The sequence below is a fragment of the Euprymna scolopes genome, chromosome 14 (assembly GCF_053919585.1).
Source record: "Euprymna scolopes isolate OS-2025 chromosome 14, ASM5391958v1, whole genome shotgun sequence".
Classification (NCBI taxonomy): domain Eukaryota; kingdom Metazoa; phylum Mollusca; class Cephalopoda; order Sepiida; family Sepiolidae; genus Euprymna; species Euprymna scolopes.
The window spans coordinates 50898645-51037188 of record NC_136495.1 but is presented as its reverse complement, the minus strand read 5'-3'; the positions used below and the strand labels follow the sequence as shown (position 1 = coordinate 51037188).

At 34.7% G+C, this 138544-nt stretch overlaps 3 protein-coding genes across 3 annotated transcripts in view; all 3 read right to left on the bottom strand.

Annotated features, from left to right (window-relative positions):
* LOC145292996 (1-aminocyclopropane-1-carboxylate synthase-like protein 1) overlaps nt 1-1108 on the bottom strand; it is an 84922-nt gene extending 83814 nt beyond the window's left edge. Inside the window, exon 1 of the mRNA XM_080139249.1 lies at nt 950-1108. Within this exon, the coding sequence (XP_079995375.1) occupies nt 950-968 (19 nt within the window). The 5' untranslated portion in view covers nt 969-1108. The remainder of the gene's footprint in view (nt 1-949) is intronic.
* An 18936-nt stretch (nt 1109-20044) lies between these two features.
* Nucleotides 20045-20746, bottom strand: LOC145292732 (uncharacterized). The gene has a single exon (XM_080138770.1). It carries the CDS (start codon nt 20744-20746, stop codon nt 20045-20047), a length of 702 nt encoding a protein of 233 aa, XP_079994896.1.
* A 19244-nt stretch (nt 20747-39990) lies between these two features.
* Nucleotides 39991-122208, bottom strand: LOC145292995 (uncharacterized). The gene is made up of 2 exons (XM_080139248.1): nt 121351-122208; nt 39991-40380 (listed from the first exon to the last, which is right to left on the bottom strand). The coding sequence occupies exons 1-2, from the start codon at nt 121973-121975 to the stop codon at nt 40235-40237; spliced, it is 771 nt and encodes a 256-aa protein (XP_079995374.1). The 5' UTR covers nt 121976-122208; the 3' UTR covers nt 39991-40234.
* Between the last annotated feature and the right edge of the window lie 16336 nt (nt 122209-138544).

Sequence of the window (138544 nt, the reverse complement as noted above, 5' to 3'; positions counted from 1 at the left end):
AGATAAAAAGTTTGAATTATTTGAAATTCAGATACTTATGTTATAATATTTTTTGCATATTATAACAAATCATCCTAAATCTTATTTAGACAAAAAATTAATTGGTTCCTTTTAAAAAATATTTAAATGTTTTATTCGTCGAGACAAAAATGGCGGTGTTTTTATTTTTGGAAAATTTAAAATTTTATTAAAATAGTAGAAAAAGTGTTATCTTATTCTGTCTTTCATATGATAAAATTGAGGCTTTTATCTTTCTGGGAAAAAAATTGCTCAAGAATAATGGATTTTAATAGATTTTAATAGATTTTAATTCGTTAAAAAACAACTTTTTTTCACGCATTTTTTGGTAGTTAAAATGGTAGCAATTTACAAAGTCGTTAATCCTCCAAGTAAAAAGTTTTAAAAGATTAAATGAAAACAAATTACAGTCATGAAGTTTTGAGATGACGTATGATTGTTCGTATTATTTGGATTCTTCGGACTCATGTTCTCATCTTGAATGTTATTTTCACAACGTTTCGGTCGATGTAACCCCCGTTATTCTTCAGGTGTATCTGCACGGGATTCGACATAATAAACCTGAAAAATGTCAGTGGTTATACATACCAAAATGTCGTGAAAAAAACAAAAACAAAAAAAAAAACACACAAGATGAGAACAGTAGTCCGAAGAATCCAAATAATTCGAATAATTAATCCTCATCTAAAAAAATTGAGAAACATAAAAACAAAGTACTTGTTCCTTTTCACTAAAACTTTTCTACACAAAAAGTCTGCATAACATAAAAATTTAAATCCTATTTACTCTAATTAAAATGATAGTCATTTAAATAAAAAAATTACTACCAAAATTGGAACTGTATCTAGTTACTGAGGATTCTTATCGCATGTAGCAGCAATTTATTTAAATAAATCTTATAAAAAGCTCAACACAAACAATAACAACTCACCTATGTTTTTGGGATTCATTTCTAAATTCACGTCAAAAAACAATCGGTCTGTTCTTGACTAGAACCGCACGACGACTTGTCGAAGAAGGAAAAGAAGCAGATGATACCGAAAGATGAGGTTACAAAGTAGAGAAAGGAAAAAGACTCGTAAAAAAATACTAACGTCCACTTGATTATATAGTGCCGACAACATACGTGCGCCAAAGTGAGATCAAATCTGCACCGCCCCAATCTCCCTCCGCACCGCACTTCCGATCTTAAGAGCCAATGACCACTGGATTTAAAAACAAATTCCTTCCGTTTGATTTGTCTACACCTACTCTTGACTAACGAGGATTCCCAAGCAGCAATAAGATATTGAAATTAAGAGTTGTTGTTTGTTGTTGTTGTTATTGTTATTATTATTATTATTATTATTATTATTATGATTATTATTATTTCATTCTCTTTTGCTTCTTTTTTATCTTCTACTTTTCTTTATCATCTTTTCATTCTCACTTTTTTGTTATTCCTTTTGCTCTTTAGCGTATTCTTACTATTTCCTTCCATTGATTCTTCTACTTTTATTCGTCGTCTTCTCATTCTTCTTCTTCTTCTTCTTCTTCTTCTTCTTCTTCTTCTTCTTCTTCTTCTTCTTCTTCTTCTTCTTCTTCTTCTTCAACACCCCTCGCAACAAAACATCTTTCAATAAAACCGTCTTAGTCGCTGTAATAACAAACAAATCCATATCGAAATAGAATTGTCATCCACCTCTTCAAACCAAACAAAAAAGAGCAGATCTTTTGAGTTTCTTCCAATTAATCTGCGCTGTGAAGGCATGTGATTTTACTACGAATCGGGTAGGTTTGAGGGATCTTCGAAGCACATTCCATGAAAGTACTTGCAAAATAAGCACATAATGCAATATTGCGGCGATGGGACAGTGGATTAGAAATTCTATTTTGCATGCTATCTAAACTAGTGGTTAGTGTACTAACCCAGATGTGGCAATAATACCCACGGACAAGTGGTGACTTTTTAGAGATATAGGATACTGGAAGACATGATAAGTTTTCTAGCCTTACGAAATAAATAACTAGCTAAAATATTCTAGATAAATATCAGTTTTGTTTATCTGTTTCTCAAAGTTACTTTCTGCTGAGGATACAGATTCCCAAATCGAGCATTCTTGTCCGGCTACAAAAACAGCCCGAACGGTCTTATTGGTATTTCCCCGTCTAACACCAGCCATTTAAGAGGAGGCGAATTACAATAAACGATTTACCGCACTCAAAAGGTTGAAGTAATGCCCGGGAGGATGGTTTATTGAGACAGAAAGTGTTGATAAGAGGGCTAGTGTATTGCTTTGCCAGACACCTATTACAATACTCTGAAGGTATATTACTGGTTTTTAGTTTAGAAACTTCGAATTCTATACTGGATTTTTATCCTATCATGTGTTTTACTCATTAGCGTGCGTGTTGTTGATGAAGACGGTAATAAATCACACGTATTTATCTTTTTAATAACATTTGCATATCGGAACATACGATTGAATGAAATACACGCCGGATGTAGATGAAAACGCAAGGTAATAACGCGAATGGAAGGAAGCGCTGATAAGTGTATGCAGATGTTTTTGAACCAATCAAAAGCTTTTCCCTGGAAATCTAATAATGGATTCTCGAAATACTAAATCGGGATCAATTTTTCCCGATTCAGCATCCGTGGAAAGATTATCGTAAAAAAACAACAACAAAAACAAAAACAAAGGCAAATAAAAAAAACAAAACAAAAAATATCCCCCCAAACAAAAACAAAAAAAACAAAAAAAAAACAAAAACAAAAACAAAACAAAACAAAAGAAACAAAAAGAAAAGCAAAAGCAACAAAAAACAAAAACAAAAAAAACCCCAAAACAAACGACTTTTTTAGCATATGTCCATTCAGCATTGCAAATGAAACTTTTGCAAATTTAAGCATAACATATAGACCCAAACAAAGCAAACTCTTTATTATAGTAAAATGATTTTTCCTCTTCATTTGAATAAATTAAACGTCGGTGAACTGCCCAGGGATAACTACTTCCGCCTAGTCTAGATGTAGGCTGAAAGTATCTAACTCCTGAAGCCATCCTCTAACTGTAAAAGAAGCAGATATTGCTTAAGATGATGTACTATTGCCTCATTTGAGAAGATATTGGCCAGAGCACTCTTTTCTGCCATGGCAGAGTACAAAATCGATGTAAAAATTTAGTGGGTTATTTCCGCCTATCTTCCTCGCAGCCCCTTCCTCATAGAATAAACTATGTTAGTCTTTCTCTGCTCTATCATTATTCCATGGTAGATGCTCGACTGAGCTCCAATTTCTATTTATTTCCCCTAAAACACTCACAGTAAAAACTGTTTTAGCTAAAACTACGTTTAAATAGTTTTCTTTTCTGCATATGTGTACCTGAAGTTAAAGTGAATCGTTGTTTCTGCCTAAGAATTACTTGTTTGTGGAACCCAATGGTACAGTTATGTCCAGCTGTCTACAATATGGGCGTTTTCAAGTCTAATGTTAATAAATTCTTTTTTAGCTGTACTCTTACATGATCAAATTCTATCCAATTTCAATTATCGTTTTAGGTTGTTTGTGTCACTGTTCACCTGACATATCCATTAACCCTCATCCTCGAATGGCTCTAGGGTCTTGGTTAGCGATTACTCATAAGCATGTACACTTTTAACGATACATCCACTTTATTTGTATCAAAATTAAAGTTTATTTTGTACATACATAGTTTGCTATTTCGCTCTCGCAGTTTAAAAATTTTAGGGTTCTTAAAAATTTAGGATAGCTAATTGCGCATTCAAACATAGTCTACACTGGTCGTCTAAGTTTTTATATGTGCTAGCTTACCATACTATTTTCCACTTGAAAGGAGCAAAAGTGCAACATATGTATGCACAAAATAAACTTCACCTTAGGATAATAACACATTATTAATCAGAAATAAATAATTACAACAAGGCAATAAGAAAAATCATAATAACAATATTAATAATAATTAAGAAAGAAAAACAAAACAAAATATGAATAAAATAAAATACAAATGAAAATAAAAATAAATACATAAATTAGTATAAAATAAAATGAAAGCGAAAAACAGTAAGATAAAAACTAAGTCACTTCACAACACAAAGGATAGAGAAACTCATTCCCGCTAAAAAGAGACAAAATGCCAAAGCCTGACGAATCATCACGAGAATGAAAAGCGGAAAAATCTGTGTAGCTTCATTGCCATATATACTTTCCAAACCTTCTCTCTTGATATATATATATATATATATATATATATATATATATATATATATATATATATATATATATATATATAGTCATCCACATACAGTACTGTTTCGCAGCCCATCAGTGCGGCTAGACAGGTAACTTCCTCAAGCCAGGATTGAAACCCGACCGCCCAAATGACAGGCAAGGGTTCTTACCATTGCGCTATACGGCTGCTGCTGTGCGAGTAGTTTCAAAGTGTCGACGAAGTGTTCCATCTTTCTGTTTGATCGCGAGTAGTACTGGGGAGTCGTGATATGTTTAATTTGGAATGCTTTACAGAACTCTTTGATGTCCATGAACGTAAAATCTATATAAATTCTAAACCAGAGTCAAAGCACAACCCTTGCATGAGTCAACCATGTTTTTTATGTCTTTGTCCACAATTGTTCAGCATATGTTTAAGGCTCTTCATTCTGTTTATTCATGGATGACCCATTTGAAAGTCTTTCATTATCTCTCACGGTATAGTAGGACGTCATCACACATAGAAAAATTGCCATGTATTTGCTGGTCTTTATGTGTGATTTTCTGTTTTGTAGCCTCTTTGTACTTCGCGTTTAATTTCATGGAGCGTGACAATAAGGTTTTTGACAGTACTGCACATCATAGTTTTAATTTCACTGTCGGTACGTAAGGAAGCAATTACTAAGTCCTCAAGAGGTTCACTATATCTCGGAACCAACCTTGATAGTCTGTCCGCATGTCTGATCTGCTTGGAATAGAAGTACTCTAACTTGAAATTGTAATTTAGCAGAATAGTGCTCCCCACCTTAATAGTGTATTCGCTGTGTAGACGGGTTACTCTTTTCTCGATAGTCAATAGAGGTTTATGACCGGTTTGCATTATGATGAATCGGTAGAACTTTGTAACTGCAAAAATAATAGCAAAAACTTCTTTCCTGATTTATGAATAGTGCTCTGGTATTGAAATTAAAGTTGTCTTTTTAACTGCCGAATACCGTTAAATGTTCATGCAAAAAAGAGAGGCTTTTCTTCTTCAGCTTGCAACGCTCTCGGCACACACACACACACACACACACACACACACACACACACACACACACACACACACACACACACACACACACACACACACAAAACGACAATCCTTTTTCTCTTCCAGTTTTGACGTTCGTAGAAAATCTGTCTTTCTTTCTTCCCACTGACAAACGACCTCGAGTGAACAATTTTCCCAACTTTTATAACCTATCTAGAAAAAAAAGGAAGAGACGGGGGAAAAATAGCTTCTCCCATCATGCCCTGCCTTCCCAATAATATGCCCTTCGTGTATATAAATAAGCTAGCCATCCTTTCCTTCTTTCACCAAAAGCGATGCAGATACGCCCGGTACGTTTTTTTCCTTTCTAACCCCACACGCTCCCCTGATCTTCGAGATCAATAAGACACTTCATAATCCTTCATCCAAGCAGGCCTCCTCCTCTCACGTTGAGGCCTCTGGAGGACAACTTCTTGGGGGTTGACGTTTTCAGGTTCACTACAGACATTCTCGTCCGGTTGTAAAGAACCACAATGTGGGGCTAAGTCGAATTGGGGTGCATCGTTAGCTTCTTGGTGGATCTCGACTTCCTCCTCTTCACTGCGCACCGGCAGGGTTACACGACGCAGGTCTAGGATATGCCGGGGAACGCCATTCACCATCACGTTGTTCTTCGACTGCGTTCCCGTTAGGACCCCCCTCCCCCAGCGAGTGGTACATTTTGCATTGGGGGGCTTCACCCACACCTCCTCGCCCACTTTAATGGTAGCTTCTTCATCCTCAATTCCTACCGTTTTGTTGCACGGATGCCGCCACTTATAAGCAAAGATGGCTCTATGAGGCACAGTTGTCTCATCTTGTCTGGTTTTCGGTGAGATGTTGTACTGCTGGCATCGCACCAAATCACCCCCGCGTCTCCGCCGCTGACGTACCATTCCCCCTTTACCGGGTCTTCTTTCGTCACTCTCGCGATGATTTCTTGTAGCATGTTTGTGACCTCCTTTGTCACACGGCCCTCCCAGCCATCAGTACCCTTTTGTCGTTTAATAAAGCTGCACGCTATCCTGAGCCTGTCGGCGATTGGATAGTGTCCCACCAGTCTCCCGCACACCGAGAAGAGTTCTCGTTTTGTCAGGTCGGTTCCGATTTCGGGTATTGCATTCCCTCGTCTAAAGACAAGGCTTCTTTTGCCATCTTGGCATAGTTTCAACCCCAACGCCGCTCCTCCATCCAGGGACTCCATCGGTTTTGCAGTCAACCCATACCTCGCGACATGGCCTCTCACTTTCCCCGCTGTCACCTCTGCTTCCTCCACGAGAGTGTCGTCAATGTACAAACTAGTGGCCTTGTCCACTGTACAGTCTTTACTCAGCACCGTCTTCAGCACGGCAGTCATAATTTTGGGGGCTGAGCTCAGCCCAAAGCCTAACCTCGTCAGGCAATACATCTTCCCCTTGTACCGGACCAATTGATGTTGCCAGAGTTTTTCATCTACATGGATCTGGAGATAAACCGACTTCAGGTCGACAATCTTAGTGACCCGCTCCATTCTCCTCAATTTCCTCATAACCTCTTCGCATACGTCAATCCCTTTTTCAGTGTGACAGGCTATGTATCTGTTTAATTCTCTGAAATCCAGTACCGGTCTAATTTTGTTCTTTGTGGGTTGAACAACCTCCAGTAATGGTAGCACTCCTTTTTCTTCCCCTGTCCACGGTTTTAGAATTCCCTCCTCTATCCACCTCTCTACTTCTTCCTCCAATCCTTTTCTTATTTCTCCTCGCAGTGTTTTCTCGTAGCAGCTTACTTTGTTTCGTAGTTCCGGAGGCCCGGAAATCTATTTCCATTCCACCGTCCACCTCTCGCCATCGAGCCTCGCCAGAAAATCCTCGTCCTCAATGCAGTAAGCCTCCGTTTTTTTGCGTTCTGATATTTCTATCACCTTCCGCTCCTACCATTCCTACTGCGCCGAGGCGTCCGAAAATTACTTGGCCCCCTCTCAACATAGCGCCCCCCCCCCAGTTGGTTGATCGCACTTACACCTAAAACCACATCAACATCACCAACCGGACGATCCAACACCAGGGCTCGTAGTCCAATAGGCACACCAGCACCAGTACTTCCGCTGTTGTCTTTAACCTCCCTGCTATCCACGGTCTTAATACTCTTGGCTCCGCTCCATGATTTAGCGACATTCTTCATTACCAATGTCGTGGTGCAGCCTGAGTCAACAAGGCCATGGCTCATCTTCCCATTGACTACTACTTTAAGTTTCAACCTATGCAACTACCAGCAAATGCATAAAGATATTTCGCTAAAAATTTCCTCTGATTAGAAGAAATAGCATTCTTTGAAACTCCACGGATTAAGGAGCACCTATCTTTGGAGTATTCCATCAAACAATAAAAACTAGTTGCATAACTCCACTTTGCAAATCTGTTCTTATTATTGTTTATCCTCTATCACCCTCAGTTATTGTATTGAGCTTTTTCATTTGGTTGGGATTAAAATATAAATAACTATATTCATATTTGATTTTAGTTTTTGCCTCTCTTTGATTAGTAAACTCCTCCTCATAAATCATTCTGCTATATATATATATATATATATATATATATATATATATATATATATATATATATATATATATATATTAGACATTAAGAGGAGATTATAGAAAGATATATAAATACCTGTTCACATAAACCTTTCACGATAAAACTAGAACCCAGAATTAGATAGAATCGAGTAATTGCATCGACAACGGACAACGATCCAAAGTTGGCTTCGATGTACTGCATCTCATCAGTGACGTGCTCCCACATAGGTGCTTGTCACATCGTAGAATGTAGAACTGGATAAAAATATAAGAATTTAAAAATCGAGGCATAGCCAATAGATTGTATGGTTAGGTCGTCAGTATTGCACACTTCATGAGTGCGACGACCTGGGTTCGGGCCTATGTCGGAGCACGTTACTGATTAGATGCAGTACATCGAAGCCCACTTTGGGTCTGGCGTTGTCCGTTGTCGATGCAATTGCTCGATTCTATCTAATTCTGGGTTCTAGCTTTATCGTGAAAGGTGTATGTGAACGTGTGTATATATATATATATATATATATATATATATATATATATATATATATATATATATATTTACAAGGTGGCGACACTGAAGACCGATAGCCAATTAAAACCACAAGTGCACCTCAGGTGAATTAATAACTGTTTTATTCTGTAGAATGTCATACAACAAGCTCATCCAGCGGGCAAAATAAAATAAGATTTTTTTGAACGTGACATGATATATAATTATTTCCGCAATCAAATAATGTCACAGTTTACATAGGCGGTAAAAATCGCAGACTGGAAGTTCAAGACGCATTTGGCCTTCTTTTGTACTCATCGGGTGAATACATCCGAAACATGAGTAATTTACATATATAAATACTTAAATAAAATGACTTTTATTATTTTTGCCTTTCATTTCTAACTAGCCTGAGTGCCCGGCGTTGCTCGAGTGTTTGGTGGTGTGTGTTGAGCAAAAAAAAAAAAAAAAAAGAAGAAATTGTAGTAGGCAGGCAGTACCCGTACTACGAAGGAGGCAAATGACGTGAAAACAAAAACCCTGATATCTTTGCTGTTGCGCCCATCGCCAAAACCGGAAGTGACGTAGGTTTAAATTAAGGCTAGATAATCGAAAAGAGAGGATGACCATCGAAAATATCGATGAAAGAAAAAGACCTCTCCTTGTACAAAAGTGCCAAGTTGAGGGTGAAGGAATTAATGTATTTGGTGAATTTTTCGATATTTATCGTCCGAAGGGTCGTACTTCAAAATGATACTGATCTCATGAAAATTCATTGCCTCTGTCGAAAGTTTAAGGCAAACATACATACATACATACATACATACATACATACCTACATTTAAACAGACAGGTGAGATTTATATTATAGAAGATTTTTTGGGACACAATTTTTCCTTTTCTTTTGTATTTTTAGTTGTGTAAATTTCCCAAATCTCAATACCTCTTATGTAAAATCTCGAGTCTTTAGACTGAAAATTGACAGTGTAGTTTGGTAGGGAAATGTACAAACACACAAAGACAATTTCACTTTTATAGATATACTAGCATTTAAGCCCGGCTTTGCTCGGGCCCTATGTACTGTTCATAACTTGCTCTATGTGTGAATACACTTTATGCAAGATTTCAAATGTTTAGACCAAAATTTGTCTGAGTAGTTTCGTAGAGACCACAGAGGGCAATTTTATAAAACTTTGGCCCCAATTTTGACTCCTTAAAATGTATTATTTTGGTCTCAGATCAAAATACAAAGTTTTACCCATGTCCAAGTTACCTACATCTAAAATTTCAATTTTTTATACTCAAAATTGGTGGAGGAGTTTGGTAGAGTCTGGAAAGGTCAACTGTCAACTGTCAAATTTTCGCCCAAAAACTGATTTAAAAGCTTGCTGCATATCTGAATACACTTTATGTAAAATTTCAAATGTTTAGACCCAAAATTGGCTTAATAGTTTGCTAGAAACCGCAAAGGTAAAATCATTTGAACTTTGACCCCTTGGAAGCCAACCTATCAGAAAAAAAACGATTAAAAAGCTTGTCCTATGTCTTAATACACTTTCTGTTAAATTTCAAATGTTTAGACCAAAAATTGCCTGAATAATTTAGTAGAGACCGCAGAGGTCAATTTTTTTAAAATTTGAGCCCAATTATAACCCCTAAACATTTATTGTTTTGGGCTCAAATACAATTATAAAGTTAGATCCATGCCCAAGTAACCTATACCTAAAATTTCAAGTTTTGAACACAAAATTAGCGGAGGAGCTTGGTAGAGTTCTAAAAGTCAAATCGTTGAACTTTGAACCTTTTAACAGCCTAATTTCTGGCCGAAAAACCGATTACAAAGATATTCGCAAATCTCAATACCCCTTATGTTAAATCTCGAGTATGTAGACCGAAAATTGACAGAGTTATTTGGTAGAGAAATGTACACAGACAGACAGACATACAGACAGACAGACACACATTTTCACTTTTATAGATATATAGACTAGCAGTTAAGCCCTTCTTTGCTCGGGCCCTATGTACTGTTCATAACTTTTATATATATATATATATATATATATATATATATATATATATATATATATATATATATTAAAAAGTTTGACTCAGGTCAAGGTAACCTGAATCTAAAATTTCAAATGTTTAAACCCAAAGTTAGCGGAGGGGTTCGGTAGCGTCGACAAAGTTCAACTCTTTCAACTTTGACCTATTGGAAGCGAAATCGTCGCCCCAAAACTAATTAAAACGCTTGCTGCGTGTCTAAATACTCTTTATGTAAAATTTCGAATGTTTTTACCCAAAATTAGCTGAATAGTTAACTAGAGACGGCAAAGGTCAAAACTGTTGAACTTTAGCTTCTTTAGCAGCCATATTCTCGGCCAAATGTCTGAATATACTTTATGGAAAATTTCAAATGTTTAGACCATAAATTGGCTGAGTAATTTGGTAGATACCGCAGAGGTCAAGTTTTTAAACTTTGATCCCAATTATTACCCCTTTTACATTTATTGTTTTGGGCTCAAAGCAAATTTAAACGTTTGATCCATGTGCAAGTAACCTACATCTAAAATTTCAAGTGTTTAGACTCCAAAATGTCGGAGAAGTTTGGTAGAATTTTCAAAGCTTAAATCGTTGAACTTTGACCTCTTGATAGCCAAATTTCTGGCCAAAAACCGATTTAAAAGATTTTCTCAAATCTCAATACTCCTTATGTCAAATCTCGAGTCTGTAGACTGAAAATTGACAGAGTAGTTGTGTAGCTGGAAATGACTTCAGACCCCCCCCCCCACACACACATAGATAATTTCACTTTTATAGATATATAGATTATGTAGTCAGTAGGAATTTTCACACAGAAACTGCTCACTGACAACAATCAGTGGTGTTCCCTAAGTCAGGGTGACAACAGATTTTCCCAAATTTCCAGTACTCTCTACTCTATCAATAACCTATACAAATTAATTTGCAGCATCGCAACAGCCACTTTCCATTGAATTATCGATGGCAAAGACCAATGGCCATCATTGGAATTTGGGTGGCAATAAGCCTCCCCAAGGTCCCAGTCCGCTTTATACTCATCCAGTAGAGGTCTGGTCAATGGTTTCTCTCGTCGGTCTTTCCATCCTACTCGACCCTTCTCAACTATTTAATGTGGTGCCAGTTGATGCCGGCACTGCATTTCTAAGTGCGGGGATAAATTTGCGATTGTACACTTTCAGTTTTTTTTTGTTTCATATGATGTTCTTTTATCTTTTTGTTATTACAGTTTTCCGGCTTCATGCCGAGGACACCCAGAAAGCAATTAGCTTTGATCACTGTGTGGAAAACCCCTCATATCAGACAATTGCTATTCGACCTCATGGTGAAGAAAATAAATATCACGAGTTTCATTTCTTTTCTTCACCGATTCCTGACCTAATTATGTGAGTCAACAGCTTTTGATTAACGTCGCTAAATTTAAACGCTCTTCACTTCCTTTGTCGTCGTAGCGCAGCGGTAAGATCTCAGGTTTTCCGCCTTCATCTCACGGGTTTGAACCTGCCTGCCTGCTAACACTTTTTTTTGTTCTTTTACACCTCCAAACACCTCGGACAACGCCGGGTACTCCTGCTAGTACAATATAAATAAAAATATATAATTTGACTTCACGTGTGTATAGTCGACTTAACGCTTCGTTGTATTTGACGAAACCAAATTAAATAAAACAACGCAGCAATTCACACAAAATATGAAAACCGCAAACCGGAAGTTAAAGATTCGAGTTTCGCCGTTCTTTGGGTTGATCAGTTGAACATATTCAACATATTCGAGAAGATCAAGCAAATCATGGAGAAGTTCGACTGTGGAATATACAGATTTCTTCTCAGCAAGAGGTGTAGTCATCCAACCACGAAGAACACAGGCCGATGTCTAACAAATAGGATTTTACCCTCGCTAGCGAGTTTTGCTTTATCTATGTTAGTTAACAGAATTTCCCGTATGTGACATGATAGCTCAGGCGGTATGACGCTCACCCCACATGCAAATTACTCATGTTTCGATATATTCACCCGATGAGTCCAAAAGAGGGCGAAATGTGTCTTGAACTTCCAGTCTGCGATTTTAACGACCTATGTAAACTGCGACATCATTTGATTGCGGAAATAATTATATATCATGTCACATTAAAAAAAATCTTATTTTATTTTGCCCGCTGGATGAACTTGTTGTACGACATCGTCTTAGCAAATGTAAAATCCTACTTGCGCTCTGTGGTGTTGATGAATGTGGAAATAATTATATCTAGCGGAACTGATGAGTTGTGATACAACAAGACAGTACTGTATGTCGATGACTACAAATATATTTTAAGCCCCCTTCTTTGGGTAGAGCACTGTCGTAAATAATCTCACACTCTCTACTTAATTGGCTGAAAAATGCGAAACTCGTTGTTTGTTTACAAACAGGCGGGTTGAGCACTGTAAAAGTGGTGGACGGATGTTTGTTTAAATAGACATTCGGACAGGTTATTTACGGGCATCGCTTCCGTGGTTGAGTGGACGACGTTTCTAGGTTCAATCCTTGGCTCGGGAGAGGTGCTAGTCTAGCGGCCCTGATAAGTTGTGATACAACGAAACAGGACTGTATGTCGTTGTCCTGGATTGAATGAGGATCAACAAATGTGCCACCCTCCCCTGCTTTAATTGTCATAGAAATCGGTGAAATTGCCGATTTCTTAATCACATTGATTGATTGCCTGCTCTAGTTGTGGACCCACCACAGTATACTAGGAGTAAGATACATATTGCACTGTAAATAATGTACTGTTGATTTTATAAAATTACTTGTAAATAATGGATCCACTTAAAGTTTAAAATGCAAAAGTCAAGTATGGTTGAATTGTGCTCTAAACAGAAACATTCATTTCGAATGATCCCCGGTCTTATAAAAGAATCTACAGTTAATTTTATTGGCTGGGTATTTCTGCTTGTGTGGTAATAAAAACTTCTTAATTCACTTGTGATGTTACATTGTATAAAAGTGTTAGCTTTCGTCAAAATCAGACTCCTACTTTAATCGGATTTTTTTTCGGTTATCGGTTTTCGATAGTTATCGGACGCATACTTATGGAAAACTCACGTAAAATCACTCACAGAGACATCAATTACCTTGTCTGAAATTTCAAAATAATCGACCCAGCCGTTTCCGAGTCAATAAGGAACAAACACACATATACACACACAAAGATAAAGTTCCTTTATTTAATAGTATATATACAATAGTATATATATATATATATATACATACATATATATATATGTATATATATATATATATGTTTATATATATATACCAGGTTATAGGCATTAAAGAGTGATAACTAATGAATTTAGCGATGTTATTAAGAGTGTCCAATAAAAAAAAGAGTAAAATATATTTTATCATTTATTAATATAAACAATTTTACAATGTCGTGACTCTGGACATGATAATCACAAGTCCTTGTCAGGCGATTTAATAAATGGTTCCATTCAACAGAAGATAACATTTATTAATGTGGTTTTAATGGGCCATCTGTCTGAAACATTAGCATTTCAGTGTCGTGACCTTGTATATATATATATATATATATATATATATATATATATATATATATATATATATAAACTACTTAATTTACTCACATAAAATTAATATACGAAAGTATAGATTTGTGCGTAAACTTGAAGTATTTACTTCAAAAGTGCTCAATACGTACGTAGAGCTAGTTAGTAATTTATAAAATGTATATGGCGATTAAGCTACACTGAATATTCCACGTTTCATCCACTCTAGGATTCTTCACGCTTATGTGCGAATTCTGTGGTTATTTGTCGTTTTTATATGCGCATCTTCTATTGAGATTTTAGTTAGCCAATCAGCTTTCTAGTATCCACCGCGCCTTTCCTATCAGTCAATGAGCATGCATTTATCGGACAAAGGCCTATTTGACATCTGGTTTACCTGTTCCTTTGTGTTTTACTCGATATTGCCTGGATATTTAGTTTCTTCCTCTGTCTTCCAAAAATATCCCTATTCCTACCCAACAAGAATATATCCACAAATTTGTTCTCGCTTTGAATACTTTCCTAAAAAATATAAGGTGGAAGGCTTATCACCATGACTTAAGCATTAAAAATAAACTTAAAGCGCCTATTTCCTCTGAAGACCAACTTCACCCAGAAATCTTAACAAATGAACTCCCTATCAACTCTCATAGAGAACAAAAGAAATTCCAAAAGAATTGCTGCCAAATTTTATGGATTAAAAACCACTGCCCACCCCAAATACAACCCTTACCTCGAGGAGTTTGAGAATTCCATGTTAAATTTAGTCAAAAAAATTAAATTTAAGAAACAAAAACACCATTATAATCCGGTTACTCGAAAAATAAATAATTTTGCCGAAAAAGTTAAAAAGTATAAACATATATTCGTCCCTGCTGATAAGACAAAAAATATTATAAACTTGACTATCCTACATATAAAAAAAACCTTTGTATAAAGAACTTAATAAATCTTATAAAATAGTCCCTCCTAAGATTTTATATTCCATTAATACTGAAGCTAAACTTTTACTGACTTCTATGAATATTCATAACTTCACTGAAATAATTTCTCCGGGTACTCCTAGATTCACCCTCAAGAATCATAAACCTAATTTCTATGACAACCCCTCCATCAGATTGATCTGCCAATCTAACTCTGACTTAGCAGCTGTAAGCAAAAATATCTTAGATAGAATCATCCCTTTTATTAAAGAAAATGTAAGTTTCCCTCTTTGGCTGAATTCAGATTCCGTAATCAATTGGTTTGTCGCCCTTAAGAATAAACACCTCCTTAACTTCATAACCGTTGACATCCAAAATTATTATCAATCAATTTCTCAGATCCTTTTAAATAAGGCTCTTATCTTTGCTAAAAGAAATTCCGACTTAACTAATTTAGAAATTAAATTAATTCTCCTAGCGAGAAAGTCCCTTATACAATTTAACAATAAGCTTTGGACTAGAAAGGATACCCCTGATAATTTTGACATCTTGATGGGTGCTTCTGACTCTGCAGTAGTTACCGATTTAGTGGGACTCTTCTTACTGAAAGAACTTAAATATCACTTTAAACATATCCAAGGGGGTCTTTATAGAAACGGTGCCCTTTTTACTACAACAGCCAGGCCAAGAGAGTACAGCAAAACTATTAAAAAATTACATAACTTCTTCAATAACTTTGGCCTTTCTATAATTATCGAACCAAACAAAAAACTTCAGATTTTCTAGATGTTACACTTAATCTTAACACCGAAACTCATAGGCCCTATCATAAACCTAATCTTACGCTTTTATACGTCCATAAATCTTCTAACAACCCCAACTCAATTATAAAATCTATAGTACCATCGGTCTCTAGAAAAATCTGCTCTTAACAATTAACCAAAATGCTACTTTCTTCAATAATGCCTTATGGAACTCAGGACACAAGGAAAAGATTAAATACAACAATTATGCTCATCCTGCAGGCCGCCTTAAATCTGTAATCACACACAATATGACTCGTAAGAAACCAGTTCAAATAACAAGATCTGCCGCTATCAATAACAAAGAACCAGTCTAAATATATAATCCAAACCAAAATACTAATCCCAATACCTCTAACCCACCCAGTCGCATTAGGAGAAAGAAAAATATTTGGTTTAATCCTCCATTTAGCCTAAATGTCAAAATTAATATACCTAAGGAATTCTTCAACATTGTACAAAACTCTTTCAAATACCCTCACAGATATAGTTCTATTTTCAATAAAAACTCAATCAGGGTTTCTTATTCAACAATGCCTAATTTAGCACAAAGAATCTTAACATCTAATAACAAAAAATTAAATCAGCTCCAAAAATTCCTTTCCCAATTAAACCCAAAACTAACTGTAATTGTAATAAAAACATCTTTGCCCACTCGATAATGATTGCATCCATAAAGATGTTATATATTCTTGCACAATTACTGAGCTCCCATGCAATCCTCCCATAACAGACATATTTCGTCTTCAAGTTATCCTTCTTCCCATCCTCCATCTGATATAGTTACTAATCCAATGCACCATTCGAGCAGCCACTCCATCTACAATCATACAGCTAATAGTAATAATAATAATAATAATAATAATAATAATAATAATAATAATAATAATAATATTTCTCCTAACAACCACCCTAACACTATCAACACTCATTATCCCCTCCAAAATCGTCCTCATACAGTCATTGTCCCACCATTTGTTGAAGACTATGAACAAAATTCAAACATTCAACTAATACAAATCAGCAAATTAATATTAATACCAAACCTCGAGCTTTTAATAAAGTACATACATATATCGGCGCTACTTCAACATTAATTATGAAAAGAATATCAAACCACATTTCTTCTTTTAACAACCATAATTCTAATAATAACCAAGGAAATTTAACCACTTTAATTAAAAAACTTAACTCTAACAATACCCCTTCTCAATCAAATGGACTATCATAAAAAAGTTAAGTCTTATACTCCAGGCTCTAAGTCATGTCGCCTCTGCACAACCGAAGCTATAACTATAATTACTTCCCCTCAAAGTAACAATATAATAAATTCTAAAAATGAACTGATCTCTTTCTGTAAACATAAGTCCAAATTTAATTATGGCAATTTTAAAATTACATAGTTATTACTTTTACCTTTTATATAGATATATAATTTTTTATTCAACTTTATCGTTTTTTTCTACATACTTCTTAATACTTTATAATTTAATAATCCTTTATTTTAATTCTTTATTTTTTCTTTGCATGGCCGGTTTTTTATCTGCAATTTCTGCTTTATTCTTTAAACTTTCCTATCTTTCTAATATATCAATCTACCCACACTTTCATATCTTGTATGTATATTTACTTATATTTTACTATATGCATTTACTTACTTTCTTTCTTTCTTTTTCCTGAATTTGCAGATACCAACCATCCTCTCCCCTTAAATATTTTTTATTTTTTTATATTTTATATTTTATTTTTTATTTATTTATTGTTTATTTATTATTTTCTATTTGTTTATTAATTAATTTATTTTTTTCCATTTAGTGTCTTCTAACAACTCTTGCTGACATTTTTTTAAAGTTATGACCTGTACATTTCAGTTGACCTATATTATTTTGCCCCATATATTTTTTCGCGCCTTTTAACATTTCCTGTCTGGGTCATTTTGACATTTGTTTTTCTATTTTATATTTAATTCTATCACTATTTAAGTTTTTTCCTCTTCTTCTTCCCTGATCTTTCTTATTTATATTCATGTCTCGGCAGTAGAGTGAAAAGCATATCTTATTTTTTTTTTATTAATATTATTGGAATTTTTCTTCCTTTTCCCTTGTACACATCTTTGTCAATTATTCCATGGATTTCTGCCTTTGGATTATTTTGGACCATCTTCCAATTATGAGATTTCCTTGGATTTTACTTGTGCAAATGGAAATTCAATTAACTTTCTTGAAGTTATATATTTGGATTTTACCGTCACTGAATTATTTATCTTCCACCAGACTATCCATTCACGTGTAATCACCTTTTTCTTCACCATATTCCCTCTGCTTCACTTTTTTGTTATCAAGTAAGATCTTTGACTCATTTGTTGTTTCATCAAATACTTTTGCATGCCAAATCCGATCCCGCATTTTGCTAATTCCTACCCTCTGATAAGAAGGAAAGTATTTCTTCGAAACTCCGCGGATTAAGGACTATCCACTTATCAAGTGTTTTCTTTTCAGATTAAATATGTTTTTAACTCTTTTTCAAAGTGTTTTATTAACTGTTTGCTCGTATTATAAGCTCTATCTCCTATTTGTTTTATTAACTGTTTGCTCGCATATATATATATATATATATATATATATATATATATATATATATATATATATATATATATGCACATAAAGTTATGAACAGTATATAGGGGCCGAGTAAAGCATAGCTTAACTGCAACTAATACTAATAATCTCGGAGTTAATTAAGCATATAAAAAGTATGTATAAATAAAGAAATAATAATAGGGATATATATATATATATATATATATATATATATACAAAGGAGCCACAATATATATATATATATATATATATATATATATTTACAAAGGAGTCACAACTTATGAAGGCTCGGAGGCCACTCGAGTATAAGGATTAATAAGTGTACAGTGGTCAATGGGACAATGTCACAATAAATGTTAGTAGTGGAAATTTAGTAATTTGGATTACTTAAGGGGAACGGCTCATCAAGAACTTGTTTATGTTGGACTTGAAGATGACCATATTATAGTCAGCTGGAAAGCACGCAAAAGGAAGAGAGTTCTACAGATGTGCAGTTCTAAGAAAAAAAACTATGGTCATGGGATCTATGTTTAGGTTTAGGTACAGATAAAGAGTGGAGGAAATTACTGATAGTGTTTTCAGCTAGGCGAACATTGCTTCTGGAGATGATACATATCTGCATGATAGATATTGCTTGACTTCATCTCTTTGTTCTGATCGCATTGTTTCTCCTTGATCGATATTAATAGATGAATCATGGTTATTGACCTCCATCATAGCACTATCATGTCCTTTATAAACATATTTAAATATGTATTTTATACTCTTGACTGAAGTTAATATGAGCTCGATATTTTCTCAGAAGAAATTTGTTGAAAGGGACTATGTATCTATTATGAAAAGTAAAATTACCGACTTGAACTAAGTCACCATTATTTGCACGCTTATAAGTCGGGTATCCATCAATGTTTTCTACTGTTTCTTCTCTTAATGCCTTTGGAAAATTTTTTTTGCATAATCCTTTACTCATACAAGGAGAATTAGGATTAACTGCACCACATGGACCATGTACCATTAAAAATTGATCTTCAGGTCCAGTTATTTCTGCTGACACAATTGCATCAATTTGTTGAACTGTTCTGATCTTATCTTGATCTCGCAACATTAAGACCATGTGGCAGTGTGGTAGCCCTCTTTTTTGAAATTCAATAACATAAACATATGCAACAGGAGTTCCCAATACATGTCTGTCTTTAATGTCTTTCAAAAGTTCAGTTAGATGTGCATGATGCACACGTTATATTAAGTCAGGTCGATTTTGTGCAAGTTCTGATGACCCCAAGTTGTTTAATATTTCAGGACATCTTGGATTACATGTATAGGTAAGGAATAGGTCTGGCTTTCCATATTTACAGAAAACTGCCATTACATCTTGATACAGTTATTGAAGATTCCGAGGACTTCCTGTAAATAAAGATGATAGAATAACTGGTACACCAGGATCGCCATCTTCATTCCTTGCTAAATGATCCATTAAGCCAAAATATTGAGCAGCTCTTAGTTGACTTTGATGGCTTTTAATAAAATTCAATCTGCACCCTTCAACTTTCACATATGCATCAACTACATATTGTTGGAATAGTTTACCAGATCTATGGATAATACTGTATGAATCTCTAATTGCAAGGCGATAACTGTAATACTCTTGCATTGTCACTTTATTGCGAACTCTTGTTTGCCGTTCTGGCCTATGTTGCATGTTTATGTGCTAGCTTTGTTCACCATTTGGAAATAATATGAGATATATCATGGGGTCCAAGTGGCAAGACAGATAAGAAATTCAGTGTTTTGGTTGAGAATGTGGGTATACAATAATATCTCTGTTAGCAACAACAAATACTACACCTATTTCGTTGTTTATTGGATTGTACAATCTTTTGATATCTGGACCAGCGGTGAAATGCATCGAAACTCTCCTTGGCTTTACATTTTCCCTTATAGCACGTGCTTCCTCTTCTAATTTAATGGCCCTTATGTTTTTATAAGCTTGGGCATAAGGATTATTCTCCATAACTGTAGCTATGGTTTCAAAGACACTTTGGATACATTTATTATTTTCTGGTAAATTACACCGGAGTTGATTTGCTTCAGATGAGTCTAAGATGTAGATTTGTCCATATTTTCTCTCCTCTTCATTATTTGGGTGCAGAGTACTGGAATAATGATAGGTTTGACCTTGTAAGCGAAAATAACAGGGGCCTCTTCCAGGAAGGCGGACAATATTTGCTCCAAATGATGCAAATGAAAATGATGAGTTGTAATTGCGTATATTAGATCTGAAATTAAACGCTTCTTGGTCATTACCTTCGAGTAACCTTTGGAGTTGAGGAGGATAATCTTGTAAGGGAGGAAGAAAAACTTTTCCTTTTTGACAACAATTCAATGCTTCTCCTCGAAATCTAAGTGCTCTACAAAATGAGCAAATCAAACTCATGTCATCTACAAAATAATACGGGCCATTTTGTCTTTCTGCTTCATTCATTTGTTTCTTCGTTCCCGTTGCCTAGCTCTTTCATTTTTGCAGATAAAGTTGTCTGTCTTCAATCATGTTATTTATTTGCTGTTCAATATGTTTCTCCTTTGCAATCTGATATTATCCCTTTCTTCAGTTCGTAGCTGCTGACGACTTCATCTTTGTCGTTCTCTTGCTGCACATCTTGTATCTTCCAATGTAGTGCTAGTGATTTGGTTCATTCTGTGTCAAAATTTAATTGTTCTTAATAAAAAAAATTATAAATAAAGATTTTGATACGAAAAATAAATGTTTCTATAATGAAATAAAATTCAATATAAATGTTTAAAATGAGAATAAATATTTCTTAATTAATGAAACCGTTTTTTATATTAAAAATTATTAGTGCGTAATTTTTTTAAGAGGGAATTTAAATCAATATTTTTATAATTTAGCTCTGTAAAAAGAATATCTAGATGATATCTAGGTGAATTATATAAATTATTTAATAATAAATTATTCCCTCTCGTAACATTTATTGGTGCTTCTACACTTTGTCGCCGAAAAAAAGACGCCATGTTTTTCAGCGCACCTGCTGCCAGAATCCAAGAGAGACATCAGTACTTTAAAGTGTAGAAACTATTTTATTTATTCAATAAATATATTGAAGTAAAAGTATAGAAGCACCTATTTTTGCTTTGATTAAAGAACTGTACACGCTTTCCAGTTATTTCATGATTCGGTCATAGTTTAAAGTACTGATGTCTTTCTCGGATTCTGGCAGCAGATATGCTCAAAAACATAGCGTTTTTTTTTTCGGCTACAAAGTGTAGAAGCGTACATTTATTTGTGAACATGTTATTTTCTTTTGTTGAATAACTTAATAATTTCATTTCAATAAATTATATCTTGAATTTTGTAAAATATACGAAAAATGTAAAAATTAAGAATAAATATTTGTTTAAATCTTAAGTAATGAAACAAAGTGTTTATTTGATATTAAAAAGTTAAGTTGCGTAATTTTTAAAAGAATATTTAATAGTCAATATTTTTTCTAATTTACCTCTATAAATAAGGGATGGCTAGATTAAAATTTAAGTATTCTAATGCCCGTTCTAAAATTGCCGAAAGTAATTTAATTATTTTAAATATTTGCAGTAAGAAGGATCAAAAATGTTAAAAACTTACGCCGGACTAAATATTTAGTATCTGATCATCAAAATAAGCTGATAACAATCATTTAATGCTGGATGACTTATCCACAAGTCAGTAAACTTTGTTGAAGCAAAGCTCTGTTTTTGTTGTTGACGATGATGTTGTTTACGGTTAAATGAATAACGAAATTTCACTGAGTTACAAATGTTTAGTAAATAATTTTGTGACTTATATAGAAGCTTTACCGTAAAATTCGGCTAAAACAATTGTTGACGAATTACCTCCTTTGAATCGATATCGTCTGCTTGTGGTAATTGAAGATCGTCTGCTTGTGGCAATTGAGCGAAAACATTAGGTATTAAATGCTAAAACATTTTAATACAGCTGGCTAATTGGCTATAAAGTAAAAGTTATTCCGAACTTTGATCTAACATTAAAAAAAAAAGAAGAAAAAAAGCTTAACATTTTCTTGTATCTTTTTTTATATTAAGAAAAATGTAAGCATCATGCTAAAATAATAAAAATGCCATTCTTAATAAGGGGAGAGGGTTTGACTATTCTAAATCTTCACCTAAATAACGATTTAATGAAAAAAAATATTTAAAATGTTCTTGTATCTTTTTTATAATTTTTGTTAAATAAGAAAAATCAATAAACTTTGATAGCACTATTGTAAGAATCATGCTGAAAACCATTCTTAATATGGAGAGGGGGGTTAACTATTCTGAAACTTCACCTAACAATGTAAAAAAAAATAAGGGGAAAATATATGTATGAACAATAAATATTTCTTCAGTTAAATAAATTATACTGTAAATTTTTAAATAAGGAATAAATATTTATTTAAATGATAATTATTGAAACAAAGTATTTTACTGCATATAAAAAAACGGTTATGGGGAGAAGGGTTAACTATTTTGAACCTTCACCTAAATAGCGATTTAATGAAAAAAAAATTAATGGTCTTGTATCTTTTTTTTTTAATTTGTTTTAAAATAAGAAAAAAAAACTTTGATACCGCTATTGTAAGAATCATGCTGAAAGCCATTCTTAATATGGGGAGGGGGGTTAACTATTCTGAAACTTCACCTAACAATGTAATAAAAATAATGGAAAAAATATATGTATGAACAATAAATATTTCTTCAATAAAATAAAATATACTGAAAATCTTTAAATAGGAAATAAATATTTCTTTAAATAAATTAAATCATAAGTAATGAAACAAAGTGTTTAATTTCATATTAAAAAATGTTGTGTCCATTTTTTTATAGTATTTAAATATGTAAGCCCTGTCGGTGGGCATTAGAAGATGATGACTGCCTGTAAAAGAAGCAAAATAAAACGAACAAAACATAAGTAATAACTATGTAAACAACGTGAAGTTGTATAAATGTTACAAAATTACTCGATTCGGCATTAAATAACACGAAAAAGGATTGATATGCCGTAAAACAAAAGCAAAACAAAACAAAACAAAACAAGACATAAAATATGTTTTGATTCTGTGTTACTCAGTGTATTTGCGAATGGTGACTTTGGTGATTTATTTAATAAAGTCATTCTTGACTTTTGTAACATGTATTTCTAAAAATATTTTTGTTATGTAAGGCTCACTTAAAAGTAAATAAAAATACAAAAAAGATAAAGTGGCACAGTAAAAAAAAAAAATCAAAAACAAAAAAAAAACGAACTCGTAACGTTAAATGTAAAAAATATATTTATTACTGAATAAAATAGAATAAGCGTTCCGTATTACACTACAATAATAAACAGAAGACTTCGTTAAAAATGTAAGTAAAATACTATACTATTTAAACTTTGGAACGATACCTTCTATGCATAATTGTCTTTAAAATAATCCGGAGCTATAAATAGACAGTTCATATTTTTTCTTTTTTTTTTTGTTGGGGAAGTTTTGGGAAATAAAAGGGTTTAATGATTTTTAACTAATAAAGATTGAATAAAGGGAGATAATTCACATTAATTAATGTTTGCGATGATGATGACGCATTTCATTAATTACTGTTTGCGATGATGATGACGTGACACCGTACGGACAAGCATATTAATATATAGATATGAGTCTACTCATGGGTATGTATAGGCTAAGAATTAATAAAGAAGAAACAATTTTTAGCTTATTTAAGGCATATAAAAAGAATATATAAATAAAGAAATAATTATGGGTATATATATATATATATATATATATATATATATATATATATATATATATATATATATATATATATATATATATTACTCCTCGCGCGAAAGAGCAGGACACAAAATGTTTTAAATAATACTAGAATAACAATAACAAAGACTTTCGCTGGCGAGGACTACTATTGATCGTAACCAGTTACACAATCCTTTTGAAATTTTCATCTCTGTTTTTCTCGTTATGTACTGAATATTTGTTAATGAAACCTATATGAAATATGTTTCTTATTAAATTTTAAAGATTTTCTATTCTGAAAGAAGTTTAAAAAAAATTAATCTAAAAATGTTATTTTAAAGTTTTTGTTAAAAAAAATCAGGTTTTCTCATTATTCAGACCTGTATTACAAAGAGGGAGGGGGTGCAAAAAATGAGTTGTGGTGTGAGGAGAAATACAAACTGAAACAGAGAGAATATTCAGACCTGTAATACTACAAAGAGCGAATTGCAAAAATGAGTTGTGGTGTGAGGAGAAATACAAACTGAAACAGAGAGAATATTCAGACCTGTAATAATACAAAGTGGGGGTTGCAAAAAATAGATACAGCACTCTCCCTTGATACCAGCGCACAAATACATGTATTTGGTGACTTCAATGATCACCAAAGTAATTAGCTTGTATTCTCTATTTACACACATGCAGCTGGTAGCTTAACACATAGCTTCTCTATATCTCATTTTCTATCTCAAACGGTTACGTTTCCGACACGTTTTCCAGACCAGCAAGATGAACATACCTCACTTCTAGATCTATTTCTGACCACAATTCCGGATGATTGTGTAACGAATGCCTACAGTCCACTCGGGAATGCTGATCATGCTGTGATAATGGCAGAAATCGCCCTAAATTTTCGACCCAAAACTGAAGAGCCAAGGTATTATAAAAAAGCTGACTGGGAAGCAATCAGGGATCTCATCAGAGATACCTCATGGGGTAATATCTTTTCTTCCCGTTGAACAGTGCGCAAATGAGACCACTGAATTATTCAAAACGGCAATCAAAGCATGTTCCCACATGGAAATTCTATAGCAAACTCCACTCTCCCCAATATTTTACTTCCTCTTGTGCAGGTTCCATTTCTCAAATGCAGCATGCGTACAACAGATTTAACCGACATAAGTTCAGTACAAACAGACAGAAGTTTATAGAAACTAGAAGTAATTATAAGAGAGAAATAGCGACAGCTAAGAGAGAATATACTGAAATCACCAGAAAACGCAGTGAAGCACAGAAATGAGGAACCCATGATTTTGGGAAAATCTACAACAGTAAATAATAGACAATCAAGAATTCCCCCACTATCAAACAGCCATGAGGTTGTTTCCAAGGCAACCCAAAAGGCTAACATGCTTGCCAGTCGGTTTGCATCAAACTCCACATTGGACCCAGCAAACCATTTCCACCCTTACTTTCTTTTGCGGACAGACGCTTAAAATTATCCCATCTCAGGTGGATGATATCATAAAAACCTTGACACCTCAAAAGCATATAAACCCGATCTTATTCCCAGCTGTGCTATTAAAATAATGCTCCGACGAGGTTGCTCCAGTTGTCTCCAAAATTTACAACAAATGCCTTAACGAATCTTGCTTTCCTGGCTGCTGCAAAAACTGCATCTGTGGTACCAGTGTTCAAGAATTCTGGCAAAAGAACTGACCCATTAAATTATCGCCCCATTAGCTTTTCGCCAAACTATTTGAGTCCATAATTAACCATACTCTAGTCCATCACCTTACAGTTGCTAAACTTCTGACCAACCATCAATATGGATTTAGACAATACCGTTTTACTGCAGATATCCTAACGTATATACCATACACTGAACAAAGCAGGGGAGGGTAGAGCGCTAGCCCTAGATATATCTAAGGCTTTTGACAGGGTATGGCACGATGGTCTTCTCAGGAAAATCAGATCATACAGTATCACTGGACGTATACTGAACATACTTTAATCCTTCTTAAGTAAAAGAATAATCAATGTTGTCCTCGATGGTCGTACATCTAAACAATATGATATAAATGCGGGTGTATGTAATGTAGGGTATATGCTTGGACTTTTATCATTCCTAATATTCAGAAATGACCTCTCTGATAAAATTGTCTCTGAGATTGGTATAATTGCTGATGACACCACGCTATATAGCAGGCACAAGGGGAAAACAAATGAACTCATATCTAAGGAAATGACAGAAACACTAGAGGAAAACCTCCAATCTGTAGTGGAATGGGGACATAAATGGATTCAATGTTGTCAAGACTAAGTTTGTTTCCTTTAATAATTACAAGAAACCTTCTCAACCACTAATAGCTATGGCTAATGATAAATTACCTGAAAGTACTTAGTTGAAAGTCCTCGGCTTAACGTTCACAGGGAACGCGAGTTGGTACAGATACATTGAGAGCATTGCCAGGATCTCTGCGAGGAAAGAAGGCCCTCTTTACCATGCTAGAAAGCTACTTACGCTTGAAAGTATCCTGTACGGTTATAAGGCCACCATTTGCACATGTATTGAGTATTGTTGTCACATTTGGGTTGGTGCATCTGCTACTAGTATCTCACTCCTGGACAGTGTTTAAAAGAGAGTCACCAACCTGATATGTCCTGAACTGTCATATAAGCTTCAACCTCTGTCTAATCTACGAAATTTTGCATCCCTCTGCCTGTTCTACAAGTATTTTAATGGTGAATGCTCCGACGAACTACAAGCACTTATATCCCCTCAACGTAAATACCCCCGACAAACCCGACAAGCTGCAAAATCCCACCCCTACACAATAGAGATCCCTAGATGTAAGAAAGCCTTCTACTTCAATAGTTTATTTCCCAAGAACTGCTAGACTTTGGAACTCCGTTCCAGGATTCTGCTTTCCCAACTGTACTGACATGCAGAAGTTCAAGTGTAATGTGAACAGACATCTTGCTGCTCATCTCCTTACATAGTATTCCTGCAACTTATATCCCCGATAGTAGTCCTCTACATCAAAGTGACATTGTGCCTTGTTTGGGGTGAAAGTGGAATATATATATATATATATATATATATATATATATATATATATATATATATATATACTAGCATTTCAGCCCGGCGTTGCCCGGGTGTTTAGAGGTGTGTGTTGAGCAAAAAAAAAAAAAAAGTGGTAGTAGAAAGGCAGGCTCGAACCCGTACCGCAAAGGAGGAAAAGAACAGGGGGAAAACCCTGACGTCTTTGCTGTTACGACCGCCGCTAAACCGGAAGCGACTTATGTTTAAATTAAGGCTAGACAATCGAAAGGAGAGGATAACTTTCAAAAATATCGGCGAAAAAAGCGATCCCCCTGTAGAAACGTGTCCAGTTAAAGGTGAAGATATTAATGTTTTTAGGCAATTTTTCGATATTTGTCGTCTGAAAGGTCGAACTTCAAAACCATAGCGATCTTGATAAAATTTGTCGTCTCTGTCGAAAGTTTAAGGTATACATACAAACATACATACATACATACATACATACATTTATACATTGGTAACGACACATTTTCAACCCAAACCAATTAAAACGCTTGCCCTATCTCTGAATACCCTTTATGTAAAATTTCAAATGTTTAGACCAGAAATTGTCTGAGTAATTTGGTAGAGACCGCAGAGGTCAAATGTTTTTAAACTTTGACCCTTATTATGACCCCTTAACATTTATTGTTTTGGGCTCAAATCAAGTTATTAAGTTAGATCTATGTCCAAGGAAAAAATATCTAAAATGTAAAGTGTTTAGACCCAACATGTCGGAGGAGTTCGGTAGAGTTCTTAAAGGTCAAATCGTTAGACTTTGACCTCTTAACTGCCAAATGTCTGGCCGAAAACCGATTACAAAGATTTTCCCAAATCTCAGTACCCTGTATATCAAATTTCGAGTCTGTAGACTGAAAATTGACAGAGTTATTGCGGTGGAAAATGTACACAGACACACAGCCAGACACACAGGCACGTTCACCTTTATATATATATATATATATATATATATATATATATATATATATATATATATATATATATATATATATATATAGGACGGATCGGAGTTATATCATTCTGTGATTTAAATCTAATTTCAGAACACGAAAAACGTACACGCGTTTCTATAAAATTTCAGAATATATTGAACTATGAAAAAAATCAGAATATATTGAACCAATTTGGCCACACAAATATTTATTTCTCATTGTAAGTTGCCAAATGAAAATCATACAATATCAAGGTGACAATCTATGCAAAAGGGCTTTCTGAGAAAGTTCGAATGGCGAACTTAAGGTGATACAGGGCAAATTTGCGCTTCAGAAAATTGAAAAGTCGAATGTTCAGAAAAGAATCAAGATGCACATCAAAAAGGCTCCATAAAATTCAAGACAAATTCGGCTAAAATAATTAATAAATTATCAAAAATAATTCTCACATACGGTTTTTATAACCGAAATTCTTTTCGATTCGACAGATTTTTCAAGGGAAAGATTTATAAAATTCTGGACAAAAACGAATATTTCTAAAAACGTGAATGACGATCAAAGAAAAACAATCATGCATTGATTTTCATTTAATAGATATGAAATTAAAAGCTAAAAAAATTTGAAATGTGTGCAATAAAGAATAAAATAAAATAAACTCTAATTCTCATAAGAATAAAACTATGAACTATAAAAAAAATTGTTTCTTATATTTTCACATATCTTCTATATCTATAAAAGTAAATATTTAGAACATTCAAATATCCCCGATAGTAGTCCTCTACATCAAAGTGACATTGTGCCTTGTTTGGGGTGAAAGTGGAATATATATATATATATATATATATATATATATATATATATATATATATATATATATATATATATACTAGCATTTCAGCCCGGCGTTGCCCGGGTGTTTAGAGGTGTGTGTTGAGCAAAAAAAAAAAAAAAGTGGTAGTAGAAAGGCAGGCTCGAACCCGTACCGCAATGAGGAAAAGAACAGGGGGAAAACCCTGACGTCTTTGCTGTTACGACCGCCGCTAAACCGGAAGCGACTTATGTTTAAATTAAGGCTAGACAATCGAAAGGAGAGGATAACTTTCAAAAATATCGGCGAAAAAAGCGATCCCCCTGTAGAAAGGTGTCCAGTTAAAGGTGAAGATATTAATGTTTTTAGGCAATTTTTCGATATTTGTCGTCTGAAAGGTCGAACTTCAAAACCATAGCGATCTTGGTAAAATTTGTCGTCTCTGTCGAAAGTTTAAGGTATACATACAAACATACATACATACATACATTTATACATTGGTAACGACACATTTTCAACCCAAACCAATTAAAACGCTTGCCCTATCTCTGAATACCCTTTATGTAAAATTTCAAATGTTTAGACCAGAAATTGTCTGAGTAATTTGGTAGAGACCGCAGAGGTCAAATGTTTTTAAACTTTGACCCTTATTATGACCCCTTAACATTTATTGTTTTGGGCTCAAATCAAGTTATTAAGTTAGATCTATGTCCAAGGAAAAAATATCTAAAATGTAAAGTGTTTAGACCCAACATGTCGGAGGAGTTCGGTAGAGTTCTTAAAGGTCAAATCGTTAGACTTTGACCTCTTAACTGCCAAATGTCTGGCCGAAAACCGATTACAAAGATTTTCCCAAATCTCAGTACCCTGTATATTAAATTTCGAGTCTGTAGACTGAAAATTGACAGAGTTATTGCGGTGGAAAATGTACACAGACACACAGCCAGACACACAGGCACGTTCACCTTTATATATACATACATATATATATATATATATATATATATATATATATAGATATATAGGACGGATCGGAGTTATATCATTCTGTGATTTAAATCTAATTTCAGAACACGAAAAACGTACACGCGTTTCTATAAAATTTCAGAATATATTGAACTATGAAAAAAATCAGAATATATTGAACCAATTTGGCCACACAAATATTTATTTCTCATTGTAAGTTGCCAAATGAAAATCATACAATATCAAGGTGACAATCTATGCAAAAGGGCTTTCTGAGAAAGTTCGAATGGCGAACTTAAGGTGATACAGGGCAAATTTGCGCTTCAGAAAATTGAAAAGTCGAATGTTCAGAAAAGAATCAAGATGCACATCAAAAAGGCTCCATAAAATTCAAGACAAATTCGGCTAAAATAATTAATAAATTATCAAAAATAATTCTCACATACGGTTTTTATAACCGAAATTCTTTTCGATTCGACAGATTTTTCAAGGGAAAGATTTATAAAATTCTGGACAAAAACGAATATTTCTAAAAACGTGAATGACGATCAAAGAAAAACAATCATGCATTGATTTTCATTTAATAGATATGAAATTAAAAGCTAAAAAAAATTTGAAATGTGTGCAATAAAGAATAAAATAAAATAAACTCTAATTCTCATAAGAATAAAACTATGAACTATAAAAAAAATTGTTTCTTATATTATCACATATCTTCTATATCTATAAAAGTAAATATTTAGAACATTCAAATAGGTTTCACAAAATCTAAAGACAACATTGACTATCATCACTAGAGGCCATAATCAGTTAAGTCCATAAAATCATAAAATGTAAAGAAACGAAGTTCATTAAAAAATAAATCTGCTTCGTTCCATAAAAGAAAAATAAAACTAAACAAGCAACATGTCAATGAAAAAATGCAACAAAAAAAAAAACGTTTAAATGTTTAAATAATGATTTTTATTTGTATTTTTAAGATTTAGAATAATTTCAACAAATTCGTTTCGATTCACCGTTTTCTGATTTACGGCTACCTGTAAGAAACGTTGCGTCAGCAAGTTTCTTTTTTGACAAAGAAAATACTACCGTCTCAACAATTTCATTTCTTTTGACCTAATTCTGCAAACGCCATTGTTCATTTTTCTTTCAAGGCAATCATTGTGAGCATGACTATATTTGAAATAAATTTCTCACCAGCAATATATCTCCACACAGACAATTACGATTATATATATATATATATATATATATATATATATATATATATATATATATATATATATATATATAGATAGATATATATATGGATATATATAGAACTGTAATTACCTGTGTGGAGATGGTGAGAAATAATTTCAAATATAGTCATGATTGCCTTGAAAGAAAAATTATATATATATATATATATATATATATATATATATATATATATATATATATATATATATACATATTGCATAAAAGATTACGAATAAAAGTTATATATAACTTTATATTAATTATATATAACCTTATTATGTCATCAGAATAATAAGGAATAGTAAATAAGAAAAAAAAAACTCTCTTTAGACCATGGCTAAATGCTTCTCATCAGAAGAGTAGAAAGACCAGAATTATACAAAATGTAAAAATAGATTAAAAAAAAAAAACTGGCTTATTAACATTTAGATTTAAAATGGGAATGAAGGAATAAGATAACTAAGATATATAAAAGGTTGATGTAAAGTATAAGAGTAAAGGCATTTGAAAAATAAAATATCTTTAAAATATAAACAATATAACTAGGAGGAAGGAATCAAATATGCATGAAAAGGAAGGAGACAATATGAGAATGAAAATCGGTATGGTAGTATATAGGTAAATGATAGTAAAACGAAAATAGGGGTCACTATGAAATAATGAGGGTTATAAAGAAGAGCAAATAATAAAAGAAGAAAAAAAAGAAAATATAAGGAAGACAGAGTAGAAAGAGAAGTAGGAATAGAGATAGAAAATGCAAGTAAGGGATGCGGAAATACCCCCCACATATATATATATATATATGTATATATATATATATATATATATATGTATATATATATATATGAAATAAAATGGAGGTGGAAGGACCTGGATACTCAACGTTTCGCCCGATTTATGCGGGCTTCTTCAAGAGGGATGGTCATTGACGAGAGAGTCGGAGGATTGGGGCTATATATAATGATGGGGGAGAGCAGCGTGTTTTCCTTATGTAAATTAGATGTCATATATACATGTATATACATTTTTTGAGAGAAGAACCAATTAGAGTAAACTAGTGTAGTGGATTACGTCTAAAAGATAAAATATCGTAGAGATTAAAAATTGTGTTTGGAAATATAGCGGTGATAGATTAAATAAATAAAATGACACGAGATTACGAAAGAATCTCGTTTTTTTTTTTTTTTTTTTAATTTTTTTTTTTTAAATTAGAAATAATTGAATTGGGATAAAATAGCGCAGTAACTTAAAAGATGGTATCTAAAATCATATATATATATATATATATATATATATATATATATATATATATATATATATGTATATATATATATATATATATATATATATATATAATGGCTAAATACAGACTAATCAACATAATGATTTTAAAAACTAAAAATAAGAAAATAAAGGTTAGCTAACCAGGTTTCGTTCCTCTCTTAACAGAGCTAAATCGAGGAAAATACGATTAAAAAAAAGGTCATGAATGTGGGGGGGGGGGGTTTGGTCAGAGGAAAATAAAAACGAAAAATAAACTGGGAAAAATTACATAGAGATTAAATTAAGTTCTAAAAGATTTTCTTTTTGCTTGCAAAGAGAAGGTCTAAAAGACTTAATAAAAATAGTCTCTAGAATTTTCAAATGAAGGCGAGTGCAACTTATTCAAGATCGTAAACATCAGCACTGAAATTCGTAGCACAAGCATGGTTATTTATAATGTGGTCGCAAATCGCAGAACCATACGTATTATTCAGAACATCCGAAGGTGAAAAATTTGCATAACGAACTTTTGCTGGTAAATGTTATTTCAAATGGAAACCCAATCTTTGCGATGTTCACCCAACATAGTGCGCACTGCAACTACATTTAAATAAATAAATAATAGATTTAATATGGTGGTAGGAGGAAGCGCATCTTTGCAAATGGACGGCAACATACGTCTAGTTGAAAAAACAACACGTGGATTCGATGCAAAATAACACCGTTGCACAGACAAAGAAATTTGCTTAGCAAATCGGTCGCTGATGTTACCTAGCCAAGGTAGACGTAGGTAAACACATCTATTAACTATGATTTCTTTAGGTTTATAAAAATTGGAAACTTTCTTATTAATAGTAATTTCAATAATATCTAAGGGGTAACCATTGTTATAAAGGGTCTTAGTAATAAATTTAAGCTCGTCATCCAAATTAACTTTAGAACAAATCATAAAGACCCTATATGCTAAAGTCTTAATTAAATTGTATTTTTGATTTATAGGCACAAAAAGAGTCCCAACTCGTATAGACACCGGTAAAGGTTGGTTTACGATAAATAGAAGTAAGAAAACACGAGGATGTCTTGGACACAAGAACATCCAAAGACGGAAGAGTAGAATTCGTTTCCTTGTCTAAACTTAAGGGTTGGATGAACGTTACTGAGAAACACAAAAAAAAGGAACGAAACCTGGTTAGCTAACCTTTATTTTCATTTTTTATTTTTTAAAAATCATTATGTTGATTGGTCTGTATTTAGCCATTATTAAATTCTGTACCACACGAAAAATGTTCATATATATATATATATATATATATATATATATATAGAGAGAGAGAGAGAGAGAGAGAGAGAGAGTGAGTGAAAGAGAGAGAGAGCTTCCTTCAATCTTGACAGACGATGGATAGCCACTGTAAGGGTGCCTGTGCGTGAAATTTTTATGGTAAGAGTTGCGCAATCTCTAACCACACTCCTCCTAAGTCGACATTGTTAAATACTAATGGCAAGTGGAGATTCAGGAGGATTGGAAACTATGCCGAGACAAGCGCAAAGCACATACAGCGCCTAGAATTCTCAAATGGTCATCCACCTGGTACTAGCCAGGCTCAACGTTGCTTAACTTCGGTGATCTGACGAGAAACGGTGTGTCAATGCGATTATGCCGTATATATATATATATATATATATATATATATATATATATATATATATAAGTGGAATGTGTAGAAGGCGGTACAATGCAGAGGTAACGGAAAGACACAAGGTGAGAAAGTTTTATTAATACGACTTACAAATACATGTGTACATATTCATATATTTCTTATACACATTATATTTATATTTGCATCGTGGTTACCCGGGAAAGACGGTCTGGTGGTATATCCGTGTTATATAATATTTCGAGAAAGCTCTCTTCGTCAGATATTTATTTGACTTTTGTTCAAACGTGCTGTTGTAAACAGTGACAGTCCCGCGGCAATCAATTTCCCGGAACTTGTAGAAAGCGTTTTAATTTAGTATAGTATGGTTAGGGTCTTTTTTTGTTCATTTGCTGCCCCATTTCAACAAGATAACAAGAGGCACCCGTAAAGTTATACACAGGAAGGGTCTAGACATATAACTTATACGCACTGGGCCATCACTACGACAGCATTTGTCAAAACGCAAAACCCACCTAAACAACGTACCCTGCACCCTAACTAACTGTCCGATTAACACTACTAAGATGTACCATCGTACATACACAGTATGTCGTATACAGTGTACCAAATGTGACCAATCATACGTCGGTAGCTCAGTGAGACACCTGCATATTAGAGTAAACGAACACATACAAACACAAGCCTCTTCTGTTCGCAGGCACCTTCACACATGCGGCAATACTAACAAATCCATCAGAGTAGATATTTTAGCCACCGAACGCAATGTTGGCAACCTTCGTATCAAAGAATCTATCCTGATTGCCAAATTGCATCCCAAAATTAATCGTCGACATGAATTAGGCTCTTCATTCTTAACTTAACGCACATCATCCCACCATTATATAATAACAATTAAAAATAAAATAAAAATAAAATAAAATAAATCCAAAATTAAATCAAAATAAATCAAAATAAATAAATAAACAAAATAATAAATAAGCAACCTTTATTTAAGATTACTACACATTAATAATATTAACAACGTATAACAATGAAACAGCAAGCTTATGATATATGAATTAGATGGCGCGATCATGTGGGCTACATGACTGCATGTATATGTGCTCATACAAGTCTATATGGCCTAATATAGCCTAATTGATTTCTCCGAGTAAGCCTAATGATATTAAACGCAAATAACAAATAAGACATAATACACCAAAAAACAGATATCCAAGTTAACCAAAATAAATAAATAAGTAAATATATTTTTAAAAAAATTAGAAAAATCTCGAAATAACTTCTAACCATTTCGTCATAACACATTGCGTATATAAATAAATAATTATAGTCAATAGAATATTACTATACAATTAGATTAAAGGATACAAGTATCCGTAAATGAATATATATATACACTACATAACGAATTAAATAGAATACCCCCTCCCCAGAATTGAAATAATATTACTAAAATAAAAATAAATAAAATACATAAAAAGGTAATGCAACGTTATACACTATCTGAGAAGAAATATCTGTAACGGTTATCTCCCTTAGATCAGCTCATCAAGTAGTCTCCCTTAACAGCCGATTTATTCAAAGTTCTGCCCACCTCCTCTCAATCAGAACACAGAAACAAAACAATTAATTAATTAAATCTCCTGAATATAAAATATAAATTATTATAAAAATAAATAAATAAATTCGAAGTAAAAAAAAATAAAGAGAAAAAAAACTGAATCATATTAAATTAAAATGCTATCAACAAATTCCGAGCAATCGTTTACCGCTAGACTGTCACTGTTTACAACAGCACGTTTGAACCAAAGATAAACTATTATAGAAAAAAATGTATAAAATAAATAAAAACAAAAATAAAAAATAAATTAAAGATACAAACAAAGAAATAAACAAAAAAAGACCCTAACCATACTAAATTAAAATGCTTTCTACAAGTTCCGGGAAATTTTTTGCCGCGGGACTGTCACTGTTTATAACAGCACGTTTGAACCAAAATCAAATAAATATCTGACGAAGAGAGCTTTCTCCAAATATTATATAACACGGATATACCACCAGACCGACTTTCCCAGGTAACCACGATGCAAATATAAATATAATGTGTATAAGACATATATGAATATGTACACATGTATTTGTAAGTTGTATTAATAAAACTTTCTCACCTGCTTCAGCTTGTGTCTTTCCGTTACCTCTGCACTGTACCGCCTTCTACACATTCCATTTAACTACATACTACACAATGCTTCAAGCAAACTCATCCACGTCTTATATATATATATATATATATATATATATATATATATATATATATATATGTGTATATATATATATATATATCTATCTATATATATATATATATAAAAGTGAACGTGTCTGTGTATCTGGGTATCTGTGTACATTTCCCTACGCAATAACTCTGTGTCCATTTTTAGTCTACAGACTCGAAATTTGATATACAGGGTACTGAGATTTGGGAAAATCGATGTGATTGATTTTTGGCCAGAAATTTGGCGATTAAGTGGTCAAAGTTCAACGATTTGACCTTTGAGAACCATACCAAACTCTTCCGACAATTTTGGGTTTACGCACTTGAAATTTTAAATATAGGTTCCTTCGACATGAATCTAACTTAATAACTTGATTTGAGCCCAAAACAATAAATGTTAAGGGGTCATAATAGGGGTCAAAGTTAAAAATTGACCTCTGCGGTCTCTACCAAATTACTCAGACAATTTCTGGTCTAAATATTTTAAATTTTACATAAAGGGTATTCAGAGATAGGGCAAGCTTTTTCATCAGTTTAGGTCGAAAACTTTTTGTTACCAATATTTAAATGTATTTATGTGTGTCTGTTTGCATGTCTGCCTTAAACTTTCAGTAGAGGCGACGGATTTTACAAAGATCAGTATCGTTTTAAAGTTCGACCTTTCAGACGACAAATATCGAAAAATTGGCTAAAAACATTAATATCTTCCCCTTCAACTAGGCACTTTTCTACAAGGGAGGGGGTCACTTTTTTCGCCGATATTTTTGAAAGTTTTCCTCTCCTTTAGATTGTCTAGCCTTAATTTTAAAAGATGTCGCTTCCGGTTTGGCGGTGGTCGTAACAGCATAAACGTTAGGTTTTACCCCGTTCTTTTCCTCCTTTGCGCTACGGGTTCGAGCCTGTCTTCCTATTACCACTTTTTTTTTTGTCAATATACACATCCAAACACCCGGGCCACGTCGGGCTGAAATGCTAGTATATATATAAAACTAATAAATTTTAAAAAAATATATATATATCTATATATCTATAAAAACAGAGATGTGTGTGCCACAGAGTGTTTCTGATTGGTTAATCCAATAATCACATCTCCTAAAAAACTATGGTTCCCACGTTCTTAAATTTACCATAAAATATTATGCCCTTATTTATTGTCCATCTTGGAAGGGTCTATTTTTTTCCTAACTTGCCATTTACAAATTACAAAATTCCGAAACTTACACCAGCCATCACAATCCAACCTCCGACACCACGTCCGTCATTCTGGCGCTAGCCGTACACACGTACACACAACACGAAAACAAACGCTGTCCTCCAAAGGACAGACTATTAGTACTACTACCCAGCACACGCACACACACACATACACACGTTCACAACCGTCCTTGTGTACGTCACGTTGTTATGGCAACCAAGCCCGTTTCCGTTTATCCATCCATTTGCTTATACTTTCTTTTACTACATTTTTTATTTATTTTTTTATTTATTAAAGGTAAGAGAGTAATTCGGGTATGCATACTAAACTGTTAACCGTTAGTTTGCGTGTTCGATCCTGATCGATTCTACTTTTTTTTAATTCTATTTGTTTATTAAATCCTATCCGAAGCGGGGAGGGGCTATACCCTTTCCTTCCACCTCCCCCCAAGGATGGGTTCCTAACGGAAGGGCGTCAGATCCTCCACCCACCTACGGGCAAGCAGGGGGAGCTGGCCACCATCCACCCACCAAAAGGGGAAGCCTGGCATTTTCTCACCCGAATGGGGGGAGCTTGGCAGTTTCTCCCCCCAAAGGAGGGAGCCGGTGTCCCCCCCCAAGGGAGGGGGGGCGAAGAGGCCAGGAGGAGGCGACTTTTTTCTTTGGAGGGGGAGAAGCCTCCAGGCACCCTCCACCCTGAAGGTGGGGTTGGGGATTATCTCTCCCTGAAGGGGGGAGGCCGGCACCAAGCATGTAAATCCAGAGGGGTGACTTTTTTTGTTATCCCTCGGAGTAGGAAGGAGGCCGATCACCCAGGCAACGCCGGGTAACCCCTGCTAGTATATATATATATATATATATATATATATATATATATATATATATATATATATATATATATAGTAAGTTTATTTATAGAACCATTATTGGCTGCATATGTACATACATGTTTCTGTAATGTCTCTTTTCATAGAAACCAGGTCTGTCAAAACCAAGCTCAATACTTATTCTTTTTATACAAAAGTTAATTTCTAAATCTAATTTTACTAAATAGAAGAGGAACTACAACGAATCGATTGAAATGAAAAAAGAGGGTGAATTAGAGGAAGGGAAGGGAAAAGGGGAGATGAAGAGAAGGGGTTATTTGCAGTTTGGTCCGTTTTAAAATTGAAAGTATTTTGGATTACTATTTGATTATTATCTATCATTATCATAGCAAAGAAACTTTTTAGTCATTTAACACTTCGTATTCTCATGAAGTAACATGAGAATATGAAGTTCTCCATTTCATGAAGATTCATCCGAAGAAGAATGGCAGTCATATCGGCCAAAACGTTGTGACAATAGCGTCCAAGATGAGGGCAGTTGTAAGATTAATCCAAACAATACAAGTTTCTTCTTATCTGCGGCATTTTTTAAATCCTGCCGTGTTGGCGTTTATTATGGGCTTTGGAGGTTTTCCTCTTTAACCAAAGAGATTTCCTTACAATCTCTGCGTCCGACAAAAATATTCTTAACTAAAGAAGTTCAAAGTTTATATCGGTTGAAACGTTGTGAAAATCACATTCAAACTGAGAAACGTAGTCTGAATAATCCAAATAATTCAAAATATTAATTCTTATCTATTATATAAAAAAAATTCTTGGGAAATTTGAAAATGTTTTTAAATTAGAAGCATGACAGACCAACGAAAACACGTTATTTCGAATTGAAAGGCTGCAAAACCTATTATATATACTTTTAAGTCTTTGTGACAAATTAGAGGAAGGGTATTTTCATTCTAGATATTTGCTGTGGTTACCAATACGCGTTTCATATAAATAACTACTAACCCTTTTGGTGGATTTGGGGCATTTTAGATATTGCCATTTTGGGACATTTTAACGCCTTTGGAGAGAAACCAAAGCGCCTCTCCTCAATTAACGGCTACGTCAGTTCTTGCGTCATATAACTTCACGCAAAAAGTATTTGAAGAACTAATGAACTAATTTGGAGTAAACTTGGAAGATTAACGGAATTACAGAATAACGGAATAATACACCCAAAGGCAAAAGCATTCCAGCTCATTTAATACAATTGTTATCTTTCGTTTGTAATGCATTTAGAGAAAACTGTAGGAATGGGATTGTTTGTTGGGGTCATAATGTGAGGTTTCAAATCGCGTGAACAGATTAAAACGGAAATAGAAATCACGTAAGTCACCTGATATCATCGAGGAAATTAGAAAAGGATTTTCTAAGTAGATAAATCGATTGAAAATGTATTAGATGTGAGTAGTTAAAAAAAAAACAACAAAAAAAAACAAAAAAAAAAACAACAAAAAAACTGTGATTGCCTCTCTTCCTTCTCCGCCATGTCACGACAACTACTGAGATGAAATAAAAGACAAATTACGTAATTATTTGTTGGTGTTGGTTTATTAAAATTAACAGCCACTGGGGAAGTTTCATTTTAGCATTAACAAGTTCAAGCAAGAATGCTCTTATTATTTTTTCTTCTTTTTTTTTTCGGAATTGAGCTACAAAAGTTTTTAAGCATTAACACATCCACCGGATAGATGATTGATCACAACGTGTTACGTATCAATTACAATTGTTCAAAGGTTTTAATCGTTTCCTATGTAAATCAGATTTAGATTGTCGATTTAAAATTAAAGATGGCCGCCTTTTTGGGTATTTACGATTCAACAGCATATGATTTTTTTTTTGGGGGGGGGGTGAATGAAAGGCGAAAGTAGAAAACAGTCGATAGCCAGTGATTAGTATAATCCGCGATACCTGTCTCGTTCAACGAACTTAGTCGGATGGACGTCGCGATTCGGTAATTTGCGTGATCTGTAGATACGTGCAGGCACCGCTCCATTATAGCGGCGGGATCGTGTCCAACATCGACATATAACGGAATCTGGAATTGAAAAAAAAAAAAAATAGAGTGAATATATAGAATACGAGGATAAATCAAAAAGTTCTGAGACAAATTGAAGAAAAACTTTATTTATGGAAGTTGAAAACTTTATTTTTCTACATACGATCCGCCTAACTCAATACACTTCTGTAAGCGATGTTTCCATCGATAAATTCCTTCTTCATAAAATTCTGAAACTTGTCTAGTGAACCAGGTCACAACCTCTTTCTTTGCTTTATTTATGGATTGAAATCTTATTCCTTTCAAATGTTCCTTCAGTTTTGGAAATAGGAAGAAATCACTAGGCGCTAAATCAGGACTATAGGGAGGATGTAAAAGGATTTCCCAGCGAAACTCGAGTAAAATTGTTCTTACAGTCTTGGCCGTGTGTGCTGGAGCGTTGTCATGATGGAACAGAATTTGACGATGGAGCTTTCCTCGTCGTTTCTTAGCCAATGAAGTCTTCAGCTTTCTCAAAACTCCTTCGTAATAGCTTGCGGTGATAATTTTCTGTCCTTCAAGAAAATCTAATAAAACGATTCCATCTTTATCCTAAAAAACAGTGGCCATTATTTTTTGAGCTGACCTTTCTGCTTTGAACTTGATAGGGCCTGCTGATCCTCTTGGTAACCATTGTTTAGACTGAACTTTGCTTTCAGGATCGTACAGGTAAATCCATGTTTCATCACCGGTTATGACCCGTTCAAAAAAGTTTGCCTCATTTGCTTCAATTCTAGTCAGAAGGGCCAATGAAAGATCTGATCTCAGATTCAACTGATTCTGCTGCAACGCTTTAGGCACCCAACGAGCAGAAAGCTTACTCAGATCAAAATCTTCTTTCAGAATTGAAAAGGTTGACCCAAATGAAATGTCAAGCTCCTTAGCAATCTCATTCACTGTTATTCTCCGATCTTCTTCAACAAGATTCCTGACAAGCTCGATGTTTTGAGCATTTTTTGATGTTGAAGGCCTACCTTCCCTTTGGCTATCTTGAAGATCATTCCTACCATCCTTGAATCGTCTGATCCAACGATAAACAACAGCTCTAGAAGGTGACGAGTCTCCATAAACATTTTGTAGAGCTTTAATGATTTCCGTCGGTTTCCATTCCAGTTTTGTTAGAAATTTAATGTTTGCACGAACTTCAAATTGGCTCATTTTGGACTGTCAAAAAGTTAATATTATAAAATATTATCTGAAAAAAAAAAGAATAAAAGATTTAGAATGCTGTAACTTGTCAAATTTGTTGTTAAGTAATCAGTAGTGCAATTAAACCTTGTTTTGTTGCTCTATTTTCATTTAGATTGAATTTATATCACTTGCCTTAAAACTTTTTGATTTACCCTCGTATACTAATCGGCAAAGAAAGAGTGTTGTGAGCAAATTAAATACGATGTGGGTTGCGGATATGCGTCGCATGAAGAGAAATGATATGAGCATAATATGATAAATGTGTAGTGTGAGTGTGACAAACAGCCTTCAATCGGATTATCTCAATAGGGAGGTGTATACAGAACTGAAACTTCATTGGTTTGATCACATTTACAGAATTTATGAGAGTTCTTGGAAGATCAGATGTATAACAGGTGTATAACAGATGTATAACAGTTCACGTAGCAGGGTCAGTTGGCAGGGGAAGGCCAAGAAAAATATGAGAAGTGATAAGAATGAATTTGGGAGAAATAGGGGTAAATAAAGACCTGGTCAGAGATAAATTAGTTTAGAAGTGATTTTCTAAAAGTCGTCCAACACATATTAGCATGTAAAACAGGCGTTACACCGATGATGATGATGATGATGATGATGATGATGATGATTGTAACGCTCGATTCCAGAACCTTGCCAAATTAACTGCTTTACCAGATCATACAGATTATCTTAATGTAACGTATTGCTTATAATGTAGTTATTAGCATAAAACGTTCAATCAGTCCAATTCATAGCTTGTTTTCTCCATGTTATCGTTGTAACCCTCCGGACTGAGTATGATCAGGTTATCTTATATATATATATATATATATATATATATATATATATATATATATATATATATATATATATATATATAAAACATTAATGATCTAATTTAATAATATGACAGACTTTTGGGGGGAATAGAATGGTTTATATATTGAAGATTATTGGTTGTCTATTTGAATTGCAAGTAGAAAGAGAGTGTTGACAAGGAGAGAGACTTATTTGTAAGCCCATGGCTTAATTATTATCAAACATGTCAGAAAATATTACGTTAAATTTTATTTGCTTTACTGCTTCCCATCAGAATTTCCAATAACAAGCCCTACTCTCTAAATAACCTACCCGACGTAATATCTGATTAAGTTTCCCAGCTTCCGATTATCACGATACATCTTATAATTTGGAGGTTACTCGTTTGAGCTGTACGAACCCATTCGTGCATAACACATCTTGTTTTTAACTTACCCACTTAATTTCCCCCAAGAATAGTTTTAAAATAAATGAACACTAGTTGATGTACCCATAATAATTCATCATATACAGTTCATGACCTAATGTCATGATTATCACACAGCTTACGGACCGAGCTTTTATGTTTTATGAGTTGTTTTGTTTTCTTCTTTTCATTGTAGATGCTCAGCTAAGCTCCAATCTATGGTTCCTCCCATTGTAAAACATTCACAACAGAAACTCGTCTAGCTATAACCACTATAAATAATATTCTTTTTTATTTTGTACATAAAACTAAACGCAACTTCGATGAACAAAGTGTCTTCCCAAGTACTCATATGTGGAGCATAATGTCATGAGTGTTGCTTCCACGTTGACTACAATAGTTGTTTTCAAGTTCAATGTTAACAAATTATTGTCGAGCTGTCCTTTTAAATATTCAACATTTGCCATGTTTCAACCATCATTTCCAATCCTCAATGTGTTTTTCTTAACGTCTTCCTGACAAATGCATTAACCCTTATCCTCGAGTGGGTTTTTGTGTTTTGATAGGTGCTGACTCATTAGTAATAAAAAGAACTGTTGTTAACAGGGAAAATGTATTTTAACAATTGCACAAAGGGTGAACTAAATGTGCGAATGTGCGAATAATAAAGGTCTGAACTAGATTGGCCAATCTAAACTGACTTATTTGAAGCAATTGTTACATCAGTTTTTGTAGCATAGAACTAACACCTAAACTTTCACCAAAAGATTAGAAAAAAAATCATGTCTACAGCAGAATGCTAAGAGCTGCTCTTAACTTAACCTAGAGGCAACACCCTATGAGAGAATGAACCGTCCCCCTAAGTAATCCCATTTACAAACTTTCCACTACTTATGATTACTACGCTATAATCCCATTAACTAATGTATACCCATTAGTCCTTATCCTTGAGTGGCCCCTGGGCCTTGATAATTGGTGACTCCTTTGTAAAAAAAACAAAAAAAACTTTACACACACCTTTCACGGATCTCAGCTCTGATCAGAGAGGGGAAGGCAGAGAGAGAGAGATAGAGAGAAAGAGAGAGAGAGAGAGAGGAGAGAGACAAAGAGAGAGAGAGAGGAGAGAGAGAGAGAGGGGGACCAAACATGTTGATCACTGCTAGAAAGCTTAAGATGAATTTGTTCGTGATCTCCTTTTCTGAATGCCAAAATATGAGTATGGTGCAACGGAGAGACAGTACAGAATCTATGTTAAGTAATTAGTAGAAAACTCGCAATGAACCTATGAAGACCTACTTGGTTTAATGGCGGATAGGGCAAAATGGCGTGAGAGAATCAGGAAGATCCGTGACACTACCACAAATAGATGATAATGATGATGATTCAAAAGTATATAATTAGCGAACACCCAAGTGAAACAATTTGCTTTGTTGTACAAAGATATCTGCAAGTGAAGACTGTTAGGAATAAAGTCATGTTTTTCGCACACATAAATAAAAGTTGACTGGTCACTAGGAAATGCAGATGTATATATCACAAAGCGCTTTTATATATAATCAGTTTTTGCATTTGCAAAAACGGGGCCGAATAAATGCGAATTGTTATTGATTTAGACATGTTTATGAATTATCAGTTGTAGGTTGTTAATTTGAAAAAAAAATGAACGTGCCAATTAAATGGATTAATAAATATATGAAGATATAGAAAAATTTGAAATATAAAGGCTTTTATAGGATGACTGAGTTAAAAAAAAGGGGGGATGCGACATAAAATGAAACAAATAATGTATTGACTAAAAATGATCCCACACCGACTGAAAAAAAGGGTTAAGTATTTTAACAAATCAATCTCAACTGTATTCCAACCGTAATTAGATGCATTATCTCTTGAGTATGGTATTTAATTAATTGGCTTAATTGGCATTGTCTGCTTTCTATAAAAATAATCTCCGTAATTGATAAAAAGAACGACTAGTACGCTTTAAAAATCCTTCATTAACTCCCCACCAAAAAATATAAAAAATGGCACTATTATAAGATATTTGAAAGAAAACACAACTTTTTATTTTTTTTTTTAGAAAAAATGTCTTTAGTATAACATGAAACCGTGTTCGATGGCGAGGCGCCATTTTGGGACTTTGGGGAATGTGATGTTACCCAATACTTGCTATGGCTCCTAGGTCTGCCTTGCCGTGGAATGATGTTACCTGCCAGTGTCCCATTAATGGGTTAAATCGAGTCTATCATTTACATATTTTTTATTTGAAAAGAAAAAATATGAACATTTAAGGCAAATGAATCAGTAAATATTTGAAAATATTGAAAAACTTGAAGTGTAAAAGCTTTTACGGGGATGACCGAGTTCGCCACTGGACGGCCCAGAACGGGTTGATGTGACCGACTGAAAAAAGGCTAATTACCTTATTAATAAGCAAAGAACATGAATGACCTAGGTGACTTCTTCACTCCGTCTGTTGACTGCAAACCCACCCAGAGAGGTAACCCTTTCCTGAAAATTGGGCCGTCTTTTGGCTGATAGTTATGCATTCTTCCAGTTCAATCCCTTCTTCGGATAGACGGAAGCGAAAAGATCCTATCCGATCAATTGGTTGGTCACGTCATGCTCCTAATATTCATTCTGATTTTTTAAAAAAGTGCAAAGCCTTATTTTTCCTCTTTATTTTTCCCTTTAAATAGATACTAGAAGGCGAAGACTGAGAGTGTTGCGAACAAAGAAGATTACCAATGCTAAGAAGTAATGTTTTCTAAAAGTAAGGTTTTAAAAGAAGTAAATGTGAATACTGTATTTATTGGGGTGGTTCTTTTCTGAGAATAATGTCCCCTCTTTCTTCTAATAGAATTCCCTTCTAAGAGTAATGTCTTTACTTTCACTGTCAATTTTTCTTCTTGGAGCAAGAGAAATATATTGTAATGTATTCTGGTATTTTAAGAGCATTCTTGGAATATAATAATTATCCTACCTATAGAATCATATTTGATAACTTTATTTGGCATTAATTAATCCATAGATGGTTGACCTGTCGTAAGACAAACCAAACCTCACAAAAATAATGCTATAAGTCTATGATTTGGGTGATTGTTGGAGTCTTTTTTTCCAGCTTGGATGCGAATATTCTCAAAGAATAGTGTTTTAGGTGCTTATAGTGAGCGCACTGGCCTTCTTTGGGATTATAAAAAAAGAATAATAACGCTAAACACGCAGAACAACATCCGACGCGAAATTGCCTCTTGACCAAACGAACCATACATTTAGATAAATGTTTCTTGAAATTTCTTTTTGAATAATTAAATCCGGTTTTTAACGAAGATCTTATCGAGGGAAAGAGGCGTTTCATTTCGTAAATATAGTTATTTTGTTTTGTTTTTGTTGGCTTGCGTCGTTCATAAAACATACTTGAAACATTATCCAGGCAGATAAAGTGATTGTCTTCTTTTTTTTCTGTTCTATTTTTTGCTGCTATCATGTTCTTCCTGTTCCGTCTGTCGGTACACACGACGCGCCATTTAGCCGTTTTGTTTTCGATGCCGTCTCGCGTCTCTGTGAGACACATAGTCTGTTTATCGGTCTGTCACGCTAAATTTTGTTATAGAATTTCCATCGTTTTTTATAGTTGGATAAGAATGTGTTTTCTAGTTTAATATTAAAAAAGAAAATAGGCATCGCTTTTCTTGAACCGATGATTTGCTATCTGTTTTTTAAAAAATTTTTTTAATTTTTTTACCGAAATCTACGCCTTTTAAACAGTCAGATCGATGAAACCCCGGTACAAATAGACACTGATATATATATATATATATATATATATATATATATATATATATATATATATATATATATATATATATATATATATACTAGCTGCACCCTGCCACGCGTTGCTGTGGCTAAATTTGGTGTAATGGAAAAGTCTAATAAACAGAGAAAATGCATGTTTTTTATAATCTTAGTACAGCAATCCACTCCAAAAAGTGAAAAAAAACCCCAAAAAAACCCCAAAAAAACAAAACAAAACAAAAAAAAACAAAAAAAAAAAACAAAAAACGGCGAAAATGTAAAAAAAAATGGTACTCTTGCAGAATTGGATCCGGATCTTCGAGAGTTTCCGTCCAGTGTGGCTTGGACTTGGACTCGACCAACAGTCAGTCGATTAAGCCGAACGTTGCTAAAATGTTGAAACGTTAAATCGAGTTTTTTTTTTTTTTTTGTATTAAAAAATGTGAGTTTTTAATTAGTATTTGGCTGGGGGGGGGCGTTACAATACACAGATTCGAAAAAGTTGTCCAACAACAAATAAATGAAATCAAATGGAAGGTAAGTTACATTTCTATCTAATTGGATGATTTTTTAGTGTTTTTATTTGATGTAACGTTTAGTCGGCTCGAAAAACAGTGTTTATCGGTATATTTGAAAAATACAAATGGTGGCTGACACTGTTGAATATGTTAAGTTTGGGAAAATAAATTAAAAACTATACAAAACAGTGTCAGAAACCCACCGAATATATGTTACCGTGACATACGCTGACATATTCGGTGAGTTTCTGACAATATTTTGTATAGTTTTTTAGTTTTAATTCACTTTCCCAAACTTAACGTAGTCAACAGTGTCCGCCACCATTTGTATTTTTCAAATATACCGATAAACACTGTTTTTCGAGCCGACTAAACGTTACATTAAATAAAAAGGGTTTGTATTACTAAACACAGATACGAAAAAGTTGTCGAAAATAAATATATAACAAATAAATGTTATTAAAGGTATTATTAGTGTTTTTATTTAATGTAAAATGTTTAATCGGTTCGAAAACATGCAGTGCTTATCAGTATATTTGAAAAATACAAATGGCGACAGACTGTGTTAAACACGTTAAGTTTGGAGAAATGAGTTAAAATTAAAAAACTATACAAAATACTGTTAGGAACTCACTCAATATATGTTACCGTAACACAGGCTGCCATATATTCGGTGGTTATTTAACAGTAATTTGTACAGTTTTGTTTTTAGTTTTAACTCATTTTCCCAAACTTAACGTGTTTAACACAGTCTGCCGCCATTTGTAATTTTCAAATATAGCGGTAAACGCTGTGTTTTTCGAGCCGATTAAACATTTTACATTAAATAAAAACATTAAAGAATTATCCAGTTTGGTAGAAATTTAACTTATCTTGCCTTTTATAATATTTGTTATACATTTGTTTTTTGACAACTTTTTCGAATCTATGTGTACAGTTATACAAACCCAATAAAAATACTAAAAATTATCCAGTTAGGTAGAAAAGTAACTTATCTTACCTTTAAAAACATTTACTTGTTATATATTTGTTTTTGTTGACAACTTTTTCAAATCTTTGTGCAAGTACAAACACGAAGGGGGTATTATTCTGTCTATTTTTAGTTGCGTGCAAGCGACTCTATAAGTCAATCCGTCGGTCGGTCTGTCGGTCTGTCCGTAATACTTTTGTGCTTGGGCTTTTTGGTTAAGATCAAAGGTATGTTGTTAATAGATGCTGTTCTTAGCTTTTAAAAAATTTCTTGGCCTTTTGACCAAGACCTTCCCTGTCCCTCGATACAAATAAAATTTTATTAATATTGCTATCTTTTTTGTATTTTTTTATATAAATAAAAAATGTTTCAAAATTGAGTTTAAGTAGGAACACCCACCCCTCTCCCACCACACACACATAAATACAAATTTAAAGGGGTAACCATGATAAAAGATGCTGGCCGAGAGAAAAATCATTTAAAATTTACAACAGAGACGAAATGGATCAACCAAACTCACCCCCCCTTTTTGAGTTGGCCTTGTGCCTAAGTTTTTTGTTCATTTTCCCAACTGTATTTTTTTCCTGTGAATAAAAAAAATTAATATCTCAAAGTGTAGTATCTGTTCCCGCAGATACTGCAAGCAAAGCCCATATGTGGGGGCAGCCCCACATATAAGACCTTGGTCAATGTAGGGGCAACTCTTCATACCAATTGTCACTATCCAGCTCCCCTACTCCCCAGGGAGTTGGTCACCATTTCCCCTTCACTCCTCACATTAAAAATGCTATCCTTCTCTTTATCTCAGGGAGGAGATCTCATCTTTCGGAATTTTCTTTTCCATGTAGATGTAACTTTCAACTTCCTTAATGGTCTTTCCATCAACAATTATTGGCGACTTGGCAACGCACTGGTTCAACATCATCTTGGTCTTCCCAAGATGAATGTTGAAGCCAACCGGTTTGCTCTTAGAGTGGATGTTGTTTAGAATGTGATTTAGTTCCTGAGGAATGTGCCATCAGTACTATATCATCAGCAAAGATGAGATGTGATAGGTGTTCGCCATCGATGTTGACTCCTCTTCCCTCCGATTTAATCCACCTGATTATCGCATCCTGGAGACAGGCTGTGAAGAGTTTTGGCAATATGTTATCTCCTTGCCTTGCTCCCCTCTCCAGCTTGATCTTGTTGCTGTGATGATGGAGCTTTAAATTAGAGGTAGCCCCACTGTACAGGTCTTTCAGCAAGGTGATGTGTGTAGAGTCAACTCCTTGATTCACAAGGGCAGTAAACAGAGGATCAAACTCTCCCTCTTTCTCTCTCTTTCTTTCTCTTTCGCTCTCTCTCTCTCTCTCTCTCTATATATATATATATATGTGTGTGTGTGTGTGTGTGTAAAAGAGAGAGAGAGAGAGAGAGAGAGAGAGAGAGAGAGAGAGAGAGAGAGAGAGAGAGAGAGAATTAAAATGGGGATTGGTGCAATGGTTTTTCTGTCAAATTTAACTTTGAAATATATAAATACTCTCCAATGAAGTCATTAATAAATTCCCAATTCTTTTCTGCAATCTAACCATTTGATATGAATAAGTTGCAGTCTATGCTTAACTTGTCCAATAAGTTTAAATCATGAATTTCCAACGTTATTTGTTCTATCACCAATCATATGCGGAACCACTTTGAGGATTGCCTCATCAGTAGGAGGTGTAATTTTGAATAACTAAATTGCTCTTTGGATTTTTATTTGCAAAGCCAGGCCAGGAACATCTATTTGTAGTTATATATAAGGTGATCTCTCTCCTAAAAATGACATTCATTGTATTGTTAATAAAACTTGCAATCCTTTACGAAATCAAATTTGCTACAAATATGCTTCACTCTGTGCCTGACTTGTTCGCCAGGTTCCAGTCTTTATTTTATCATCGTTCAGTTCTACGTAAACAATGATAATCCTATAAAAGAGTTAGAAATACCCACAAGAAAACAATTTTTGAAGCTCATTCTAACTATTCTCAAAAAAAAAAAAATCAAAATGTTGGCCCTCGTGATTTTTGGAGATTCTACACTAGTGTTATTAATAGTGGCAAGTCTGCTATTCCTCCTCGTTCTCAAGTTATTTTATCTTCCAAGAATAACGCTGATCTCCAAGTTCGTCTTTTTGCTCACGTTTCTTCTGGTTATTAGAGTGTTGTTCTTCCGAATTTTATTCTGAAAACTGTTAAGTCCCTTGATTCTCTAATTATCACCCTATAAGATAGTTACAAGGGTTCTTTCTGATCTTAACCTGTCTAAGGCTTCCGGCCCTGGTTGATTTCGTGTAACCGTTTGAAAACCTTGTGCTCTTGAACTTTCTTCTATCCTTTCAATATTATTGTGTTTATCGAATTCGTGTTTTCCTTCTTGTTGTATCTATCATTAAAAATGCTGTTTATCGATCTGACACAACTAAGTATCGTTCTGTTAGTCTCCTATCTGTTCCTAGCAAAGTTTTTGAAAGGTTGGACACCGGCAACCTTGTTCCTTTTCTGGAAAAGTTTGGGTGTCTTTAGTCATGTTCAGTATGGCTTTCGTGGCTTTTGTGACTTTCGGTCAACCGCTGATCTTTAATCTGTTGTAACTGAGCGGATCTGTCGGTTTATGGATAATTCAGGAGAGGGTAGGACCATTGCGTTTGACATTTCCAAGGCGTTCGACAGTGTGTGGCATTCTGGTTTTCTACACAAACTTCGAGATTATGACATTGGTGTTAAAGTTCTTGACATTATTACGTTATATCTTTCTGATCGAAGTAACTCTGGATGATGTCTCTCCATTCTCTTTTACTATTAATGCTGGTGTTCCTAAGTGCGATATTCTAGCTATAATTCCGTTTCTTCTCTATATCAATGACCTTCCAGAGAATATTATTAAGAGGATTAATATATATATATATATATATATATATATATATATATATATATATATATATATATATATATATATATATATATGCTGAGGACATCACTATATATTCTGATGTTTCTTCGTGCTCATCTCTCCCGGGTCAGTTGAAATGTGCAGTTAACCTACAAGTTGACTTTCGTTCAAATTGTAGAGCGGGGTACGACATAGCTTATTTCGTGTAATCCTTTTAAGACTCTACTCGTCTCTTTCAACCGTAGGCGTACCCTTTTTTTCTGAGATTCTCAATGTGGTTCTGCTCTTAAGGAGTAATCAATTCTGAAACTTCTAGATTTTTGTTTTGCATCAAATCTTTTTTTTCGAGTTCATATATCAAATCCATTACCATTTTTGTTTCTCGTAAAGCATGAAGAGTATAAAGTGTATCTTGGGTTTACTTCCGGCAGCCTGGCAACTCTCGCTTCCCTTATTTTGTTATTTAATCTTCGTATTCCATAAACGGTGTTTCTGGGAAAATGTTTGTGTGTGGGGGAAGGCGGGGGAGAGAATCGCTGTTTTCTGCGTCAAAATCCATCTAACACTTATTCTTGGCTTATTTTGGACCATGAAGTAGTATTTTATTTTATCTTTCATTTTTATTTTTTTATTTTTAACTTCGTACATCAATGCCCTGCCTCGAGCGATTTCTATAAAAAGTCGGTTATCTCTATCGTCCTAAACACTTTCTAATGTCATTCTCGTTCTTTACAAACCTACTATTAGACCATGTATAGAGTATTGTTGTCATATTTGGACTGGTAAATCTTAGTCCCATTTGAAGATTCTTAATAAAGTGCAGAAACGTGTCTGCAATTTAATTGGCCCCACTCTTTCTTTTTCTCGTCAATCTCTTTCTCACATACCTGATTTTATTAGTCTCAGTTTTTTTCTATAAATACTATTATGGCATGTGTTCTTCAGAATTGTCTGATCTATTCTATGCTTCTTTTGTTTCAGCTCATTTGACTCGTTTTCATAGTGGCCTCCATCAATTCGCTATTTTGTTACCGCATGTTGATATCGTTTTCTATTCTAGTAGCTTCTTACAAGAACCGCAGGTTTGTAAATCTTTCTTTCTCTTGACTGTTTTCCTTCTACCTATTACCTTGTTCTTTTAAAAAATAATGTCAATAGACATCCTATATCTTTTCGATAATCATCTCTCGTTCTTTTAACTCCTTACGTCAAGTGGCTTCACGCAATCATAACTTTGTGTCGCTTTCACCTCTTTAATTGGATAACGTCACCCCTTTGTGAAATCATCTCTTTATATCACTATAGAGAAACTTCCCAGTCTCCACCGCCTATTTTGTGAATAACGTTATTTCTTTATGACTTTACACATTGTGCATGAAAACAAACATACGATACCAAACATGCAAGATTGCAAAAAAAAAGAGCCACCCTTTGTTTTAGTAAGTGCAGTCATCCTTTTGTGACTCTCTCTCTCTCTCTCTCTCTCTTTGTTACGTACCTCAGTGTGCACGTGGCAAAGCATGTAGATTAATATACTTTCTATGATCATTTTAAAACACACACACATTAGTATGAAAATATTTAAAACATAAGAATATCATAATTTCTTTTTTCACTTTTTCAGTATACCTAGAGGTGCAACTGATGATGAAACCATATACCAAAATAAAACAGATTTTTTCTTGAATGAGATTTTGCGAGATATTTAATTGTGCTATTAATTTTGTATTAGTCTATTTATCATGATATCTTGAGGTCCGCGTCGCACCGGACCACGCATAGACAGCAAACATTTTATTATATTTAGAACCTAAAAATTGAAAATTGTAGAAATTTAAATAAAGATTATAATAACGGAAGGATTCTTCTTCATTTCCGAGCAACGCTGGATATCCTGCTAGTCACAGGCATATAAAAAATTGCATGTAAATCTTTTCACTTTCATTTTTCTTTCGTCTTCTTAGATTTTTGTTAGAGAAGAATTGCATGTGAATTAGAAAGTGTAAACTCATAGACTTCTTACTTTATTCATGGCTTGAAAGATAAAATATTGGTTAGTATTAATTATAAACATTAACAAAATCTAGGCACGGCCAAAAATAGAAGAAAAACTAAGTTATTGTTTTTTAAAACAAATTAAAATCTATTAAAATCCATTATTCTTATGCAATTTCTTTTTCCAGAAATATAAAAATCTAAATTTTATAATATGAAAAGCAGAATAATATTAAAAAAAACTATTTTTAATATAATTTCAAATGTTAAATTTTACACGCCCCCCCCCAAAAAAAAACACCGTTCATCGCCATTTTTGTCTCGATGGAAAAAAACATATGAATACTTTTAAAAGGGTTTTGAACCAATTATTATTATTTTTTTAATCTAAATAAGATTTAGAATGATTTGCTATAAGAATATGCAAAAATATTATAACATAAGTACCTGAATTTAAAATAATTCGATCTTTTATCTCAGGCTATGGATTTCACATAGCGAAAGTAAAAAATCCAAAATTTAATGATACTTTAGAAGGAACTACAGTAGCCTTTTTAGGACTAAATAAGTTCATTTAGTCCCATAAATGTCCATGTATTTTAACTTTTGCTTTGACAATTAAAGGAGGAATTAATTTTATAAGGGCTTAATTCTTTTTCCATTAGCTATATATATATATATATATATATATATATATATATATATATATATATATATATATATATATATAAAAGAAGGGGAACGGCCACCTAAAACCACTAACCTAGCTCTAAAACAGATCCTTTGTTTGATAAAATGCATGCCCATTGGCTGGTAGGAAGGGGCGCGGTGGATACTAGAAAGCTGATTGGCCAACTAGTAATCCCCAACATGTATAAAAACAAGAAGCAACGACAGAATTCGCGCATAAGCCTGACGAATCCTATAGTTGGATGAAACTCAGAATATTCAGTGTAGCTTAATCGCCATATATATTTTATAAATTACTATATATATATATATATATATATATATATATATATTTACCAGTAGTGAAAAAACCGGACTAGAGTGCTCAATGTGTAGTCAGAGCAGTATATATATATATATATATATATATATATATATATATATATATATATATATATTTCTAGCTGAAACAATTTGTAAACTCATTCTGGACTCACAGTAATAAATTTCCTATATATATATATATATATATATATATATATATATATATATATATATATATATATGCCTACATACCTCCGAAGATAAGCAATGATGAGGCTGGCTAGTACAAGATGGGTGACCATTTTAAGAATGCTAAACGCCATATGCGTTGGAGACAACTCCTGTATCTAGTATCACGCTTGGTCATCTTGGCCCTATGTTGCCGTCAGGACCAAGTGTTTCTGGACAAGAGAGTGTGGTAGATGCAAGTCCCCCACACTTTAAACTTAGTCAAGCGCAAGTCACAGCAAAATGGAAAAGAGGGAGATAATAACTGTTTGTAAAATACGAACAACTGTGCGTAGACCTTATATAACGTAACAACAAATTGCCGAAAGAAATTATTGTATTTTTTGCAAAATGCGCAGTTATCAATCTTTTCTTTAATGATATCGATTCTTCAAAACATTTCCTATTTAATGGTATAGTAGTAGTATTGGACTCACTAAAAGAAAATTATTAATTTATTTTTCAAAGATTTAAAAATAGTGTTTTTCGTAAAAATAATGAAAATATATAATTTTTTTTGCTAATCTGAAAGATAATAATTATTATTAACATATTCAACGAATTTCACACTTCAAAATACAAAAGATGAAAACTAAAATTTTTACACTTCAAAATACAAAATGATGAAAAATTAAATTTTCACACTTCAAAATACAAAAGATGAAAAATTAAATTTTCACACTTCAAAACACAAAAGATGAAAAATTAAATTTTCACACTTCAAAATACAAAAGATGAAAAACTAAATTTTCACATTTAAAAATACAAACTGATGAAAAATAAAATTTTCACACTTCGAAATACAAAAGATGAAAAATTAAATTTTCACACTGCAAAATACAAAAGGTAAAAATTTAAATTTTCACACTTCAAAATACAAAAGATGAAAAATTAAACACATTTAAAATTTGGATTTTCAACCTTAAACTCTAATACGTGCACAATTTTTTTGTTTGTATATATACAATCACCACCCTTCTCACAATACAATATATTTTGTTCAATTTCGGCGCATATTTGTAACCACAAATGAAGAACGGAAGTTTGTATATATATATATATATATATATATATATATATATATATATATATATATATATATATATATATATATATATTATTTTATTACCGTTTTATCTGTTTAGTTACACATGTTTCTGTTACAGAATTGTATCAACGATCCATTAACTTCTGTTTAAGTCTGACGAAGTTACTGGATTGTTGATGCGATACGGTAACAGAAAAATGTGTAACTAAATAGATAAAACGGTAATAAAATAAAATAAAACATAAAAAAATATATTTTCTCTGCAATGGTATTGAGCATCTTCTTCAAATTTTTACTATTTACCAGTTTTGCTATATATATATATATATATATATATATATATATATATACTACTAACAATAATTATTGACAGATCCATCGCTATCTAGGAAGAATAGTAAAAATTCTACGAACTCAATTTTATGGAGTATATATGGAGTTAATCGTTTGTTGTCTTGAAGAGATATTGTGTGCTATGAAAGCATTAATAGAGTGACATTGCATATTGAATATGCATAACACACACACACACACACACACACACACACACACACACACTCTCTCTCTCTCTCTCTCTCTCTCTCTCTCTCTCTCTCTCTATTTTTCTACCTATCTCTCTGAATATTTTGATTTCCCTGCGTTTTTTTTCTTCTTAACTAAGCACCGATTTAATTGGCCGTTAGCATTTTGTGTTGCTAATTGTCCTAATCTGACTGAGCACATTTCCCACTCCTTCAACTTTTTACTTTTCGGTCTTTTTATCCTTCTTCTTACGTTTTCTACGTAAATTTCGTATTTAAGTTGTTTTTTTTTTGTTTTTTTTTTAAGTAAGAGTCAACGTTAAATTTTGTAATCTGATGATGGTGAGCGATTTTAATGACTTGTTTCAGGTTACAAACTGTTTGCATTACGTTTTTGTAGTTTTTTTTTGTCGATCAGTGCAATTGTAACGATATCGTTTAAAAAATTATTCAACATTTTAAATAGCTGGGATACTTTCCGATTCGGTCGAGAAGAAAGTTCTTGCGGAGTTTTGAATTTTGATTTCAAATAATGGATTTTCAAATAAGTTTCCTTATAATACCTTTACTTCATGTATCATTTTAAAGAACGTTTTTCGCTCTATCTAATCGTTTTAATCACAATCGTTTTAAAACACCTATTCTTCTCTTCAGAACGTTGAATACAAGATAGAAAAAAAGCAAATTTGAACAATTTTCTTATTTCAATTCAAGCTAGGCCGAAAAGTTGCTGAAACAGCTCGCGATATCAACTAAGCGTTTGGCCCAGGAACCACTACTTAACGCACAGAACAGTGGTAGTTTAAGAAATTTAATGGTGGCGATGAAAGTCTTGAAGATGATGAGCGTAGTGGTCGGCCATCGGATGTTGACAACGATTAATTAAGAACCTTAGTCGAAGCCAATTTACGCAAAAATGTTGGAGAACTTGCTTCTGAATTAGACATAACGTATACGACGATTTCCAACCACTTGAGAGAGATTGGAAAAACAAAAATACTTGATAAATGAGTACCTCACGACTTGTACGACAACAAAACAAACAAACAACAAAAATAATTGCTTTTATGAAGTGATCTTCTCTTCTTTTACGGAATAAGAACGATTCTCTTCTCGACCGGTTGTGACTTGCGATAAAAAGTGGTTCTTTACGACAACTCGACAACATTCTGCATGAGAAATGCTTTAAAAACCTAAGATGAATGGCTCTCGTCTTATCTGATCTTATTCCTGATCTGAAATGGAACACATACATCAAATCCGTTGCAAGGCCGCTGGAAAAATGGTAGGATCCTTCTATCGATCTATCAGCTCGCTGCTGATACAATTCTCTATCTATATAAGAGCCAGGTATGTCGAAGGATGGAGTACTGTTGCCACATCTGGACAGAAGCTTCTAGAAAGGACTTATTCTGCCTTGATAGAGTTCAAAATAGACTTCATAGCCTAGTAGGGGATGTCCCTTTTCTCTTCCCTGCAACCTCTTTCTTACAGAGGAGATGTTTCAATTTTGTCTCTGCTTTATCGTTATTTTCATGGCAAGTGCTCGACTGAGGTCCAATCTGTGCCCCCCCTCGTCAAACTTTCACAAGAAACACTCGTCTAGCTGAAAATACTAATTCCCCCCACTCTTTATCTGTACCTAAATCTAAATGTAGATTCCATGAACAAAGCTTCTTTCTTAGAACTGCCTTCCGTTTTCCTGCTTTTCAGCTAACTACAATACGGATGTCTTCAAGTCTAATGTGAACAAGTTTTTGATGAGCCGTTCCACAAATTTACCGAATTTCTATTACTAACGATTACTATATTGTCCAATTTTACTACTGTACACGCTTTAACACTTATCCTCCAGTGGCCTCTGGGTCTTGATAATTGGCGATGCCTATGTAAAAAAAAAAAAAAAAAACCCAAAAAAACAAAAACAAACTCCTTCAGCGACTTCATTTCACTGATGACTAAGACATGTTAAAATCGCCAGGAAGGACTTAGATTAGAAAGAAATTGAAAACAATAATACATTATTTAATGTAACCATGTGATTGAATTACGTAATATTTTATTTCAAATTTTATTTTAAAATTGATTTTTAAAACCAAACCCGTTAATATTTAGTCTTATTTATTTTCTTTACTTGAAATTGTCGTTAGCGTTGATTTGTGTACGAAGAGAAAGAGTTTTTCATTTATTTATTTCTTTTTTGCTTATCGTGTGCGTGAAAACAGAAATGAAGAGAAGGAGGGGGCGAAACTATAAAGAGGGAAAGAAAAAGCGGACAGCAGTTAAAAAGAAAGTGATGGCACGTTTATCAGCACGTACGCGGGTGAAAACAAAAATGTAAAGAGAGAAAGATACATTATGCAGCACGGTAGTTAGGAATACCTCAAGAACCAAAACAGAAACACTGAAAAAGAGGTAGATATCTTTTTAGAAACTCCGACATTTGAAGGATTATATAAGTTTAATGAGGGCGGAGTTAGATAAGAAAACTAATAGGAGAGAAAAGGAAGAAATTCGAAGGAAGCACCAGACAATAGATTAAAGTGAAAATTATAATTACATCGGTTTCCCATGTGTTAGAAAGGATAAAGTCGCTGACCCACCCAGGTACTTAATTCCCCAAAAGCGGTGAATAACTTTCCACCCTGTAGTGAGACCCTAACAAAGATAGTTAGATTTTCCGCGTGTAAAGACGAACGAAACTTGTAACGGCGACGAAAGAGTTACTGAAGTTACCACTTCACGGAAATGGCCCGTAAGTGCCGAGTTAGAGTAGGACAACGAAACCTATGACTCGTTTGAGATTGTAAATGACGAAGGCAAGCTGCTTGGCCATAACGATAATGGTGTAGCTAGGGTAATTGATAGTGACACGTATTCTATTGCAGAGAATAGTATACAAGATTTTGACAAAGGTAGCGAGAAAATGACAGCTTTGAGAGAAAGCCACAAAATGTTTGCCAGACGTATTTAACTGAGAATTATATAAATAGACCCTAATCTGAAAATAAGGAACGCACAAATCGTCCAAATGACGGGAAAAAGCTACTACTACTACTACTACTACTACTACTAATAATAATAATAACAATAGGGAGAAGAAGAAACGAGACCCACAGTGTTTGTAATATTATGAAATCTGTAGTGAAGTAGAAAAAAAAAGAAATTAAAAAAAAATATATAAGACACAGCTGTTCCTTCCAAAAGGTCGAGCTCTTCAACGTCCAAAAATAATTCGCCGTCACTTCGTCCAACCGTCGTTTCACTCTCTGCGCTCTTCACCCTGCTTTAAAAAAAAAAAAAGTACCGTTTATATGCTGCCCATTTCTCCATTTATGCAAATTGACTATCAACCAGAGCCATCTAGTTTTCCATTTCTCCAAACAGCCAATTTGCAAAGGGGGACAACTCAAACCACACAGAGCCATTTAGTTTTCCATTTCTCCAAACAGCCAATTTGCAAAGGGGGGCAACTCAAACCACAAAATCCAACCCCTGATAAAAATCAGCATAATATTTTAGTGAAAAACTAGTCCGATGATGAAGATGATGAGGAAAATGATGTTTATGAGATGATGGTACATGTCGATAATGATAGTGGTGGCAAAGAATTATATGATCGGAGTTCGAATGACAGTATAACGGATTTTGGTGACGGAGGTAATGATGATACTACAAACGTCCTTGATGACAGAGATTCTAACAATGATACAGGCGAGTTAAATGATCAAAAGGATAACGGTTACAAAGATAAAGTGAATAGTGAAAATGACGATAATTGTCAGAACGAATTAGGTGACATTAACGACGCTAAAGAGTACAACGAGATCATTCTCCTCCTTAAAAAGACGATATACGATGACAATGTTGATGGAGTAACGCCAGAACATGTCGTTAACTCTAGCGTATGCAAAAAAAACGACTAAAACCATTGCGTACGGGCTTGCCGAGCATAGTAAGAGTTAAGTTAGACGCTTACCCATTCCAATTGCAAACAACTTTGCAGAAGTTTCCGGTCCTAGTCAAAACGGTTGTCCGTAATTGCCATTGCAGTCCAGTCACAATAAAGATTGGTAAAGAAACAGTCTTGTATTATTTGAAGTTACATTGGTTAAAATAATAGCTGACATGGAGGCAATACATGTAATCCACCTCATTTTTCGCGAATTAATTAATCGTGAAATGGCATTATGTATAATCCCATTTCATTTTCGTGAAAAGGTGTGATATATTTAGGATAATATTAATGTTCTTTTTTTTTTAACCGAGGAGGAAACATATCCTGTTTTCTTGGTTCCTGACTAAGGAAGAATTGGACCGAGTAATTCATTCCTGTTCATCTATTCATCTGTTCGCTTGTTCGCACTTTTCTCAATAACCACGCCTTGGATGTTTTAAAAAATTTGCGCAAACTTTAGTCATGGTGAAAGTAATATTTTGCCAGAATGGATTTTCCGTGATAACTCTGATTGACCCCCTAGGGGGCCATTATAGAGGTAAAATTCCTCCAAAATTGTTTGTTCGTTCGTTTGTTCGCACTTTTGACAGTAACCACTCCTTGATTTTTAAAAAAAATTTGCACAAACATTAGTCATGGTGAAAGTAAAATTTTGCCAGAACAGATTTTCCAGGATAACTCTGGTTGCTCCACCCCGCCACGTAGGGGAAATTATAGGCTTAAAATTGCTCCTAAATTGTTCATCCGTTAATTTGTTCGCACTTTTCTCAATAATCATGCTTTGGATTTGAAATAAAAAGAAACTTTGAACAAACATTAGTCATGGTGAAAGTAAATTCTTCCCTCGTGGAGGTGGATCTTGCATGCTCGGGTTGTTTATTTTTGTTATCGTCTGTGTAAAAATGTAAATGAAAAGAGAAAGAGAGAAGAGAGGAGAGAGAGAACCTATAGAGAGAGTAGGAGGTGATATAGACATCAACGAGCGTGCGCGGGAGACGTTGTGTGTGTGTGTGTGTGTGAGAGAGAGAGAGAGAGAGGGAGAAAGATGGAGGGGGCAGAAAGAGGTGATAGAAGAGAGCGTAGAGCAGACGGCTTTGCAGGGATCGCTGTGATAGAAAAGCGTCTGTAGACGGAAGATATACGATATTTGAAGAAAAACAAAACAAAAGGGCAAAAAGAAAAAAGATCTATATCTCGAAACGAGATGAATGAAGGAAAAAAGAACAGAACAGAAAAAAGGAATATTCCTTTTTTTCTAAATTCGATCTTCATCCCAAACAAGGCAAGTGCTACTTTGAAGTAGGGGGCTACTATCGAAACATAATTTGCGGGGGCATTATGAAGGGAGATGAGTAGAAAGATGTTTGTTCACATTACATTTGAATATCAGTACAGTTGGGAAAGCAGTATCCCGGAAGGGAGTTCCAAAGACTTGCAGTTCTGGGGAAGAAACTATTGGAGTAAAAGGCTTTCTGATACTTGTAAAGGGGTGGGACTTAGTTGCTTGTTGGGTTTGTCAGGGGTAATCACGTCGAGGAGGTACAAGTTCTTGCAGTTCGTCAGAGCATACACCATTAAAGTATTTTTAGAACAAGCAGAGTGATGCAACATTTCGTCGATGGGACAGAGACTGAAGCCTAGATGACAGTTCAGGACCTATCAGGTTGGGGACTCTCTTTTGAACACTGTCCAGGAGTGAGAGACAAGCAGCAGATGCACCAGCCCAAATGTGACAGAAGTACTCCATACATGGGCGAATGGTGGCCTTATCGAAGTACAAGATACTTTCAGACGTAAGTAATTTTCTAGCACGATAGAGAGAGCATACTTTCTTCGCAGCAACCTTGGCACTGCTCTCAATGTATATATTCCAGTTCATGTTCCCTGTAATCGGTAGGCCGAGGGAGTTTAAAGGAAGTATTTTCAGGCAGTGTATTTTTGGCCATTGCTATTAGTGGTAGAAAAGGTTTCTTGTAGTTATTAAAGGAAACAAGCTTAGTCTTGGCAGCATTGAATGTGACCATCTATTTTTGTCCCCATTCCACTTCAGATTGGAGGTCATCCTCTAGTGTTTCTGCCATTTCCTTAGGTATGTGTTCATTTGTTTTCCCCTCATGCCTGTTATAAAGGGTGGTGTCATTGGCAAATATACCTATCTCTGAAACAATTTTATCAGGGAGGTCATTTATGAATATCAAGAATAATAAAGGTCCAAGGATAGACCCCTGGGGTACTCCCACATTTATATAATATTATTTGGATGTACGACCGTCGAAGACAACTTGAATTTTTCTCTTACTTAAGAAGGATTTAATTACATTATGTATTCTTCCAATGATACCATATGATCTAATTTTCCTGAGAAGACCATCGTGCCATACCCTGTCAAAAGCCTTAGATATATCAAGGGCTACCGCTCTACCCACCCCTGTTTTGTCCAGTGAACCGTATATATGTTCAGAGACTACAGTTAAGATATCTGCTGTTGAATGGGCTTGCCTGAATTCATATTGTTTGTCAATCAGGAGTTTAGAAGCTGTGTTGGACTAGGGATTGATTAACTAAGGACTCAAATATTTTGGCGAAAAGTGGGAGGAGGCTAATGGGGCAATAATTTAATGGGTCGGTTCTTTCACCAGAATTCTTGAAGACTGGTACCACAGAAACGGGTTTCCAGCAGTCGAGAAAGCAAGATTCGTTAAGGCATTTATTGCACAGTTTCGAGAGAATTGGAGCAACCTCAGAAGAGCATTTTTTATTAGCACAGCCGGGATGAGATCTGGTCCACATGCTTTTGAGGTATCTAGGTCTTTTATGATATGATACCATGCGCCTGAGAAGGGGTGATTTTCAAATCGTCTAGTGTGGTGTCTGTCCGCAAAGGAAAGTCGAGGAGGGAGTGATGTGCCGGGTCCAGTGTGGAGTTTGAGGCAAACCGATTAGCAAGCAGATTAGCCTTGTCGGTTGCCGTGCAAGCAACCTCATGATTGTTTGATAGTGGGGGAATCGTTGACTGCCCATTATTTACTACACTGTTGTAGATTTTCCAAAAATCACGAGTTCCTAATTTCTGTGATTCGATGCGTTTCCTGGTGGTTTCAGTGGAATCTGTCTTAGCTGTCGCTATTACTCTCTTACAATTATTTCTGTCTTCTATAAACTTCTGCCTGTTTGAACTGGACTTATATCGGCTGAATCTGCGGAACGCATGCTGTCTTTGAGCAATGGCAGCTGTACAAGCAGAGGTGAACCATTGAGGAGAGTGGAGCTTGCTATAGAATTTCCGTGTAGGAACATGCGCCTCAATTGCAGTTTTAAACCATTCAGTGGTCTCATTTGCTCACTGTTCAGCTGGGAGAGAAAAGATATTTTGCTATGGGGCATCTCTGATGAGTTCCCTGATGGTTTCCCAGTCAGTCTTTTTGTAATACATTGTTGTTTTGAGTAGTGGGTCTTCAGTTTTAGGGTGAGAATTTAGGGTGATTTCTACCATTATCACAGCGTGATCAGCATTCCCGAATGGACTGTGGGCATTTGTTGTACAATCATCGGGAACTGTTGTCAGAAACAGATCTAGAAGTGAGGTATGTTGGTCTTGCTGGTCTGGGAAACGTGTCGGGAATGTAACCGTCTGAGATAGGGAATGTGATATAGAGAAGCTATGTGTTGTGCTACCAGCTACCTTTGTGTAATTAGAGAATCCAAGCCAGTTACTGTGGTGGAAATTGAAGTCACCAAATACGTGTACTTGTGCGCTAGTATCGAGGGAGAGTACTATATCTATGCTGTCAGAGACTTTGTTTATTTGGGTACAGTTCTGGGTTGAGGGAGAGCGGTAGAGAAAATAGAAGTAGCTAATATTATGTTGCATATTTAGTCTGAAGTACATAAAGGTCTGGTTGTCTGATTCTAGTTTTATTTCTCTAATCAGGAGGAGGGTGTTACGAATATAGACTCCAAACCCATCCATATACCTGGCTGAGTCCTTACGGCGGAGTGGGAGATAACCAGGCATGTTAAAGTGGTTAGAGGGAATAGAGGAGTGAAGGTTAGTTTCACTTAATGCTAAGATATCCGGGGTGTTTACAAGGAGATATGATTCAACATCATCTAAGTTAGTTCTAAGCCCGCGGATATTCGTAAATGCAAGCCTCAAGTGAGGGGGCAGGTTAGTTTTCTTTGAGTTTGGCCCTGATTTAAACGCATCTTTTTCTTGAGATGTCATTTCATTTTATTTAATTAAAAATCTTCAGTTAGCGCGAGGGAATGAGGGGTGCTGGACGAGTGGTTGTGCAGAATATTAGACATGCAACACAAGTAGACCATCAGCTGTCCTCACCCACAGGATTGTGGCCTCAAGAAAGCCCACCGGGGATGAATGCAGGGTCCCTTTCCATGCGCGACATGGCACTACAAGCATCCCGATATTATACAACTGTTGATGCAACAACCGCTCTAAACGTTATCAAAGAGTTAGGGCACCTGTACTATGAGTCGGAAACAACAGCTAGAAAACTGTCAATCCGGTACCCTCAATCCATTAGGCAAAGTCAGCCTAGTCCAACTACACCGACATATATGGTACTGAAGCACCCCCACAGTGTCCAGTTTAGAGGGATGGCGTGTGGCGGGAGCGGGGGAAAAACGGCGTTCATTGCCTTAGTCAGGAAACAAGGTCAGCCACTGGGCGATTCTGACGAGTCCTTGTGATAGTACCTCTACGCCTGGCTTATAGGCAAAGAAGGAGTATGAGAGCCGGACGATAGACAGAGCCTATCTTCTCCTTAAGCAGTTTAGGTTCGACAACAAGTACAACCACGACAATAAAAGAAATGAATCGTAGCAAAGCATAAAGGCAGACGGTAATTGATTAAATTAATGACAAAGTTCACCGACGAAAGTTTAAGTAATCGAGTGACAAAAATGAAAGGAACCCGTTGTTATGAACTATGAACGCTATTGAAGAGAATGAACAGTTAAAACAAACAAAAAGGTGAAAACGCATATATATAAAAACAAGCGAATTGTGAGTTCATCCAATCTTCCTTATTATTATTATTATTATTATTATTATTATTATTATTATTATTATTATTATTATTATTATTATCATTATCATTATTATTATTATTCTCCCCCCCCTCTCTCTTACTCTACAAGATACCTCTCCCGTATTAACAGACTGATATTTTTGTTTGTTTTGATTTTGTTATATAACGAATATACCCCTTGCTCGGTAAACAGTTAATTAATGTTAGATTGTTTTATCTACATATATTTTGTTTATTTTGTTCAATTTTATTTATTTTTCTAAATAAAATTTTATAAAGTTTTCATCTTGTTGTTTCCTTGTGTTCTGCCGTCACATTTATCCAATCGGTATCCTGAGAATCAAGTCTCGCATTCCTTACGTGTCGGTGCCATATTGCCACGAACCTTGGGAAATTTCATTTTTTTTTTAACATTCTGTTACGTCATTGTCTTCTCCTCCGCCTTCCCCAGCAGATTTCGAGGCGTAATAATTGCCAATGTCGTCAAGCACTTTTTATAATAGAATGTAACTAAATTTGGTGTCGGAATTTGTTTTGTTGCTGTTGGAATTGACAACAATAATTCGCTGGAAAACTGGAAAAAATGACCGTGAAATGCTTGCACGAGAGAGAGAGAGAGAGAGAGAGTGTGTGTGAGAGAGAGAGAGAGAGAGAGAGAGAGAGAGAGAGAGAGAAGGATAAAGATACAGAGAAACAGAGAGATACAAACAGTTACTTTTGTCGTGGTTGAAACAAGAGCGTGACACCAGTACACACACTTTTGAGATAAGTACACTGCAATTCAATGCAAAACGACACACACATGCACATGTTTTTTTTTTTACAAAAGAATCACCACTTATCAAGGCCCAGAGGCTATCCGAGGATAAGGGTTAAAGAGTGTACAATAGTCAGTGTGACAATATCGTAGTAAACGTTAGAAGTGTAAAGTTGGTAAATTGGATTACTTAAAGGGAACGGCTCATCAAGAGCTTGTTTACGTTGGACTTGAAAACGAACATATTGTAGTCACCTGGAAAGCAGGCAAAATGAAGAGGGTTCCACAGGTGTGCAGTTCTAAGAAAGAAGCTTTGTTCATGGAATCAACTTTTGAGTCTAGGCACAGATAAAGAGTGAGGGAAACTATTGATAGTGTTTTCAGCTAGACGAGTGTTTCTTGTGAAAGTTTGGCGAGGGGGGGATCATAGATTGGAGCTCAGATGAACACTTGCCATGAAGGTTACGCATTTCATAAGGTACAATACTCACCACAATGAATGACCAGAAGTTTAAAATAAAAGTATATCAATTTGAATTGCCTTATTATTTTTGGCGTGTTTTGCTTTGAATTCTCTCGTCGAAGCTGCCACAACGACGAAGACAACAGAATCTAAAACAATAACGAAATTGTAGAAAACTCTTTTGTGCTTGAGGACGTTTTAATTCTTCATCCTTTTTTTTTTCATGACGTCACGAAAAGACATAACCAAACCAACAAAACAGAAACAAAATAAGAAAATAAATGATCCACAGCTTTGCAACTGTCACATCACTACTTCAGAGAGAGTAATATATGTTTCTGACGATGTACAGATGAAAGGATGGGCTTCCATCCGGGCAACGATACAGATAGCCAAAGGCATCATTCGACCATACATGGATTATTGATGCCAAATTTGAACTGGTGCAAAACCACGAGAGTCTCCGAGAGCAATGTGCAAAAAGTCTCTAATCTAAACTCCAGCCCTTATCCCATCGCCGCAAAATTATATCCTTGTGCTTGTTTTACAAGTTCTTGCATGGAATGTACTCTGACGAACTTACTGCGCTTGTACGTCCTCAACATAAATACTCCCAAACGAGCCCAACTAGCAGCAAAATCGTGTAATGGACGGCAATTTTAACGATCGATATATAAACTGTTTATATTGGTAGATATTAGAACCCTTCGCCGGTAGTTAGAGATTATGTTAACTAGAATTGTTGTTGCAAAGAAAAAAAGAGTACACAAAACTTCAGCTCGCAGCAGCGTCGTCCGTTGGTACTTTCCGTAGACTCGTTTTCACGTCTGTCCTCATCTGCCCCAGTGGCCTGCTTTTATAAAAGACCTCCAAATTTGCATATGTGCGGGAGATTCTGCCAGACTGCATGGTTATATAAGGCTGCAGGCGCCATGTTGGACCCTTTTCAGCATCATGACGCTGCGCCAGCAAAGGGCACATCGAGGCCGTTTAACACTTCCCACAATTTTCGCCACAAGAATAAATTGTGGAAGTGTCACATTAAGTAAATGACGTGATTTATGCGGGGGTTCAGAGGTCAGCTCCCTAAATAAAACTGCTAGAAGTGTAACGTATTCGTTAATATTCTTCAACTGTGTCATTACATTTTAACACTTGGACTCAACACGTTGTGTCTGAGACAGTCGCAAAAAAAACAAGAAAAAAAGAAATTAAATTCAACTAGGTGTTTTCAGTTGAAATGAAAGACATTTATTCATGGTACTTTCCTAAATGCGCTTGCATCTTACTTTTTTTTACAGTTCATTTCGTCTGCTATGAGATTAAAAAATCTCTGCTTTCTTGATAAGTCCTCTTCAGTCTCCCACACCGCCACGGGTCGCACATCGATTTCAATCAGCACGAGTTTTACTGGTCCTTTAACCGCGTGATGTTTCTTCTTTTTTTTTCGTTTTTTCCCTTCTTTTCCTCCGCCGTACGTCACATCGTGCACCAGCTTGGTCATTTGTATACGTGTCATGCGACTGCTTTTGCTAACAGCGTTAGCGACTTTGTTACAGAAGCAAATATCGATGGTTACATAATAAACTATCACATGTTTGATGATTAGAATAGAGGTTGGGGTAATTTGCAGCGAAAAAGCGGTCACACAACACCTGCCCAACAATGTTGGACACTAAACGAATTTCCTCAAAACTGTGCGTTCGTCAATAATTTTTAAAGGCTAAGAAAATTAAATAAGAAGGAATTAATTTGAGCCTTTTTTAATAAAGAATTAATCTTGGTCTTTTCTTTATGGACGAACTTATAATCTTTAAAACCCGCAGCAAGTCTCCTTGAGTTTCCATAGAGGAATTTTGTTCCTAAACGATGCAACAATATAAGGAACAGCACACATGGGAAAATGAAGATGTATGCAAAACAGACTTTCATTAGTTTCCTGTCCGCTCACCAGTGATAATCCATACGTAAACCGCATGATGTTGGGGTGTTAACTACCCCCCCCGAAGATTTATTTCCCTGAAATATAGTTTTTCTTTTTCGCGCTAACCTCTAAGGGGTCTGTCAGTTTCCTTTTTCTGCCGGAATGACGTATTTCGGTACTAGTTTAAGGGGGTTCCAGGTCAAATGCGTCATACAGTAGGTCCAATGTATCTTCTTCTGGCGGAGTTTCACTTAACTTCAAGTGTTCAAGTGTTCAAGTGTTTCTTGTGCGTGGAATGTGGTCCTTCCATCATGTAGACCATACGGCCGATCCTGTTCTTGATTGTTCCCTGCTCCCATAAAGTATTATTATCTTGTGCATCTGGAAGAATATTTTTTTCTTCCGGTACGTCATTCTTCCTGGGAATAGTTGCTTTGTGGGTTTTACCTGTTTTAGCAATAATTTGTCAAAGACTGGCTGTATTTTTCTCGCGAACATCACTTCCGCTGGAGCCATCTTGGATGGTGTATTTTCGTCAGATGTTATGCAGCACACCTGAAGAAATTGTTGCAACGCTTTTTCATATTGAGTGCCTTTTTCCTTTTTCAAAGCCCTCTTCAAAGTGTCTACGAATCTTTCGGACTGTCCGTTTGACCTTGGGTGGTAAGTTGGAGTTGTGATGTGGTCCACTTGGAAGTCTTTCATGAACTCTTTAAAGTCCCCGGTTGTAAACTGAGTGCCGTTATCTGACACTAAACAGTCGACCACTCCTAACCGTGCGAATAATTCATGAAGAGTTTTTATAGTGAAGTCTGTAGTTGGGCTTTTGCACCTAAAGACTTCAGGTCACTAGCGGGGGGTACCCGGCGATGCCCGGGTGTTTGGAGGTATGTGTGGTGTTAAATAAAAAAGAACCCGGGGGGATCGAACCCGAAGCCCCGAGGCGAAGTTTGAAAATAAAATCGGACAGCCAGAATGAGTTAGTGAAAGATGTTTGAATTTATTTAAGAACCAAATTCACAGGTGCGCGGCCGGAAGTCGTCGAGCGTTACAACGACGACGTAGGTTTGTTTGTTATAAGCGAAGTAAAAAAAAGAAAACAACGTTAACACTCAGCGTAAGGCTAAAAAACTAACGTAAGGCAAACGAACGATGAAAACAGAAAAACGAACACGTGAAAAATGGCTTAAATAAGCCTGTTTCGATATTAAAATTTAAAAAAATCGAAAAAAAAATCTCACACCACGATTCGAACCCAAAACGTTTAGATAATGAACCAAGGCCTTAACCAGCTGAGCTAAGGCGACGTTCATGAAATTTGTTCAGTTTTTCAACTATTTAAAGTAAATCAGGTCACGACGTCATCTGACGCATGCGTAGAATCGGTCATTCTCACAAAAGGACCGTTTTGTTGACCCCCCTGTCGAAAATTGTCGATTTCGGTGTGAAAAAATTAACGTTTTTGGCCAATTTTTCGATATTTTTCGAGCAAATTATGGAGCTTCGATGTGATACCGAGTTTGTGAATTTTCGTCGCGTCTGTCGAAAGTTTTTAGCAGACATCCAAACATGCACACATACATACATACATACATACATACATACATTTTCGCTCTCCTCTACTATGAGGCAAGTGGTCTCGTGTAGTCCACGTGTATCCGTGACCATTGATAGTCAGCTTTGAGCTATGGACTAAATTGAATTGGTGGCGCTTTAGCAGCTAGTGCATTCACCTTTTCTTCAATATCCTTGTCCATGTTTTTCTAGTACACGTATGAACGAATTAAACTTTTAATTCTGGTGGCGCCAGGGTGTCCTATGTGAAAATCCTCTAAGATTTTCTTTTTTTTTTGGGGGGGGGGAGGCGAGGGGTCGCTGGTACAACTACGCTCTCCCGATATAATAATACCTGGTCGCTACTTGTTCACAGTATACAGTTTTCCCTTGGTTTCTCTGATAAAATCGTTGCTTTCATCTTCTTTCCTTATATCATCCAAAGTAACGGGAAGTTCTTTCACAGTGTTGCATAGGATCGAACTATAATCTCTCTCTGATCGTAGTGATGCGATCACCGAGTCTTCAAGTGGTTCACCATTCCTTGGTATTAATCGGGATAGCTCGTCTGCGTGTCCTAACTTCTTTGACAGAAGTAACTTTATATCAAAGTCATACTTTAATAGGATTGTTCCCCGATCTTTGGAGCCTGTTTGCCGTAGAGATAAACGGCTTGTGGTCCGTTTGAAGTTTTAAATGTCATCCATTGAAAAATCTTTGAAATCTTGTTACCGCGAAAATGATACTTAAGGATTCTTACTCTATCTAGGAATAATTCCTTTTCGCAGGTAGTAGGGTTCTCGACGTGCGTGCTATCCGTTTTGTAGAACCGTCTGGCATTTTATGCAAGATACACACGCCGATTCCATATGCGCACGCGTCACTTGCGACAGTAACGTCGAAATCTGGAATAGTTCCGATGTGAGCACTTCTTTTAGTTTTTCAACCGCCATCTTGCATTCCGTAGCCCAGTTCTAAACTTTGTCCTTCCTAAATAGTTCATTTGAAGGTGAGCGCAAGTTGTGCATATTAGGAATAAAGACTTGATAATAAGTAGCTAAGCCCCAAAAAATTTGCAGTGTTGTTATGTCGTGTGGCTCAGGCATATTTTTTTTTTTATTGCTGTGGACCTTTCTGGATCGGGCCGTCTACCATTCCTATCTATTATCTGCCTTAGGTATTTTATTTGGTCGAGGAAAAAGTGTGAAGCCGTACTCGTTTATCTTTTCGAACACCCGAAAAACGTGTTTTCTATGTTGCTCTATAGATTTGCTTTTCATTAGAATATCATCCGATGGAAAAATCAAGACATTGTGTCGATTACCTGTTGAAAGATAGCTGGAGCAACTTTGATCCCGAAAGCTAACCTATTGAACTTAAATAGTATCTTGTGAGTGGTAATGCACAAAATTTTGAGCTTTCTTCCTCAATAGGAATCTGTAGGTACGCTTCGCTCAGATCTATTTTTGAGAATATTTTCTCTCCATTTAGTTTCGTAAAAACTTCCTCGGGGCTGGGTAGTGGGTAATGATGATTCTTAAGTGCTGCATTCAAACCGGTGAAAAAGTCTGCGCAGACTCTGATATCCTTTGATTTTTTCTTTACATATACGGTGGGGGCAGCCCACTCGCTGTAGTCGACTGGGGTCAAAATTTTTGCTTTTACGAGTCTGTTCAGTTCTACGTACAATCTTTTGCATAGAAGCAAACGGTACGCTGCATTTCTTTTTGAAGACTGTGGTGGCATTGTCTTTTAACTTAAACTCCGCCTCCATTTTTGTACAGCGGACTAGTTTGTCCGAAAATACATTGGGGAACGACTCTTTCAGGTCTTTCTTTAGTTTTTCAGCTTCGGCTGTAAGTTGTCCACTTTTTGACAAAAATCGCTTATGGGCGAGTCCCAGAGTTCAATTTTTTTTAATCCAGTCTGTCCCAATAAGGTTATTAGTGTTTTTAATACCAGCATCTTGAAATTCAGTGTTTTTCCCTTCAGCGTTATGTTAGTGGTAACCTCACCTTAAAATCTTATTCTTTCTCCAGTTATTGAGCGAGCAACTTACTTAGTTCTCATCATCTTCGGTTTTCCGATTTTGCACCAAGTACTGTGGTTTATGATGGACAAACCACTGCCAAGTTGAAGTCTAACATTCTTGTCTCCAAATTTTACCGTCATGTACTTCCCTACATTTTCGTCTTCTGCTTGACTCCCTGTTGTTTTTACGTAGCCCTTGCGGGATCCTTTTTCTCTGCAATGTGAGGGTTTGTGCCTTTTTCGTCTGGACCGATCACATTTCCGAGACCGGTATGGACAATCCTTCCGTCAGTAGAGTTCTCCACATCCTTGTCATGGATAACGGGATAACTCAGGCTTTTGGGGGAATTTTTCCGGAGGGGTATGTTTTGCTTTCGCTTGACTGTTTGGAGAGTAAGATTTTTTTGTTGTTTCGTACCTTTCTAATGTATGCTACACCTGCCTCTTCTGTATTTTTGGAGTCTTGATTCTTCGAGATAATTCTTGGGATGCCTCAGCCAATTGTTGAAGGGTTATATTTGGTTCCTTTTCCAATCTCTTTAGTGCCTGGGGTCTGAGTTCAGCGTCCTTGGTCGACACTAAGCCTTGAATGAAAATCAGAACCTTAAAGTTGTCGACCGTCAATGAGGATAGTCCGAAGTTGTCTGAAGCAAATGTAGTGTAATCTTGGTCTTCTTTGCGTGTCAGGTTTATCCCTCTCCATCTTTTATGGAATAAGCTGATTTTTGGACAGGATAATTTCATCATAGATTTCACTGTCTCGTCAAAGGACAATTCGCTCGTTTGTTTAGGGATGATGTAGCCCATGAACTTATTATGTTCCGCAGCTCCCAACATTTGTGATAAAAGACGAAGCTTCATCTTTTCGCTCTATGACTTGCAATCAATCTTGAATACAGGACGATAGTGAAATGTTTCTAATGATGACCAGATCGCGGTTTGGGAAAAACATTCTGGTCTGACTCGTTGCTGTCTTTCTTCGCTCTTACTTTAGTTAACAGTTCCAATTTTTTTGTTTTTACCTGTGTCTGTATTTCCAGTATTTTTTTCGTTGAATTACCTTCTCTCCTTTTATTTTTCTCTTCTTTCCGCTTCTTTTTCTCTTATTTCTTCTTCTCTTTCCGCTTCTATTTTTTCTTTTCTCTCTCTTTCCTTTTCTCTTCTTTCTTCTTTTTTTACTCTTTTTTCTTTCTCTTCTTTTTTTCTTTGTTTCTGTAATTCCAAAGTCTGCGTCTGCTGTAAGCGTATTGTTTCAACTAGTTACCTTGAAAGCTCTTCCATTTTGAATGACTCACAAAACAAATCTGGGTCTAAGAAATGATAAACAGAAAAACCGCGACTTTACGGAGAAGATATACCAAATTAATATTCACGAAGAAAAAATGTCAGGTACATGTGTTTTTAACAGAAAAAGTGTTCAATTTTCCACACAGAACAAAAGACAATTAAGAATTTATCTTATCTTTCTCGCAAAAAAAAATATATGAAGAATTTTGAGTCTAGAAGAATTTGGAATAATAAAACGAATTAAAATCCCTTTTCGTAGCAAAAATCCACTCGAGTATTCAAGTTGTTTTCCGGAATTCTCGTAATGGAGTGAATGTGGTTTCGATCCTTTGTAGAGTTGATATACTTTTTTTTTTCTTTTCTCGTTGTTTTACCGAGAAAACTAAAACCATGCAGACTATCGATAGAGAAATTTTTAAGTTACGGTAATAATTTTTTAAAATAAACTACGCGTGTGCTCTTTGCTCGACGGCAGAAATGTCTAGCTTACATAGTGCCAGACGAATCCATACTATCATAGATATAGGGGTTGTAACTACCATAGAACAGTTACAATATCTTGTTTGTTGTAGCTTGTTTTGTCGATTCGTGCCGGAAAGCCAAATGCCGTTTTAGCATTTTGTTTGTGTTGTAAAAGTATAGAAAATTGAATGTGCATTTTATACGGTATTCCTGGATTAGGAGTAGATTTAAATTAGAGAGTGAAAATTCCTCCCATTTATTTTATTCATAACTAAATAAAGTATTGATTAGGATTTAATACGAAAAGTGATGTGATCGATTCAATACAGATTGTTTTCAACAACACGGATAAATATTCGGCAAAACTGACTAAAAGAACAGTTTCAAGTTTTATGTATCTTTTATTAGCGAAGCTATTCAAGCAAATGATATGGAAAAAAGAGATTTTACTTTGGGCATAACATATGACGGGAATCGTCGGAAATCTTGAGGAATTACAGCGAAAATATTACGCAGAAAGGCTACGCCGGGTACACATATTGAATATGCATACTCATCACAATATATATTCTGATTTCCATTCGTTTTTTATAATTAGGCACCAATCTAATTGTTTAAACAACAACAACAACAACAACAACAACAACAACAACAACAACAACAACAACAACAATAATAATAATAATAATAATAATAATAATAATAATAATAATGATAATAATAATAATATGATCCAATGATAGTCATATTACCGGGGATGGAAGTGGGACGAATTCCCACTCTCCTATAAAATACTCCCAAGGCATGCTCAAATCTATAGTCTCTGACAACCTAGTCTATTCCTGGCCTTGTTGTGAGGCTTACTCACTAAGCCTAGTGGACCTGTTCTACTAACAAGCAAGTAACTAGCACCTTAAAACCAGTAGCTCTAGGTAGATGGTGCTCAACAGTCCAGCAAGAGAGACCATTTATGAGAAAGAAAACTCCGATTTACAACTACCGCTATGTAGAGGTGGTATCTCGAAAACAAACAAATAAACAACACCAGTATTGTAACATAAAATTCACTAAACATCTTATGAATCAAATGTCAAATGAAAGTTTTGAGAATAACAATGTGAATGGGACTGGAACTCAAATTGAAGGGCCCACGCTCGGCAGGTGTATTTCGGCATAGTAGCGAGCACCCGATCATCATCCTGCAACTGTTAGAGTGAAGTGAACAGATTAACAAGTCGAACAGTGAGTGGTTCTTCAGAAGCATTCCTTATGATGAAAATGGAAAGTCTATCAGAGCGTACAGACAACGCATGTTTAAAGAATAGAGAGAACAAGGGACGTGTGAATCAACAGAACAGCACGTGTGTGATCATGCAACAGTAATACGGATAAATGGATGCTTATCAGAATTCGAATCATAAAAAGACAAGTGAACACAAAAGTAATGGAGAATGACGCGGTCAACAAAGAATGTGCTGATTAATGAGAAAAGGATAGAATGAAATAGAAGATGTGGCTGAAGCGGCAGGAAATGGAAAGGAAAAAGGAACGAGGTAATGGTAATCATGGGGCAACTGATGATGAGGTGCTAGACGAAAATGAGGAAGTAAGGGGGGATTGTTGAAAGACTCAAAGCGATTATGTTGAAAGAAAACTGTGACTGAACCATGTTTAAGAAATTAAACATAAAAACTATGAAGGTAGTTACAAAGTAAATGAAGCAATGAAGTATATGAAATGGAGGACTATCACGAAACAAATAATTTCATTGTTGCAGGAAGTGTTGAGGCCGCAGAAAATTCGGATTGAAAACGTTAGGCCTCAAATCGACCAAAGTGAAAACAACAATAGAAGATAGCATAAAAAAATTAAGACAGGGTGTGCACTTGCTTGAAAGGACAATTGGGGTAGGGTTAGGGTTTGGGTTAGGGTTAGGGAAGAAGACACAGAAAGTCAGACAACAGAATTAAAAGTATAGAGTGGAAAGAAAGAATAAAAACTGTTCTAGAGGAAATAAAGCAAAAAATGGTGACAAAAAGTGCAAAGGTGAATAGATACGAAGCGAGAATTGAACAGTTTAGACAGGAATATAACGGAAGTACTTTGTGACTGAAAGATATGAAGGATGAAATAGAAAGTAACCCAAGATATGGTGAAAGTGAACAAAGAGAAAGTTAAAAAAAATAAAGTTGGAAAATTCAAATTGGAAGGCTCCCAGACCAGATGGTGTTCAGTGATATTGGATAAACAAAAAATAACCAACATGCATGAAATGAATACATCTCAAATTGACAGAATTTTGACAGGAGATATAATTCCTGAATGTAGATCGCAAGGACGAACAGTGCTCTGCCAGAAGGATACATCAAAGTGCACTGCAGTCGATAACTATCGGTATATCACCTGCGTTCCATTGATGTAGAAACTTCTAACAGGCATTTAGGCAGATGAAATTTACCAATATCCGAACAGCAAAAACTCTTACTCGAGGAACAAAAGTGATGTAAGCGAAGCAGTAGAAGGATCAAAGATCAATTGCTTATTGATAAGACAATACTTTACTGACTAACGTCTGGCATTTAACTCAAGACAAGAGCCCATATAGGGAAGGGTTAGCACACTCATGGTAGAAAACTTTTTTAAAGAAACCAACGAAATGTGAGTTTACGTCTTTTTTTTCTTTTAAAGAAAGTTAAATGTTACTTCGAATTTCTTTCAGAAAGCAGTCTTTGTTGCAATATAAACGTATAATTATGTTTGTCAATTCAAATTTAATGGAAATTCTCTAAAAATGAATGCAAAAATAGCCAGACGGGCGACAGGCGAATTATCTAGTTAAATGTTAGTTCGAATTTATAACAGAAACCAGTCTTTTTACCGATATTGATGTAGAAATTTGCCCCGTCTTTGAACGAGGGAATTAAATACTACCACAGCGGCGGGGAAAATTGCCTTCCTCCTCTTTTTCCCATCCAACATTTCCACCGGCTAAGCAGTTCGACTTTTACTAAGTAGAATACTTAGTTAATTTTTTTTTGTTCATGTCCCGTATGTATGTGAGATAGTACACGATACCTCTTATATACATGGGAGCTTTACACTATCCCTGCGTCAGAACCACAGGTAAAACAATTCTGGGCTCGGTGTTGCCAAAAACACCAAAATATGAAAAATGTCAATTACAAATAATTCAAACCATGGGACCCAGAAGAAAGATCTGGGTATCATGATCGGCAGGTGCTCCTTCGGTAGCCAGCATGGGGGACCCGGTCGTCATCCTGCGAATGTTGGCCAACTTCCTAATTGCAGAAACTCAAATAACATGGATGCTGAACAGGTAAGTATAACCTCTACTTTCAGGGAACAAAATGATACCGAACAAACACAGCACAACCATGATAACCATCAAAATAAAAAAAAGAATGAAGAAAGAAATGGACAACAAAAGAGAATAGACTCGTAATGGAATGCTATTATAGAAGTTATCCTAAATATAGATATGGAGGTTATCGGAAACGAATGAAAGAAGTATGGGACCTCTCCAGTGACCACCATGCGACAGAACAAAGAACTGCGGACCAAGCAAGACTGGTACTCAAGAAAGGTTGCCTCTCTAAACTAGAACTAACAAAAATTCAGCGAAAAATAAATGATGAAACTGAACAAGAAGCATCCCCAACGGAACCGCAGGTAGAGAAACCCCACAAGCTAAAGCCTCACATGTAAAAACACCAAAGGCCGAGGACCAACAAAGAACGAAGTCTACAAACGTGGAAACCGAGAACAATGAAACAGAATAACAAAGAATGAAGCAAATAAAATAAATAAAATAATACATCTAATGAACGAGGAAAAAACAAAGCTCCTATCGTTAAGGACCCAAGAGCAGAAGAAATTAAAAATAGAAACAGAGAAGGTTAACAAGCTCCTCCCACAGATCCCAACAAATACAATCACAGACTTAAACAACATAATTTACGCAGGCGCCAAAATGATAAGTATGAATCTCAAATCAGAAAAACAATCGGGGACAAGCGGACCGACAAAACCTGGACGGGAAATAAGACTAGAAACTCAAATACACAAACACGAAAAAGAAACCAAAATGATCAACAGGAAGAAAGCAATGTGGAGAAAACGGAATATTGGAAATGTAACTGGCAGGGAGAGGCTAAACAAGAAACATGAAGAACTAGACCAAAAAATCAAAAGAAGCGAGATTGAGACGATATAGATATAAATCTGAACAATGCAAACAAAACAGAACATTTGAAACTAATGAAAGCCAATTCTACCAAAATGTGAACGGAGGAAAAACAAAAACAGAACAACCAAATCCGACAGAAACAAAACTCTACTGGAGTAAAATATGGGAAGAGCGACGAGATCACAATAGAAATGCCGAATGGCTGAAAGACATGAAAGAAGAGTTACAACAAATAGAAGAAGGAACAGTGAATGAAATCAGCAAGGAAACCCTAAAGAAAACCATAGGAAAAATGGTAAACTGGAGAGCACCAGGGCACGAGGGGATACATGCATACTGGTTCAAAAAGTTCACAACCGCACACAAAAGGCCAGCCCAAAACCCGAGAAGATGTATACAGGAAGCAAGCGTACCAGACTGGATGACAAAAGGTAGAATCACACTGCTACAGAAGGACACGGAGAAAGGAACCGTCCCTAGCAACTATAGGCCAATCACGTGCTTACCCACTATGTGGAAGATACTAACAGCACAACTGAGGAAACAAATCTACCACTCCCTGAATAACCGTGGACTCATCCCCGAGGAGCAGAAAGGATGCCAAAAAGGAAAAAGAGGAACAAATGACCTGCTATATATAGATCAAAAGATCCTAAAGGAGGCAAAAAGAAGGAGAAAGAATTTAGCCATGGCATGGATCGACTACAAAAAAGCGTATGACAGGATTCCCCAAGCATGGATAATAGAAGGCCTAGAAATGTATAAAATGCCAAGCGGAATCACCAACGTAATAGAAAATGCAATGAAAACATGGACACTGGAATTGACAGCTGATGTACAACACATAACAGAAATTAACATACAAAGAGGCATCTTCCAAGGAGACTCGCTATCACCACTACTGTTCATCATAGCCATGATGCCCTTGAATAGTATTCTGAGAAAGTGCCAAGCCGGATACAAGTTCTCTAATACAGAGGAAAAAATGAACCACCTGATGTACATGGACGATCTGAAACTTTTTTTCAAGGACCGAAAAGGAACTAGAGACACTAATTAACACTACCAGGATCTTCAGCCAAGATATCCAAATGGAATTTGGAATGGAAAAGTGCGCACAACTAGTTATAAGAAAGGGAAAGCTGGAAACGACAGAAGGCATGAAGCTACTCAACCAAACAGAAATGAGGGCACTAGGGGAACAAGACGACTATAAATACTTGGGAATTCCCCATCAGAGCAACAGAAATGAAAGAGAAAATTGGAAAGGAATACCTCAGGAGAACAAGAAAACTCCTGGAAAAGAAATTATATAGCAGAAACCTAATAAAAGGTATAAATACATGGGCAGTATCACTAGTAATATACTCTGGGCCGTTTATAGGGTGGACAAAACAAGAACTGAGACAACTCGACCAGAAAACCAGGAAACTCATGATCATGCATAAGCACTACACCCAAAGGATGATATTGACAGACTCTACGTGAAAAGGAAAGACGGCGGGAGAGGACTGATCTGTATAGAAGACTGTGTGAAGGACACACACACACAAAAAAAAAGAACTAGAAAAATACATAATGCAAAACTGAAAAAAAACAACAAAACAGAAAACAGAGAGACAAATGACAAAACGAGAAAAAGAAATGAGAAGAGAAACAACTCCACGGAAGATTCATAAGAATGACAAAAGATGAGAATAACGAAAACACCTGGACATGGATACGAAAAGGACATATAAACCGAGAAACTGAATATCTAATAACTGCAGCACAAGATAACTCGATAAGAACCAACCATATCAAAGCAAAATCGATAAAACACAAGAAAACAGCAAATGCAGACTATGTGGACAAAGAGACGAAACGATAAATCTTATAGTAAGTGAATGCAACAAACTGCCCCAAAAGGAATACAAAAACAGGCATGAACAAGTGGGGAGGGCGGTGCACTGGGAATTGTGCAAACGACTGCGTTTTGAGCGTACAGACAAATGGTACAAGCATAAACCCGCAACAGCATTCGAAAACGAGAACCACAAAATCCTATGGGACATGGACATACAGACGGACAAACCCATCCAAGCAAGAAGACCAGATGTCTTAATAATTAACCAGAAAGAAAAATCTTGTCAAATCGTAGGCTTTGCTGTCCCAGTTGACCACAGGGTGAGTATGAAAGAAAAGGAGAAACGAAGCAAATACACAGAGCTAGCCAGAGAGTTAAAAGAGATTTGGATGATGAAGAAAATCAAAATAGTACCGATAATAGTAGGAGCACTGGGAACAATTCAGAAAACATTCGAAAAATGAATGTCAGAAATTTGAACCAGAGGAATAGCTGCAAAAATACAACGACTAACGATAATGAAAACGGCTGAAATATTAAGGAAAACCCTTGAATGCGGAGAATAATACAAGAAGACAATATAACGAATAAGCGTTACAGGGATTGAAGAACACTGAAGCTGCATATCTACAAGTTCTACACCCCACCATGCATCCCCCCATTGTCTCATCGCCGTTCCTTCCAATAGAAAAGTGATACCAAAGAGCCGAGAAGGTCGAAGAAGGACTGAAAGACCGAGGAGAGAGCGTTGGCCAGACCTCGGCTGGAATAGCGCAAAGAGAACTGGGACCTTGGGGAGGCTTAGTGCCACTCAAATTCCAGTATAAACCAATGGCCACTGTCAGCGAGAAATCAATGGTAAGAGGCTGTTGCGATGATGCAAATTCATTTGCAAATGCTATCGAAGGAGGCGGAGAGAGCTGGACGTCTGGGGAGACTTGTTGTCACTCAGCTTCCAGAGAACACCACAGGTTTCCAATCAGATCGTTTGTTGACTTGTGTGAAAGCTCCATGTGAGCCAATAATAATAATAATAATAATAATAATAATAATAATAATAATAATAATAATAATAATAATAATAATAATAATAACAATAATAATAATAATAATAATAATAATAATAATAATAAGAAGAAGAAGAAGAAGAAGATTTGGCAAATCAATAGCTATTTAGAGGCGACAGGCAAATCTGGCTGACTTTATTTTATAGAGTAGATGTGGTTAATCTTCTGTAATTTTAAAGATGTTGTGCGCTATGAAAGCATTATGTAGGATGGTTTTGCTGCGCAAACATATTAAATATACATCACACATACACACACATAATCTGATTTTCCTTTGTTGTTTTTTTCTTAACTAAGTACCGATCTAATTGTACATTTAATAATAATTTTGCATTGGTAATTGCTTTTATTAGGCGCCATTATTTTTCCCTCCTTCAACTTTTTCCTTTTCGGTCATTGCCCTTCCTCTCATTTTTGTTTTGCGTCGTGTAACATGAAGATCGACGACGATTTGAACGATTCGTTTCGACTTACATCCTTTGAGGGAAATCATTTCATTGTAATCGTCATATTTCGCTGGTAATTAACCGAATAAGCCGCCAAAATCGTTATTTTTGTCCTTGGAGATCACAGGTTATCTCAATTCCACCTTTTCGCTCTTATTTTAATGCTTTTCTTCTAAAAAATCGCCATCTTGTTCTTCTTTCCTTCTTTTCTTATTTCATTCTTTCTTTCTTTCTTCCTTCTTTCCTTGCTCCTCTTTCGTTTTGTTTTTTTCTTTTTTCTTTTTAAGAAGCCGGTTGTTTTGCTACGCGACTTTTACATTGACCACTTATAATATAAGTGTTTCATGGTGTCCATTTAACCTCAGTAAACCCTGAAAAAAATCTTATAATACGTTGCAAACTGAACGTTCATATAAAGAGTGAAAATGCAACACAGGTGAAGATAAACTATATACAATAAAAATGTCCTTTGGTGCCATGGAGGAGATACTGCATGAACCCATGACCTCGTAGAATTGAGAAATAGCATTATCTATCTATCTATCTATCTATCTATCTGTATATATATATATATATATATATATATATATATATATATATATATATATATATATATATATATATATATATACGAGGGGCGTGCAATGTCCCTGACCCACTTCCCATAGCAGTAGTCTTTCTCTACATAGGAACCACCCAGAGTTATGCATTTCTCCCATCGTTTGATGCAGCTCTGGAGATCGTTTTTGTAGAACACCCCAGGTTGGTCCTCCAACCACGACGTGACTTCAGAAATCAAGGCTGCATCATCTGGGAAACGCTTTCCTTTCAAAAACAACTTCATGGCTGGGAAGAGGTGAAAGTCAGAGGGTGCAAGGTCAGGAGAGTAGGGAGGATGGGGACCGATTTCATAAACACGCGCCCGTGCTTCTGATCTGGCGACATGCGAGTTGAGGACCAGAGCGTTGTCCTGCAGGAGGAGGGTACCTTTACTGATCTTGCCCCGCCTCTTGATTTTGATAGCTTCCCTTAATTTCTTCAACAGTGAAACATAATAGGCTCCTGTAATTGTGGTACCCTTTACCAGGAAATCTGTCATCACTACTCCGTCCTGGTTCTAGAAGACTGTGAGCATGACTTTGCCAGCGGAGGGCTGCACCCTTGCCTTCTTTAGAGGTGGTGAGTCCAAGTGCTTTCACTGCATTGACTGGGCTTTGGTCTCTGAATCATAGTGATAGACGCAAGGTTCATCCTGTGTAATCAGTCATTTGAAAAACTTTGACTCATCTTCTTGGCACATCTTCAAATTCATCCTCGAGCACTCGACGCATTCTCGCTTCTGGAATGGTGTGAGCAACCTGGGAATCCATCTGGCAGACACCTTATGCATATACAAATGGTTATGAATGATAGTTTCCACAGACCCTGTACTAATCTTGACATCTTAGGCTATTTGGCGAATAGTAATGCGCCGATCTTCCAAAATGGCAGCCTCAACTTGACGGACAGATGCCTCATCAGTGGCAGAAGGGGGGCGACCAGGTCTGGGAGCTGTTTTCACAGACTTCCGGCCATGTTTGAATTCACGATGCAAGCGTTTCACAAGGTCATATGATGGGACATTATCACCATAAGTTTCTTTCATTTCATCAAAAGTCTCCTGTGGTGTGCGTCTTTTCAAATACAAAAACCGGATTACTGCTCGACATTCAACAAGCTCCATTTCACACCTGACTTAATTCAAACACTTGTAAAACAGAAACCACAATTAGTTCAGATCTGTAATTTGCCACATAACCCGTAGAGATATAAAGCATTGCAAATGCAAAATTTCAGCTAGATCAGACAACTGGAAGTGGGTCAGGGGCATTACTTATTGCACGCAACTCGTATATACTACTACTACTAAAACTTTGCGGATATTGCTTGCTATTTGTCCTGTGCACACCGAGTGACGTCATTAAATTATAACGTCATAAAATGACCCTGTACCAACTAATTTTAAATCATATTATTCTACTAATTATGGTTTTAATTACCAGTTAAATATTACATTTATGGTCTAATTATTTTTTTTCCTTTGAAAGAAGTAAAATATAAACATAATTTGAAACCGCAACAACTTAGTTTTAAATAATTCGTTTTTTTTCCATATCGACGACTATTAAGTTTTTTCTTTTTTATCAAAGCGGAAAAATTAAGAACGAAATTAAATTTTTTAAATTACAGTTTTAAAAGATGTCGCTTGCACAAAGAATGTGCATTTTTATTGATATGTTAATATAAACTGCTGTTGTGCTTTCAATGTTTTTTTAACCATAAAAAACTGAGACGATACATTAAAAATACATTCGTAAAACTTTATGTAATAATTATTTTGTTATTATTTCCCATTTTCGAGAAATCTTTAGTTAAACCGATACTATAAATCACACTAAACATATCTCAGGTATTTTAACTTGAATGCAGCTTTCTAAATCTTCTGCCGTTCTCATTAATGATTACATATAATTTAATAAATATTCTTTCGTTATAAGTATTTCTCCCTTTTTAGTATTCTTTAGTTAAGTATGGAACTGTAAAATCTCGCTATATATGTAGCGGTGTTAATAGAAACGGCAACGGCATCAGTGGAAGTAACAAGCCGCCATTAACAATATTTGGAATCTATGCCGGATTTCTAAGATATGCTCTGATTGGCGAAAGTATTCTGGTTTGCCCAATCAGAAACGAGCAGAGTATGTGAATCGAAGTTTATGAAAGGGAGCGCGCGTTACCTTCTTTCTCTTTTCTAGTCACGAGACGGCATTGCTACTTACTCATCAACGTTGCTCGGATCAGCAATAAAAACTTCTCTCTTCGGACGCAAACCGAAACTCGACAACTGGATCTGACGCTAATCCCTCATCAAATATGGCGAGAAAACACGCACGTAGAATGATATCAATATCACACACACACACACACACACACACACACACACACACACACACACACACACACACACGCACGCACGCACGCACGCACGCACGCACGCACGCACGCACGCACGTATATTTACAAACACATTTGAACTCGGTCTTACTATAAAATTAATCTTACGTGCGGATTTTCTATCAAAAACATTCACATTATAAGAAATCTTCTCTATTCCCTATCTATTCATCATATGAAATCTCCGACATTTTCCTCGGCTAGACTTCTGAATACATTATACTCTGCTAGGTTTATTGATATATCTTTACTTTATCCATTGGATTTCTGAGCACCAGTTATTTATGAAGAGAAACTGCTTGTAGATGTTCGGCAGCCTACGAACTTTTCGGATTCCTTTCCTTTCCATGCTAACGAAGATGGCCAATGTGTGATACTCCCTTTGATTTCGACGCGTGAGGCCCGCCACAACAACTAAATTGTTCGGAAATGCACACGTGATTTGTTTATAGTGGTGAAGGCTTTGTGCAGAACCAACCACACTTTTTGCTACATCTGCTGATCTCAATTGGTACAATGGCTGCCACAGGACAGAGCAGACAGTAAACCTAAGATTTTACATAAGAGTTTCCCTTCTCCTAGGTGCATGTCTTAACGAAGACTGAAGGTGCATCTCTCCTAGTGGGTTAAACCGTGGCTACCGAGAGTAAAGAAGGTCGATGCACATGACAGCGTGACGTCATTATTAGATTCAGTTGTAGGTATACGGTCTAGGCTATCAGCAGCACTGTTGAGTAGCAGTTTCCTCTAGTTTTCAGTTTGTTAACATGGTATATTCTTGCGTTGTACCAAATTACCGGGGAAATTATCCAAAAGGCCCCAAAGTACATACATTTTCTTTTCCTAAATTTTCTCAATTTGGATACGTATCATTAGAAGGGAAAGTTTTTATTCCAAACAAATATAGTAAAGTAAGTAATCATACGTGTATTTAATTAGAACTGTATTCAAGAACTTTCATAACGTTTGATAACATTGTTAATATAAATTAAAGAAACAATACTATTTATTGCTAATACAGCAAATATGTTGATATTTTTAACTGTTTATTTTCTTATAAGGCTTTTGAAAATTATTCACCACACAGCTATTAATGAAATTAGCCGTGACTAAGCGTTGTATATTAAAATTGATTGTTTCTTTTTAAAATAATAAACAAATAACTTTTACATGAGAATAATTGTCAAAATGTCTTTTTAATAATAAATAAAACCTTTCATTGAGTATTTCCAAATTATTTTGAAGTTCTATATTTTTTCTAAAGTCGGTTTGAAAATTATTCACCACGCGGCTATTAATGAAATTAGCCGTGAATGAGCGTTATATATTAAAATTGATTGTTTCTTTTTAAAATAATAAACAAATAATTGTCAAAAATATTGTTTTTTAAATTTATTTACTTGCCTCCCCACGAGGGCACAGTTAGTCACAATGTCGGTTTTTAATGTGGGAAAATCTAGCTCCCCAAAAAGGGGCACTCTGGATAGGAACAAAAATAAAATAAAAATTGCCTCAGTCATGAAGGATTTCTCCTCCACTGACCGAGGACAGAACAAATGAAGTGTAGCATCAGAACAGATACTACACTGTGATTATTATTATTGTAAATGTTTGTTTACTGTCTTTTCTTATATTTTAACAATAGTTTACATTATGGTATGAATGTTTTCTTTAACTATGTTTTTAGGAATGTGAACATCATTTTTGGCCTGAGGATGTAATAAAGGAGAAGTCAAGATTCGATGATAAAACGTGAAATAAACACGCAAGAGGAGAACATTAGTCCGAATAATCTCTAAAGTTCCAAAAAAATAACATTCAACCCATGTGATTTTTCTCTAAATTAAATTAAAAAATATTTCTGCACTAGTAACTTTTATTGTTTGTTTGTATTTAAATTAATGGTTTTATTTCAATTTTTTGTATTTTATCGTTTGTTTTCATTCTTAAAATTATTTATCGTTTGTTTTCACTTTTAAAATTATTCATCGTTGGTGTTTAATATGTTTTTTAATTCTTTGTTTCCTAATTTCCTAATTCACTTTTATCAGTATTAAATTGTATATTGCTTTAAAATTACTTAATTTTACATAGATAATATTTATATTTTATATTGAATAACGTTCAGTTGCAGTATTAATCGAACTGTGTTCCTTTTTCTTTTTAAAAATGTTTTATTGCTCTTTTTCGAATGGCCCTCATATAGTACTGACAGCCTGATAAATCTTACCTACATTGGCTGCTGGCATTTTATAGTTAACAGGCCTTCTTCTTACTCTCGGTGGCCGTGGTTAAACGCGTCCCCAGATACCAACCTAATAAAGTTGTTTTAAATGTATATTAGAAATGAGACGTTGCCATTTTGTGCTATACACATGTACCAGATATTCTAAGTAGAATAAAGCTTTTTCAAGTCTTCTGATGATCTCGTTTGTCGCATAATTTAATGCGAGTAACTTCCCCTTGTTTTATGATTGAATAACCCTATAGTTTTATCAAGTCTTCCGTCATTACACTATTATCATATTAAGAACTAGTGTAGCAGTGTGGGTGAGAATGTACAAGTGTCAGAAGAATGAAATCGATTTGTGGTTTAGGGTCGCCAATGTAGAAGTGATCGCGCTTGGCGTCAACGATTTTTTGCAGAGGGGACTGTTTTGGTTTGTTTCAGTGGCGTATATTAACGTCTTGAGTGATATATTTCAAATACAATTTGAAATAGACGAAAATATATTAATTCAATAATTCCGAGGCCTGACATATAGATAGCACGACAAATAATAAAAAAAAAGCATATGATTTTCATAAAGTACTAATCCTCAAATTGCACATGGCAAGAGTTGAGTCCAATCGAACTATTAGTTTACAAATTGCAGTTATTTAACGAAGCTGCTGTTGCAAATTTTCAAAACAAATAGATAAATCAAACTTTCGCGTGCTGATAAAGTATTGCTTTCTGATGGAAAGATATACTGTTCAAGCAAAGCAATGGCTAAACAAAGACTATGCTTCGACGTAATCAACAGTTAAAAAATTGTATGCTATTTTAAACGCAGTCGCGCAGCCACAGATGATTCTGAATGCTCATGTCGCCCAAATTCGGCAGTAGTCCCGGAAAACAAAAAGAAAAAACTTGTTTTGTCCGACCGTAAATTGAAGTTTCATGAGATAATAGAGGAGGTGAAAATATCAGAATGCAGTGCATTCACTATTTTTCATAAACATTTGTGAATGAGAAAGCTGTGCTCAAAGTTAGTGACACGTTTGCTCACAGCGGATCAAAAATAAGAACACGTCAACGATTCAGAGCGTTGTTTGCAGCTTTTTCGAATTTTTTTTTTCAGTATATGACAATGAATTAGACATGCACTAACGACTACATTATTCGAATCAAGTCGGCATCAGCTGAGTGAACAGTAGTGAAAGTCGTCCAATGCAACCAAATACGCAAACATTAGTAAACAAGATTTTGATCCGCATATTTTGAAATGCGCAAGGTATTTAGTTTATCAATTACCTTCAGAAAAGAAGAACAATCAATAGCAAATATTATATAGTATTATTGGTGTGTTTGAAAGAAGAAATCGCTAAAAACGACCAAAAATGAAGGATATAAAGTGCTATTAAACCATAACAATGCACAAGTCGATCACAACGATGACAAAGTCACAGGTATTGCACTTCAAATTACTTTGCACTCATCCTATTCCCCAGATCTAACTCCAGCAACTACTGGCTGTTTGCAGACCTATTGAACTTTTGAAAGTTTTTTTGTAAGCAGCCTGTCTGGAATCCAGGGGATTGAATGTTGGTGGCCGAGTCTCTTTCAAGCTTGGTTTGTCTTGAAGTGATTCTACCTTTCTTTCCATTTTTCATTACCATGCCTTCTACTAATCATCACAACAATCTTTTACTTTTTCCTATACTAACATAAGAGATCTCAGGATGAACTTTCCCGATGTCCAGGCTTTTCTGTTTTGCAAATCTTCTCATATCCTTGCTCTTTGTGAGTCTCACCTAGATTCTTCTATGTATTTACATGACCTTGTTCTTTATCTTCACTAGGATCTTCCCATTTCACGTGTCCCCACTTGAATCTCATGGGTGTCCTTTTATCTGTCTTAGATGGTCTTTGCTACATTCTACTTCCTAGTTATTCATTTTGTATCGTTCACATTCTGACAATGATTGCTCAGCTGTTGATGAATTGTACCTTCATCCATCAAGCTCCACTTGTGTTCCTGTTCACTTTGCTTCTCCACGAGAGCAGAATAAGACACCAAGGTCGTTTTTTAATGTGGAAAAAGGAATAAATTTTTAAAAAATTGTCTCAGTCGTGAAGGATTTCTCATATACTAACCGATAACAAAAAATTGAAGAGTAGCATCAGAACAGATACTACGCTCCATCTTGGTTCTTGGTGACTTTAATACTCATCATTCTTTCTGGTTCCCCCTTCTAATTACACAAATCTAGCCGGTGAAATCTGTTTGAACCTTCCTTTGTCTCGTAACTTGTCCCAAATTGTCGCCTTCACTACACACTTTCCCAATAAAGTACTTCATCGTACTTGATTTTTATCTCACTTTTTTTTGTTGCTGAATCTGTTTCCTCTTCTCCTCTATTAAGTTCTTCTAATTATGCTGTTATTGATATCGAGGTTGATATTTTTGTTAAGTCTTCAATTTATCGTCTCTTCCATAGGAAAAGGTTTAACTACTGGAGGGTTGATTGGGATGGACTTCACAGCTTCCTATGTGACGCTCCATGGGATCCTATCTTTGATATATGTCTGAATGGTGTTACAAATGAGGTCACTTGCTTCTTATCAGAATTGATACCTTCATTTCTCATCGTAAGTTTCAATCCAAACTCTGTTCTCCTGCCTGGTTTTCATCTATTTGTGATTTTGCCATTGCCTATCGTAATCAGTATCTTTAATCAGTATCGTCGGGATGGTTCTGGGACTTCTAGACAATCCTTCAGAGGAACTAGCAATACCTGCAAGAAAGCTATTTATGATGGTTAAGCCTAGCTACTCCCATGGATTCGTAGCTATATTACCTCAAAAGGTTGGCTCTTGTGATATTTGAAATTAATCGTGGCAAGTTTGCTATTTCTTTTTTTATTTAATGGTCTTCAGGTTATTTCATCTTCTAAAGATAAGGATGATCTGAATTGCTATAAACAGGTTTATCAAAACCTTTACTTAAACTATTAAAACACCGCCAATACGTACACGTACATTGTATTAAACGAATTACTCATATTCATTCTGAATATTACACAGATATTCATCTATAAAATATTCTAAATTAAATACATCATTAATATTACTCTAAACGTATTCAATGATATAATGATTCCTTAAGGCTTTCTCTCAGATCTACGAAGGGTCAAATCTGCAATTAATAGACTTATCACACTCTTTAAATTTCATTCATCTATTACATCTCCATTATGAAATATACACGTATTTCATTTACGAGGCAGGTCATAATTACTACATTTTCTTAAACTATTACATAACCATACATACATAAAACGTTACTAATAATAAACCGATTCAGTTTGGTCCTTAGAGTCACCAATAAACTGGGCATTATTTAAACTACAACGAAAGCACGATTTGCCGTGCTATTCGACAACACTAACTGGCAAGTTTTCTTTCAATTCGCTATCTTAACTATTTGAACAATTTCCATAAACTTCTACTTAGTTTATTAGAATTAATTTAGTGAAATTGCAAACATGCCTGACTTCCGTTTTTTTTTTTTTTCAAAATGTGTTTTCCATTATAAAATTTTAACTTCAATGTCAATCACACACACAAGGAAAAATCGTTCTGGCATATTTAAAAAAAAGTCCTGCTTCCTCAATTTAATAAAGTCTACAAACAAATTTACAATCAAAATGTGATACCAGCCCTGGCACTATAATTACATTTATCTCTCACATGTTACTTAAAGAGAAATGAGTACATACTATCCGAAAACAACATTGAACTTATCGTAAAATAAAAAAAGGCTAAAATTAAAAAAAAAAAAAAAAGGAAAAATCCCCACCGTCAATTTTCTTTAATGGAGTTTCAGGTAATATTATATTTGAACTGTTTTCGGAAATTGTTATTTGAAACTAGACCGATTCCATACGCGACTGATACAAAGTAAATAAACACATACATGTTGCTTTTACATTATTTGAACCGAAAGATTTTTCTTGTCTTTTGGTCACATACGATTTCGTAAATATTTACTTTCCTTCTGTTATGTTGTACACAAATCACATTACGAACATTGACACTAAAATCAGGATATATATATATATATATATATATATATATATATATATATATATATGTATGTATGTATATATATATATATATATATATATATATATATATATATATATATATATATATATGCGTTTTATTTTTTATTACCGTATCTTTCTGTTAAGTTACATTATTGTTTCAGCTACCCGGCGGTTTTTTTTGGCCGTCTGTAGCTTCCTCAGATTTTTACAGAAATGTTCGTTATGAGGGGATGAAAGAGTGAATGATGTCAGGGGAGGGGTGCGAGAAGAGCGGAAAAAAGAGGAAGAGAACAAGGGGAAAATGTGGAAGGGGGTGCTTGGTATGTCGGTAATGTTTTAGTTTTGGAGTTTAAGGACCTTAGGTGGTTGTGGGGGAGGGTCTGGGAAGTTCATTTCTGGTGTGGCTGAGGGCATAGGGATACATGGAGGGGGAGGGGGATATGTGGGGTAGGAGGAGGGGGGTTACTTTAAAATTCAAGTCTTAATGTTTAAGTTTTTGGCGTCTCATTGGTGAGATGATTTCTTGATAAGTATGTCTTGACCTGTTGTGTGTTCGCTTAGGTTCGGAGGTGGGGGGGGGCTATGATTCGGTTTATTTATTTGGTTTTTATTTGTTATTAAGTGCTTGGAGAGGGTTAGCTAGTGGCCGTGCGCGCGAGCACACACATGCGCACGTACACACATATATACTTAAAGAGACGTTCACATGTACACATACATCTCCGCCCTGCATGCATGCATAGACACCCGCGCCTCTCCCGCTGACGTCAAATTTTCCTTAAGGTGCCGAATTGAGTACTTAAACATTAAGACTCGAATTTTAAAGTAAACCCCTCCTCCTACCCCCACATAACAATTAAACGACCCGGATGTAAGCGTTACATAGAAAATAACACACACGCTATTGTATTAATAAAGAGATTGCATTTAAACGTTTTCTTTTTTTAATCGAAAATTCAGACTAGACTGATTAAACACGAGAGTTTACAAAGTAAATAAACAAATACGCTGCTTTAAAATTACTTAAACCGAAAAATTTCTGTTGCGTTTCGGTAACAGACGACTTCAGAAAAATATAATCATTTACCATCCTTTTTTAAAGTCACATGCAAACTTCATTACACAGATTTTCAAACAAAATATGTTGGCTACACTTGCGTTAAAAATATTTAAAAAGGGAAACAACATTTATAATCATATTACCTATTCTGTACTTAATCTGTTTCTCAGGGCAAGGCCGGGACACGGGTAGCTAGGGGTTTTTTTTTTCATATAAAACAGCTGAGTAAATTGTTATAAGAGAAAAACAAAAGCAACTTATACAAAAAGACTTAAAAGGCTCCCAGAAAACACCGGGTAGATACAGCTAATTGTTAATAAAGTTATAAGAATTACTGTGTCTTTTGTAGAAGAGCTCCGCCATTAATTAAAAAGTGAGTTTTAAGACAATATCACCGACTTTGACCTAGCTTTGTAAATTTTGTCTAGACGCGTGACAAGTTAAGATTAGGATTAACGTTAAGCCGTACAGAATGCAGAATAAGTAATAAAACTTTTCTTTTGGATGGCGTGGGTATTTTTCTTAGGCGGGGCTATCTTACGAAAGTTACGAAATGTCTTTAGCCAAAGAAAATCATGCTATTTTTGTTGCACAAACTATGAATTATTCACACCTAAATTAAAAAAATAACAAAACAAAACAAAAAACAAAACAAAGCAAAAAACAAGAACAAACAAACAATAAATTAAATGTGGTTTAAAGCATTGTTCTTTTATGATTGAATTTAGTAGAGAAAATGATACAGGTCACAGAGGCGAGATGCTTCCGAAAGATCAACATCAAATACAAAGACCCTATTACACATAAAGAAATGGAAAGCTTCAGACATTCAGTCGGGTCATATGAAGATCTGCTAATCACTATGAAGAAGAGGCATATGAAGTAGTATGACCATGCAAACGATCATCAAGTCTTGCAAATACAATCTTGTAAGGAATTGTACAGGGTGGAAGAAGAGGGGGGATCAAATGAAAAGGCCAGAAAGATTTTGGATGTTCATTTTACGGTTTTAGATTGGGGAAAGTTTTTTGTGGGAGAGAGACAATTTTAGGGAAACATTTTAAAGGAAAACTATTTTTTTTTTTAGGTTATACTCAAATGTAAGAGAGTGAGGAAAATAAACACAAACGGTTCAAAAGAATAAATCCAGGGGATAAAAAAGCTATTTTATATATGTTTAAAATGGACGTTTATATAGCTAGGGAAACAGAATATTTGTTCATATTTAAAGAGCCCTTGAAGAATAAGGGATTTCATTAACTGAAATGTCGAGGAAGTTTACGTCGATAATGTAAGGACCATGAATTATCCACGAGTTTGAAAAATCGTAATCAAAACTCCCTTACCCAATTACACAAATTACATTTGACTAAAAGTTATTAGTTCAATTTTCATTTGTTTTCATTGTAGAAAGTTCAGCAATAAATATTAAGAAAATTAAAATGAATGTTTATAAGTTTTTTTTTTCGACGAGCAATGTAAAAGAACTGATGTGTTGTATGTGTGCACGCCAGAGTGTGTATGTTTATGACTGTGTGTATGTGTGTGTGTGTGTGTGTGTGTGAGGGAGAAGAGAGAGAGAGAGAGAGAGAGAGAGAGAGAGAGAGAGAGAGAGAGAGAGAGAGAGAGTTAAGAATTGTATTATTTAGCTACTCCAAACCCATTAAGGGAACGAGGGAAGTTGATGCAAAATAGATGTTAATTGTGCGTGGATTTTTTTTTACATAGGCATCACCACTCATCAAGGCCCAGGGGCCACTCAAGGATAAGGGGCAAAAAGTGTACAGTAGTCAATTGGACAATATAGAAATTTAAGGGGAACGGCGTTTAACTTCAAAACTGTTTTGTGAAAGATAAATCTACTTATTTTACATTCAAGTTGGATCAAAATAGTAAATTTTATAAATTCGGATAAATGCATCTGATTGGCTTAAAATGTTTTTATTCATTTTTATTAATCTAAGTGCATGCGTAGAGCCATATGCGCAGAAACGAGTTTAAGTATTCTCATTTTAACGGAAAGGATAAACTTCGTTGTTTGCTAGATGCTAACATCCAAGAATGGATGGGGCTAGTGTTAAGCCCCACCCCCACAAATAAATAAAATAAATAAGATAAAAATTAAAACATCGGAAAGGCTAGAGAAAACTGGTTGTCAAGTCATGTTTGGTTTATCATTGGAAAACTGAGATAATACAGGGTTTCTACACACACACACACACACACACACACACACACACACACACACACACACACACACACACACACACAAAAATCCGAATTGACTAAATGAAAATCTTCATTCTATTCGTTCTTTTCTCATTTTTTTAAAATCACATTTTCATCCCAAATAATGTACAGTGCCACTTTGATGTAGAGGGGCTACTATCAGGGACATAAGTTGGAGGGATAGTATAAGGGAGTTGAGCAGCAAGATGCCTGTTCACATTACAATTGAACTACTGCATGTCAGTGCAGTTGGGGAAGTAGGAACGCACTAAACCATAATACACATGGTCTAGGGTTCGATTCCTATAAAAAGTCAAGCTACACTGACGAGAGATAGAACCTCGAAACATGCATATCCGTAGATTACTGTTTTATAAGCAAAATAAAAAAATCTATTATATAAATCCCACCTGTCTGTTTAAATGTATGTATGTATGTATGTATGTATGTATGTATGTATGTATTTATGTATGTCTCGCAAAAACTTTCGACAGAGGCGACGGATTTTCACGAGATCGGTATCGCCTTGAAGCTTGACCCTTCAGACGACAAATATAAAAAAAATGGGTAAAACCATTAATTCCTTCACCCTCAACTGGGCACTTTTCTACACTTTTCCACCGAAATTTTAGAAAGTAATCCCCTCTTTTCGATTGCATAGCCTTAGTTTAAACCATCACCACTTCCAGTTTTGCGATGGACGCAACGGCAAAGACGTAACTTTTTTTTTTTACGTTCTTTTTCTCCTCCGCGTACGGATTCGAGCCTGCCTACCTACTACCACATTTTTTTTCTCAACACACACCTCCAAACACCCGAACAACGCCTGGCACCCAGGCTAATAAATAAATAAACAAACTAATATTTGTTTACGTCCAAATAAAATATAGGCGATTTTCTAAGGAAAAAGATCTTCAAGTTTGAAGACGTTTATTAACCGTATTATCATTTAAAAGTCTACAATATATATATATTCAAACAATATAAATATATATATATATATATATATATATATATATATATATATATATAGTTATCCACATACAGTACTGTTTCGCTGTTTCACAGCTTATCAGTGCAGCTAGCAAGCAACTACCTCAAGCCAGAATCGATACCCGCCAAAAAATATATAATTATTCAAACAATCTAAAGATATACATACATACATACATACATACATACATACATACATACATACATACATACATATCCTTAGATTGTTTGAATCAGGAAAATGTGAGTTAAATATAAAAACAAAGAGACAAAATCCAAAATTAGTCCGTTATTTCCACAACGTTTCAGCCGATGTACCTTCAGCTGTCTCTTGTCTAACTCGGGAATCTTTCTGTCGAACTCAAAAATATGTACGGAAATTTGAACAGAATCCTCTATTCAAACCACAGGATAGCATGCTCTCTTTTCCTCAGCCATGAACGGGTAGAGTTTTAAACAATTGTCAATTGTATTCTTAGTATCACGCACACTTGTTGGTTTATTTCTGCTCGCTATCTCTCGCTCTCTCTTTCTCTTTCTTTTTCTCTCTCTCTTTCATCAACTCTACAGGTATTTGTTATGATTTTACTTTTTTAAATTATTATTTCCTTTCTTTATTACATTCGACTAACAACAAAGAGAGAGTGTGGGAAGAGAGTGAGACGTATGTGAATTAATTGCAAATTCGAACAATTTAGTGGAAGTTTCACTTCAAACAATTCAATCACAAAAATGAGGAATATTTTAGCAAGTATTATGTGTGATTAAAATATTTAAGAAAACAAAATCTTATGCAAACAAACGGTAATTAACTTAGCTTGAGCATAATAGTTTTTACTAATGCGTCACAACTTATGAAGAGTAAAAGTCACTCGAGGATACAAGTTTATGAGATGAACAGATGTTATGAAGTAAGGTGATGTACCTATCATAGAAATGATGGACTTATCCACAGACTATAAATATGGTTAAATCTAACACGTTATTGGGTAGGGATTCGTGGCAGTTATGGCCCCAAAAATCATTACGTATACTTCTGTAACATACTTTTGCTAATATAGTTAAAAAAAATTTTTTAATTACATTTTCACCCCAAACAAGGCACGTTGCCACTTTGATGTAGGGGGCTACTATCAGGGACATAAGCTACAGGGGTACTATGTAGGGAGTAGGCAGCAAGATGTCGGTTCACGTTACACTTGAACTTCTGCATGTCAGTACAGTTGGGGAAGCAGGGACCCAGAAGGGAATTCCAATGTATAGCGGTTCTGGGGAAGAAACTAATGGATTAGAAGGCTCTCTTACATCTAGGGATCTCTACTGTGAAGGGGTGGGATTTTTGCTGCTTGTTGGGTTTGTCGGGAGTATTTACGTCGAGGGGGTACAAGTGCTTGCAGTTCGTCAGAGCATTAAAGTACTTGTAGAACAGGCAGAGGGATGCAACATTTCGTCGATGGGACAGAGGCTGAAGCTTAGATCACAGTTCAGGACCTATCAGATTGGCAAATTTCTTCTCAACCTTGTCTAAGAGCGAAAGACTAGTAGCAGATGCACCAGCTCAAACATGACAACAATACTCCATACATGGGCGAATGGTGGCACAGGATACTTTCGGGCGTTAGTAGCTTTCTAGCACGGTAGAGAGAGCCTACCTTCTTCGCAGCGGTCCTGGCAATGCTCCCAATGTAATTGTTCCAACTAATGTTTCCTGTAAACGTTAGGCCAAGGAGTTTAAAAAATGTACTTTCAGATAAAAAGTCATTGGCCATTGCTGTTGGTGGTAGAGAAGGTTTCTTGTAATTATTGAAGGAAGCAAGTTTAGTCTTGGCAGCATTAAATGTCCACGTTCCACTACAGATTGGAGGTCATCCTCTAGTGTTTCTGCCATTTCTTTAGATATGCGTTCATTTGTTTTCCTATCGCATCTGTTATAGAGCGTGGTGTCATCAGCATATATATCCATCTCACAGACAATTTTGTCAGGGAGATAATTTATGAATATTAGGAATAATAGAGGTCAAATGATAGACCCTTGAGGCACTCCCGCTTTTATATCATATTGTTTAGACGTACGACCATCGAGGACAACCTGGATTTTTCTCTTATCTAAGAAGGATTTAATTATGTTAAGTATTCTTCCAGTGATATCGTATGATCTGATTTTCCTGAGAAGACCTTCATGCTATACCCTGTCAAAAGCCTTAGATATATCTAGAGCTACCGCTCTACCCTCCCCCGCTTTGTTCAGAGATTACAGTTAGGATGTCTGCTGTGGAACGGGCTTGCCTAAATCCATGTTGTTGGTCAGTCAGAAGTTTAGCACCTGTAAGGTGATGTACTAGAGCTTGGTTAATTATGGTCTCAAATATTTTGGCGAAAAGTGGGAGGAGGCTAATGGGGCGACAATTTATTGGATCAGTTCTTTCGCCAGAATTCTTGAATTTATTTCACCCTCAACTCATCCAAAGAAAAAGAATTTATCAACTTAAAAAGAATAAAAACATATTCGCATAATTACAAAATTCGAAAATTTATATATTTCTGTGCATTGGATTCACTCCTCAACTAATTAACCGATCATTATGAACTTTATTTATGTGTATATGTCTGTATATTTTTGGTACTTATACCAATGTATTTGCTTTGATTGCTACCGGCCTGCAAGGTTGCAGCAATAGATGCACAGTTAAATGAAGGTGAATATTATGAGAGGATTAAAAATGATAACTAGAATGAATAACATTTGATGACTTATGAATGCGGTTTATGACATGTATTTGTTAACATTGGATTTTAAGAAGAACATGCTGTAGCTCTAAAGAACGCAATCTATCATGCTGTGATAATGATAGACATCATTCTAAACTCTCGACCCCAAGTTGAAGAGTCATTGCTCAAAACGACAAGGTACAACAATAAGGCTGACTGGGATGCCATTAGAGATCACATCAGAGACGCCACATGGAGAAATATCTTTTCTCTTCCTGCAGAACAGTACGCAAATGAGACCACTGAATGGTTCAATACAGCAATTGAAGCACATTTCCCCTCACGGAAGTTCCATAATAAATCACACTCTCCCCAATGGTTTACTTCTACTTGCGCAGCTGCCGTTACTCAAAGGCAACACGCATACTGCAGATTTATCAGGCAATAGTCCAATACAAACAGACAAAAGTTTATAGAAGTTAGAAGTAATTGTTAGAAGGAAGTAGCGACAGCTAAGAGAGAATATACAGAAATTACCAGAAAACGCATTAAAGCTTAGAAATTAAGAACTCGTGATTTCTGGAAAATCTATAACAGTGTAGTAAATAATGGGCAATCAACAATTCTCCCATTATCTAACAATCATGAAGTTGAAAAAGTTAACATGCTTGCTCGTCAGTTTGCCTCAAATTCTACATTCAACTCAGCAAACTACTCCTTTCCTGATTTTCCCTTAAACCACACTAGACGATCTTCAAATCACTCCTGCTCAAGTACATGATATCATAAAATACCAAGACACTTTAAAAGCATGTGGACCCGATCTCATCCCGGTTGAACTATTAGAAAAATGCTCTACTGAGGTTGCTCCAGTTCTCTCCAAACTCTTCAACAAGTGTCTTAACGAATAATGCTTTCCTGAATGCTGGAAAATGCTTCTGTGGTACCAGTTTACAAGAATTTTAGCGAAAGAACTGCCCTATTAAATTATCGCCCAATTAGCCTCCTTCCTCTTTTCGCCAAAATATTTGAGTTCATAATTAATCAAGCTTTAGTCCACCACCTTACAGATGCTAAACTTCTGCCCGACCATCAATATGAATTTAGGCAATCCCGTTCTACTACAGATATTCTACCTGTAATCTCTGTATATCATGCATTGGATGAGGCAGGGGGTAGTCCTAGATATATCTAAAGTTTTTGACAGGGTATAGCACGATGGTCTTCTCATGAAAATCATATCCTATTGTATTACTGAACGAATACTTAACAGTTAAATCCTTCCTGAATAAGAGAAGAATTCAGGTTGTCCTCGATGATCGTACGTTTAAACAATATGATATAAATGCGGATGTGCCTCAGAGATCGACCCTTGAACCTTTATCATTCCTGATCATGCTGTAAATGACCTCCCTGATAAAATAGTCTCTGAGATGGGTATATTTGTTGATGGCACCACGCTCTATAACAAGCACGAAGGGAAAAAAGAATGAACACATATCCAAGGCAATGGTGGAAACCCTAGAGGAAGACCTCCAGTCTCTAGTCGAGTGGAGTAAAAAAATGGATGATAACATTCAATGCTACCAAGACTAAGCTCGTTTCCTTTAATAATTACAAGAAACCTTCTCAAACGCTAATACCTATGGCTGAAGATACATTACCTGAAAGTACTTCGCTCAAACTCCTCGGCTTAATTTTCACAGGAATCATGATCTGGAACAGATACATCGTGAGCATTGCCGCGGTTGTTGCGAGGAAGGTGGGTTCTCTCTGTTGTGCTAGAAAGTTACTTGCGCCTGAAAGTATCCTATACCTCCATAAGGTCACCATTCGCCCATGTATGGAGTATTGTTGGCACATTTGGGCTGGTGCATCTGCTACTATATATGCCTGAGATTGGTCAATATGAAAGAACCAATTCTCCTCCATGATAACGCTCTCCCGCATGTTGCTCAACTGACCCTGCAGAAGCTGAACGAATTGGGCTACAAGACTCATCCGCCATATTAACCGGACCTCTTGCCCACCGATTATCACTTTTTCAAGCATCTCGACAACTTCCTGTGCGAAAAATGCTTAAAAAGCCGAGATGATGTCGAATCGGCCTTCAATGACATAATCGCTTCTAGAACTCGGGATTTCCATGCTAATGGGATAAATAAACTTGTTTCTCGTTGGCAAAAATGTGTCGATTCTAATGGTTCTTATTTCGATTAATAAATTGTATTATGAAAGGAGTTATGATCTTTTAAAATTGAACGTCAAAAACCGACATTATTTTTGGACCAACCTAATATATATATATATATATATATATATATATATATATATATATATATACAGAGAGAGAGAGAGAGAGAGAGAGAGAGAGAGAGAGGGAAAGAGAGAGAGAAAGAGAGATAAAAAGGGAGGGGAGAGGGGGAGGGAGAAAGAATCTAAAATAGTCGATCTATGCTATTACAAACTTAAACGTCACAGATTGACGAACATTCTATTTTAAATTTTAGCGAAAATTCAGAAAATACCATATCAAACATAAACGTAAGAGATTAAGGAAATTGCTACTTCAAAGTGGATCCTGAAGTACTATTTTTAACTCCTTACATCAAGTGGCTTCATGCCTTGTCTGGAACGATTCCTATTAAAAAAAAACATGGCAGACTTACGAAAATCCATTTCAAACCTCAAACATGACAGATGGCTAAAAATGTTATTTTTAACTTAAGCATGGCCTAAAATGATATTTCAAACTTAATCGTGACATAACACCGAATTTTAAACGTAAGTGTTACAGATTGTCGAAAATGCCATATCAAAATTAAATGTGACAGATGGACGAAAATGCTCTTTAAAATTTGAACGTGATAGACCTTATTTAAAACTTAAGCTGAGCCAGGCAGGTTTATGCTATTTAAAAATTATGCGTAGCTAATTAACGGAAATGCTATTTAAAGATTAAGCGCGACAGATCGCCACAAATACCATTTCAAACTTGAACGCAGCAGACAGTTGAAAATTTTATTTCGAACTTAAGCTTGATCACCCACTGAAAATGCTATTTCAAACGTAGGCGCCTCAGATAAACGAACACGCAACTTAAACTTGATTGCTACAATGTGGGCAAAGATGCTTTTTCAGATTTAGCTGTGACAGACTGAGGAAAATGCTATTGATTGTTTGAAAGACGAACAAAATCCCAGTTGAGAAAAGCGATGAACATTTCTATCAGTGTGTTGGCGCGAGATTTTCATTCGATGAACACGTGAGTTTGCTACGCGAGGTGAGACGTGGGAAACCTTCGACAAGGATTGGTTTTTATTATTTTCTTCTCACGTCGAAATGACAAGCCGTACATTTGTAGACGCGAATCCGCATGCTTTTGTTTTTTTTTTCAGACAGGTGTGCGTGCGTGCGTGCGTGCGTGTGCGTGCGTGCGTGCGTGCGTGTGTGTGTGTGTGCGCGCGCGCACACATGTGTGTGTTTGCATGCTTTTAATATATGTGTATATATCTCATTAAACTTTTGTACGAGCACTCATTGACGTACCTTTGTGAGATCGAAACTTCACCTAAAATTTTACTTTTTAAAATAAATAAATTACATTAAGTAGATATTCTGATTTATGTATTCCCAACAAACGCATCTCTTTATCCCCCTTTCTCTGAGCATACATGCATGCACACACGTGCGCGCACACACACGCACACACACACACACACACACATACGCACACACACACACACACCAACAGTGCTCAATACGTAGAGCTCGGTAGTAAGTTATAAAATATATATGGCAATTAAGCTACACAGAATATTCCGCGTTTCATCCACGCTTAATGGCCACATATATTTTATAACTTACTATATATATATATATATATATATATATATATATATATATATATATATATATATATATAATATGTTTTCATTTGTCAATGGCCATGCTTCTCTTAAACAAAAGCTTGACTGACTATTACTTGACATCCTTTTCTTTTGTAAATGTGTGAAACAAGTGATCTGATATTCGCACGTCCGTCATTGGAATAATTTCTTTTCTATTCATTGTGTTATTTATGACTAATTTTTAAATTGATTTCATTTAATTTATATATATATATATATATATATATATATATATATATATATATATATATATATATATATATATATATATATATAGCCTAAAACGAAGTTTATTTAATTTCTATAGTTGATTTATTTTTCGCTTTTTATAGTTTAGTAAGTCTTGGGAATCTTTAAAAGTTTAAATTTATAGCTTCGAAACGGCAGGGCGTGTTGGTCGCATAAACCATATAAGTTGTCTAAAATAGTAGACATTTATGCTGACGACACTACCATTTATGGTACCACATCTAAGACAGTAAACGAGCAAGTTCTCTCCAATTCTCTCTCCTCTGATCTTGAGCACGTAGTACAATGGGGAAAGGAGTGGCTGGTTACTTTTAATGCATCTAAAACCAAGCTTCTCTCTTTACATCATCAACATTCTAATCCACATTTGTCATCAATTGAAATGAATGGCTCTCGTCTTCAGGAGGCCTCAAGTTTTGACAAGCTTCTGGGCTTGACCATTACTCCTGATCTTAAATGGAACACGTATATCAAATCTGTTGCCAAGGCCGCTGGAAAAATGGTGGGATCTTTCTATCGATCCAGTAGATATCTCACTGCTGATGCTATTCTCTATCTATATAAGAGCCAGGTACGTCCAAGGATTGAATACTGTTGCCACATCTGGGCAGGAGCTGCTAGAAAGGACTTGGCCTGCCTTGATAGAGTTCAAAATAGACTTCGTAGCCTCGTAGGAGATGTCCTTTTCTCCTCCTTGCAACCTCTATCTCACAGAAGAGATGTTGCGAGTTTGTCTCTGATGTATCGTTATTTTCATGGAAAGTGTTCAACTGAGCTTCAATCTATGGCCCCCCTCGCCAAACTTTCACAAGAAACACTCGTCTAGCTGTAAACACTATCAATAATTTCCCCCACTCTTTATCTGTCCCTAAACCTAAACGTAGATTCCATGAACAAAGCTTTTTTCTTAGAACTGCACGCCTGTGGAATTGTCTTCCGTTTTCCTGCTTTCCGGCTGACTACAATATGGTTTTGTTCAAGTCTAAAGTAAATAAGTTCTTGATGAGCCGTTCCATATAAGTTATTAAATTTACCAAATTTTCATTACTAATGATTACTATATTGACCAACTTCTACTGTACACTCTTTAACCCTTATCCTTGAGTGGCCTCTGGGCCTTGATAATGTGGTGATGCCTTTGTAAAAAAAAAAAAAAAAATAGTGTTTTTCTAATTTTTTTAAAAAAGTAAACATCTAATGAGTATGTGACTAAATATTCAGCAATAACATAATTTTGCAGACTTGTTAATCGCAATACGAAACAATATTGTAATGGATACTTTTTGAAAAGAAATAAATGACCGACTGAGAAAACTTATGTGTGTGTGTTTGTGTGTGAGTTGCTTCCTTATAGGTTCTCAAATGGCTGAGCATATCTTTTGCAAATTTCATACAAAGCTAACTTATATGTCTGGCAGTGTTCTTAGATATGCTTTGTACAGAAATTCATCCGGTAAGTATCGAAAAATCCGATACTAAAACAAGGTTGTTTTTTTTCTTATTAGATAACAAAGAAAAATTTGTACAAAAGATTTTTATACGTTACACCGGTAAGGTAGATAATAAAATATTAGCAAAGTATTTCTTAAAATAGAAACAAAAAAACAAAAAAACAAAAAACACAGAATTAATGACATCTGGAGGTATAGCTTAATAGTAGAGCATTCGACTACGGATAGAATGATTCCTTGTTCAAGCCTGAGTGTGCCTTACCATTTTATTTATTTTTTTCTTATTAATGAGTTCAATTTACGATAAAAGAAGACGTACCATTTAAAACAGACAGAATGTGATGAGTGATATTATCATTCTTATCTTTTTAATTTTTTTTTTTGTTTTTCGAATTAGTCCATCGGGCAAATTATTCCTCGTAATATATAATATTCAATAGATGATTGATTCCATACATAATAATACAAACGCAATCTACATAAATTAAAATATGTTTAAGCGTATTATACGACCGAGCAACGCCGGGCGTCCAGCTAATATATATATATATATATATATATATATATATATATATATATATATATATATGTATATATATATATATGTATATATATATATGTATATATATATATATACATATATGATTCGATAATATATATATATGATTCGATTGACAATGTACATTAGTTTTATTTTCTATCAATATCTTCAGTTTCACAGAAACATTTATAGAATTCCCTTCGGCATAGCATGTAGCTGTACTTTAATTCAAATGACAATACGGTTTAAAATAGCATCAACTTCAATATACTCACGATCACATAATGCAGATATAGCAATACAAAGGCCATTATGAGTTCGTTTGGAATGAATAAAAATGTATGTGTAATTATGTCATAAAATTTATAAACAAAAAAGAAAAAGGGCAAGAGAGACAGCTTGTGCGACAGAGAGAAAGGCAGAGAGATTAAGAGAAAACGACAGCAACACAGGAAGAACAAATGAGGTGGGTGAGGAGAAAGAAACGATAAGGAGTTAGAGAGGGGAGGAAGAGGGTATGGCGAAGAGACAGAATATACAGTGAGAGAGAGAGAGAGAGAGAAAGAGAGAGAGAGAGAGAAGGAGAGAGAGAGAGAGAGAGAATGAGACAGATAAAGAGAGCGACAGAAAGAGACAGAAATGAAGTATACATATAAAGAGTGAGAGAGAAGAAGAGACAAATAGATAGAATTTCAGGAAAGAACAAAGACAAAAAGTACTAATAAAAGGGAGGGATTATAGAGAGATAAAGACTAGGAGGGACAGCATAAGAGAATGAATATCAAGAAAGGGGGCGGAGGATACTAGGAAATAGTGAGAAACAGAGAGAAAATGAATACGGACAGAGACAAGAAGAAGAAGAAGAAGAAGAAGAAGAAGAAGAAGAAGAAGAAGAAGAAGAAGCGAAAGAGAAAGCGAGAGAGAGAGTGAGTGAGTGAGAGAGAGAGAGAGAGAGAGAGAGAGAGAGAGAGAGAGAGAGAGAGAGAAATGAAAAAAGAAGAGATAGAGAGACGAAAATAAAAAAGAGAGAATACCAGAAAAAAGTTAGAACAATTATAGAGAAAAAAATGTTAGTGTGTGTGTGTGTGTAAAAGATAGAGCGAAAGAAAAGAAGATTAAAAAAGATAGATTGAAAGATTGATAAAGAGAGAAAAATATGTATGTAAAAAGAGAAACAAGAAAGAGAGAGAGAGAGAGAGAGAGAGAGAGAGAGAGAGAGAGAGAGAGAGAGAGAGAATACCAGAAAGATATAGATAAAGAGTCATATAAAGAGAGGGCAGAGCATCTCACATCTATTGATAAAACATTTGAGGATAGCGTTTTTGCCATATGTTCTGCATCGGGCGGATGTAGTTAACACCCGAACATGACAGAGTGTTTGTCTCACATGCAAGTGACTTGGGTTTCGAATCGTAAATAAAGACAAAATTCGAGCCTTGGTCGTGGAATTTCATTCATCTGCTAAAAATCTAGCTAATTTGCATATTCTTTTAACATTCATTTTACTTAATTCCCTATTAGTCTTTTCAGTTTTCTCATTGGATGATTATGTTTAGTTAAATATTACGTGTCATCATATTCATGCAGATATTCTAATACTTTATACTTGCGTAATATTTGCGTAAAACGTTTATAGCAAACACAAACCTCTTCCTATATATATTTATGTATGCGTATATATATTTGTTTAAAAATTTTTGCCTACCAAACTCCTCTGTTAGATTTTAGTCTGTAGTCCATTCATGAAGCTTAATATTTAGGGTATTCGAACCCACGCGAAACTTTATGTTTAGGTTTTAGCCGGGAGAAATATGTATGTAAGAAGAAAAACAAGAATAAAAGAGAGAAAGAAAGTGAAAATTTAAAAAAAAAGAAAGAAGAATTTGCCAGGTGAAGGGCGAACGACGTTATTACAAATATGTATGCATAACGTAATAGTTATTGGTTCATGTTTTAATTTTTAGCCTTTCAGCAAACATGTTTTCATAGTGCATGCATTAACGTCAAAGGAAAAAGTAAATTGTTAGCTAAACGTTTTGGTTTCGATTCTCGGTGGTGGCGCACGAGTCATTTTTTTTTTTTTTACTTTTTAAATCATTACTATATATTGGGTCTAATGTAATATAATAATAAATACGAAATCTGCATTAATCAAAATATCTTATTAAAGCGGTCTGCTAGTATATATACAAATAAATGACAAAAGTCTATATTCCAAATTTCAAGATGTTGACCATCTTACTGTTTATTTCTCTAAGTACGTTGGTATGTACAGGGTGGCCGAAAAGTCCCAGGACACTAACCGAAAAGTCCAGACAACTCATTATGGGGTTTAATTAAAGGTCAAGTTTCTGGTATTAGATACGAAACCATTGATCAGCTAAAGCATGCGAATATTGCAGCTTTTGCTAGCGTATCAAGGAATTCTCTAAAAAAAAATGGCACAAAGAACCTGGAGGCGAATGGAATTGTGCAAGAACAACGAGGGCCAACATACTGATCCCCTAGACCACTAAATTACTCTAGTTGTTTTCTGCTTTGTTTCTAATAAAGTTCTCTTTTTTTGTTGAATATATATGTTTTCTGTGTGTTTTATTAAAAAATACTGTGTTTTATTAAAAATACATGTATAGTGTCCTGGGACTTTTCGGCCACCCTGTATAATTTTTGATAGAACCTGTTTCGTAACACAAAATCATTCATGTAATTATTATGCAAATTCATGTATTTATTCCACTCTTTACTGGTCAGAAGAAAAAGCACTTATCAACTTTAAAAGAAAATAAAGATATATGGGCATGATTACAAAATCCGAGAATTGGGAAAGAAGTTGCAATTATTTTTAACAAACTTTTTTTTTCAGTTTGTTACGCCATCTTTGAATTGTAATGTAAAGTCAGCAACTTTAAATTTCCGTATTTATAAATTGTATTTATTTTGATATACATTAACATAACAATTTTTCATTTAATATTTTATTAATTTATTATTTATAAATAGTCTCTATTTATTTACTTGGATAATATTGATAACTGTTAAATCTATAATGTATGTATCTATTTTTATTTTATATGTGACTAATTACCTAATCTAATGATTTGTTCATGGTAATTGTTTCAGTATTTTTATACATAATGTGGTAAAGATTCTATTTATAAACGATGTTGCTAGGAACTGACGAATCAAATTAATTCATGTTCTGCTACCAACCAATCAGAAACCAGAATTGCTCCATAAAAATTAAACCTTGCATATGCTTTCTTCGTGTCAACACAGGAAGAATCTTTTGCTCTGTGGCTACAAAATTATAAAGTCATGAACCTGATAAAAACAATTGTCTACTGAGAACCAGTCACCTCCAGGACTTGTATAGAACAACTAACTATCGGAAACTGTTCTGAAACTAAACATGGCTTCCAACTCAAGAGGTTATGCGCCCATCGTGAGATTTTATTTCGATGGATCAGAATCAAAATTCGAATTAATAAATTGTATGTATTTTGATATACATTAACATAAAATTTTCCATTTAATATTTTATTAATTTATTAATTTATTATTTATAATCAGTCTATATTTATTAACTTAAATAATATTGATAACTGTCAAATCTATAATGTATGTATTTATTTTTATTTTATACGTAACTAATTACCTAATCTAATGATTTCTTTATGGTAATAAACTTTGATTAATTAAACCTAAACTTTGCATAGCTATAATTTTTCTTTTACTACATGCATAATTATTTTAATTAATTTATTTCTACGTTTAAACAAATTTATTTTATTGCTATTTAATTAGTTTTAATTAACCACTTTTGACATTAATATGGCAGATCTTTTTATTTTTTCCTATCATTTATTTATAATCCGTTCAAGGGCGATAACTTTTTCATAATTAAAGTAAGTTATCTACATTTACATAATTAAAGTAAGTTATCTACATTTACCCAATCAAATACCACTTTAAAAAAATATTTTATGGGTTGTAACTGTACGAATAAATTATATAATTATCTAATTTAATTGTTTTATTTTATTTATATTATTTACATATTTATTAATTTGTATTTTTATTTATTATATTATTTATTTAAATATTAATGTTTTAAAACATTTTCAATATGCATTAATCTATACTTATATATGAGTTCTAACAATTAATGTTCTGACTTAATTATTATATTCAATTCAATGATTACCTGATATGATAAATGATGCAACAAATTGAAAAAATAATTGCAACTTCTCGCAATTTTCGAATTTTGTAATTATGCCTATGTGTTTTCATTTTCTTTTAAAGTTGATAAGTGCTTTTTTCTTTTGATGAGTTTTGCGCTACGAAACATGTGTCAAGAATTGTGCATGTCAACGTACTTAAAGAAACAAACGGTAAGATGGTTGTTATATCGTAAAAGACAAGATATCCACCGAACCTATAGTGACATGTAAACAAAACACAATTTGCATCAGCAGGAGCGAAGACACCCAAACATCAGGAGCAGCCACTGATATGACAACGGCGATCCGAAAGCGACAGTGGCACCGCCATGTACTTTACTACGATATTCCATCGACTGTTAACGACGCATTAAGTTGTCATAAACTGCGCTTTTTGTGCCTATCCTTCCATTACAATTCACAGTTTATTATATCAAAGAATTATTGGGCAAAACATTGCCCAATGAAATAACTATACTAAGAGAGAAAATGCCAGAAAATTTCGACAGATGAGATACGAAAATATGTGATAAAATATTTATAAAAGGAATTCAAGTTGCAAACTTAATCTAAATTCTCTCACAGATACACCAGGTTTAATAGAAATAAAACAAACGCGGAGTCAGGAAAACCAATATTCCCTACAGCAAGGCTAATCGTATCCTTAAAGCACATCTAGCAGCAAAATTTCCCTATTGTTTGCACCTCAAAATACGCCTACAACTACGTATGGGCGCACAATATATAAACGCTCGTAACGTCAGTTCAAAAGTAATGGTAGCGAAGGCTATCCAACGACTGGATTACTCTTTCTCTCTCTAACAGCAGCAGCAACAACTAACTCGAACGTCTTCACCCTTTCTTTCTCATAGTAGCAGAAGCCATTTGCTCACCAACTACAACAACAATAACAAAAGTCATTTCAAATTATTCATACTTTAATAATAAGGACCTTGGGATTTTGTTCTTTTCGGAAACTTCTTGTCAACAGGAGACATTTCTAATTATTTTCACTCTAACAAACCTTAATGGCAAGGACTTTGTTATTTTCTTCTTTTCGGAAACTTCTTATCAACAAGAGACATTTCTAATTATCTTCACTCTAACAAAACTTAATCACAAGGACTTTGTTATTTTTTTCTTTTCGGAAACTTTTTATCGACAAAAACATTTTCATCCATTTGTTCTTCAATAAATATTTTACTTAATACTCTGTTTTTCTTGCTACCATACGTTAAATTTGTTATTGTGACCATCGTTATCAGGTATTGAGATACAATACCTTATAACACAAATATGATAACTGGTGCTAAAAGTCACACTATATAATGCTCAACATCTTGAAATTTAGAATATAGACGTTTGTCATTTAGTTGTATATGCTTTGTAGTTACATTGAGCGTCATTAATTAATAGATTGGTAGAAATAAAAGGCGAAATATAAATGAACAAACATATTTCACATTAAACTAAAACTCGTAAGTGGTGATTGATTTTGCGATACGAAACAGATACTGTCAAGAACTATATAAGTCAACGGAATTAAAGGAATAAATTATAAGATGGCCAATATCATGAATTTTGGAATATAGTTTTTGTCATTTATTCTCTCTCTCTCCCTCCCCCTCTCTCTTTTTTATATATATTCAAACAATATAAGGATATATATATATATATATATATATATATATATATATATATATATATATATATATATATATATATATATATATATATATAGAGAGAGAGAGAGAGAGAGAGAGAGAGAGAGAAGATTTGACTCATAGGGCAAAGATGTTACATTTTATATCAGATAAATAGTCAAAACGTAAGTAAAAAGCACATATTCAATAGCATCAATATTGTAAGCGATTGTGACAGAACCAATACACCAAAAAATATTCTGACACATCGATTTTCACAAAGTTAAAAGATTTCAGAAAATACATTGTGATATTATAATAGACCGACTCTCTGTCTCCCTTCCCATTTTCCTCTTTTTCATCTGCCAGCTTTCTTCTCCCCCATTATATCCTCTTCCCTTCTCTCTCTCTTTCTCTCTCTCTCTCTCTCTCTCTCTTCAAATTATTTACTTCATACTATCCTTCTCATCACTTCTCTCATCATTCACCTTCAGTTACCTGATTCACTGGGTGTATCAGAATTTTTTGGGGAATTTTTGACACCCCTAACACAAAACTGAGAATAATATATAAAAAACTCGTAATTTCTCTTTTTAAAGTGGGTTGTTTCTTTTCTTTATGGAATATACTTCTAAAATATACTATAAAAGTTGTTTAAAAAATAATAGAAATATTATTTTTTATTTTTTTAAAAACAGTGTTTACAAAGTGCCGCCGCGCCTTCATGCAGCCCTTTTTTTACGTAGTGAAATCAATTGGAATTTACGAGTTAAATATTTTTCAATTTTTAAACTTAAAAAATCTATCAAAATTTTTCTATTGGTTCAATTTTTACGTTATTTTCAGGGTCAATGTGAAATTTTATGCTATTTCTAATAAACTGAATATAATATTTAAGACAAACGTTTTTTTTTCTTAATTCACACCCCATTTTGAAATTCTATTAAAATTTAAATAATTAATTTACATACCAAAGTTTTATATATCACAAATTGAAGATAAAAGATCAATAAATAAAATATTCTAATTTAAAACAAAAAATAAAGAAGTATTTTGGGGAAATTTACCTGTAAATTGGAAAGTGTAAAACCCTTTTTAAAAAAAACCCAAAAAAACATGGTGATTTTTTAAGTGGAAGCTTATGTTAAGTAAATATTGTCAAGAAAATATTGGACGCTGACGACAATTTTTTCTATTTCAGTCAATGTTTTCTTTTTTAGATATTTCAAAAGAATTCTCTCGATAAAGAAGAATTAAAATATATTAAATCAAAAATTTATGTATTTCTTTGAGAAAAGGAAAAAAAATTATCGTCTGTTTTTTTAAGGCAAAAACTTATAAGTAAAATTAAACTATTTTCCATCTATGGGGACACAGATTTCTTCACACACAAGGCTAGACGGCTAATGCGAACGTGTGGTTTTTAGTTACTTCTGTCCATCCGTAGTTTAAAACAACAATAAACACTACTCCAGTGTTTCGATAACAATGTAAAAATGCTTACGTAATGGCAGCTTTTTCAAATACTCATTTAAAAAGATTCTTTTATTTAAAAAATAAATGGAATTTAAAATATAAATATGGATAAATTCTTAACAATAAAGAATGGAAGTACACATTGAATAGTATTTTTATAGGTAAATGATTTTTTGGAATTTATATATATATTTTTATAATCGAAGTAACTAAAATTTTGTTGACTTTCTTCAAATCTTTTTTAAAGAGAACTAATGTTAAAAAAACAAATATTGCATAATTTGCTATTAAACCTGCTATTTTTTAAAAATTTGGTTTTTGCTCCTTTAATTGAAAAAAAAATTAGGGTTTGAATTACATTTTTCAAGTAGTTATAAGCTTGGAAAGATAGGCGGTCGAATTATTCAATTTTTTTCACGCATTTTTAATGTCCGTTTCTGACACTGCTACTGGTTCATCCTTGTCCTCACCACCTAAAATGGGGAAAATTATTGACAGTAGTTTCAGTTAGAGAGGTGTTTTTCACGAAAGATTGGCGTGGGGGGGCAGAGATTGGAGCTCAGACGAGCACTTGCCATGGAAATAACGATAAAACAAAACAAAGACAGGCTCGTAACGTCTCTTCTGTGGGAGAGGTTGCAGGGAAGAGAAAAGGGCGTCCCCCACTAAGCCACGAAGTCTATTTTGTACCCTGTCAAGGCAGGATAGGCTGTTTTTAGCAACTCCTGCCCAGATGTGGCAGCAGTACTCCATCCTTGGATGTACTTGGCTTTTATGTAGATAGAGAATTGCATCAGCAGTGAGATATCTTCTGGAACGGTAGAAGGATCCAACCATTTTTCCAGCAGCCTTGGCAACAGATTGATGTATGTGTTCCATTTCAGGTCAGGAGTAAAGGTCAATCCCAGAAGCTTGTCAAAACTTGGAGCCTCCCCTAGACGAGAGCCATCCATTTCAATTCAATTGATGCCAGATGAGGATCAGAGTGTTGATGATGTAAAGATAGGAGCTTAATGTGTTGCCATAGATGGTCGTGTCATCAGCATAGATGTCAACGAATGATTTAAGTATGTGTTTTGGGAGATCATTGATGTAGATCAGGAAGAGAGTTGGGACCAGGATTAATATTGTGGGCCTCTAATTTCTGCCCATCAACCACTACTCTTATGAGCCTATCAGAGAGAAATGATTTAATAATTGAGAAAACATTTCTAGTTATACCATAGCTGGAAATCTTGTGAAGTAAGCCCTTATGCCATACCTTATCGAAGGCCTTCGATATGTCAAGAGCAATTGCCCTAGAAAGGAAGCCTTTGTTGAGAGATTCACTAATCCTATGAGATATGATCGTTAGCACATCTGCTTTAGATCTGTCAGAATGCAAACCATATTGCATGTCACTAAGAAGGTTATTTCTGCTGAGGTGGTTGACTACTTCTTTATTTAATATGGATTCCAGCAACTTACTCATGACACACAGGAGACTTATTGGTTTGTACTGAGAGGGAGATGACTTATCACCTGAATTCTTAAATACAGGACATACTGATGAGGTTTTCCAGGGTTGTTTTTAAGGCAATGCTTGAACAGTTTTGTAAGTATGGGGGCAAGTTCTGGTTGAAGCTTTTTCAACACTATAATTGGAATAACGTCAGGTCAGTTGCTTCACTGGAATCAAGATTCTTGATTAGCTTGGCGACCTCACGCACAGATATTTGTATGTTGCATAGTGTGTTGTCTGTTATAGGAGGAAATACTGGGAGTTGATGGCGTTTGTTGCATAGGGTAGAATTAGCTGCAAAGTTTTTGGCAAATAATTTGGCCTTGTTTGATGCTGACGAGATGACCTTAGGCCCATTGATGATGGTTGGGATAGAACGCACGCTTCTGTTCAGGATCCTGTTTGCTATTTGCCAAAATTGATTGGAACCAAGCCGATGCTCAACTACTTTGGATTTAACGGACTGAGCATATAGCTCTCTTGCATTTTTATTCCTCTGAAATATCGCTGACATATGTTAGATGCAATACTACTTAGGTCTAACTTCAGTAAATCTAACTTTTCTTTACTACTTAGGTCTAACTTCAGTAAATCTAACTTTTCTTGATATAAAAACAATGTTATTCTCTTAATCATTAAGATGTCAGTCTGAAATTATCAAACAACCTCAAAACATGAATTTGATTATAGAATTCATGCATTGTTGAGAATAAGACCCACTCTCTCCACCAAGTACGTCACATTTATCTGATCACAAGTACTTTTTTTTAAAATCTTTTAAAGTTTTTCTTCTAGACTAGTTGCCCTTACGAAAAGCTTAAGATTGTATTCTATTTAATATATCTCTTACCATTCCAAAGGATTTAGTAACAACTCCAGCATTGCGTGCTAACATTACAGTCGATGCCGATTATTTTTAGCATCTACACATGCATCAATTTCAAGATTAATGTGCAAGCAAGAAATAATGGATTCTAACGCATCCAGTGTTGCACGACCAAATAACGGGGCAATTTGCAAATCAGTTAGAAATGGTGGAACGTGTCACATTTAAACCTTTATTACATCCATTACATTTGATGGATAAATGCTCGTTATCATACAATGGAAACACCAATGCCTACAAACCCTGATTTCATATACATTTTGAACTTCTGATGGCCCAGGTTTCCATTCATCTCTTTTACACTGACTCATAATAGTGATTAACATAATAACTGGTAATGTCATTTCCTATTCTATATAATAAAATTTCAAGTTTCTTCTGTAAATTCAACCATTATAGGGAAATAACAGCACTTCAAATAGAAATATTTTCCACTAAACACCAGCAACACTTCTTACAGTGTGTTTTATAAAAATATTTTTACATTTTTAATTATTACAAAAATTACATTTATTCAGGGATTTCATCTTCTCCCAAACGTCTTCACAATAGAGGGGAGCAACCGCATTTCCTCCCCACAAAATATGTACTAACACATCATCCCACTTCCCGGGTTTGACAAGATGTACTTGAAAAATGGTCGGAGATTACATCGACCGAAATGTTTTAAAAATAACATCCAAGATGAGAACATTAGTCCAAATAATCAAAATAATACAAATTATAAACCCTCATCTAAAAAATTCTGAAACATAAAACATTCATGTATTCAACGTTTTAGTATTATACTTGATCCCCCAGATTAAGACAGTTTATCTAGTCATTGTCTACATAGACGACCCGTGACCTGAACTACATGAGCATGTGTATGATACCAATTTCCTTTCACTTGAAGAGAACATGTTTTCAACACCACGGATCCTAAGTAGGACATTCATACCAGTTAGGGATACGTCCTTGACAATCAATCTGACAGTTTCCTTGTAGCTACCTAATTGAGGTATGGCTGTTCACTCATAGAAGGTTCCACCTCCCATGCTTTACTTTTTTTTGAGGAGGTGTTAACTTATTGCTAATCGTCTGAAATGCTCCTACCAGGGAATACTGACAGAACTGCCAGGCATTATTTGTAGGCCAGAGAGCACTTCACCTATTACAATGGCCTTTCAAAACCTGACTTTGACCTTGTGTCAAACTTCCTGAAAGGAGATAGATAATCACACTAGAGATGGTGCCAAAAGATACTAGACGAGCATTTTTAGGCAAGGTTTTAACAATGCACACACCAAACATATATTTTCCTGTCCGCCTTACTTCCCAACTCTATCAGTATTTGAGTTATGCGTACTTCAACCCAGTCCCAGGTGTGACCTTTTACTACATCCGGTGATCAAGCCGCAGTTTGCCTCAGTTATTTTTAATACTATAATCGGTAAACTAGTCAATAGAATTAATATGGTATTTTTGTAATTTGATTACGTGATTCGTAGAGTTTAAGTAAAGGAATCCATAAAATACTGTATACTGATAATTAGATGGTTTGATTGGTTGTCGAGGTTAGGTAGCCCATAAAATGATTGTGGTCTTATGGTAATTGGATGGTAGGAACGGCATTGTCTGAATAATCCAGTCTAAAGAGTAAAAGTAGCACCCTGATAATTAGATAGCATGATCAACAGTATTTAAGTAATGTAGTTATTGATTCGTGTATTATGCTAATTGGATCGTTTGATCAGCAGCGTCTAACTAATGTAGTCCATAGAGTAATTACATGATATGATCATCATTATCTAAATAACCTACGCGTCCACAGAATGAATCTTGTATTATTGTAATTGTATGGTAAGCACGGTGTTGTCTAAGCAAGTTAGTCCACAAAGTGAGTGTGTGTTATATTGTAAATTTCAATATGAGCAAAATAATAATCCGAGATGGAATAATTATATATTATTCATATTATATGAATAAAGATTGGGATAACCCAATTAGATTTATTGTAAAAACAGTACAAAACAAGAATAGAGTCTAATAGAGAATATATATATTAGTGGTCTGGCAAGGCCACAGGGGTGACAACCGAAGCAACAAAACTGAAGCTGCCTGCCAGGATATTATATATAAAAATGTAGGCAACTTTGGGCATATTTTATTGGTTTGAAGATATAGGTTATTTTTTTTACCAATTGTCATACAATTTTAACCATAGAGTAGTATTATAATCTTCAAAAAGTCTGCGAATTTTCATGTAGTTTCAACCAAAAATATGAGCATTTCAATATTCAGCTTGGCTACGAGTATAATATATATATATATATACCACCTTTTTTGACAATTTTATATGTTTGAAATGTCAGTGATTATTGATCAGAATTTAAAAAATGAAGGCTCGTTGGAAAGGTAATGACCTGAATTGTGTACTGGCCTAGGTGACATTTGCCCTTAAGGTGGCACATTAAGGGGATAATCCATTATCCAGCGCCTATTTTTGGCACTTTCTTACAGCCATAAAATGTTCCAATCATAGTCATTTGTCTTCCTAGTTTTGCATATGAATTACAGTAGAACCCCGGGATACTGTGGCCTCGGGATATGATTCTTTCAGGTTACGATGTGGAATACAGTATTTTTCTGGGCCCTGGTTATGGTATTTGCTCCGCTTTATGGTGTTATTTATAACGTTATTTAATTATATACATATATATTATATACAGTACTATATTTTGTTACTAATTTTTAATATGTACTGTATAAAATTTTGCTTAGGCCCTGCCATATTGCGATTTCACCAACCCCAGAACGGATTGATGCTGTATCCCCGAGTTTTACTGTACAAAATATCTAATATTTCCCCAAAACCTCTGGCCTTGATGGAGGGGAGACTAAAACTTGCTGCTATGGTTTCAAATGATCTGAAATAATAGCAAGGGGACACTTGATTCCAAATATTTCTCATATGTTATATCTCCCCTCTTTGGTTTTCATACATAAAGTAAATTTCACAGTGTATAAGATTTATTTGATTCTGGAGATATACATAGTTGTACCCTATTTCCAAAAGAGGGAACATATGAGAAATATTTGGAATCAAGTCTCCCCTTGCTGTTATTTCAGATCATTTGAAACCATAGCAGCAAGTTTTAGTCTCCCCTCCATTAAGGCCAGAGGTTTTGGGAATATATATATATATAATCAAGGTCTGCAGGCAAGTATAGAAGGGCATTTCACCTACAATGCGCATGTTTTTTTTTTCTTTTTTCTTACGTCTGTGTCAAACTTTCTTCCTTTTTCTATATTTCTTTCCGTCGGTTTTTCTCACGACTAGCTAACCAGTGTGTTATGATAATTGGATGATGTGACCGGTATAGTCTCAGTAAGTTAATCCATAGAGTGAATGTGATATTACGGTAATTGGATGGTATGACATAATTGTCTAAGCTCACAAAACGAGGAGATAGGGAAAGCCTAGTTCCCCTAAGGGTGGGGTGGGATGGGGGGGACTAGTTGAGTAAAAAAAAAAATAGTCGTGAATTAGACTATCAGCATTCCCAATAAGGAGGCCTCAGGCAATCGGCAATTATCTCTCTGCCTCATTTCCCTTAAGAGAAGGTTATTCCACGTGAGAGTGCACTTCCTTGTCAGACCATAGCTCATCCTGACAAAGGTGGTTTACTACAGTCTCTAAGTTGTCAGAATGCTTCAAAGACTGACCCCAACTCGTATGAACAAAATGTTTGGGAGGACAGATAAAAGATTAGAGAAGCAAATGTGTCCTGAGGAAGTATAATGTCATGAGAGATGATCGCTTTTGTCCTACACAGTAACTTTCTCACAGAAAAAGTTGCTGCTATTCTAATGTTATTTCCATGGACGGCGCTCGACTCAGCTCAAATCTCTGGTCCTTCTTGTAAGGCATTCACAACAAGAACTCGTTTTCTTACCACAAATACAAAGAACTTTCACTTTTTTCTTTATGTGCAAAATTTCTACAGAGTTTCTTTCCAAAAACTTTCTGCTTGTAAAGCATCTTACCATAAGACTGCTTCCTTGCAGACTACAACATGATCATTCTCAATTCTAATCTCAACAAATATTTGTCACAAAGCATTTCCATATGTAATCAAACTTTGTTCATTCCATTCATCATTTACAATCCTCTCATAATATTTTTCATCATTCATTTATTTGACTGTTCATCTAACTTGTTATCTTTTAGCTTTGATAAGTTTTGACTCATCGGTAAAGACAAAAGTACAAAAACAGAATTAGAAAGACAAAGATGCTGGTGTCGTTCACTGACATCATTCAATTTCCATTGGGACATACAAACTCACATTTCACAGATTAAAAGAAAACAGATTCTCATTCAAAATACGGCATCTCAACAAGTTGCTCTGTTTACTTCTGCTATTATCTATATACTAGTGGGGGTACTCGGCATTGCCCGGATGTGTGAAGGTGTAGCAAGGACCCCTGGGGGGATTAAAAGGTGTTTAAAAAAGTGGTATAGTAGCGGGGTTCCCTGGCATTGCTTGGATTGCTTGGGTCGAGTAAGAAATCTAGGAGTGGGGGTTAAAAAAAAATTAATTAATAGTAGACAGGGAGGCGAAAGTTTGGGTGGAGAGAGGAAAAAAAGTGGTAGTAGGCAGGCAGGCTTGAACCCGTAATGCAAAGAAGGAAAAAAAACATGATATCTTTGCCGATGCCTCCATCGTCTGACCGGAAGTCTAGAATGTTGAAATTAAGCAAAGTCAATCCAACTGATACAATGACTTGCAAAAAGTGGCCATGCAAAAAACCGACCCCTCCTTGTAGAAAACTGTCCGGTTTATGGTGAAGGAATTAAAGTTTCTGACCAATTTTTCGATATTGGTTGTCTGAAGGGTCGATACCAATCTCGTGAGGATCTATCGCCTCTTTCAAAAGTTTTTGTAAGACATACAAACACACACACACACACATTTTGCTTTTTATATATTAGACTAGTGGGGAGTACCCGGCCTTACCTGGGTAGAGGATACTGGCACAAGGACGAAGTGATGTTAAGAATGGCTTCCACGTGGTTAAAATAAAAAGATAGAGAAAGAGGTGATTAATTAGTTTTCTACGCTAACCATTAGGCCAAAGAGGATAGTGAATTCAATGAGTTGGTAAATAACTTCAAAACCATAGGAGTCGCCACGCATGCACAGAAATGAATAGTGCTTTAGAACCTGGCCTGTGGCCAGTTAAGCTTCTATCATGGTATTTATTTGCTTCCCCACAAAAGCAAATTAGACACAAAGTCGTTTTTAATGTGAGGGAAAACTAGCTCCCTCAAAAAGGAGGCACTCTGGAAATATCAAAATAAATAGTAATTATCTCAGTATGAAGGGTTTCCCCTACATTGACAAGGACCAATTACTTAAGTGAAGCATCAGAACAGCTGGCCAGTTAAGCTTCCCGCTTTCTGTTGTTTGCGTTTGAATAGTTTCGCTTTATTATACGAAAAAGACAAACAAACATTCGAGACGACGGCACGGTGAAAATTTTTTTTAACTCGATCAAAAAAAGAAAAAAGGAAAGAAACGATGTCCGATTAAAAAAAAAAGGAAAGAAACAGTGTCTGTTTGCAAATCTGAGATATTATGATTTCGGAAGTATAGGAAAACTTCTGCGGAATTTAACTGACAGCAAAACTCCAATCTGAAAAGTCTTTTGCGGACATACACAAACGCTTGTGCCCATTTTACTTTTTATATATATGGATTAATAGGATAGCGTGTGTGCTATTTATTTATTTTCTGTGTCACGCTTACATCCGAGTCGTTTAATTGTTATGGACTTCCGTTTTTTGTAATCAATAATTTTATCAAGAATTCTTCATATTTTTTATATTAGGTGTGGTGCAAAAATCATATCGTTTTTTGACATGAACTTCAAAAAACGAAATTATTTTTGCAACAACCTAATAAATAATTTTACCAAGAATTCTTGATAAGTTTTGGTTTCAGTTTCGATTATAGCTGATGCCACTCAAGTCATTTATTCTTTTATAAATAATTTTACCAATAATTCTTCATAAGTTTCAATTTCGGTTTCTGTTATAGCTGATGGCACTCCAGTAATCTATTTGTTTATGAATAATGTTATGAAGAATTCTTCATAAATTTTGGTTTCGGTTTCAATTACGGCTAAGGGAACTCAAGTTATATATATACATATATTTTTTATAAGTTTTGGTTTCAGTTTCGATTCAAGCTGATGCACTCAAGTCATATAGATATATTTTTTTATTTTTGAAATCGCAACTTTATAATATATATAATAATGTATTTTATGACCGGGCCACATCGGGCATCCCTGCTAGTTTACTCTTGCAGTTTTAACAAAAGAGCTACAATAATATCAGAGTGTCTCCATTTACACTGAACATCTACAGAATGCCAACATCAATATATTACATATGAATGAGTCCACTGTAGAATTTCCACAGATCCCGTTGGTTTATATATTAATACGATAGCGTGTGTGTTATTTTGTGTGTCACGCTTATATCTTTTTCTTTCCAAGTGATTATCGTTTAATTGTTATGACCTTCTATTTTTTGTAATATATTATACCAATAATTCTTCATGAGTTTTGCTTTCGGTTTCGATTATAGCTAAATGAACTCCAGTTATATATATATATATATATATATATATATATATATATATATATATATATATATATATATATATATGCAGCCAAGCTATATGAAGAATTTATTTTTTTTGTATTTTGGAAATCACAACTTTATAATATATATATATATATATATATATATATATATATATATATATATATATATATATATATATATATTTTACACAGTGGTCACCACTTATCAAGGCCCGTAAGCCACTCAAGGATAAGGGTTATTGCAAGTACATTACGTTAGTGTGGAAATTTGATGAAATGTTTACTTAAGGGGGCGGTTCATTAGGAATTTGTTAACGTTGGACTTGAAGCCATCCAAGTTGTAGTCAGGTGGAAAGCAGGCAGACGGAACAGAGTTCCACAGGCGTGCAGTTCTAAGAAAGAATAATATATAACAATCAATAGAAAATGGACTTTATAATAATATATACGAAATCTGCATAAATTAAAATTTCATATTTAAACGTATTTTACGACCGGGCTACACTGGGCATCCCTAATAGTTTAGACAAATACTTTTGCAGTTTTAACAAAAGAGCTACAATAATATCAGCGTATCTCCATTTATGCTGAATTAAAAAAATGGCAACATCAATATATTACATATGAATGAGTTCGCTGTAGAATTTCCACACGTCCCGCCAGTTGACTAGCAAAGCATTATCACTGTTGACAAAGGAAAAAATCCAAAAGACATGTTTACAAAGTCTGATGAAGTATAGAAGTGAAACTTGGCTAATGAGAGTTGAGATTATGTGTTGCATGGAAAAAAATAATAACGATATCATAGATGTGTAATGTGAGTGATAAAGACAGGTTGAGATCGTATTACCTCAGAGGAAGATTAAATTTGTACAGTGTAAGGAAATGTGTACAAAAGATGAGACTTTGTTGGTGTGGCCACATTGAAAGAACAGATGAGGGTTCTTGGGTTAGTAAATGTAGAACAGTTGCGGTATCAGGTTCAGTTAGCAAAAAAAAGCAGAGGAAAAACATGGGAGGAAGTGAGAATGATGGACTTGAGAGAAAGAAGGATTAATAAAGACCTGGCTAGAAATATTTTTGTTTAGAAGTCAATTTCTAAAAGCTGTCAAATTTTTTTTTTTTTTAATTTTTACAGGGAGAGTCACCACTTATCAAGGCCCCGAGGCCACTCGAGGTTAAGGATTAATGAGTGAATTACGATAAACAGTAATGGTGGAAATTGAGAGATTTGGAAAATGAGTAAATTTGTTTATGTTGGATTTGAAAACGACTATGTTATAGTCAGCTGGGAAGAAGCCCCGTGATATTGTGTTCCATAGATGGGCAGCTCTAGAAAAGAATATTTGTTTATGGAAAGTTTTTTTAGTTTTAGGTACAGATAGAGAGTAAAGGAAATTGTTGGTAGTGGGTGTAGCTAGACGAGTGTTTACTGTGAAAGTTTTACAGAGGGGGGGACCGTAGTTTGAAGCTCAGTTGAGCATCTGTCATAAAATAACAGTAAATATCATCATGGAAAATGAACATTAAACAAATGATGATGATGATGATGATGATGATGATGATGATGATGATGATGATGATGATGATATTATTTCTAGTTGATACACAAATATGGCATACCAACATTTTTGTTCTGCTTAATTATATTTTATTCAAGTAAAAAAAAAATTGATACTTACAATCTAAGACTCTTGCGTTAGGCACATCAGCTTCAGGTCGTCTCAGACGTTCGCGGGAATACATAAAATCATTTTTACCATTGCTGTGATTGTAAATGCTATAAAAGACGCCCCCATCGGGTCTTTTGCAATGACCATCGAAACAACTACTTGCATTGCTGCTTGTGCTGCTTTCCGTGCTGCTGCTGTTTGTGGTGGAATAGTTTATACTGTGGTTAGTTGACAAACGCCGATGTGTGGTGGGCAGCCGATCAGCAAAGGTCCAGCTTCTCTCGCTGCTTGTTGATGTCCCTAGCCGATCGTCTGCACTCTCGTCATAGCTGTGTCCATAAGCAACAATCTTGTTCACCCAAGCGCTGATGCTTTCACGGCGGGCGAAACCTTTTCTCATTGATGATTTGGGCTTGCGCTCAATATTGTATCTGTCACGGGGGACGACTCGGTTCCAGCCGTTTCTATCCCCACAGAGGAACACACGATAGTCACGGTCAGTTGTTGTCTGTATACGGGAGGCGAGTAGACCCGAGAAATCCGTATTTGTGTATTGCACTCTTGGAAATTCGAATGAAGCCACGGAGCTAATGTCCTCACACTTTTGCTTTTTGTGTGCATATCTATTGCCCATGTTGCACTGATTGCTTGTTTGTTTGTGTGTGTGCAGTCTGTCTTGGCAGAGAGGGGGTAGATACTGTGCACTTATCTATGTGCCCAACTCGTTTCAATAATCATGTATGGAAATTTATTTTATTAGCAAAGAAGAAGAGGCTTGATAATAATCTTAATAATAACAACTAATAATAAAGGAAAGAATAATCATGTTTTTATCGAATTTAATTTTTATAAGTAAAGAATGGGAGGCTTAATATTAATCTTAATAATAATAATAATAATAATAATAATAATAATAATAATAATAATAATAAAGAAAAAAGAATAATCACGTATGCAACTTTGGTTTTTTATAAGTAAAGGCTTTCTCTCATTAAAACAAATAATACTACTCTCTTGATCAAGAGCAGGAAACCCTACCACTTTTTATAAAAAGCGACGTTATCTACAATTAATTCTGATAACTTACAGATTGGTTTTGCAAGCATGATTTTCTTTAAGATTTATAAACTGGTTTGAAGTCCAATACATTTTGTTCCTTTCAGATTTTGCTAGCTTTTCTGAAAAAACAAAAAAATAAATAAATAAAATAAAAAAACAAAAAACTAAATAGTGTAGGTAATATTTGTAAATTATCTCCCTTTCTAACAAAACTCTTTAGACTATAGAGCACTACTAATACTGATCTCATCTATACGTATCTGTTATTATAAACAGAATAATTTTTCCATAAGTATTATAGACCTCCTACATTAGACTACTCTAAAAACTTTTTTGATCGTTAACGAATGTGTCCAGCATAAACTAGTGTTTACATTATTAATATTCACTTTATAATTCACTTTAATCTCATTTTATTCTGATTAGTTATAGATTACCTTGTAGCCGTTATTTTATAACCTGTGTTGCCAGAGAAAATTGAGGAAGACAAGAATCGTAACCCCTAGAAGTAAATTAACCGGAAAGAGCCGAAAAGATTCTCTTCACTCAAAAATCGTAAACATTGTATCCACGGCATAAAAATATCTATAGATAGAAATAAGATTTTGTTATTGGCATGTTTTAGCGATATTAACAACTTCGAAACGCTGTTGTTTTTATTTTTCCCGCTACCTTAGCGGTTTCTTTAAGAACTACAAGCTCCTATTGTTATTCATATATATATATATGAATAGATCACCTCTTATTTTTTATGGGACGTATTTATTTATTTATTTTTTATTATTAAATATTTTTTTACGTGCATAATATAAATAGAAATATATGCTTTTTTGAAGGTTACTCAATTAGAAAACAATAAAAACGATTAATTAATTAATTAAATGTCCTTTTGCAAAACGATGCTAAGTGACTTATAATTGTACAAAGATATGATTGTGATCGATATTAATCGATGGGTGTAGAGAGGAAAGAGGACGAAAATGTTACCAGCAGAAAACAAGAGTTTGGAAGAGAAGAAGAAAAATAAAATATGGAAATATTGTTGTGGATAAAATGGAAAAGGCCGAGAAAAAGACAGTGGAGATAAATAAGCAGTTGAGTAAAAATCGATGAATAGATAAACATAATGTGAAAAGAAATGATGAATATTGGAGAGAGAGAGAGAGAGAGAGAGAGAGAGAGAGAGAGAGAGAGAGAGAATGTGTATGAGAAAATGTGGGAAAGAGAAAGAGAGAGAATGTCTATGAGAAAATGTATGAAAGAGAGAGAGAGAGAGAGAGAGAGAGAGAGAGAGAGAGAGAGAGAGAGAGAGTGAGAGAGTGTATGAGATATAGAGAGAATGAAAAAGGGTGAGACAGAGAGGAAGAGGATGTATGTACGAGAGAGAAAATATTTGAGAAAGATAGAAAGAGTGAGAGAGAGAGAGAAAGAGAGTGTGAAAGACTGAGAATGAGAATGCGTATGAGAGAAAGTGTGAGAGAGTGTATGAGAGAGAAAGAAAGAGAGTGTCTGTGAGAGAGAGACAGAGGGAGATATATAGAAAGAGTGAAAGAGAGTTAGAGAGAGTGTGAAAAAAGAGGGAGAGGATATGTGTATGAGAGAGAGAGAGAGAGAGAGAGAGAGAGAGAGAGAGAGAGAGAGAGAGAGTATATGAGAAAAATAGAAAGAGAGAGGGAAAGTGAGTGAGAGAGAAAGAAAGCAAATGTGAAAGTGAGAGAAGGAAGAAAACAGAAAGAAAGGGAATAAGAAGGAAAGTGAAGGAATTGAAAAAATGAAAAATAAACGAGAAAGAACGCGAAACTAAATAAATAGTCTCAAGAGTGATTTGTGAAACTTGAAAATGATCTGTGCAATATGTATCGATAATATTCCGCTTCTTTCAGAATGTACAAATTAAAAAAAGAAAATGAATCGCTTTTTTTTTAATGATCAGTAATTACTTATCAAGGATAGAAGCCACGCGAGAATGAACGTTAATAAGATGGATAGATTTTCAGTTAAATTATGAAGAATATTATGAGAAGATTGAAAATTATGAACGGCATGAACAAAATTACATTACTCATAAGGATTGCTTATGACAAGCATTTGTTTGAAGATGATTATGTCGTAGCCTGTAGGTAAGCAATCTCATAGTAACATGTTCCGCAAATGAGAAGTGCTTAGAAAGTGTTCCTGGATATTCCGTTTGGTGTTAGGCACATAGAAGAAAAGAGAAAGATCCTGTGTGGTTGTGGTAATAAAATGAGTTCTTGATGTGATCTGAATTTTTTTTTAACCTTTTTTTTTTACTGAGCCACTAGTTGTCAAGGCTAAAAGCCACTCAGTGATAAGGATAAGATGGATCGATTGTGAGTTAAATGATGAAAAATATAAGAGGATTGAAAATGAACAAAATTGGATTAATTATGAGAATTGTTTTTGACAAGTATTTGTTGATATTGAATTTAAAGACGACCATTTTGTAGTGCATTGGGAAGCACCTCCATAATAATGTGTTCCACAGATGAAAAGTTCTTGCAAAGAAACTCTGTTCATGGAAATCTCGTTTGAGATTAGGAACATGGAGAAAGAAAGGGAAGTCTTTGCAGTGGTGGAAGTAAAACGAGTTCTTGCTGTGATTTGATGCTTTTAATTTTTTTTACTACTGAGTCACCACATATCATGAAAAAAGCCACTTAAGTATAAGAATGACTGAGATGGATCGATTGTCAGTTGAATGATAAAGAATATTACGAAAGGATTGAAAATACTGAATGAAATGCACAAAAATTGATGACTTATGAGAATCGTTTATTATGAGTATTTGTTGACATTAGATTTGAAGACGATAATGTTGTATCACACAGGGAAGCAATTCCGTGGTCATGTGTTCAATAGATGGGAATTTTTGGAAAGAAACTCTATTCATGATAATTCTTTTTGATGTTAAGCATATAGTGAAAGTTCTTTGCAGTTGTGGTAGTAAAACAAGTTCTTGCTGTGAGATCATTTTTTTTAATTTACTAATCAAACACTACTTATCAAGGCTAAAAGTCACATGAGGGTGAGAATTAATGAGCGGGATAGATTCTCTGTTGAAGGATGAAGAATATTATAGAAATGAATGGAATGAAAAAAAATTGATTACTTATGAGGACGGTTTATGACAAGCATTGACATTATGTTTGAAGACGACCATGTTGTAGCTGACAAAGAAGTAATCCAGTAGTAACATGTTTCACAGATGGGAGGTAAAATGAAAGATTAATTGAACGCTCCTGTTGAGGAATCCACCAATTGACTACAGGTTTCTTACTCCGAAAGGAAAACGATTAAATATGAACAGATATTTTTTTTTGCCCGTAGTTTGTGAACTCCAGCTAGAGACGAACTAAGATAAGAATATAATAATACGTAATCAAAATAATAAATATAAACAAAATGAAAGCGCAAAATAAATAAACAAATTCCCACGGTCCCCGTGCATGACTCAAACGTCAGAATTCACGTGACTTCAATGAAGGTAAACTTGCTAAGTCAGGTCTAATTAAGTTCTGTTGAATGTTGGTGCGAAAAATAAGTCTGTGGAGACTATGAAGAAACAAAATGTCCAGGAAAAAATAGATGTGAGAAAAGTTAAAAAAGATGAATAAATTGACACCCACTTTCTGTATTATCTCTCCAGCCAGGCTCCAGGACTTGGCACTTGAAGGTGGTTCATAACGGTTTCTATCTCGTTTGTTATTTGTCTGAACTAAAGTCTTTTTTTTTTTTTGTTATCTATTTATTATTACGTGAAATGTACGTTAATCAAGTTTGTTTCATTAAAGCTTTTTTTTTTTCATATATATTTTAATGACAATAAATATATGCTAAAATATTCCTCTGTTTTAGGATTGAGTTATGCTGGAAAACATATGGCATAATTACATTGACACACCGGTTCTCATTAGATCAGTAAAGTTAAGCAACATGGAGCTTTTTCAATACTGGGTTGGTGACCATTTCGGATTACTAGGTGCTGTATATCATTATCCCATGACTGGGATATACATGCAGCTGGGAACCGCTCGTGAATTTGGTATTCACTGTCAACTTACTCCTATGGAGGAAACTGACATAGCCTAACCAGGGTTAATACTATACCACGTATTACAGATTTTTTTTTTTTTTTATGCTGGAAAATGATTTTAAGTGTTTTAATTAGCCGTAATTTGCAATTAACTCACCAAGTGACCCATCTCTTACTAAAATTCTATTTATCACTTTTATCCTCTCTCACTGGATGTTGTTTGAGGCCCTGCTCTTATTTTATACCGCGTGTATCAGTTTTCGTTTTGTCACTCTGTGAATTCTTTTGAAGAGCAAAGATAATCATGTCTCTTCTACTGACTTGGTTGGTTTTGGTTGTTTGGAAGACGGGAAAAGAAGATAATCTCCCTTTACCATACTAGATATAAAAAGGGCAAAATGTGTGTGTGTTAGTATATTTTGCAAAAACTTTCCACACAGGCGACGGATCCTGACCACTTTGGTATTGTTTTGAAGCTCGATATCTTGGACGACAAATATCGAAAAATTGGCCCAAAACATTAATTCCTTCACCATAAACTCGGCCGTTTTGTACATGCATGTTATGTGATAATATCGCATACATATAAAGAGAAAAGGCGGCCATTTTAAAAAAATTTTCTTCATTCTTTTTGTCTAAAATCCGCTTTTGAATTATTCCAATGGAATTTGAAGGTGTTAAGTTACTGTTGCTCATTCTTAAACGTCGGTGATGAATTCTTTTGTTAACAAGTTTACTTCATAAATTACCTCTGGTGGAGGTTGTGAAAAAATAAATGCCTCGAGTTGTCTTTCAGTGAAGGTTATTTTGAATGGCTAGTCGCAAGTAATGAATTTGTGTTCAGTGAACAATTATTTATTTTTTCTGTGTAAAAAGAATTATTGCTTTTCAGTGAAAAATTTTTTTTGTCAGATAAATTTGTGAGGGGAATGTTCTTTTGCAGAGAATATTTGCACCATGTGCGTGCAATGTTGTCAAATTGAATCATTTTACTTTAAAAATATTCTCTGAAGTTAACTTTATGCAGGAAGATTGTTTTATTTTTACGAATATTTACACCACGTGTGTTTAATGACGATGTCAAAAGTTTTAGGCACGCATGAAAACATAAATACATGCGTACATTTATATATTGGTAACTGAAAATTTTCGACCCATGCCGATGAAAAAGCTTGCCCTATCTCTGAATACCTTTTATGTAAAATTTCAAATGTTTAGACCAGAAAGTGTCTGATTAATTTGGTAGAGACCGCAGAAGTCAATTTTTTTTTCATTTCGACCCCTATTATAAGCCCTTAACATTTATTGTTTTGGGTTCAAATCAAGTTATGAAGTTAGATCCATGTCCAAGGAACCTATATCTAAAATTTCAAGTGTTTGGACACTAAAATTGTCGGAGGAGTTTGGTAGAGTTCTCAAAAGTCAAATCGTTGTTGTTCTTAACAGCCAAATTTCTGGCCGAAAACCGATCACATAGATTTTCCCAAATCTCAGTACCCTGTATATCAAATTTCGAGTCTGTAGACTTAAAATTGACAGGGTTATTTCGTAGGGAAATGTACACACACAGACAGCAGACAGACAGACAGATACACAGACACGTTCACTTTTATAGATATACTAGCCTGGGTACTCGACGTTGCCAGGGTATTTGGAGGTGTATGTTGAGCAAAAAAAAAAAAAAAAAAAAGCGGTCAATTTTTTTTTACTTTGATCCCTATTATGACCCCTTAAAATCTATTGTTTGGGGCTCAAATCAAGTTATTAAGTTAGATCCATGTCCAAGGAACCTATATCTAAAATTTCAAGTGTTTAAACCCAAAATTGTCGGAGGAGTTTGGTAGCGTTCTCAAAAGTCAAATCGTTGAACTTTGACCCCTTAACAGGCAAATTTCTGGCTGAACATCGATCACATAGATTTTCCCACATCTCAGTACCCTGTATATCAAATTTCGAGTCTGTAGACTAAAAATTGACAGAGTAATTTCGTAGGGAAATGTACACACACAGACATATACACAGACAGACAGATACACAGACACGTTCACTTTTATAGATATACTAGCATTTAAACCCGGCGTTGCCCGGGTGTTTGGATGTGTCTGTTGAGAAAAAAAAAAGTGGTAGTAGGAAGGCAAGCTTGAATCCATACCGCAAAGGAGGAAAAGAACGGGGAAAAAATCTGACGTCTATGCTGTTACGACCACGGCCAAACCGGAAGTGACATTTTTTAAAATTAAGACTAGACCATCGAAAGGAGAGGATGACTTTCAAAAATATTGGCGAAAAAATGCCCCCCACCCCTAGAAAAGTGCCCAGTTTAAGGTGAAGATATTAATGTTTTTAACCAATTTTTCGATATTTGTCGTCTGAAAAATAGAACTTCAAAACGATACTGATTTTCTCAACATATTTTCTCAAGAAAATCCGTCGTCTCTGTCGAAAGTGTTGGGCAGACATGCAAACATATATACATACATACATTTATATATTGGTAACTAAAAATTTTCGACCCAAACCGATGAAAAAGCTTGCGCTATCTCCGAATACCCTTTATGTAAAATTTCAAATGTTTAGACCAGAAATTGTCTGAGTAATTTCGTAGAGACCGCAGAGATAAAATTTTTTTTGACTTTGACCCTTATTACGAACCCTTAAAATTTATTGTTTGGGGCTCAAATCAAGTTATGAAGTTAGATCCATGTCCAAGAAACCTATATCTAAAATTTCAAGTGTTTAAACCCAAAATTGTCGGAGTAGTTTGGTAGAGTTCTCAAAGGTAAAATCGTTGAACTTTGACCTCCTTAATAACCAAATTTCTGTCCGAAAACCTATCACATAGATTTTCCCAAATCTCAGTACTCTGCATATCAAGTTTTGAGTCTGTAGACTAAAAATTGACAAAGTTATTGCGTAGGGAAATGTACACAGACGGACACACAGACAGGCACACAGACAGATACACAGACACGTTCACTTTTATAGATATACTAGCCTGGGTGCCCGACGTTGCCCGAGTGTTTGGATGTGTATGCTGAGCAAAAAAAAAAAAAAAAAGGGTCAATTTTTTAACTTTGGCCCCTATTATGACCTCTTAACATTTATTGTTTTGGGCTCAAATGAAGTTATTAAGTTAGATCCATGTCGAAGGAACCTATATCTAAAATTTCAAGTGTGTAGACCCAAATTGTCTGTAGACTAAAAATTGACAGAGTTATTGCGTAGGGAAATGTACACACACATACACGTTCACTTTTATAGATATCTAGACTAGCAGTTCCGCCTGGCTTTGCTCGGACCCTACGTAATGTACTGTTCATAAAGTTATGTGCATATGTATATATTATAAAGTGTGAATATGTAAAGTAATGTCTATCTGTATGATAGTCTTCCTTAACTACCGTAGAGAAAAGACAAGACAGATATTTTCAATTTTAAAGATAGGTAGATAGATTGGTTGATATCTATCTATCTAGATATCTATACTCCTATAAATTCGTTTTTCTTTTGTGTGTATTGATATTCATATTAAACCCCTCTTTTCTATTTATTTAAAAAGAAAATACAATGTTCTTATATATGGGTCGTAGAATAACATTCACTAGCAAAAGATCTAGCTAATTTGCATATTCTTTTAAACATTCATTTTAATAAATTCCCCATTAGTTTTTTTCGGGTTTCTTATGAGATTATCATCTTTAGTTAACTATTACGTGTAATTATATTCTACATGATTTATACTTGCATAATATTTGCGTAAAAAGTGTGCAGTAAACACAAAATTGTTTCCATATATATGTATCTATACGTATATATTTTTGTTTAATCTATAAAAGTGAACGTGTCTGTGTGTCTGTCTGTCTGTGTACATTTTCTAACGCAATAACTCTGTCAATTTTCAGTCTGCAGACTAGTAATTTGATATACAAGGTACTGAGATTTGGGAAAATCTTTGTAATCCATTTTCGGCCAAAAATTTGTCGATTAACGGGTCAAAGTTCAACGATTTGACCATGAGAACTCTACCAATCTCCCCCGACAATTTTGGGTCGAAACACTTGAAATTTTAGATATGGGTTCTTTGGACATGGATCTAACTTAATAATTTGATTTGAGCCCAAAACAATAAATTTTAAGGGGTCATAATAGGGGTCAAAGTTAAAAAAATTAACCCTTTTTTTTTGCTCAACATGCACCTCAAAATACCCGGGCAACGTCGGGCTGAAATGCTAGGATATATATATATATATATATATATATATATATATATATATATATATATATATATATATATATATATATATAATGATTTAAAAAGTATTAAAAAAAAAGAGGCATGCGCCACTACCGAGAATCGAAGCCAAAACGTTCAGCTCATGATTTATTTTGCCTCTGCCGTCAATGACTGGGCTATGAAAACAGGTTCACTGCAAGGCTAAAAATTAAAACATGAACCAATGGCTACTACATTATGCATTCGTAATGCCGGCGTTCGACCTTCACCTGGCAAATTTCATTTTTTTTTTTTTAATTTTCACACTTTTGCACCGATTTTTCCGGGCTAAAACCCAAATATAAAGTTTTGCATGGATTCAAATACCTTATATAATAAGTTTCATGTCTGTAGACCAAAACCTCTAGGATGAGTTTGGTAGGCAAAATTTGTTAAACAAAAATATATACGTATACATAAATATATATGGAAACAATTTTGTGTTTACTATAAACTTTTTACGCAAATATGCAAATATAAATCATGTAGAATATCTCCATGAATATAATTACATGTAATAGTTAACTAAAGATGATTATCCCATTACAAAACCGAAGCAACTAATAAGGAATTAATTAAAATGAATTCTTAAACGAATATGCAAATTAGCTAGATCTTTTGCTAGTGAATGCAATTTCACAACCCATATATAAGAGAATTGCATTTTTTTAAATAAATAGAAAAGTTTTTTTTTAATATGAATATCAATACACACAGAAGAAATCGAATTTATAGGAGTATAGATAGGTAGATACATAGATTAAACAAAAATATATACGTATACATAAATATATATGGAAACAAATTTGTGTTTACTGTAAGCTTTTTACGCAAATATTATGCAAGTATAAATCATGTAGAATATCTGCATGAATATTATTACATGTAATAGTTAACTAAAGATCATCATCCCATAACAAAACCGAAAAAACTAATAGGGAATTAATTAAAATGAATGTTTAAAAGAATATGCAAATTAGCTAGATCTTTTGCAGATGAATGCAATTCCATAAACCCATATAAAAGAAAACTGTATTTTCTTTTTAAATAAATAGAAAAACGGGTTTTTAATATGAATATCAATACACACAAAAGAAAAATGAATTTATAGGAATATATATATATATATATATATATATATATATATATATATATATAATCAATATGAAAACTATATAAATGTTTATATCTTTTCTGTATTTATGTCTAATTTGTTGACATGTAGGAATACAAAAAGTATTTCGGAAAAAAAGAAAACTGTTTTTTCCAAAAGCATAAAATTTTCGACCGATCCTTCAGTGTTCTTCGGTGTAAGAGAAGAACTGATATAGCCAATGAAGTTAATATATATGTATATGACCATCATAATATTATTGACTTGGAATAAAATGTTCTATTTTAACTTAATATTGTTGTAACTTTCAAAACGAATGTCAAATACTGTAGTTTCCTAGGTGCACAGTAGTGACAGGTTTTCCGAAAAAGCATGACTTTCATTTATTTTCAGAACTGAAACCTGGACAATAATGAAACGACTGAACCGCCCAAGCAGCTATCAGCAACGCCAAGCTAAAAAAGCAAAAGAGGCAGTGCTAAACGACATTAAAGGATCTTTGCTGAAGTGGATACAAAAATCAGAAACTGTCAAAAGTTCTGATTTTATCGAAGCTGAAATAAAGCGCATGAAAAACAATTCAAAAACCATTTTTCAAGTGATAGCAAGCAATCAAAAGACAGCGACACAGAACAAACTTATATTGAAGATCATTTGGTATACTTTTTGATAGCACACCAGATGTTTCGCATGCAGATCAAATGTCAACAGTAAGCAGATATGAACATATCAGCGATGGTGCAGTTGAAGTGCATGAGTAATTCCTAGGATTTTTACATTTGAAAGGTAAAACAGCTACTGCATTTACTTAAGATCCCCGAGAAGTTAGAAAACGAAGGACTAGACATTAAGTTCTGTCACGGTGAAGGGTACGATAATGTTGCAAGCATGACTGGAATCCATGGTGGTGTGCAGCAAAAAAAAGACTAAGGATATTAATCCAAGGGCCGTTTTTGTACCTTGTTCTAATCATTCTTTAAACCTTTGTGGGAAACATTCGTTTTCTAACAATTCCTCTTGTGTAACATTTTTTGGCAGTCTTGAGGCGTTGTATATTTTTTTCGCTCTGTCAACCCATCGCTGGGATGTGTTAGTAAAGTACACAGGTCTTACAGTGAAGAGATTATCCACAACTCGCTGGAGTGCACATGCTGATGCAGTGAAACTGGTGAAACAGGAGTTTAACCAGTTTGTGGAAGCTATTGAATCTCTGTGTGATGTCGAAGAAACCGACGAGACAAGAGGCGCTGCACACAATCTGTTACCAGCTATATGCGACTTTTCTTTCATTGCTTTCTTGTTATTCTTGGGTGACGTTTTACAAGAAGTAAACGCAGCTCAGAAGTACATACAAACACCAGTATTACGCTGGACATGGTTGCTACCAAACTAAGGGTTCTAAGGGTCTTTTTGGAAGAGCAGCGTATAAATGTTGTTGACAATGCTGTCCAGCAAGCACTTGCAAAATGTGAAGAATTTGATATCTCTACAGAGAGGAGAATCAGAAGAACAGAATACCAGGAGAGGAGGCAAGAGATGCTGGATTGTCATTTCAGCAGGAGACTGAGAAAGCAATGGTGGAGTGTCTAGACCGTTTCCATATCGAGTTGGATACCAGAGTACAAGCAGTAAATGACATTTAAAAAAAAAACTATTTCTGCCGTTCAGTCAGATCATATTTTTTGTGCCGGCGGGGAAGAAATACAGTTGTCTGTTGCCAAACTCACAGCTGTGTATGATGAGCTATCTGAAGAACACATTTGTCTAGAAATTCCACATTTAAGGCGACACCTACAAGCAACTGAAATAAACTTGGAAGAAGCCAATCTAAAGGAGAGGATAACTTTAAAAAATATCGGCGAAAAAAGTGACCATTCCCCCCTGTAGAAAAGTGCCTAGTTGAAGGTGAAGATATTAATGTTTTTAGCCAAATTTTTTTATATTTATCGTATGAAAGGTTGAACTTCAAAACGATACTGATCTTGGTAAAATCCGTCGCCTCTATTGAAAGTTTTAGGCAAACATGCAAACATACATACATACATACATACATTTATATATTGTAAACTAAAAATTTTCGACCCAAACCGATGAAAAAGCTTGGCCTATCTCTGAATACCATTTATGTAAAATTTCAAATATTTAGACCAGAAATTGTCTGAGTAATTTGGAAGAGACTGCAGAGGTTAAATTTTTAAAAAGCTTTGACCCCTTTTTTGACCCCTTAAAATTTATTGTTTTTGACTCAAATAAAGTTATTTAGATCCATGTCCAAGGAATCTATATCTACAATTTCCCGTGTTTAGACCAAAAATTGTCGGAGGAGTTTGGTAGAGTTCTCAAAGGTCAAATCGTTGAACTTTGACCCCTTAATCGCCAAATTTCTGTCCGAAAACCAATCACATCGATTTTCCCAAAATCTCAGTACCCTGTATATCAAATTTCGAATCTGTAGGCTTAAATTTGACAGAGTTATTGCGTAGGGAAATGTACACAGGCATACAGACACTTTCGCTTTTATAGATACACTTGTGCCCGATATTATTCATACCCCTCGGATCTTTGAGATTTCTATAAGAATATTGCTCAAACCAGAAGGTAGACAATATTAAAGGGGTTTCAAACACTAAATCAAGCATAAGCATTTAATTTAAACTCAACAAATAAATAAATTATGCAAGTTTGAAACATTATACAAAGAAAAACAATAATGGCACTAGTTCAAAATTATTCATACCTCTCTTACTAATAGTCAATAGCATGCCCTTTATTCTTAATAACTGCCTGTAACCGTTTTGGATATTTATCAACAAGGTTTTTACAAGCATCAACACTGATTTCTGACCATTCTTCAATGCAGTAGTACTCCAAATCCCTCAAATTTCTAGGTTTCTGCTTTTTAACCTCAGTTTTCAATATGTGCCAGAGGTTTTCGATAGGGTTCAGGTCGGGACTCTGGCTAGGCCATTCCAAAACATTAATTTGATTATCCTCAAACCATTTCTTGACTATTTTGGCAGTATGTTTTGGATCATTATCCTGTTGAAGGACCCAGTTTGGTCCTAAATGGAGCTTCGCCGCATCCTGTCTAATGTTTTTCTGGAGTATCTCCAAATATTGCTCCTTCTACATGGTTCCATCTATCTTGATCAAACTACCTGGACCACTAGCCGAAAAGGATCCCCAAAACATTAGGCTACCACCACCATGTTTCACCGTGGGTATGGTGTTCTTTGGGTTGTAAGCTTCTCCTTTCTTCCTCCAAACGTAAGAAGCATCCATATGGCCAAACAATTCAATTTTTGTTTCGTCAGTCCACAAAATACTTGAGAAAACGGACTCTGGAGAATTCACATAGGTCCTAGCAAACTTTAGACGTGCTGCAAGGTGTTTTTCGGTGTGCAATGGAGTCCTTCGTGGTCTTCTTCCTTTCAGACCATTTTCATGCAGAGTCCTTTGCAATGTTTGCCTTGATATTTTTATGCCAGAAGACTCCAGATTTTCTAAAATGTCCTTAGTAGTGGTGGTTGGATTTGCATTAACACTTCTTACAATATTCCTGGTGGCTCTAGCAGACAGTTTCCTTTTCCTTCCTCTACCAATCAAGTTGTTTGTTGCGTGGTGGCTCTGGAATTTTTTGATGATGCTCTGTACTGTTGCTGTAGGGACCTCAAATTTCTTGGAAATTGACTTGTAACCTAAACCATCCTTATGTGAATTCACAATTTGTGTCCTAAGATCATTACTAAGCTCTTTTTTCTTCCCCATTCTAATAAATTTTATTCTTTTATTGGTTTTCAGTTGATATCATTTTAATTTCTGAAAAATGCAAAAAACGAAATGAAATTAATCAAAGGTTGTATAAAAGCATTCAAAATAAGAATCAAACAAGAAACAAACAGTCAGAAACTCGATTAATACTGAAAAAATAAGGGGGTATGATTATTTTTGAACATTGCAGATTTTATAAATAGCTGTATATTTCTTTTATTACAAGTATCCCGAGATTCTAAAATGACGAAAATGATCAGAAGAGGTTTATTAAGAATATGTATCAATATGGACGTAAACAATAAATTCTTACAAAGTTACACCTAATAAACTCAATTTTCAAGGGGGGGTATGAATAATATCGGGCACAAGTGTATATATATATATAGATAACTACAAACCAGAATGAAAAATGGAAGAAACCATATTTTTCTTTTTCTTTTACACATGTCTATTTCAAATCTTACATGATTAAACAAAACTGTAAAAATAGTATAAAAGTTTTTTTTTGGTACTTAGTTTTGGTATACAGATTTTCATGAACGTTTCTGAGAAAACCAAAAACCCAAATAACGAAAAATAGTTGCTAATATATCATAAAGAGAAAATAATTAAAACACCACTGGTATTGTTAAACTTTTATTTTAACAAGAAAACGAAAACGAAGTAAAACAATATATGGAAAAAATTTGTAGATGTCTTTTTATGAACCCTTTTAATTAATTTTTTTTATTCATTGTTGTTTGGGGGCCATTGTTGTTCTTTTTTCTGTGGGGGACATTGTTATGAATTTTTTTCTTGTTAGTTATTAATTTTTTTGCTGATGGTCATGTTTAGGTTTTGTTTGTTTATTTTGTTTTTATTTTTAAAATATAGAGAGTAGGGTGGTTGGCAAATTTTCTTTTACTGCAAGAACAGACGATAATTGCGAAGGCAGAAAAGAGTGCGTAGAGAAAGTGGAAGGAAGCTGATGGTAATATTGAGCTACCTGGTTCATTATGCAGGCGAAAGGATCTTTGAATTTCTGTCTCCACATAAAGTCTGTCAGGTAGCTTTCTAATAGTTCCCTATTGGTCCCACATTTGATTTTGTTTCTTTGTTTTGCTTCCATCCACATTCTTTCGACATGGTTCGTTGTTATGTGTTTAGTAATGCCAACAAAGTTTATTGATTCATTATTTTAATTATCTGGAAACTTTGGCAAAATAGAACTTTATCAAAGTGTGAATTGTGAAAAACAGATAATTGAATAAAAAAAAACTAATTGAATTTTTTGGCGTCTGTTAACTTGAATTCGATTGGCTAAGTGGCTCGACATATTCCACTTCTTCTCGATATCTGCCCTAAAACGCTCGTGAAGGTTCGAAAAAATCACTGTAACAAAACTGCATAAGTACCGCTTTTCTTTCTAGTGTAGATTTAAATATAAAACAAAAAAAAAATCGTTAACTCACCGTTTCTTTTTTTCTATTCTTTTTTAAAGTGTTTTATTTCTTTTTTTTCTAAAATAAAATAGAAGAGGATTAACTGATGATTAATAAATAAATTTATTTATTTATCATCAGTTAATCCTCTTCTATTTTATTTTATTCGCTTCGTTTTGTGAGTTTTCTTTTGTTTCAAACCATCTTTTCCGATTTTATTTACCAACTGATTTTTCCTTTTTGGCGTTTCTATTTGACTGCGTTTCTAACGCCCCCTTTCCTTCTTCTTCATAACAACAATTAATTAATTCATTTATTCATCCATTTACTAAGTGACTCGTCATAATATACACTGGCATTGTTTTACGATTTGTCATTGTTCTGAGAGAGACAACTTTTTAAATTATTTCAGACTCAAGTGTAATAGACCAACGAAAATGTTATTTTCATTGGTATGACCATGTTGAAAGAATTGATGAGATTTCTTGGGTTAGTAGATGTATAAGGATTGAGATAACAACGTCAGTTGGCAGGGATATGCCAAAACATACAAGGGAAAAAGTGATAATGGAATACTTGAGAGAAAGAGAGATAAATAAAGATCTGGTTAGAGATGACCAACTGACCAATCCATTAACGATTCGTGCCTTTTATTTGGATGTTCAGACATATCTAAATAAGATGTGTCCATTCAAGCTGTTCTACCCCAAACTAAAGCGTGACAGACCTACTGACCGACCGACATAGTGACAGAGGTTTGAATAGAAATACCAGACATCTAAAACAAAAACAACAAAAGGTAATTAGAGACGATAAAATAGCGAAATAATTTTGAATGCAATAAACTACAAAGAACAAGTTGTAAAATAAAGGGAGAAGGGAAAAATCGTAAAGATAAAAGGAAGAAAGATCATGTGATCGAAGCCGACAAACCGGAAGTGGTGTGAGGGGGAACGTGCCATGCAAAAGATGGGAAGGTCATGACGGCAGAAGACAGGATTGATGTTTAGAGACATTGTCGATGGGCATGAAGACATCGTCCATGCATGAATAATGAGGTTGAATAAATTAACGGTTAGAACAGAATGGCAAGGTTATCCAGCGTCTTATATTTCGATTTCGTATATATATATATATATATATATATGGGAATGAAGACATCATTCATCCATAAATAACGAGACTGGAGCCCAGGTTATCTGGCATCTTATATTGCGATTTCATATAAAAATAAAATTTCAAGTGTTTAGACCCAAAATTTACGGAGGAGTTTGGTAGACTTTTCAACAGTCAAACCATTGAACTTTGATCCCTTGACAGCCAAATTTTTGGCCAGAAACCGATTAAAAAGATTTTCCTAAATCTCAATACCTCTTATGTCAAATCTCAAGTCTAAAATTTCAAGTGTTTTGACCCAAAATTGGCACAGAAGTTTGGGAGAGTTTACAAAAGTCAACTTTCGCAGCCAAATTTTCGCCCAAAAACTGATTAAAAAGCTTTCTGCATAT

What these genes read in the sequence shown, in the direction of transcription:
- LOC145292732 (XM_080138770.1), bottom strand. Translation starts at nt 20,746, where the DNA reads ATGAATGAAGCAGAAAGACAAAATGGCCCGTATTATTTTGTAGATGAC.
- LOC145292995 (XM_080139248.1), bottom strand. Translation starts at nt 121,975, where the DNA reads ATGGGCAATAGATATGCACACAAAAAGCAAAAGTGTGAGGACATTAGC. An exon ending in TAACGCAAGAGTCTTAGATT is followed by an intron (nt 40,381 to 121,350) that starts GTAAGTATCAAT and finishes TTTCAATTCCAG; the next exon opens with ATTCCGTTATATGTCGATGT.